We start from the raw sequence: 113,516 nt of genomic DNA on the forward strand, positions 1-113,516 counted from the left end.
GCGGCCCGCTGGCCTCGGAGCGCTAGAAACGGCCGAGGACGCCGCTTAGAGAGAGGGACGAGGTGTAGGCATCTTTGGACGGAATTGGCGGCGGAGGAGTCAGGCCTCTGTCCAGACTTCAGCGTTCTGGCGGGCACGTAGGGGACCTACTGCGACATCAGCCACCCAAGCCGGGTCTCTGACCACTGGGTGGCCGGCCCCGGGGTCCCCACGTCCCCTTAGGGGGGGTGCAGATGACACCCGGAAGCTCCAGAGCCCTCCACCCTGGGCTAGCGACTTGCTTTGTCACAGGGAGGAGCAGCCAGGGAGGGGTGATGGAAAGGGGGGGAAGGAGGGGAAGGCGGGTAGCGTGGCCCGGGGTGTCCTCCACCGGCGGTGCCCAGGCTTCTTCATTTGCTGCGACCAGTCCAGTGTCCTGAACACTGTTTTCCACGGAAACCCGCGCACAAAACAGCCCTCCGTCAGCAGGGGGATTCAGCGTTACCACTGCTGGTAGTTCTGCAGCTGGGAGCCAACGCCGAAAGTTCTTTGAAATGGTTAAAAACGTTATAAAGGGAGGAACACTGCCCTTAGTCCTACTATTTATGGAAAAAGAAAGTTGGGTGACCGAAATTTCGTCAGAACCTACATTGGAGAGTGTCTGGTTCCCGCTTCTTTTTTTAGCAGCTTCTGTACCGTTTGTACCATTTGTCTTAAGGAATGAGGACAAGTCCTCAGCACCACTAGAAAGGAGGACAAAACCTAATTATTAAAGTGGAAACGTTGGGAAATCTTTTTAAACCTGGATCTCTTCAGTGCTGTTAAAAGGCTGTGAAAAGAGTGTACTGATTATGGGTACTTCCTAAGATTTCTATTAAGTTACAGAGTGCCAGTAGTTAAAATTCAAGGAAGAAAGTGAAACTTCATAGTCAGAAGGTCATCATTGATCATCATTTCCAAAGTTTTTTAAACTGTTTTAAAATTTGTATGAATTTCAGAGTGGAAGGGGGAGAGAGAGAGAGAAACATCAATGATGAGAGGGAATCATTGATTGGCTGCCTCCAGCACACCCCACTATTGTAATCAAGCCCGCAACCCAGGCATGCGCTCAGACCTAGAATCGAACCAGAACCTCCTGGTTTACTGGTTGATGACGCTCAGCCACACTGGCCAGGCTTAAAACTTTTTAAGTTAGCTTGATTAAAATGTAAAAAAAAAAAGTTAACAATGAGCTTCTGGGTGTGTTCCTGCCTTTGTGGGATGACCCATACATTTGGGAGGAAATGAGTGAGTCAGCTCGGGAGACACCCTGGCCCCAGGGCTGTGCTAGGGAGAGGTTAGGCCTACTGGGGCACTCACTTGGCGCCATAACCAAACCCCAGGACTTAACTCGTTGCCATGGGAACGTGGGCCACAACAACAACAACAAAAAACTGGAAGGTAAGCAGGAAGGGAGCTGGAGGAAAGAGGCCTGGCTGATGATGGGTCACGTACTCTTTGATCTTGGTCAGGGATGGTCTGTTTGAGGATGGTAAGGTCTGGGTGTGTGAACTTGAAGCTTTATTTGGTCCCAAGTCATAGCATCTCACCTTGGCTGGTGCATGGCGTGCTCTACACTTCACTGGCGGCACTCCCAAGTCACCCCGGGTCCGTGCTTGGCTAGCAGTCAGTGCATGTGTGGTGTTCACAGATAATGGGCACCTTTTGATAAGAGGTGGCATCAGGAGAGGCATGCACTGGCTTCCTGCTTGCCTGTGCTTCCTTACCATGCCCAGGGGACTGTAACGAAGTTAAAAGCTGGAAGTACATTTTAGAAGAATGAAAGGTCCTATCGGTGCCATTACAACCTCTGTTACATAAGGGTTAGGTTACTGCCCAACTGGCATGGCTCAGTGGTTGAGCATTGATCTCTGAACCTGGAGTTCATGGTTGATTGCCCGTTGGACACATGCCCTAGTTGCAGGGCGTGCAGGAGGCAGCCAATCAATGATTCTCTCTCATTGATGTTTCTATCTCCCCCTCTCCCTTCCTCTTTGAAATCAATTAATGTGTCTATATACACTGAGTGGCCAGATTATTATGGCCACCTGACGTTTGTAGGCAAATTAGCCGTACACTGCATCTTATGGGATATGGAAGCCGAAGGCCTGTTCGAACACCTTTGCTGTCTGCAGTTACCAAGATAAAACGTCTCCAATTCGCACAGGAACACAAGGATTGGACAGTTGAGCATTGGAAAAAGGTCATGTGGTCCGATGAATCACGTTTCCAGTTGCATCATGCAGATGGCAGGGTGAGAATTTGGCGGAAACAGCATGAAAGCATGCACCTCACATGCATGACTACAACCCTTCAAGCTGGTGGGGGCAGTGTTATGGTTTGGGGCATGTTTTCCTGGCATGATTTGGGCCCTTTAATTCGTGTGGAACAACGTCTGAATAGCACAACATACCTAAGTATCGTTGCTGATCAAGTTCATCCTATCATGTTGATGGCGTATCCCAATGGAGATGGCTTCTTCCAACAAGACAATGCGCCATGCCACGGTGCTCGTATTGTGCAGGAGTGGTTTCAAGAACATGAGGGAGACTTGACCTTGCTTAGGTGGCCCCCACAATCCCCAGATCTCAATCCAATTGAGCATTTGTGGGACGAAGCTAAAAGAGCCATCAGGCAGCTGGTTCCACAACCATCAAACCTCACAGAACTGGACAGTGCTCTTCATCAGGCATGGTGTCAGATTCCTCCCATCACCTTTCAACATCTCGTGGAGTCCATGCCAAGAAGAATGGCCGCAGTATTGAAGGCAAAAGGTGATCCAACAAAGTACTGATGGGGTGGTCATAATAATCTGGCCATGCAGTGTGTGTGTGTGTGTGTGTATTTTTTTAATATACACTGAGTGGCCAGATTATTATGATCTCTGAACGCATAATAATCTGGCCACTCAGTGTATATCCTATATAATAAAAGGCTAATATGCAAATTGTCCCCTGGACCAGGAGTTCGACCAGCAGACAGGCCAGCCAACTGCCCATGTCCCCTCCCCTTGGCCAGGCTGGCCGGACCCCACCCATGCACCCATGCACGAATTCATGCACCGGGCCTCTAATACACACACACACACACACACACACACACACACACACACACACACACTGAGCACTGAGTGGCCAGATTATGCGAGATTATGCGTTCAGAGATCATAATAATCTGGCCACTCAGTGTGTGTGTGTGTGTGCGTGTGTGTGTGTGTGTGTGTGTGTGTGTGTGTATCCTACCTAATAATCAAGTAATATGCAAATTGACCGCACCTTCACTACACCCACAAGCCATGCCCACCAACCACGCCCACCAGGAAACTGTTGCAGGGCCGTTGGGGTGTGGCGGAGCCCAAGGCCGGGAAAGCCCCGGGCGGAGGCTTTCCCGGCCTTGGGCACCAGCGGGGAGCCTGCATGGATCGAAGGCAACCACGGGGGGTCGGCTCCTACGATCCGTAGCAGGGAGGCTGGGGTGCAGCAGAGCCAAGGCCGCTGCCCGGGGCCAAGCCCCTACCCTGAAAGAAGGCAGAAGGCGGTGGCCACAGCCAAGGCCTGGGTCCCCGGTGCCGGGAGAAAACTGGTGCAGGCAGCCAGGTGAATGAAGGTCTATTGCACGAATCTTCGTGCAAACGGGCTGCTAGTATATATATATATATATATGTTTTTTAAAGTGTTAGGTTACTGGGGAAGGTGACAGAGGCAAAAATCTGAAAGAGTTTCAAGGAGGAAGTGGGATCACCTTCCTACCTTGGAGACTCCTGCTGCTGGTGGACACAGTCCATCCTGGTTAGGTCACTGTCCGTGGCCAGCCCTGACTGGACAAGGAGGGTGTGGCAACCAAGGCCCAGGTGTGACCATTGTCTTCTCTTTCTCCTCTAATTCTGTTGCCATCACTGTCTTAACCATAAACAAGTATTTGGATGTTAATTGTGTATGTCGTTTGCCCTTTGCACAGAGCAATTCTCAGTAGACATTTCTTGGATGAATGAATAAAAGAATTATCCAGATACTAGTCATTTTTCATTTGACTAATACATTATGCACTCCCAGTCCTTCCCCTGCAGGGGTTCGCAGCCTGCGTGACTGGGGAATATTTCACATGTAATGACAATGTCCTGTGTCGTGTGATAAAGTGCTACGGGAGCCCGGCTGGTGTGGCTCGGTGGATTGAGCATCATCCCATAGACCAGTGATGGCGAACCTATGACACGCGTGTCAGCACTGACACGCGTAGCCATTTCTGATGACACGCGGCCGCTGAGGCGGCCGCATGCCGAGGATGAAACATTTGCTGCTCCTGAGGATGAAACATTTGCGAAATAATGTTTTTTCCTCAAAGTGACACACTACCCGAGTTATGCTCAGTTTTTTGGCGAAGTCTGACACACCAAGCTCACAAGGTTGCCCATCACTGCCCTAGACCAAGAGGTCTGGGGTTCCATTCCCAGTCAGGGCACATGCTTGATCCCCAGTAGGGGGCGTGCAGGAGGCAGCTGATCAATGACACATCGATGTTTCTACCTCTCTGTCTCCCTTCCTCTCTTTCTAAAAATCAATAAAACCTTTTTTTTTAAGTGCTACAGGAACAGGGAGGGAGATGCTGCAGACACTTCTCTGGGAAGGAAGCTTAAGCAATTGGTGTAGGGAGCAAAGGCATGCTTAACATCCCCCTGGGCTTTGCGGGGGCATGATGCATCGGCGAAGGGATTCTCAGAGGAGCAGGGCTTGTCTAGAGTCACACTCACCGTCCCGTGCTAGGGACAGAGGACGCTGGGAGAGGGATGCCTCCTGTGCAGGAGACTCAGGCCCCCTTCACTTGTCCCCCGTGGAGCTGGGAGGCCTGCAGCCCTGGAGGATACCACCCGCTGTGGGCTGCCCCTGGGTACCGCTCAGAAGCTAGGCACTTGGATTGAGTCCATGTTGTGGTCTCCTGCCCTGGCCTTGCTGGCCACAGCTACGCCGGACCTGGGGAGGGCTCGGGGGATGGGGTTTCCGTCTGCAGAATGCGTGTTGGACAGGCTGCCGTGCCCCTGCCCAGCACACCACTGTCATGTCATGTCATGTCAGCCTTAGTGCTTTTGATGCAACTACCAGAATACCCACCAGCACGTGGCCTACGAGCTGGTGCTTTTTGTTTTTCCTTTCTCACATGACAAGTCTGGAATTAAGTTCTTGGGAAGGTCAAAGCTCAGAGTTTGCGTCAATGTTACCTCCAGGGCCAGGGCACCTGAGGACTCACTCACTGAGCCAGAACTTCGCTCATTTGTGCCCCCAGCTCCCCGCCTCGCGGCCCTGACTCCAGGCCCGTGTCCAGCAGCTGGCTGACCGGCTGGAGCAGGGCTGCTGTGGGGCCAGCCCAGGTGTGTGGGACCTCCATGGGACAGCGTGCTCTGCCAGCCCGTTTGGAGATGGTCAAAGTGCTCAGACAGGAACCCCACCCATCCCTGAAAAACCCACGCCGTGTTCTCTCGGGGGACGTTTTAGCCCGGTATTTTTGTGTTGGCTTTTTCCAGTCCAAAAGTTAACATTCATGCAATTTATTAGGCTGATCTGACCAGGAATGTTTCTCTAAAAATAATCTTGCTGTAAATGTTGTTTTTGAAACTACGTTTCCACAGAATAAGGAAGTCATCCGATAAAGGACTAATTGTGCAAGGAGTGCCTGACCAAATGTTATCAGATTATTTAAAAATTGAGATGTAACTAACAAAATTGTAAAACATTAAAATATTGTACATCGTAGTGACTTAAAATACATGTACATAATCTTATCAGGCTTAACATTTAAAAAAGGCAAACAAACAGCATTTCCGGGAAGAAGCACTAACATGGAAGTTTCTGGACCTCGTTGAGTAAGAGCAGGGTCCAACCCCTTCTGAGAATAGCTGGCCTGCACACCACTGCCCGCTCCTAGGCAGCCACTTCTACCCAAGGCAGCGCCTCAGGCCGGCGCCCTGGGTTCCTCCCATTTTACTGTTTATGCCGAGTCACCGTGGGGTGGGGTGGGGTGGGGTGGGTCAGTTACATGGTTGGATGATAGGGAATGCGTGTGTGCAGGAAAGTGTGTGTGTCTGTGTTGGGGAAGGTGTCCGGCTTCCCCTGGGTAACTGGCTTTGTTCGGAGTCTTCCTGAGGAATAGAGTGGAAAGGACTGTCCATGAAGGGAGGGAGGCAACTTGAAGTCTGAGAATACTCACCCACCAGGGTCAGCTCAGCAGGTCCCCCCACCCCCCGGGTAGCCCAAGGCATAAACCGAGAGGGGAAAGAGTGGGTGAGGAGGGGGAGTCCCCAGCCAGCCTGGGGAAAGGCTGGAGGCAGGTCGGAAAGCTCTGGGTTCCCATCCTAGAGCCGCACCAGGTTGTGGGGCGGAGCCACACTGGCCCTTTGCAGGAAAGGGGAGAATGGAGCAGGCATTCTCTCCGACCTCAGCTGTAGGTCACTGAGGAGGTTTAGCAAGAATCCAGGTGATTCTTTTTTATTTTTAAATATATTTTATTGATTTTTTACAGAGAGGAAGGGAGAGGGACAGAGTTAGAAACATCGATGATAGAGAAACATCAATCAGCTGCCTCCTGCACACCCCCTATTGGGGATGTGCCCACAACCAAGTTACATGCCCTTGACCTGAATCGAACCTGGGACCCTTCAGTCCGCAGGCCGACGCTCTATCCCCTGAGCCAAACCGGTTAGGGCAGGTGATTCTTTTTTAAAAAAATTTTTTTGAATTGATTTCAGAGAAGAAGGGAGAGGGAGAAAGAGAAACATCTATGATGAGAGAATCACTGATCGGCTGCCTCCTGCACACCCCCCCACTGGGGATGGAGCCTGCAATCCCAGTATGTGTGCCCTGACTGGGAATCGAACTGTGACCTCCTGCTTCATAGGTCAACAACGCTCAACCCCGGATCCACGCCGGCCCAGGGGAGTCTGGCGCGCTAGATATTTAGCTCCTGGAGCAGGACCTGGAGCATCAGGGCACTTGGCTCTCTGGCGTCAGCTCCAGCTGCCTCCCAGGAGCCACACTTGCTGGGGAACACGCACAGTTAACACTTGACCCAGCTGAACACCCTTTACAGAGCATGCCTTCCCTCGGTTCCCTGTCCCCGCCCCTCCTCCCCCCCGCACCTCTCCCCCACCTCACCCGGAAGGGCTGTGAATCAGGCCTACACGCCTCATCTTCTTCTGGCCGCCGTCCTCCCCAATGCTCTCACTGTTCCCCTGGCCAGACCTCTGTCTCCAACATCCTCCTTTTCTGAGCCGCTCGTAACCACCCGCCCTGAATATTGCCATGGGGAAGTCTCATGCACCGCACCTGCATCCCAACAACCCCCCTCCCCCAACCTGCTCCTCGTGTTGTCCAACTGTTGATGAGGCCACCTTCCCACCCCAGGCCCCTGCACACGGCTCGCCGCCAGTCTACCCTCCACCAGCCTGTTCCTCGCCCACCTTCGTGCCCTCCTTTTGTGGCTTCCTCCAGGAGGCAAAGCGTGATCGTCCCCCGCAAGCCCGGCCCTCAGAGCACCCGGGCGGCCTCACAGAGCTGACGGTGCCTTCAGTAACGACGCCGTCTTTCCGCCCGAGGACTGTGACCCTGCCCCAGCACAGCCCGTGGCACAGGACGGAATGGAGTGGCGGGCTGGGGGCAAAGGGCTTCTAGCGAAGAAATGGGGGGTGTAGGAGGTCACAGGTGGGTTGGGTAAACCCAGACACACCCAGATGTATAGGTTGCTATTCTCCATTCCAGGAATCAGATTTGGAGGCCACAAATGATCAAAAGGCCCTGGTCCTGCTTGAGGGGGAAGTTCTCTTCATATTGACAAACATTTGCTGATTCACGTCACATGCCAGGCCCCGTGGGCCCGGAGATGGCCAGCCCCAGTCCACCTTCCAGACTCTCATCCTGGGGGGAAGCAGATCCTGAGTTCTGAGAGGACAGGTAGGGTGGGATCCAAAGGAAGAACGGAACAGATGCAGAGGCCTTCACCCCTAACCTCAGGGCCGAGGAGAGGGGGAGGGCGCAGCAAAGATTGCAGCTTAGGGCTGAAGGAGTCCCGAGAGTTGGTTCAGACACAGAAGAGACCTGAACCACCGCCGTGGGCGTGAATGCCAGGGCCCCAAACCTCTGGCCCACATTCATGCACCTGGGTCCTGTCTGCCCCCGGAAGCTGCATCCGAGCCCTGGAGAGGCCCTCACGCTTTGACAGGAGGTGGTCCCAGGGCCGCAGGGGAGATTACAGAAGCAGGACCCACAGACGGTGAGGCGGGACTTGAGCCACACCTCAGAGGCAGCAGCTGGCCTCCAAGATAAGTTCCTACCCGGAGCCTGGCCCTGCATTTGCCACTAACTGCCAAGTGCCATGCAGGGCGCGGCCAGAGGGCCAGTGGCATATACTCTTCTCCCTCCGCATACACGAGAGGCAGCAACGGTGAGGGCAGCATCGGAGCGGATGGAAGCACCAGGCAGCAAAGTGCAAAGGTCCAGCAAAGGAACGGGGAGAACGTGTCCTGCTGCATGAGCTCCCGCCGTGTAAACCAGGCTGGTGCGGGCCCAACGCTCGGAGAAGCCAGACTCCCGAGTGGGAGCCTATGCGGGTGCGATTCTGTGTGAAGGTCCTTCACACCCAGCAAGCACTCAGGGAGGGGCTCACCGCTGGGCTAGGCGTCAGCCGCCTTCTCCCCTAACAGGTTCCCGGGATGGCCCTACGGCGTGGCCTGGGAGAGGGGAGACCCTGGGACAGGAGCCAGGTGCCCACCGGGGAGAGGGGCCCCCACACGCTGCAGAGGAGGGAGAGGAAGCTCAGGCTGGCCAGGAGTAGAGGGTGGGGGGCTCCAGCTCCCAGCCCCATGACAACGAGGCGATGGGAAGGGTGTCCCAGCGGACGCTGACGCTGACACAGACACGGGACAGAGTTCTGCTGATACCAGACGTTTATTGGGGAAAGCCATGGGTGGGGGGCGGGGGGGGGGGGGGGAGGCCGGGGCGGACAGGACCAGGGCCCATCTGGGGGGATTCAGCTGGACATCGGGCATTCCTCCGTGTAGGTTTAGAGGCAACACCTTCATGGATAACCCCCCAGAGGGCCGGTGGGGAGCGGGGGCGCCCTAGGCGCTGCTGGGCGCCTTGGCCAGCAGGGCTTCTATGTCGGGCTCGATGTCAATGGTGGGAAAGCGGCGGCTGTACCGGCGCACGGGCACGCCGTCCGGGCCCACCAGGAACTTCTCGAAGTTCCAGGACACGTCGTTGCGGCACACGGGGGACCAGATGATGAACTTGGGGTCTGTCATGAGCGCAGTGGGGTCGTCACTGGGTGCGGGCAGAGCCTGGCGCAGGAAGACGAAGAGGGGGTGCGCCTGCGCGCCGTTCACCTCGCACTTCTCGAAGAGCGTGAAGTTGGGCTCGAACCCGCCGCCAGGCCTGACGTACTTGAGGGAGTTCAGGATCTCCTCGTTCTTGCCGTTCTCCTGCGGGAGGAGAGAGCGGCTGGGCCCTGGGCCTCGAGCGGAAACCGCAAACGGGGGTTTTGGATGACTCACGGGCCCCGCCCACCTTGCACAACCTTGCACCACCCGGGGCGGGCCCGCACCCCAGCCCGGCCCAGCGCCGGGGGGAAGCGGGCCTGCGGCGGCCTCTCCGCGCCCCGGGCGTGAGGCTGCGGACGGCGACTGCCGGGCAGCGCTCCCAGCCCCGCCCGCGCCGCCACCCCAGCCCGCTCCGCCCCGCGCACCTGATGCCCGAACTGGTTGCACGGGAAGCCGAGCACGACCAGGCCCCGCGGCCCGAGGCGCCGCTGCAGCTCGTTCATCTGGGTGTAGTCGCGGACGGTCGTGCCTCAGAGCGAGGCCACGTTCTCGATGAGCAGCACCTTGCCCCGCAGGGAGCCCAGGCTCACGGGCTCCCCGCCGGCCAGCGGGCGCGCAGAGAACGCGTGCACCGAGCGCGGGGCCGCAGCCGCCTGCGCGGCCGCCAACAGCGGAGCGGCGCACATGGCGTGGGGAGGGCAGAGGAGGGTGCGCTGGGGACGGGAACACAAGGGGACCCGGGGTGCATCGCCTTTTAACAGGCAGGCCATGGCGTCACGTGGGACGCGCAGCTCCGCCCCCTCCGCCCCGCCCCATCCGGCCTCCCTGGGCTGGTGACCGGCGCGGCGGGAGGGGGCGACCTGGCCGGATGCAGACACCGCCCCGACCCTGCGGAGCTGCGGGCAAGTCGGGTCGGGCCCGGGCCGCACGGCCGGGCGCTGCTGCGACCCGTTATCCTGCCGGGCGCCAGGGCAGGCCTCCAAGGCTCCTGTTGGAGGCTGCAGTTGACAGCACCTGGCGCTGCTCCTGGCCCCCAGCCCTTCCATGTTGCTGTTCCCGCGTGTCCTCCTGCTACCGGTGCCGAGCAAGTTGTGGCTTGTGGTGATGGCGCGGTTGGCAGCACCTGCCAAGGCGGTTCTTCTAGGACGAGTTTTAGGAAGGTTTAGGAAGGTTGAGGAGGGTGGGCAGTGCCAGCAGGCAGCGCCTGGCCCTGAGGCCAGCGCCAGTTCAGTTCCCTGCACCGTGTTCAGGCCCAGCCCTCTAGCCCCCCTTCTCCTTGTACAGCCTAGAGGGAGGGCTCGCCCCAGGTCTGAGAACAGCCGTGAGCATGAAGGGCCAGGAGGGCCCTGCCGACTTCAGGCCATCCTCCGTACCCAACCACCTCCATCTGGAGCTCCGTCCTGGCGTGCCCTCCGGTCTCCGCAGTAGGCTGCACCGCCCGCCCGCCCCCCCACCCCCGCAATGCTGAACTTGAATGACACTAGACGATCGTCTCCATGTTCTAGGAGCCAGGTGGTGGCATCAGAGAAGGGTGGTGGGCCCGCTGGTACTGTGCACCCTGCAGGAAGCTTCGGCGGTGAGCTGAGCCCAGCCCACCCCCCACCCCCAGCCCTGGAGAGAGGAACACAAACACCGGATCCAGGAAGTTTAGAAAACTGCCTTTATTCTATTAGTAGTTGGAAAAGTTAACTGGTACAGAAAAACAGTTCAGTCAGCTGGAGGAGAGCCCGATGCCACAGAGAACTGGTGGCTCCCCCGAGGAACCTGGCACAGTGAGGAGCAGGAGACCCAGAGCCAGACCCGCAGTGCAGGGGCGGCAGCTCGTGCGGCCTTCGGAAGCGACTACAGGCCTCAGGCACGAAACCAAATTCCTACTTACTCAGCCCAGCTCTGGGGAGGGGTACGGGGACATGTGGGGCTGAAAACAGGTGACATGGCCATCTTTTATTAGAGAAACCGACAAAGCGGGAATTTTAAAAATGAATTTTCCATCTGACTTTATTTTCAAATACACTTTCTTTTTAAAAAAACCAATACACTTTCTGTGGGGATGACAAATATCAGTATTAGGAAATCCAATTATACAAAAAATACTACATCTAGTTTGGGGTAGATATATTTATTTTTTGGTAACATACATTAAGTGGCACTAATTACACAGTAACTATAAGGTAACTAACATGAAACCACAGAACTGTAACTTTGCCGCAGCTGCATGAACTTGGCCTCTGGCTGAGCGTTTTGGAAAAACGGGATGCCCACTCCAGAGGCGGACAATGCACCTGCTCAGGAGTGAAGCTCTGGAGCGGCAGCTCACCAGAGCACCTTGCAGCTGACAGATGACAGGAAGGCATGTTAGTTATGAAGTAGTTACAGCCTAACTCACAAAAGTTACCATTTCTCTTTCTAGAAAGAAGCAAGAAGTTAAGGAATTCCTTGAATTAGCGCCTGGTGTGTCGGGTGGGAGTGCAGAGGAGGGCTGTTAGAGCGGTGTCAGAGGACCGGCGGGCCAGGTGGGCTGGATCATTAATAATCATGGTTGGCTTCTAAATACTGGTAGCAAGATGACTTCTGATTTGTAATCTCAGGTAAATTATAGGTGAATGAAAGGCCAGGAATCATACGCTAGGATTAACGAACAGCACTTCAGAGCGAGCTGCGCGGCTGTGCCTGCGGCGGCTCACAACACAAGGCACCCGGACTTCTTCTTCCCACGCCTGGCCTGCAGAGCAGCTCTTGTGGCCATTTCGAAAACCTCCCTCACTCCATCTTTGGTCTTTGCCGAACACTCCATGTACCCAAATGCGCCAATCCTGTTTGCCATATCTCTGCCTTCTTCCGGTTTTACTGGCTCCTAGCAAAGAGAGAAGAGGGTTACAGACAATGAGTAGTTAGTTACCGCTGTGACATACATACAGTGAGTAGGTGTATTTAAATCCAGCTAAGACCTCTTTAAAAGCTACCACATCCCCAAACTGGAGTTCGGTCTATGAAATTCATATGCAGTGAGCCCCAACCCAATATAACGTCCCTCTCCAATGAGCTCTTCTCTGGGGAGAGGCCAGAGAAGCCCTGTAGGTTAACGTTAAGGAGGGAATGAAGGGCAAAATGACTCAAGCTGCCGATCCAGGTAAGCCCCTGGTCCGCCTGCAGCTTCCCAGAGAGAATGCCCCTGGGAGGAAACAGATCCTGACCTTGACATTCAGGCAGAGAAACCTCAGTGGGAGAACCTGGGGTGAGGGCCTCCAGACTCTCCTCCTGCGGCCACCTCCATCATCACTTTTTAAAGGCACCAGGGCTCTTTGCCTAGACTCCCTGCCCTCAGAATTGCCCAACCTTTCAGTTGCCACCAGTTTATTTTTGGCCTCACATACACCAAGGTAATAACTGAAGAGGGAACTCAAGAGCCCGATGAAGTTCCTGCATTTGGAGCATTGGCGACTGAGGTGATGGTCCCTTCCGAGGCAGGCAATCCGTGGGGGCACAGCACCACCTCACAGGGGAGATTCCGTCTCACATGACTAGACCCCAGGCAGTGAGAGAGAGGTTTCTGTTGGGCTCCCTGAACCTCCCCACGGGTCCTCGGGTTCAAGAATGCTACAAGACCTGCCAGTGTGGCTCAGCTGGTTGGAGTGCCGTCCTGTACACTGAAAGGTGGCGGGTTCGATTCCCGGTCAGGGTGTGTACGATCAATCAATGTCTTCTCTCCACCCCACTCCCACCGCTGCCCCCAATCAAGGACAACATATCCCCAGGTGCGAACTGAACAGAATGCCGCACGGAGAGAGAACCCGGCCCCGGCCATGCCTGCTTCATCTTGGCCAGCTCCCGCCTTGTGTGCTCATCGTTTCGAAGATCCTTCTTGTTCCCAACCAGGATGATGGGCACGTTGGGACAGAAATGCTTGACTTCCGGAGTCCACTTTTCTGGGATGTTTTCTGAAAATAGTGAAATGCACATAATTCGGGGATACATAAAGTCCTATCTTCAAGAATCTCCAAGATCCCTAATTAAACTACAAAGAAACGACTTGAGAATTATGCTGGACATTTTTTAATGGAATTTCACGACTTTTAAAACTAGTTTTAATTGTGCCGGGAAAAGGCAAAATTTACCCCCTACCCTTAAGCACAGAACCACCAGCTTCTGTCAGTCCCACCACCAAGCACAGCTCCTGTGGAGGGGCCCAGGAGAAGACTCCGGAGCAGCAAAGGATCCAGTCAGTGCCCAGGGGGATCCGCAATGGGGCCACTGCCCACGCAGGGAGGCTCCCGTGGCCATCACCGTCCAGCTGGCAGGGATTCTGACCACACCCCATTCGGGGGCTGCAGCTGGCCCGGAGTCCACATGTTCTCTCCACCTTGCTCCTGGGCCTCAGCATGTCCCTGCCCTGCGGGTTATGGTATTTCCAATGGCTCACGAGCCCTGAACGTGAGTGACAGCCAGCTCAGCTCCTTGCGGCCCTGGAGTATGGCTGTATGGACATCAAGGTGGCTGAGCGGGCTGGGTTCAGGCCCCACACCCTCCCTCGGACACCTCAGTGTCAGGGATGACTTTATAAGATGGGGAAGATAGTATACCTACCTTACACTGGGTTACTCTGAGGCAATGCATGTAAAGCACTTAGTGCGATGGTAATGTAAACGGTGCTGATTGTGATCTGAGACTGTATTTTATAAGCAAGCTGCTCACTCTCTGACTTTAAGGCTAGTGCCTTGTTTTATCGAGTGTGAGGTCAGCATTAGTCAGTCATTTTCTGAAGGAAAGTGGCTTCTGAAACATGTGACCAACTGAGCTAATATGGCAGGCCCAAGTCTCTCATTATTAGCTAAGACGCTTTGGAAAAGGGCTGAGAGAGGACTTGAAAACACCACCGGAAATAGCAAGTCCCCAGTCTAGATACAGGGAGGCAACACGAAGCACTAAAGAAAGGTACAGGCACCCTGAAAACCTTCCCCAAATCTCAGTCCAAAAGCTGGTTCTGTATTTGGAACTCCCTGCTTTACAAAGTGGACGCAGAGCAGCCACGGGAGAGCAGGCTGAAAGGCCCAGGCCGTTACACAGACTCAGGCGCTAGGACTCTGGCCACTGGCGATTCCTTCTCTGATGCTCGTGTCTGCTCGATGCCGAAAGGGCCTGGGACTGGGTGTCAGCCAGGCACGCAGGCTGCAGAGCTCCTCACCTAAACTGTCAGGGCTGTCGATGGAGAAGCACATCAGGATGACATCCGTGTCCGGGTAGGAGAGGGGCCTCAAGCGATCATAATCCTCCTGCCCAGCTGTGTCCCACAAAGCCAACTCTACCTGTGGGAGAAGAATGAAGGACAAAGGGCCAGGTTAATCCCACTACCCACTTTTGTGGCTTGTGTGTGTTTTTTAGAGGGAGGGAGAGGGATGGGGATGGGAGGGAGAGAGAGCCATTGATTTTTTTGTTCCACTTGTTTATGCATTCATTGGTTGAGATTCTTGTATGTGCCCTGACTGGGGATTGAACTCGCAACTTTGGTGTATTGGGACAATGCTCAAAACAACAGAACTAATCTGGCCAGGGCCCACTACCCACTTTCAAAAGGGGATGTTGGCCCAGCCAGTGTGGTTCAATGGTTGAGCGTCGACCTATGAACCAGGAGGTCATGGTTCAATTCCTGGTCAGGGCACATGCCTGGGTTGTGGGATTATTCCCAGTAGGGGGTGTGCAGGAGGCAGCTGATCAATAATTCTCAATCAACAATGACCATCCGGATGACCTTCCGGAAGAAGCCGGCGGCAAGGGCCAAGCCCCTTGCATGAATTTCGTGCATCGGGCCTCTACTTTAATTATAAGTAACATCCAGTGGATGAACGAGAGGGGAAATCAAACTGTAAATAATATTCTACCAGGTGTACAAGGCAAGACAAGTAAAAACCGAACTGTCATTTGTCGTCTCACGCAACCATCTCCATTTGTCTGGTCATGCTGCCCCAACGGGAACACATGGAGACTAGCGTGCGTGTGAGTCGGTGGGGAGGAAAGACACCAGCTGGGGTAGGAGCCTAAGCTGAGGGGAAGGCGCCTGGCTCCGCCTGGACTACTCACAAAAACGTCGAATGAGAGCGTCACGTCAGGTGGGAGGACACGCCTCTCACGCCTGGGCTCTGGGCCTGGGTCCTCTTTCAAGGTGCCCAGCACCGCAGCCGCCTCGCGACCTCTTCTGACCAGTGGACTGTCACACCCTCTGGGCAGAGGCCCGTCGGGCCCAAGGAGCTCTCCCTTCGGTGCCTGGAATACCCCTTTCTCCCAGCACCTCCACACCCTTCTTTCAGTCTCTAAGGTCGACGGCTGTCTCTTCCACCCTCCGCCCCCGCCCCGGGATGCGTCTCCTGCCACCTCCGTAGGCTCCTTGCTCTTCCATCTGGACACATCGTCAGCTTGGTGAGGGGCGAGGAGATACTGACCCCCCCCATCCTCACAGCTGGTCTGACCTCAGGATGGTGCAGCTCATTCACGCTCTCCTACATCCCACCCCCTGGCCCCTCCAAGCCTCCTGGGTGTTCAGTCTGGCTCCTGACGAATGGTTCCTGGGTGTGGATGCTTCCGAAGGTCCGTCACATGTCGAAATGGGCCTCCCCACTTTGGTAGACATGTTCCGGGACAGGGTCACCTGGACTCGGGATGCCTCCCAAGGCGCTGTCCACGCTGCTCTTCAGCGCCCCTCCCTGTGGGGCTCCGAGGTGCTGAGGCAGGAAGCTGGGCTGTGATGCCCTCTGCCAGATCCAGCACCTTCACTGAAGGGGTCCTCTCCCTGCTAGGAGGGCTCCCCTATCTTGCCAGGGTCAGCTACATTCAAAGCTGGCAGTGCAAGAAAGACTCAGGCCATTACGCAAGGTTTTAAGTCAGGGTCCCTACATTTCTGTGGATAAGATCCTGGTTGTTTCAAGACCTCCAGGTGCAGAGAGTGCTCCCAGGAGAACAGCAAGGCCATGACTGGCTCCAAACACGCGTCCTGACTTTCCCAACTGAGCTCACGGCACAGAGCACCCGACAGCTACTCTCTCTGGAGGGGATGACAGGATAAAACCAGCAACATGCATGTACCAGGCATTGGAGAAACCAACCGGGCCCTGCTTTCCGTGCCGTGTGGCAATCTAAGCTGGACAAGGGGGCCATTACCTGACAACAGGCGCAAACATCTCAGCACATTTCAACCCGTTTGTCACACTGGGCCAGGTGTCTGCACAAAACCAGTCTCCCAGGCCCCGGGAACACTCGTGTCCAAGCTTCAACGCAGAGAACGGACTCAGGTTACAGTGGCAGCACCCTGCACGGATGGACTCCGTGCAGGACAGGCCCCAATGTGCTGCCGGCTGAAATGCACTGTTGCCCCCTGATCTTTTCTTTTTTTAAAAAAAATATATTTTTATTGTTTTCAGAGAGGAAGGGAGAGGGAGAGAGAGATAGAAATATCAATGATGAGAGAGAATCACTGATTGGCTGCCTCCTGCATGCTGCCAACTGGGATCGAGCCTGCAACTGAGCACGTGCCCTGACCAGGAATCGAACCAGTGACCTCTTGGTTCATAGGTTGATGCTCAACCACTAGCCATGCTGGCCGGGCCCCTCATCTCTTCTTGACCAGAAAGGTGCCTTGTGTTTCCTAAAGGCACGAGAGCAATCACTGTGACCCCCACTGCAACGGGATAAGGACTGAAGACTGTAAGAGGAGGTTTTGAGTTCAGCCCACTGTGTAAAGTGCTTTGGTGCTTCCAAATGCTTGCAGTTACTTCTAGAACCCTGACGTCACCTGCAAAATGAAGGCGACTCAACAGTCAGGTGGCTTACTCATGATCACAGAACTCTCAGGACATCCTATGAGAAACCTGGAATTCCAAGCAGCTAGCCTAATGTGTTTCTACACAGGTGCCGCATGTGGGGGCTGAGTAACACGGGACAGAAAGAGATAGTAGGTAGCTGGAAAATGAGAAGGGAGAAAGGAGATGGAATTATGGAGCCAACTGATTAGGTGCTAGCCACAGACATGTGACTGAATGCCCAAGAGGACTGACTGTGTTGGAGAAGAAACCCTTGTTCTAGTTTTCTTCTCAGCTGACCTGTCTGTACTGAGAATTTCATTCCTCCCTGCAAGAAAGATGTAACTGAATCAACAGTGGCAGCTTGTTTATGTTAAAGACAAAATATTTAAAAAATCAAATGTGAGGCCTGGCCAATGTAGCTCAGTGGTTGAATGTCAACCTATGAACCAGGAGGTCACTGGTTCAATTCCCAATGAGGGCACACGCCCCGGGATGCACGCTCAGTCCCCAGTGTGGGGCGTGCAGGAGGCAGCTGACCAATGATTCTCTCTCATCATGGATGTTTCTATCTCTCTCCCTTTACCTTCCTTTCTGAAATCAATAAAAAAAATATTTTAAAAAAAATCTGTAGACTTCCAATAAAAATAAAAATTACATATGAGAATGTTTGTTGCCTACATGCCACACTGCTGATGGTATAACTCTTTGAGAGTCATAATAAATATGGACCTCTCAACCTAGTAATCTCATATTGCAGCACTAAATATAAAATCAAAGCCAAAAAAAAACACATATACTAAGGTTTTCCCAAATGAAATACATATGATTATGGACAAAATGTACATGCTAGCAATTTAACAATGAACAAAGTTGGGCTGTGGTAACAGGATGAGAATGGCTTTCTCATTCTAACATTCTTGTTATTGTTATATTAGAGGCCCGATGCACAAAGATTTGTGCAAGAACGGGCCTTCCTTCCCCTGGCTGCCGGCACCGTCTTCACTCCGGACTGGAGCCGCCTTTCCGCCTTCCCACGCTGCCCAGAGGCCCGGAGCTGCTGGGGCGGTGCAGAACGCCTGCATCCTGCCCTGCCCCCGGCCGCTTGGCGCCTGCATATACAAATTAACCCACCATCTTTGTTGGGTTAATTTGCATACTCACTCCTGATTGGCTGGTGGTGTCACGAAGGCATGGCCAATTTGCATCTTTCTCTTTTATTAGTGTAGATAGATTGTGTACTGAAGAGACAAAAAGGCCTAATTCTCTTTGACTACACGAATAGCCTAACATGTAAAATTAGTACCAGTTGTTATGGAAAGTGTACTCACCTGCTTTCCGTCCACTTCAATGTCTGCAACATAGTTCTCAAACACCGTAGGTACATACACCTCTGGGAACTGGTCCTTGCTAAAAACGATGAGCAAGCAAGTCTTGCCACAGGCTCCATCACCAACAATCACCAATTTCTTCCGGATGGCAGCCATTGCTGAAACAGACAAAGTATTATATAGACTGCACAAGAAGCCCTGATAGCTTTAGGCTATGAAACACTTTTCCAACCATGGGGCACAAGCCTCTATTAGCACACCCAAATATAAAATGCTAGTGCATCTTTCCAGTTGGCACCAAAATATCATCCCAAAGAACTTATACAAACACTACAGGCCCAGTGCACGAGATTTGTGCACGGGTAGGGTCCCTAGCAGCTGCCGGCTGCCACCTCCCTTCCCCCAGCTGCCTGGGGCCTCCCCTCCCTCAGTTGGCCAGCCGGCCGGCCCCACCCCCTGGCCAAACTCCTGGTCGAGGGGACAATTTGCATATTAGGCTTTTATTATACAGGATTATACTTAATGGTAAAAAACATGAAATCTTTTCCCCAAGATCAGGAACAAGGCAAAGATGTCCATGCTTGCCACTTCTATCCATCCAACATGACACTGGAGGCAATTAGGCAAGAAAATAAAATAGAAGACATACATATGGGAAAGGAAGAAATCAAACGATCTCAACTCAGATGACAGATGTGTACAATCCACTAAAAACTATTAGTGCTAATAACAAACTCAGCAAGGCTGCAGGGTACAAGATGAACATACAAAAATGAACTGTATTTCTATACCCTAGCAATGAACAAATTGAAAATGAAATTAGAAAAACAATTTCACTTACAATACCATAAAAAAGGAATAAATTTAACAAAATAAGAACAATATTCTGGCCCTAACCGGTTTGGCTCAGTGGATAGAGCATTGGCCTGTGGACTCAAGGGTCCCAGGTTCGATTCCGGTCAAGGGCATGTACCTTGGTTGCGAGCACATCCCCAGTAGGGAGTGTGCAGGAGGCAGCTGATCGATGTTCTCTCTCATCGATGTTTCTAACTCTCTATCCCTCTCCCTTCCTCTCTGTAAAAAATCAATAAAATATATTTTTAAAAAAAGAACAATATTCTGAAAAGTACAAAACATTGTTGAGAGAAATTAAAGAAGATCTAAATAAATATTACAACACATGTAATACTTCCAAAAATAAAGATTAAAAAAAAAGATTCATGTTTATGAAATGGAAGACAATATTAAAGAACCAAGTTGCAGGACTCACACTTCCTGATTTTAAAACTTAATACCCCCCTACACACACAACAACAAACTACAGTAATCAAGACAGTATTTCACTGTCATCTAGACAGACACAGATCAATGAATAGAACTGAGTCCAGAAATAAGCCCTTATATTTAGAGTCAAATGATTTTCAACAAAAATGCCAAGACCAATGGAGAAAAGAAGTCTTTTAACTCAAGATGGATTAACAATTTTTATTGTCTAGTTTAGTGGCATTACATATATTCACATTATTATGCAGCCATCACCACCATCCATCTCCAGGACTTTTTTCACCTCCCCAAACTAAACTCTATACCCATTAAACACTACCTCCCTACCCCCCTTTCCCCTCCCTCTGCCCCGGCAACTACCATTCTACTTCCTGTCTCTATGAATTTTACTTCTCTAGCAACCTCATATAAGTGGAATCATACAGTATTTGCCTTTTTTTTTTTTTGGACTGGCTCATTTCATGCAACATCAAGTCTTGAAGATTCAAACGTGTAGTATGGGTCAGAATTTCCTTTCTCTTTAAGACTGAGTAACATTCCATTGTATGTATATACCACATCTTGTTTATCCATTCATCTCTTGATAGACACTTAGGTTGCTTCCACATTTCAGCAATTGTGAATAATATTTATTACAATATATTGTAAGTAGTATATTCACAGATATATTTATCCCAGCAACCGAAGAGAAAAAAATAGATAAATTGGACTTCATAAAAATTTTAAAAACTTGTGCTTCAAGAGATAACGTCAAGAAAATGAAAAGACAAAACCACAGAAGCAAATGTTTACAAATAACATCTGATAAGGGGCTTGTATCTAGAATATATAAAGAACTCTTACAAATCAACAACAAAAAAGCAGCTTAAGAGGTGGTCTGGCTCAGGATCTTTCTTTTTTTTCAGGGTCTCTCTTGAGGCTGCAGTTAAGATGTTGATTTGGATCCAGAATATATAAATAACTCAATAATAAAAAGACAAATAACCCAATTTAAAAATGGGTAAAGGAAATGAATAGATAAGACCCAGCAATTCTACTCCTAGATATTTATCCAAGAGAAATAAAAACATATCCACACAAAAACTTGTACATGAATGTTCACAGCAGCATCCATTATAGTAAAAAAATAGAAACAACCCAAATATCTAATAAGTGGTGAATGGATAAAGATGTGACATGTATACAAAATATTACTCGGCAATAAAGAGGGGAGAAAGGACTGATACATGCTACAGTTATCAGAATGGGTGAACCCTGAAAACGTTACACATGTGACAGCAGCTGGTCACCAAGAACCACATCCTGTGTGCCTCTAATGTAATGACATGTTCAGAGCGGACAAATGCAGAGACAGAAAGCAGAGCACACTGGTGGTTGCTAGGGAAAGCAGAAAGGAGAGGAAGAGAACAGGGAATGAATGCCCTTTAACACGTTAAGCGCCTGCCAGTCACCGGTGACTGACACTGTACTTTCTGTCCCGGAGACAAAACAGGCGGGCGCTTAACGTGTTAAGGGGAATAGTGAGATTTCATTTCTGGGATAATGGAATTTTTCCAAAACAACTGTGAAGTGGCATACCACTCTATGACTATATACCACTGAATTCAATTGTACATTTCAAAAAATGTTTTCACGGATTTTTTTGTTTTTCTCATGCTCTCCATTTCCTGTCAAGAATTTTTATATGTACTTTATACACGTATATCTCCTCAGGACTAACTTGTATTGGTTTGTGCCCAAAGTCAAACAATCAAGACCTTACAGGATTCAAACAAAATAATTCATCAGGAATTCCCTTGTTCAAGAAAAGGCTGTCAACTTTGAACAGTATCTTTCCAGAAGGCACTCAATTCTCAAGAAACAGTCTCGCAAGCTAACACGGTTAACCCTTTGCACTCGCTTGCTTTTTTCTCGATTCCTTTATTTTAATGCTAACCGTGCCGAGTCACACTCGACATCTGAGTGCAAAAGGTTTAAAGACATACAAACGGAAACCGCCAAGGAGCAACCAAAAAGGTTCTAGAAAAACTTCCTTGGCCCAGGAAACGTGTAAAATCCTTCAGCCTCATTGATGACAAAACAGAAATTCAAGTGATTATGGGACAAGACGAAAACGAAAGCCTATAAGGACAGATGATTTCTGGGTGCCGGGGTCTGGCAATACAACCAGAGTTGTCAACAAGACATGAACAGGACAGCCATCCAGTGTGGTCATGAGTGAGCATCTGACCTCTGAACCAAGAGGCCCCTGGATCCCTGGTCAGGGCACATGCCCGCGTTGCAGGCTTGATCCCCAGTAAGGAGTGTGCAGGAGGCAGCCGATCGAGGTTTCTCTCTCTCTTTCTCTCTAAAATAAAATAAAAAAAACATTTTTTTTAAAAAGAGTCTCTCTCTTTAAAAACAAAACAAACGGTTGCTATCAGCAGGTTCTGCCCAGGCCTAAGCTAGGTCTCTAGCAACTTTCAGTTCACACGGCACGGCCCCTGTGGTCGCCCACGGCCCCCTCCTCTCTTCTCCACTGGCTCCTCTCAGGCTACTAGCAAGTGCAGGTGCCATTTTAAAACAAGGACTCTTCCCACGTCCATGCTTTCCTCTAGCTACCTTCCTCTCTGTTTCACAGGAAGAATAGATACATTTCTACTGCTTCAAACCCACTCACTTGCTTCAATTCTTCCAATCTGCCTTCTGCCCAAACGTCTGACACCTACTCTCAGGTCACCCAGGAGCCTCCTTGCTCAGAATCCAGTCCTCCTCCTGCGATTTGTTGTCACAACCTTACCTCCAATCCTTGACCTCCCTGACACACGCTGACTTCCACTTCTTCTGTCTCCTCCGCCACAGCCTTCACACGTAATTATTCCTTCCAAGCCCCCGCCCCCCAACCCTCCCAATACCCATCGCTGAGGATATCGATTCTTCACATACCCTTTCCATTCCCACAGTCATCACGCCAGCTCAAGTCCTCAGCACTGCCGCCTGGGAAAGGCACCCTGGTCTCCTGACTGCCCTTGTACCCCGACCTCGGAAACCCCAGGGCAGGGCTGGCCTGACGTCCTTGCAGGCAAATCCCCGTTCCTGTGCCTGAGCTTCAGTCCATCCCGCCTTTGCTCCAAGGCCGTCAGAAGGTCCTCAATGCAAAATCAGGTCAAGACACCTTAGCCTTGCCTTTAGGGTCCTCTAAAATTCTAACAGCAACCAACCCCCCCCCCCCCCCCGCCACACACACACCTTCTCTCCATTCCTTATCACACACCGGGTGCCATTAACTGGCCTCGTAAAACTCTTCCACCTCATCTCAAAGCAATGCCCTCTTTGAAAATGTATTCCCTTTCCCTAGGAAAGAACACTTCACCTGCCCATCCAAAACCCGTACCAAAGCTCATCCCTCATCTTACATCTCCCACACTCACACATCAGATATTGGCCCTAGCTGGTTTGGCTCAATCCCCGGTGGGGGCATGCAGGAGGCAGCTGATCAATGATTCTCTCTCATCGATATTTCTCTCCCCCCCACTCTCTCTTCCTCTTTGAAATCAATAAAAATATTTTTTAAAATAAACATATCCTCAGGTGAGGATTAAAAAGACTAATTCAATATCCTATATTTTTATTCCTTCAATCATTACTTTGCAATTAATATAACCCATTAACCACCCCTCCAGTGATTCTGATGCATGCTAAATTTTGAGAACCCAAGACTTAGTGTATGTGTAGCTTTACTTCTAGGGGTAAAAGGAAGCACACACCCTCCTTCCCACCAGAGACCAGGGAGAATTTCTCTGAAATCCTTTTATTTGCTTCTCAGTAATACTCTGACCTACTCTGGCTTCTATTACGAAATCCCAATCTACATTTTAGTATGTTTCCCAGGTATCTTACTCCCCCCAGTATGCCTGAACTTCTTAGTCCAAAGTACATGATCCTTTCTCACAAAATGAGCTTTCTAAAATGGCCAGTAAACACAGGGAAAGGTGTTTAACCCCCTCGTCATCAGGGACATGCAAATTAAGCCACAACAGATACTGCTGCGTGCCCCCCGCTTGGCTGAAGTGAACAAGTGCTGAGGGGAAGCACTGGTGCCTGCACTGCTGCGGTGGGAGGGTATACCCACTCTGCGGAACTCGTCGAGTCGTGTGCACTGAAGCAGAACGTTCCCTCTGGCACAAACCCACAGAAATATTTAATAAATAAGAGTACCAAACACACGTGCAACATTCGTTACAGCAGTATTTCTAACAGGCAGAAATAATCACCAGTCAACAGCTGAATAGCTATGTTGTCAGACAAATTAAGACTTTAAACAAAAAAAATTACAAGAGACAAAAAAGACATATATTGTATATATTGATGAAAGGTTCAATACTGGAAGATACATTATAAACATATACAGACCGAACACAGAACAATGAGCACTGGTGGAGAGGGAGGGGGAGGGGGAGAAACAGAGAAACATGTGAGAGATACATCCACTGACTGCCTCTAGCACGCACCCTGACGGGGGCTGGGAGGGAACCTGTAACCCAGATGCATGCCCTCGACAAGGAATAGAAATCTCCACCCTTCAGTGCTCATGCCAATGCTCAAACAACTGAGCCACACAGGCCAGGGCATCATTGGTTGATTCTTTTATGTGCCCTGACTGGGAAATGAACCCACAACCTTTACATACTGGGAGTGGGGGGCACAATGCTCTAACCCAGTGGTCGGCAAACTCATTAGTCAACAGAGCCAAATGTCAACAGTATAATAATTGAAATTTCTTTTGAGAGCCAAAATTTTTAAACTTAAACTTCTTCTAACGCCACTTCTTCAAAAGAGACTCGCTCAGGCCGTGGTATTTTGTGGAAGAGCCACACTCTAGGGGCCAAAGAGCCGCATGTGGCTCGCGAGCCGCAGGTTGCTGACCACGGCTCTAACCAACTGAGCTACCTGGCCAGGGCTCAAGCACAATTTAACACTGGCAAGGGCTGATTTCCCACCCCCATACACTCCACTTCAACAGCTTCCCAGCTAAGAGTGACCCCTCCCCAGGAAAGCCTCCCTGGCTACTCCAGGACACGTGTTCTTCGTTCCTCAATTCCTACGGCCCTTAGTCTGCTCAGTGCTGCTTCCCAGAGAACATGCCCCTGGGCTCCCTCCTCTGGTTCCAGGTGCATCACCGAGAACCGCAGCTGCCAAGTCACCGCAGTTCGGCAGCTCCTGCATTGAGCGTCTGCCCCCTGGTGGTCAGTGTGTGTCATAGCCACCGGTTGGACAGTTGCTTAGGCTTTTATATATATACTAGAGGCCCACTGCACAAAGAGATTCGTGCAATAGGCCTTCCTTCCCCGGCTGCCGGCACCGGTTTTCCTCCGGCACCCGGGACCCAGGCCTTCGCTCTGGACGCCGCCTTCAGTCTTCGCTCTGGGCAGAGCACTGCTCCTGTAGCTCCCTCTGCCCCCGCCCTTCAACTCATAGTAGGCATCCTGCCTTGCCCGGCCTCTCAGCACCTGCATGTGTGCTGCCCAGAGGTCTGGAGAGGCTGGGGGGGGGGGGGGGGGGGCGGGGGGCGGAGCCATCACCAGTTTTGTTGGGTTAATTTACATACTCACTCCTGATTGGCTGGTGGGTGTCATGAAGATACAGTCAATTTGCATGTTTCTTTTTTATTAGTGTAGAGGCCCAGTGCACAAAATTCATGCACAGGATGGGGGGTGTCCCTCAGCCTGGCCTGCACCCTCTCCAATCTGGGACATCCCTCTCACAATCCGGGACTGCTGGCTCCTAACTGATTGCCTGCCTGATCGCCCCTAACCGCCTCTGCCTGGCGGCCTGATCGCCGCCTAACCGCTCCCCTGCCAGCCTGATCACCCCCAACTGCCCTCCCCTGCCGGCCTGATCTCACCCCCAATTGCTGCTCCCCCACACCGGCCTGATCACCCCTAACCACCTCTGCCTCAGCCCTCGCCACCGTGGCTTTGTCTGAAAGGAAGTCGGATGTCCGGAAGATGTCCGGTCGACCTGGCCTAATTAGCATATTACCCTTTTATTAGTATAGATACAGACAGATGGTACATCATTTGATATTGTTTGCACTTTTATTTTTAAAAATCTTTTAAAAATATATATATATATATTGATTGATTTGAGAGAGAGGAAGGGAGAGGGAGAGATTGAAACATCAATGATGAGAGAGAATCACTGATTGGCTGCCTCCTGCACACCCCCTACTGGGGATCGATCCCACAACCCGGGCATGTGCCCCTGACCGGAATCGAACCCAGGACCCTTCAGTCTGCAGGCTGATGCTCTATCCATTGAGCCAAACCGGATAGGGCCTGTTTTCACTTTTAGAGAGAGGGCTCTAGAGCCAGGTGTTAGGGTTCAAAGCAGCTGTGACTCTTTGGGCAAGTGGAAACCCCTCTGTGCCTCTGTACCCATGTACTCATCTAGACCAACGGGGAAAATAACAAGTAGAGGTAATTATTAAATGAGTTAACACAGGAAAGCATTTGGAATAAATAGTTCCTAGCACATAACAGCTAATGTGTAACTGTTGGGTACTATTATCCATAAGCTCCAAAAAATATATCTTCATTTCTATATTCCCTTCAATGCCTGGCAGGGTCAAAAATAGTCCCGAACCGAAGTATATGTTCGTTGATGGAATTAAAGATAAGGAACCTAGCCTTAAGTTAATGGGTAAAAATGTGTTGGTGTAAGAGAGTTAATTTTCTAACCTTTTGGAAGGAAACTTTCAAAAGCTCAAGTTACTAAGATTAGACACCAGCCTTCAAATTGACTTCCTCTAAATTACTTCCCTTCTGTTCTGGATTGGCCTCAGTCTCAGTCTTCAAGTAGCCAATTACTTCCTTTCAAATAAGATTTACAAGTAACAGACCACTGCATATGAGCCTTCTTCGTCCCTACATTCACGTATGTACAGAAAGGGGGAGGGGCCGGAAGGCCTACCTTATCGCCTCAGACAGGGCAAAAGCCTGAAGACAACACTAGTCCGCCTGGAATATTGGAGAGAGCAGCAATTGTCAACCACGAGAGAGACTCATTATAGGATCAAAAATAATGTTACCAACAGCTAAAGTACTGAAGACTGCAAATAATTTACTTTCTCCATAAATGAGAAGATTCAAGTTTAAGTGAACACAGTGTTTTCCCTAAACTTCCCCCAATCTAGCTAGTAACTCTTTTTTAAGGTCTCTTGCATTGCAGCCAGTGTTCCCAGGCAGAAGAGAAAGGGGCCTAAAAATTGTGCCCCCCCCCCCATCATCTGACCTTGTGAATAACCCTGATGCCTCACTGTAGCTGGGGGAAGATGTAATCACATGCCCTCCAATCCCTACCCCAGCCACACATTCTGGAAGGGCCAGCTGACGGACACATGTTCCCTGAGCTCCATGGGGTTCTTATCCACCACCCCTCCCACCCAAAACACTACCACCAACCTTAACCAAACACTATTTGACCAAACATTACATTTGGTTTTCAAAATCTGAGTCCCATTCTGGGTATGCCTCATGAGCATTCAGCACCTACCATATGGATCCTCAATAAAACCAGAAATATTCGTTACATGGACAGGTCCCATACAGACTACCAGAGTACAATGTTCCACTAGAAAGCATTTCAGTTACAGGTGGCAACAGAGTAGAAAGAAAGCCATTTACAATAGTGGTTAAGGAGCAACACGGCCTGAGCGTTAATCTGGGCTCCACCACTTACTAGCTTTGTGCCCCTTTACAACCAGTTTACTTACCTGTCAAGTGGAAGGTGGAACCTTTGGGACAGGATGGTCTGAAGATTAAATAAGATATTACACAAAAAGAGCTTACACTAAAGTATTACACAAAAGAGCTTACCTATACTGAAAATAGGTCAGTATTCGATAAATGTTTGTCATTATTGTTTAGGTCTTATTTGGACAAAAAGCAACTCCCTCCTTCAAATTGCAACTGTCCAGAATTTGAAGACCGGTTTATAATATGGCCTGACCTCAAAAGAATGTTTTCCCTAAAATGAAACTTTTACCCGTCTAGCAACTAATTATTTTTCCGAAGTGCATGTCCCATGCATGCCTCATCCCACCCTCTTCTTTATTCAAATATAAATGTACATACACACACGTAACTTCTCTTCCACTGCCCAGAACTACAGGCCCACAAATGTTTCTAAATTCAGAAATTTTCAGACTTTAGAAGGGTAACGTGGTGCAAATGCCAAATATTCTGTGACATAACCAATAGGTTAATATTCTTCAGTAAAATAAATGAATACTCACACTATGTAGGATAAAGACTGAACAACCTCATCAGTTCAGTTGAGGTTTTGACATCAAACGAGATTGTGATTTTCAGAACTTTCTGAACGGCAGTTTCATGAAAAGCCTTAAGCCGTCGCCGATTTGTTTTAAACACACACACTCCTCTCAATGCTTTTCAAACACCTTTTCCAATGCCCTCAAGTCTGATTTTTCCGTGACTCATAACTACCTGTTACTGCAGAGAAGTGCCCGAGACCCTCCTACTATTTCTCTTGGAAAATTAAAACAAGATAGGCTTTCAAGAAGGCGAATTAAGGGTTGTGTGGTGTGCTTAAAATGCAGGACTGCCAGTAATTTGAATTCTATAACCTAAATTAGCTGAATAATTTTTAATTTTTTTATTTTTAGTGATTTCTTTTTTTAGCTGAATAATTTTGATAACTTGTTTAGGGACTACACATTTGAAATACTAATTTTCTCAGACTCACCATAAATCTGCTTCTATACACAATCTTTAGCTTATTTTTGGAAGATAAGGAGCCACCAAAGATCTTGAAATGTTCTGCTCCCAGGTTGTAAGGAGTGCGTCATACAGACGTTTATTAGCCAGACCTTCATTACAAGCCAGCACAAAACAGTCCCTCAGCCAAGACCCGAAGCAGAAGTAATGTGACTGAGTAATGATGCTGCTTATGCTGGATCGGGGCTTTGTAACATTGCGAGATACTGAGTCAAGCTGCGTGCAGGTAAAGTGATCACAGCTTTAAAAATGACTAACTCAGCACACTTAAGATAAGCATAATTTTACCTCATAATTCTTCAGAGACTAATTATACAAAAGAAACAGCGATGAGTACAGCAAGCTTTCTACCATTTCTCAACCAGCCATGAAAGAAAAGCACTTACTACAGCATAGCTTTGGACAGGACCTAACTTTTACTTTTTTCCAGCATTTATTACTTTAAACAGGACATAAGATTAGAAAATGAGTTCATAAGCCTTATCCCGTTGACATCCATAAGTCTCAATTGTGTAATCCAGTTGAAATTATTTTGTATTTCTCTCCCCCAATAAGTTGATATAAACCATTACTGTACAGATGACTCTTACAAAAGTAAGGGTTATCTAGTGTTTTGGAAACTAAACTTGAAAATTTAAAAGACACATAAAAATCTTGTGAAGTTCATCAGGATGATCCTAGTGCACATAACACTTCCACCCAGCCCTGGTTCTGTCAGTGTTAGTTTCTGCGGGCGGCAGCAGTGTCAATGTAAGGAATGCAAAAATGTCTTGGATGAGATGTGGGTATAAAATGCCATATTGCAGATAAGGTGATAACTAAATCCCAAGACACTAACGGGAAATTGTAAAACCCCAAGCATACAGCCACTCTCGGCCAAAACAATAAAATACCCGTAACTCGGGTTATGAAGCCACGGCTTCTCCCTCCTTCCCGCTAGCCGGACCCGAGTGCACCCGCCCCCCTCCCTCGCCCACTAGGTGGAACCTCCTACTTAAGGCGAACTGGCTCTCTCACGGCCCTCCCTGAGCTGCCAATTCCATCAGGCCCGTTAGGTCCTGCCCCAGCACCTAACATTTCTCTCTTCCCCACTCTTATTTTTTTAAAAAGATATATATTTTTATTGATTTCAGAAAGGAAGAGGGAGAGAGAGAGAGACATCAATGATGAGAGAGAATCATTGATTGGCTGCCTCCTGCATGTCCCACACTGGGGATGGAGCTCGCAACCTGGCATGTGCCCTTGACTGGAATACTGGAATCGAACCCGGGACCCTTCAGTCCGTAAGCCAATGCTCTATCCACTGAGCAACACCTGCTAGGGCTCTTGCCCACTCTTTACACCCCTCCAAAGTTCTTCCTGCCAAACTCCACTGGTATAACAATATCTGTCTTATTCCGACAAGCACAGAATAGTTCATGTTCAAATAACAAATTTGAAAAAATAAATTTCCAGGAGCCAAGAAACTATATAACTAATGTGCTGCACGCAGATTTTATAAAGAAGGCCCAGCCCTAGCCGGTTTGGCTCAATGGAAAGAGCACTGGCCTGCGGACTGAAGAGTCCCAGGTTCGATTCTGGTCAAGGGCACATGCCCGGGTTCCAGACTTGATTCCCAGTAGGGAGTGTGCAGGAAGCAGCCGATCGATGGTTCTCTCCCATCATTGAGGTTCATATCTCTCTGTCCCTCTCCCTTCCTCTCTGAAATCAATAAAAAATAAGGAAGGCCCGGCTGGTGTAGCTCAGTGGTTGAATCAATAAATCACTGGTTCGATTCCCAGTCAGGGCACATGCCCAGGATGCCGGCTCAATCCCGGGGGGGGAGGGGGGGGGGCGCGTGTAGGAAACAGCTGCTCGGTGATGTTTTCCTTTCATTGACGTTTCTATCTCTCCATCCCTCTCCTTTCTCTCGCTCTAAAAACCAATAAAGGAAAAAAAAATTACAAGAAGGAAAGTCGGCCCTGGTCACTGTGGCATCATCCAGAGCACAGAAGGGTTGGAGGTTCAATTCCCGGTATGGGGTATATAGCAGGTAGCCAATCGGTTTCACTCTCACATCAATGCTTCTCTCACTCCCTTCTTCTCTCTCTAAAAATCAATTTAAAAATCTAATAAATAATAAGAAGAGAACAGTTACAACACGATCAGCTGTGCATGCTAGTGGTGAGTCTACCCCCACAGCACTTTGCTTTAATGGTACAAGAATCAGAAACGTCAACCATCTGTAACAAGGAGTGTCACAGAACAGACCCTCCCTCTAAACTCATTCGCTCTTATTTTAGACAACTGTTTAAGTCTAACTGGCCAGTAGATCAGTTCACAGTAATTTAGAAAAATGCATGCTTGGGTAAAAAGAGGTACAGCCTTTGACAAGAATGTAGGAGACAGAAAACCCTGTAAATTGGGCTCAGAAATGTAAAATGGGGAGGGAGAAGTGTCATTCAGGCCAGGCCAGAGTCCTAGAGTGGAGCAACAGCTTCAAAGATGGACTCAAAACTCCTTTAGGAGGCCCTAGCTGGTTTGGCTTAATGGATAGAGCGTCGGCCTGCAGACTGAAGGGTTCCGGGTTCAATTCTGGTCAAGGGCATATACCTGGGTTTCGGGCTCGATCCCCAGTAGGGGGTGTGCAGGAGGCAGCCAATCAATGATTCTCTCTCATCATTGATGTTTCTCTCTCTCTCTCCTTCTCCCTTCCTCTCTGAAATCAATAAAAACATATATTTTTTTAAAAATCCTTTAGGAGGACAGACCTTAAGCATTACACACGGAAGCTTAACGCCCAGACACCAATAGGACAGAAAAAGAGAAGACACCCGCTACAAAACGAAGCACGTTTTAAAGCAGTGAGCTTAGTTAGCAAGGGCACAGAAACACCACTCCAGTGGTTCAATGTCTCAAATGTCCCATAAGAACCACACCTCCTTTCCCCACACACACACAAATCACAGGGAAGTGTACAAGTTGCCCTACAATGCATCCTCTTGGAGTAAAGCTTGCATCCTCTTGATGCAAAGCTATCCGCACTATAAAACTGAAAACAAAGGCAGAAATGCAGCCTTTCTCCAGACAGCGCTAAAACTTTTGTTCAATAAACCTGGTTGAAAGGACATATACCCCTTTCATAAACACACCCTTTCCCAACACTCTCCATTCCCCAGCTTTTTGCCCTTTATTAAAGTACATCTTTTTTTCAAGTATTTTTTCCCCATTGATTTTTAGAGAGAGTAGAAGACAGAAGGAAAGACAGAGAGAAATATCAATGTGAGAGATACACATCAACTGGTTGCCTCCTGCATGAGCCCAGACCAGGGCCAAGGAGGAGCCTGCAACTGAGGTACATGCCCTTGATTGGAATTGAACCCGGGACCCTTTGGTCCACAGGCCAATTGCTCTATTCACTGAGCCAAACCAGCTAGGGCTAAAGTATTTTTAAAAATATATTTTTTTATTGATTTCAGAGAGGAAGGGAGAGAGAAACATCCATGATGAGAGAGAATCATGGATAGGCTGCCTCCTGCACGCCCCACACTGGGGATCAAGCCCGCAACTGGAGCCTGTGCCCTTGACTGGAATCGAATCCAGGACTCTTCAGTCAGCAGGCTGATGCGCTATCCAAACCAGCTGGGGCTAAAAATTATTTTTTAATTATTTCAGAGAGGAAGAGAGAGGGAGAAAAACATCAATGATTAGAATCATGGATCAGCTACCTCCTGCACACCCCCTACTGGGGATTGAGCCTACAACCTGGGCATGTGCCCGGACCTGGAATCGAACCGTGACCTCCTGGTTCATAAGTCCATGCTCAACCACTGAGCCACACTGGCCAGGTAAATGAATAGGAAGCATACTCTTCACTAAGTCAGAAGAAGAAAATCCTGATAAAGTTCCTCCAACGTCTCCCATCTCAAACAATTCACTTCTCAACCTGACAACCCTTCTATGCTGATACCTTACCTGTATGATCAGTCACGCATCACTCAGGTAACAAAGGACAGAATGCGGGAATATGAGTCAGTTTACCACTGTTAAAATCTCAGGATATTATGCTGTGAATATTTTTGTATTTTATTGCCTTTGTTGCTGCTTGTAATTATTGTTAAATTTTCATCTCTTACTGTACATTTCCTTTCCTTTTTGTTAAATTTTCATTTACCTTTCATGTCCTTTTTGCTTTTAAAGTGTTTATTTAAAGATTAAACAGTACAATAGACACGTAAGAAAAGTTAAAACAGGGAATCATTTGAGGGTCTGGAACGAATTAATTCAATTGACATTATTTCTAATGGGAAAAATGATTCAGGTTTCGAACAACCTTCCGGAATGAATTAAGTGTGAGAAATGAGGTTCCACTGGATTTAAACTGTTTCAGTGCAGGGGGCAGAAACCTATCCCATCAACTCCAGGTTCACCCACACCCAGAGCAGTGCCCGCCACATAGGAAACACCATTAGACAGCGGGAAATTAAACTGAAAACATAAAGCCATTTATTTACAAATACATAGGCAACCTCTGGCAAAAAGGCTCCAACCACCATCTGTCGTGCTCATAATGAGCGTGAGCCTGGGTTATTGGGCCATCTTGATGGAGCAGTTGCCAAGGGTTGATGCCAGCTCAGGGCCTTGGAGATGGAGCCGTGTGCCTAAGGCACACACAGGCGGGCAGAGGAGTGACAAAGCCTCCAATAGAATGCCAAGTGAGACGCACCCAGACCTCAATTCCTTGGGAGGGGGAAGGGCAGGAAACACTCCTGAGGGAACATACTTTCCGGGTCTCCTATCAGCCCCCTCCAAATGCCTCTGTCCCAAGGTTAACCTCACATGGATGCACAGGACCAGGATGTCTCTGTGCAGCCTAACTCTCCACGGCACGGCCCCCGGCAGAGAAGAGTGAACTAAGAGGCGACCCCACTGAAGTACCCAATGCCCTGCTGGAGTGTGTCGGCGTTGACAATGCACAGCTAGGCACCATGCATTCCGCACCACCATCTCTATTCTTCAAGCCTCCACAATAGAAGACTGAACCTCTTCAGGGCGGGGACTGAACATCTATTTAAAATTTCCCTTTTTTTAACTGAGGTGAAGTTCACATAATATAAAGTTCACTGTTTTACAGTATACAATTTCAGTGATACTTAGTGCATTAGCAATGTTGTGCATGTTACACCAACACTACCTAGGTCCAAATCCATCAGCACAAAAGAAACTCCACACCCATTAAGCAGGCAGCCCCCACACCCCACTCCCCCTACCCCCAGCACCTGACAAAACCAGCAATTTGCTCTCTGTCTCTATGGACTTATCTATTCTGGACCCTGCATGTAAATGAAATCATACAGCATGTGGCCCTGGTCTCTGGCTTCTTTTACTCAGCATAATGCTTTCAGGGCCCACCCATGGTGTGGCCGGGTCAGTGCTCCATTTTTTTAAGGGGCTGAATACTATTCCACCTGTTGGTGGACATTTGGATTGTTTCCACCTTTTGGGTATGAATAGTGCTTTGAACATTTATGTACAAGTGTTTGTTCAAGTGCCTGTTTTCAATTCTTTTGGGTATATATCTAGGAATGGAATTGCTGGGTCATATTGTAATTCTCTCTCTCTCTCTATATATATATACTAGAAGCCCGTTGCACGAAGTTTCGTGCAATAGACTTTCCTTCACCTGGCTGCCAGCACCAGTTTTCCGCCAGCACCAGTTTTCGTCTGGCCACCCGCTGATCGGAGCGCCTCCTGAAGGCTGAGGGCGGGACTCGGGAGGCGCTCCGATGGGGGGCGGTGGCCAGAGGAAAACTGGTGCCAGCAGCCACGCAATCGGCCACCGGTGTCTTCCGCCGCCACCGGCGTCTTCCGCAGGCCCCATGGGTCCTCCTGCAGTGCCAGCCATTTAGGCCTGTGGGAGGAGCGGGGAACGGGGACTCACGAGTCCCCGCCGGCCACCCTGAGTCCCGCCCCCCGCCGGCCCAATCGTGGGCGTAGCGGAGTGATGCAATTTGCATATTGCCTTTTTATTATGTAGGATATGTATATATATATATATATATATATATATATATATATATATATATATATATATATTTAAATTGGTTTCAGAGAGGAAGAGGGAGAGAAACATCAATGATGAGAGAGAATCATCAATCAGCTGCCTCCTGCACACCCCACATTAGGGATCGAACCTGCAACCCACGCCATGTGCCCTGACCAGGAATTGAACCATGGCCTCCTGGTTCATAGGTTGATGCTCAGCCACGGAGCCGTGCTGGCCAAGCGGTAGTTCTCTATTTAATAACGAAGGAACTGCCAAACTATTTAAATGAGTATATGTGTTGTATGCAAAGTATACCTTTAATAACGGTGAATAATGAAAAAAAAAAATACAAAAAAACACACACACACAAAACTTTCTGCCATGGCCAGTGTGGTGTGGTGTGGTGATTGGAGCATAGTCCCAGGCTCCAAAAGGTCACTGGTTTGATTCCCAGTCAGGGTACATACCCAGGTTGCGGGTTTAATCCCCAGTCAGGGTGTGTGAGGAAGGCAACTGATCCATGTTTCTCTCTCTCTCTCTCTCTCTCTCTCTCTCTCTCCTTCTTTCCCTCCCTCCTATCCTTCCCACACTCTCTCCTATCAATAAAAGCGTATTAAAAAAAACCCACAACTTTCCAAAATGTTTCCAGTTTTGGGAATTGGATACCAACAGTTTGGGAACCACTGTTCCTAAGCACCAGTGACCCAGTAGTGAGCTCGGTTATATTTCCCCAAGACTTAATTCTTAGGACACTACTCCCACACCAAAAACAAACAAACAAAACCTCTTCCAAATTATATTAAAGATGTGTAACTATTTCCTTTTTCCCCTTTGCCCTCTTCCACCTCCCCCAATCCCTGCCCCCAAGATCTGTGATCCCTCACAGCACTCCATTACCACCCATTCTACAGAAGAGGAAACTGAGTTACACTGGGTCACATTACTATCCAGAGTCATAAGCTATCAAGTGTATGAACTAGTACTTAACTGTCAGCCTCTCTTGAGTCCATGATCTTACCTAATATACTCTATTGCCTTTCTTTTCTGAACTTAAGACCTTCAAAAGATAAACAGAGCATCCTTCTCAATAACTGGAGAAGTTAAACAAGAGACTTCATCCAAAAAAGAACTTTTTCACAAAGAACTCTAAACACAAAACTCTAAAGTTTTGTGTGTGTTTTGTTTTCATTACTCGCCTTTATTAAAGGTATAATTTGCATACAACAAACATAACTACCAAATCAGCCCAGCTGGTGTGGCTCAATGGCTGAGCATTGACCCATGCACCAAAATGTCACAGCTTCGACGCCCGGTCAGGGCACATGCGCCTGGCATACAGTAGCTATTCTGTATAACTACTTGTTAACGAGTAAATAATGGAAAAAGTACACACTAGCTTGGCCATTCCTCAGGTACCAAAGGCGAGTTCAAAGCCAACCAACTCCACTGCCATCATATGCCTTCCCTGTCATGCGGCACATCTCATCAAATGAGAATCACCTTAGGAAATGTTCCCACTCAGAGAGCCCTCAGATCCAAGGAAAACAAGAAAAGGTGGTCCAAATGGTACCAGACCAGGACACTCATTACGGCGTCCATTAAATTAAAACCCTATTTCCCTATCGGTAATCAGTTTAAGATATCGGGAACAGCTGCTAGATGGGCTGTTACACCTGCTGTTAACACTGCCCCCTGCAAGCCAGGACACTGCTACTGCTGGCTCTTCCGGTGAGGACGGCCCTGTCTCTCATTCTCTCACTGGTTCATTTGTACTGATAATGGGACGTACCCACAGCACAGGCTGCGATTCACTGTAAGATGACCAAACTACGCAATCCAGAGAATGAAAACTTAAACATGAGCCCTGGCCAGTGTGCACGGTGGTTAGGGCGTCAGCCCGCGCACCAAAGGTGGAGGGGTGTGCCGAGGTTGCAGGATTGATCTCCGCCCTAATGTGTCTCTCACACTGATGTTTCTCTCTCTCCCCCCCCACCCCCCCATTCCACTCTCTCTGAAAAGCAATGGGAAAAATATCCTCAGGTATTTAGGATTAACAAAAACAAAACAAAACAAAAAAAACCTTAGACTTGAAAAACAGGATGAGACGAACGGTCCACAGTAAGAGAAGTGTGTGTGCAATATGCTGAGTCCATCTCCTTAAAGATTAAGAAAGAGGTCAGGAAATGTATCTTCACCTAAGGAAGAAACGTTTCTTAGAGAAAAAGGAAGTGAGAGGACTACCTCAGGGAGAGGTAGAGGCATAAGACCCAAGAGAAGAGTTGCGGGAGAAGATACAGCTCTAAGACTGGTGGAGAAGGAAGTCATTAGTAGTGATACACCACATTTTCCTAGAATTTACATTAACATACAGTACATTGTAATCATCTTAGTCCATGGGGACAGACAGGAGAAGGGAAGAGGCTTCTATTTACATACCTCACAAATGTGCTGCAAGACCCACGCGCGGCCTGTGGCAGAAGTTCTACAAAGTGCCTTGAACTTCTCAGACGAAAGGCACTATAAAAACATTTAAAAAAGCAGGAATTATGTCTGTTCATTTCACAAGAAAAAATACAATATGTAAATGGGCTTGCCCAAAGTTCCGCGAAGTAATTTAGAATTCAAGAGAGGAAAAAAGTGCAAAATTTAATTTTTAATCGACATACCATAAAAATGTATCACATTTATACAAGTCTTGGCATCCTTCACTTAGCATAATGTACACAAACAACCTTGTTTTCTGGACATTATAAATGAATGTTGCCCTTTTAAAAGCAAATATCAAAAGCAGATAAATCCTATGTAAATTAATTTTCCAACTTTTTTATTATAAAAAATTTCAAACACACAGCCAAGTTAAAAGAATTTAACCGTGAACACCTGCATCCCTACCAGCTGGACTACCAGAAACACTTTAATGACTTGCTTTATCAAACTGCATTTCCTTTCTCAGACAGGCATTACAGAGAAACCACAGGCCAAAGTCCAACTGTCAGAAAAGTCAATGGCTTAAAAAAAAATAGGTCAAGGAAATAAATAATAACAGGAAATCTTTGATATTTTTGTCAGAAATTATTAGTATTAGCTTATTAAAGTCAGATCTCCCCCTACCCTCAATGAACAATTCTAGCCACTTATTTGTTTAATATCAGATCATAACATTCCCCTGCTAAAAGAAAAAAATCTAATTTCTCATCTCAGAACAAACCTGAAGAACTTCCCATGTTCTAAAAGCTGTACATGAACTGGTCCCTGCCATCTTTCTAATTTCATTTTATCTCTCACTTTTCTCTTTACTCCAAACCTATTTCACTGACTACTTATGTTCTCCTCTTTCCCTTCACTTGAATATTAAGATACTATGATAAATGTGCTTATTAAATATATTTACTTTACCAACCCTCTTTAAAATAATCAAGCTCAATTTGGTATAAACTGCAAAGTGGCTGCAATTTAACAGAGTGTATCTCTCATATTTTGATTATTAGCTATAAATATGTATTCAGAATCATCTGGATGAAGCGCCAATAAATTCAGACCAACACCCAAAATGAGCAGCTTCAATGCCTATCTGATTTTCAGTCACATGACTACCATAATTATGAGCATACAAGGCTGTCACTTATTACTACAGCCCCAGATTAAAAATAAATCACTTGAAATAGAAACACTTGAAATAAGAATTTTACAGTAATTAATAACTTTAAACTGTTTTGGAAATTTTCATGTATTAATCCCACGAGTACTTAACAGTGAGCATGGCCCCAAAATACTCCAGAGTATAGTAAGACACATCAACACAAGTTTAAAATGTGGTTACATTAATGTGTGGGAACAGGCAAACTGAGTTCCACTGGCTAGGTGCTTAAAGGAATAAACCGAGTGGCAAGGGAAGACGAAATACTTGGGGACTTTTTAAAACGACAAGTATGTGATTCAAATGCAGCAAGTCTGTACCATTTATCACGATCACTAGCAGCCATAATGCGATTGAACCCAGGGTGCTGTCTACAGAAGCCCAGCAAGCCCAAATGGTTCTCTTAGAAGCTGAACTATCACTCTTCTGACAGAGCTAACAGAAACCTCACAGCTTTGGGACAAATAAGACCCAAAGGAGCAACCACTTCCTCCTCCTGTCACTGCTTGGACTCCACCCCACAGACAGGAACCACCTGAAGATCTACCTGTTTCCACTCTCCGAACAACTTACAACCCCACGTGACCAGGATAAGCTTTGAAAAGAAGGTAACTGACAAAAAAGGAATCAGGACCATGAGAATACTCCAACAAAGCCACCACCATACACACAAGGAACTATTTACATGATACATGTAGTTTCTCCCCATTCTATCTCAAAATCAATAATCAAATGAGCACAAAGTTGCCCGATAACATCTTGGCCTGACCTAAAAATTAAAAATTATGTTGCATTTGGAGCAGGGAAGCCTGGGACTCCCTGTGGAAGAAGCTGGTCCTTCAACAGACCCAAAGCCTCAAGCCAGGACGAGGCAGGGACCGGGTATACATTCATTTATCTATTTCGATCAGCTGCTACAGGATCACCCGTTACAGAGAGGAGAGTGCCTTAAAGAACTGACATTTGTCTGGAAAACGAGATCTTCAGACTTTTCCAACATGTGTAAAATCAGCAATATCCAAACGGAGAAAACACGGGGATAAGCTGTTAAGGCCCGAGTTTTAGCTGATTCTAAGCAAGCTGCTTGGGAGTACACAGAGAACCCCTTACAGCAAAATAGTTGTGGCCTGTACCTGACTAGACATGACTTAAGAAATGTACTTAAGCCTTTGAAACCTAATTTCCTCATCTGCAGATGGGGCTGGGCTCTGAATCCTGAAGATTCCTTTCCGGTCCCAAATTCTGGATCTACGAAAAAGTCGCATTCTTCCTCGCTTCTTCCTCCCACTGCAGATTTTTATGAGAACAGAAGCTGTAAATCCAGGATCAGATTGTGACTCAAAGCAAGTTCCATCGGATATATTTTACGTCCCCAGAACCACCAGCGCTCGGGACAGCAGACGGAACTCCTCCAGAGACAACTTACCAAGAGCGATCCTTCGGTAAGTTATCCTTCACAACTAAGAGCGCGTCCTGTACACTCAGACTGAACAATGCCACTGTGTCAAATACCCAGAACCACTTCTCTACCAATGTAGCCATGTCTAAAGGGACGTACATGCACGTCACACAGCCGGGTGTGCAGCACTCAGCGGCTGAAACTGTCTCACCCTCTACAACATGGAAGACATTTTTTAAAAAGTATTTTTCCCCCCATTCAGATCTGGCAGGGAGGAATATCACCTGATTACACACTTGCAAGTTACTTCAAAAGGCTGCCTTAGACACAAAGGAAGCAAACACGTCACCAACAGAGGTTCACGTTTTAAATCAGGCCCTGGCCAGTGCGTCCAGACAGCCAAGGTTTCGGGCTTGACCCCCAGTCAGGGAGCATACACCAAACAATTAATGAATAGATGGATAAGTGGGACAAATCAATGTCTCTCTCTCTCTCTAAAAGTCAATAAACACAAATGTAAAAAAGAATAATTTTAATCAGGACCACTAAGAAAACACAAGTGGAACCAACTCGGAGGGTAAAAGAACGCCCGTTTCCCACCACCAACTACTGAACGTGATTCCGACCAAGTCCATTGCGTGCAAACGGGGCTCCCTCCTGTCCGAGGACGCCCTGCGCTGGTCCAGCTGCTGACCGAGGACGATGCTCAGGGGATGCCTGGTCAAGGCAGTAACTGAGACTAAGCAAAGTTGCAAATTAACACTATTTCGATGAGGCATAGTTTAAATTACTGAAATCATGAAACATGGCTTCAGTGGGTAATCCCCTTCTTTGCAGTACTGAAGAACCCTAAGCCCCAGGTTTCAGTACTGTGTTCCTTACACAACCTCTAAGAATACTGCATTAAAAACAAAAAACCTACCCAAAACACAACCGGACTTCACCCCACCTAAACCGGTGATTCACGTTTCACGTTGAATGTAAAAGACAAAATGGAGTTGTAAAGAGTTTCTTTCCCATCTCAACTCCAGCAGCCACGCGCGCTGGGCAGCGGCCGGCTGCTCAGCCCAGCTCGGGGCCCCCGCCCTGCGGGCCGAGAGAGGGGAAGCGCCCGGGACCGCGGCGGGCGGGCGGCTGGGCTCCGCCAGGCCCGGCCGGGCGGGGGAAGGGGCGCGGGAGGCCGCCGGCGCGCTTCCGGGAACTGGGCGGGCGGAGCCGCCGCTTCGGGGAAAAGGGCCCGGAGTCCGGGTCAGGGGCCGGGGCGGCCAGCTTGGAGCAGCAGGTGGGGCGCGGCCGCGGCCGGGCGTCGGGCGGGCGGGCGGGCGGGCGGCCGGAAGAGTGCGGGGCGGGCGGGCCCGGGGCGCCGCGGCGCTAGGAGGAAACCCTCTCACTCACCTCGGGAGACGCTCCGACTCCGGCCTCTCTGCGCCGACGACGCCGGTCCGCGTGTCCCAAGCTCGGAGACTAGGGCGGGCGGCTGAGGAGGCGGCGGACTAACGAGAGAACCGACGGAGGACGGCGGGCGGCGGGCGGCGGGCGGGGAGCGCGAGCGAGCGAGCGAGGGCGGGCGGCGCAGGCGGGCGGGGAGCGACGTGCGCGCCCCCGTGTGCCCGGCGGGCTCGGCCTGGCCTCGGTCGTGGCCCCGCGCACGCGCGCGCGCTCCCAGGCCAGCCACGATTGCTCGGGAGAGCGACCCCGCCCTCCAAGCCGGGCGCTTGACCAATCGTGGCCGCCGCGTGAGGCATCACGGGAACTCGGGGGCTATAAAAGACCTGGTTGCTATTTTGTGCTCCCGGAGTCACCAGGCCTTTAAGCGAGCGGGGCGGTGCTTGGTGCGCGTGCGCGGTCCTGCTACTCCTCCCAAACTGCCAACTCTGCGCGCAGGCGAGTTGGGCTCGTTCTGCCTCGGTTTACGCGTGCGCCCAACGGGCTTGGCCCCGGAAGACCGGACGCCTGCGCAGTGGGGTCTAAGGTGACAGCCCTCCGGGTGGGGCGCGGGTCCGTCATGGCGGAGTCCTGGTCTGGGAAGGCCTTGCAGGCTCTGCCGGCCACGGCGCTGGGCGCTCTGGGCGCCCTGGGCAGCGAGTTCCTGCGGGAGTGGGAGGCGCAGGACATGCGTGTGACCCTCTTCAAGCTGCTGCTGCTGTGGTTGGTGCTAAGTCTCCTGTGCATCCAGCTGGCGTGGGGGTTCTACGGGAGCACGGTGACCGGGCTGTACCACCGCCCAGGTGAGGCCCCCGCCAACCTCCGTGCACTGGCCGCCCTCACACCCCGCGGGATGTACCGTTGGGCTCCCCAGAACCCCCTTAGACTACCATTGGTCCCCTGAGAACCGTATCGCAACTTAACGCTCTCCTCTGACCCGCGCCAACATACCATTCCACGCAAGAAACGCCAGTAGTCCACCCATCACATTATACCTCTTCTTTTGAACCCTCACCAGACAAACACTAGTCCCTTAGGGCCCCCACCAGACTCTCCACCAAACACCACTAGCCTGTAACCTGCCTGGGCCGAGGCCTGCTCAGACCCCCACCTCGGCCGCTGCAGCTCTGGATGTGTTCCTGCCCCCAGGTCTGGGCGGCCAGAACGGATCCACACCCGATGGCTCCACGCATTTCCCTTCGTGGTGAGTAAATCTGTTCCCAGGCATCAGAGGGACACTCCTGTGCTGGGGACCGGCGAGGGGAGTTCTCGGGGTAGGAGTCCTCCAGCTGAGTGGCCTTGGCGGAAGCTCCAGGGTCAGCAAGTAGAGCTCAGGTTTCAGGTGGCGAGGATGTCGGAAGTCAGTTTGCTGTTCAGCACCCTGCGGGGTGGACCGTGTCATTCACCATCTCAGAGATGAAATGGCAAGTGCCTTGGACTGCACTCCCCTGCAAGCCCCTCGGCTGGAGAGACCGGGTCCGTGCACTGACTGGCCTCATCAGGATCAACCTGCTCATCTGTGACACATGAGCTCATTCATCAGGGCATTCTTTCAGCTAATCTCTGGGCTCCTACCACCTGGCAGGGACCCGAGAACAAGGTTAACCCAGGCCCTGCTTACAGGGGGAGCCAGAGATTTGGGGGGGGGGGGGGTAGCAGTGCAGGGGTGAAGGTGGTTAGAGGTTTCTCTTAAGAGAGACACTTAAGCTGAGGGCAAAGGCCGGGGAGTGCTGAAGCGCACCAGGCAAAGACAATGGCTAGAACAGGCCCAGAGGCAAGAACGAGGTGACCTATTGGAGGAACAGACAAGGCTGTGATGCTGGAGCTCAAACTTGAAGGCCCGGAGGGACCGCAAAGCCCTGGCCAGGGGTGGGGAACGTCTGGGCCTGCCACGCGTTGGGGTGAGTTCATTAAGTGTTTGACCAAGCAGAGCAGGCTGACTTTTAAGTTGGTAATTTTGTTGGCCCGTGAAAGGTGTTATACATATCCACATGGCCCTGGGCAGGAGAAAGGGTCCCCACCCCTGGCCTAGACTTTTGGGAGCTATTGAAGGACTGAGTCACGATCGGGCCATGGCTAATCTGATTTGCTCTTCTATCTGCCTGCTTTGTGGCAAGTGCATAAAGGGGTCCAATTAGAGAGGGCAAGGGGCCAATTAGGAGACCTGCGCTGGCCAGGTTCTCTCCTTGGGCAAATGGGGAAGGATGGATGGAAGTGCCATCCTGAGGTGGGGACCAGCAGGAAGAACGAGTCTGTCGGGGGAAGGGGTGGGCCCAGTGTGGGCTGTGGGAGCTCAGCAGAGGTTTGGGTTGTAGTGTGTGTGGCTTCACTGAGCTCCACTCAGCCCCAGAAGCAGCAGGAGACCAACCTCAGGGGCTGTGGTGCTGCCCGCCAATAACCCGCTCTCTTCTCTCCATCACCTTTAGGGAAACGGCAGCAAACGAACCTCTCAAAACCCACAGAGAATAAGGGGAAGGCAGCAGAGGGTCTCCAGGGACATCACCGGGTCTGCTGGCTCCCACACTGGGCTCTCCTGCTGCTCAGACCCCAGGGATGACTGCAGGGGGGTCTGGGGTGGGGGGTAAGGAGTACCCCAGTGCTTGTGGAGTTGGGCCCCCTCTGCCCCTGGCATTTCCTCCAGCGCCCCAGGCACTGGGCCAGTAAAGAGTTCGCCTCCCCCTGACCTGGTGCCTTAAGGAGAGAAGACCTGCTGCTCTCGGGGTGAGGAAGGCCAGCAGTCCACTTCCTGTCCCTCTTCCCATCCCCCTGGGGGTGACCCACAGGGAGTTGTCCCTCACGAAGCCTGAGGTTGACGCCCTGGGATCTGTAAGGGAAGTCTTTTCACCTAAGCCCTAGGTTTTCTGAAATTGGTTTTGCTGTGCTGGCAGGGACCCAGGAATCTTGGCCTGGACACAGCCTTATACCCTGTGGGTGCTTAGTTGGCCACTCACGTGTAAGTAAGGCAGGGGCAGCTGGCACCATCCAGACATGGAGGCGCCAGACACCCACCTTCCGGTCCCATCCGAGCTCTCCAGGTGCGAGCAGGCTGTGGACACTGTCTTACCCTGAGCATCCTCCTCCTCCTCTGTCCTTGGAGGGAAGCTGGGTGCTGAAAGAGGCTGAGCTGCAGGGTGACTTCCCACCCCCAACACTGAGGTGCTAAGTGCCCCCGGGGTGGGGGGTCTGTCCCCTGCCCCTCCGAGGGATCCTAAGCAGTTAGCGCAGGCAGCCCCACCCGCAGCCTCATCACTTCCCGTCTTGACCTGGAACCACAGGAGCTTCATCCTAAGAGCGCGGGCTCAGGTCCTCCCCTCTAGCGCCATCTCAGCCCCCAAGAACTTCGAAGAGGGCAGAGCCACAGGCGAGGCAGGCCTGCCACTTCCCAACTAGGCCCGGGGGCCTGTCACAGGGAGGGGTGGCACAGCCAGCTCCCGAAGGCCGTGTGGCCTAGACCTGTCTCCCTCCGGCCCGTCTGCCTGCCCCTCTGTCGGTGTCACATGGCCATCTGGCAGCCTGTGCCTAGACCTCTGCACAGGGTGCCGAGCTGCAGAGACACCGCTGCCGCGGGGTGATGATTCGGCAGCCCAGGTGACCCACTGACACCACCACACAGAGTCGGGGCCTCACATTCCACTCGAGGCTCAACTGAGGATGTGGCTAATTAAACATGGAAGTGCATCAGTTGTGTGGTTATTCAGCAGGACAAGGGCATGCATGCACAGGGGACACTGGGGAGAGAATACCCCAGGGCTGTTGCCCCTCAGCACCCAGAATTGAATGACTTGCAAAGTTGGGGGGTTGATGCCAGCTCCTTAAAGTAGTGCGGGGTGCCCAACACGGGCACTAACCCGTTAGTTCTTCTAGACCTGCCCCTCTCCAGGGGAACCCACTGAGCCTGTCTCAGAGGCCAGGAAGGCAAGCATTGGGCTGGCACCCCAGGAGCCCTGTGGGCAAAGGACAGTGAAGCTGGACTCTGGCAAGCAAGAAGGAAGGAAGCTCGTTTAATGTTTTTTAGGAGTCAGCGGAGTCCAGTAATAGGCCAAGGGGCACAGGTCAGCCCAGGAGGAGGCCCAGCCTGCCCTCCAACAGCCCGGGGCTCAGGACTGGGGTGAGCCCGGCTGGCTTGCTGCCGGGCAGCAGGCTGGGCCAACTTGTGCCCCTCAACCATCCTCAGGCGCAGCAGCCCTACTGAGCCAAACCTCCGAGTCAGGAGTCATCCTGCCCAGGAGGCAGCAGTTTGCATTCATGGGAAGTAAACCAGAGGTGACTGGCACTGCCCAAGGCAATGCCCCTTGAAGTGTGAGAACCATGGTGAGGTAGGTCGGGCAGGCTCGGTCCTCCCACAGGTGAGCCTTTGAGGCACAGGCAGCACCAGGCAGAGAGGAAATGCCAGAGCTGATGCTGCTCAGAGCCCTCAGCAGGCAGGAGTGGGTCCGCGGGAGCGTGGGCAGAAACAGGACATGGTGAGCGGGTCCGTCACTGAGAAATCGGTCTTGAAATTGAAGTGGCACAGGCTGAGGGGGTATAGGTGGTGTGTCCCACCCACAACCAGACAACCAGAGCCAGCCTACACCCTCGCCGCCTGCCCATGTGTTCTGCCTCCGCTTCCTGACGAACCCTGTGGAATGCCCTCCAGTGGAGGCCCCGCCCCAGCCATCCTCACTTGAGGGTGTAATAGTTTGTGGGCACAAAGGGCATCTTGCTGACCACAGCCTCCTGCTGCTTCCGCCGCACCTCCACCAGGAGCGGGGTGCCCGGCTGACTGTACTCGGGGGGCACGTAGCCCATCGCCACGTTCTTCCTCAGGCAGGGCGAGGGGCAGCCACTGGTCACAGCGCCTGTGTGGGCGAGACTGTCAGCACCACCCTCCCGGGAAGGCACAGGAGCTCCCCGGCCCCATCCACCTACCGATCACGGTGCCCTCCACACTCAGGATGGGGCTGTGTGCCCGCACCGGAGCCCCCTCGCACGTGAGCCCCACGCGCCTCCGCGGCACCTTGCCCTTCAGCTGAGGAACGATGACCGCGGCCCCCGGGAAGTCCATGGCCGCCCGGCGGCGCCTGCCTGCAGCGGGACCAGACCTGAGCGGGAGGCCCGGCCGCGGGGCCCCGAGTGCCATCCTTACATGGAGGCCCCTCGCTGGGGCTCCCGGGGGCGTTGTTCCTCCCCCCCCAGCCACGGCCCCTGCCCCCCGAGGCCACGCTGCCCCCCAGCCTGCCAAGCGAGGGCCTCGGCGTCTAACGGGTGAAGCCACGGGCCCTTCAGGGGTGAGGCTCGGGAGGCGGTCACTGGCTCCAGGCTGCCCCGGGAGTGGTCCCGGCCACTGCACCTCAGGGTCCCGCCCCGGGAGCACCCCGCTCACCCAGAGTCCAGCCGAGGCTGCCCTCCACGGGCGTGGTGCGCTCGTCGATGTCGCTGCCGTAGAGGCACAGGCCCGCCTCCAGGCGCAGGCTGTCCCGGGCCGCCAGCCCCGCCAGCCTCACCGCGGGGTTTGCCAGCAGAGCGGCCGCCAGGCGGACCGCCCCCTCCGCTGGCACCGAGATCTGCGGGGACACCGGGGGCGGTGGGCTGCTGGCCCGAGTCCACCGCCGCCCGCCCCCACTCCTCACCCACCTCCACGCCATCCTCTCCGGTGTAGCCGCAGCGGGTCACGCGGCAGCTGGGCACGCCAAACACCTCCATCACGGCGCTGGTCATGAAGGGCAGTTTCCGCAGGTCGTCCGCCACGCCGGCCTGCAGCACCCGGGCCGCAGCGGGGCCTGGGCCGGGGAGCCAGTGACTAAGTGTCCAGTCCAGCGCCCCAAAGCTGGACGGCAGCCCTTCCCCGGGGCCAGCCGAGCCTGAGCGGTCTCCACCGCAGGCGGAGGAAGATGCTCCTGCCCCGCAGCCCAGAGCCGCGGGGCTGGCGGGGGAGGGCATGGCACCCAGCTCAGAACGTGCACTCAACCCCCACGGCCCACCCCTCCCTCCTGCGGCCTCTGCTCCGCAGCCCAGGAAGCCAGGAGGCAAAGGTCACGCCAACCCCGCCTGGCTGCTCACCTTGCAGGGCGAGCAGGGCATTGTCCACCACCTCCAGGCCCACGTCGCTGCCCCTGCTCTGCAGCTCCCTGACCTTGTCCTGACGGGAAGACAGAGCACCGCGTCGGTGTCCAGGACCATCTCCAGGCGCCGCCACGCTCGGTAGAGGAGGCTGGCTCTCACCTCACAAGGTCGTGTAAATGGCAGGGGTGACCCAAGCCCGGGTCTGCGGGCTCTAACACCAGCTCCGCCTCCATCCTCACCTCCCACCGCCCGGTGACACCTGGCATGCTCCAGGGCGGGCCACTCGGGCCTGCTGCTCATTCGCTCAGAGGTGCTGACGGAGCCCCTTGTCCCTGCCAGGCTGCCCTGCTCCACTCTGTGAACAAGGAAGACGGGGCGGTACCTGCATGAGGGCCAGGTCCTTGTCGCGGCAGCCAGCGTTGGACACCACGTACAGGTGTCCCTCAGAGGTGTTGGTCACAATCAAGTCGTCCAAGATGCCCCCGGCCTCGTTGGTAAACAGCGACAGGGTCCCCTAGCACCAGAGCGGAGAACTGTGCATCCAGGTCCAGAAGGCCAATGTCAAACGTAGACACACCCGGGGCCACTCAGCCACCACAAACTCACGAACCCTCAGCACAGGGCGGGGGGGTGGAGGAGGGGGGGGTGGGTGTGCACCCAGGCCCCTCCCCGAGCCCAGATGTGTTTGTTGTTAATCCTCATGGAGGACATTTTCCATTGATTTTCAGAGAGAGTGGAAGGGAGAGGGAGAAAGAGAAACATGGATTGGTTGCCTCCCATACACACCCTGACAAGGGATGGGGATCGAGCCTGCAACTTAGGTACGTGTGTCCTTGACCGGAATCGAACCCGGGACCCTTCAGTTCGCGGGCCGACACTGTACCCACTGAGCCAAACCAGCCAGGGTGAGCCCAGGGTGTTTGATCCTCATGCACTGAGAACATCTCCACTCCTTCCTCACCTTGGGGCCCTCTCAGTACTGAGAGCCCCATCTCACACTTAATCCGTGACACCTAGGACTTGCTGCTCTATCCCACCCAAACCCGGGACGACTCAGCCCGTGCTCCAATCCCGGGGCAGAAAGCTCCCAAGTCCATACGATGACCTCACGTGCTGGCGCCCCAAAAGTGCTGAGGCTGCCGTGGCCGCCGCACGGGGGAGCCGAGGCTGAGAGTCATGCGGGACCTTGTTAAATGCCGGCTCTGCCAGAAGGCCGGGGTGGGGCTGAGAGTGTACCCCTAACAAGCCCCTGGGTGGTGGAGGCTGTGGTTCAGGGACTGCACCTGAACTGCGAGGAGCTGGACGCATGAAGGTCACAGAACAGGACCGGAACCGGGTTCTGGCCTCCCAGCCCGAGGTGGGGAGGACAGGACAGGACAGGCCCATCTCTGCAGAGGGTTGGACGTGACTCGGGGACTCCATCCCCCAAGACTGCAAAGCTGTGTCTGACCCTCACTGCCCCAGGCCCCCAGTGAGGACTTGCTGCCGGGACTGAGAGCGCCCGTGGGCAGAACCGGAGGGCCCACCTGGTTTGGCCTCAGCTCTGCGATATCGCCCACCACCAGGCTCTCCATCAGCTTCACCCGGTCACGACCGTGTATCTTGGTCTGAGAAAAAAATCAAAAGCCTCAGGACAAACAAAAGAAGAAGACAAACACACGAACAGGAGAAACGCCTCAGGACCCTGCATAGCCACTGGACACTGCATAGCCACATAGTCGGGAAGCCACTGGCCGGAGCGTGCTCCCCGCCCCCAAGGCCCACCCCCACGCGCCCAGTGCCCCGTTCTGCTTCTGCAGGCGCAAGTCCCCCATTCTGACCCCCCGACCGAGGAGGGGGTGCCCTGGGGGAGGCTAGGGAATTTGAAAGGGCCCAGCACCTTCCTGAAATACCCCCTTTCCCTTTCCAACCCAATGCCCGGGGCAGTGGGTAAACACGGGTGCCGGCGGGAAACCCCGGGCCCCCAGGCCCCCCAGTGAGCGGGGCGGGCCGCAGAGGCAGAGAGGAGCCCTCCGGCAGTCGCCGACACCGGAGGCCTCCAGGCCTTCCGAGGGCGGGGAGCCCGGTCCCAGCACAAAGCCGCGGGCGGGGCGCGCCGCGGGAGGGCGGCGTCCTGGGGCCGGGCCGGCTCACCTGCAGCATGTGGGACACGTCGAAGAGCGAGCAGTGGCGGCGCGTGTGCAGGTGGGAGTCGACGTGGCTGTCCCGGTACTGCACCGGCAGCCGCCAGCCCGCGAAGGCCACCAGCTTCCCGCCGTGGGCCAGGTGGAAGTCATGCAGCGGCGTCCTGCGGAGCGCGTCCTGCGGGGCGGCCGGCTCAGGGCCCGCCGGCCCCCGCCCTCCGGGATCGGCACCGCGCACCGGCACCCTCCGTCCCACCTGCGAGCCGCTGAGCCCACGGCCGGGGGCCCGGGGGAGCGCCTGCCCACGGAAGCCCAGGTGGGCCGCCGCGCTCGCTGCCCGCTGCATCGTGGCCGGAGACCGGAGACCGCGCGGCCGACGCCCCGAGGCGGCCACTGGCAGGCACGCTGGGAGATGTAGTCTGGACCCCGGTCCAGCCAGTCTCTCTCCCACAAAGGGGATCAGAAGCGGGGTGGGCAGCCCCGAGGGCAGGCGGGGCTTCAGCTCACCGGGTACAGGGAGTCCGGGGCAGAAAAACAGCCCGAGGCGCTTCCACTAGCCTAGGGCGGGGGGAAGGTGCCAGCCAGTGACGCTGCTCAGAATCCGAGCCAGGGCCGGGCCTCCCCCTGCTGACTGCCCAGCCCCCAGGGGTCAAAGTTCAGACAAAGGGCTGCGAGGCTTGAATGGCATGTACCGGACATCAGAAGAATAAGGTCAAGTGAGAGGAGGGGGAAGATGGAGAGGACACAGGAGGGAGCCAGGGGCACCACAGGAACCTGGCCACACAGGGGGTCCCCAGCTCTCCCCCTGGGCACACACAGGCAGCCAGCAGTCATGCATTCCACAGTATTTATTGATCTTGCTGCACACTGGGCCCTGTGCGGGGTCCTGCTTCATTAGCAACAGCTGAAGAGAGCCAAGTACGCGGAGCTGAGGGGCCACCGGTAAGAACCCTGCAGTGAGAGAAGAGGGGGCCACCAGGTGGCTGACCTTCCCGGGAAGCTGTGGAGCCACACAAACACACACACACACACACACACACACACACACACACACGAGGGCAGCAGCCGCCTTATGACTTCTGGGAGGAGGCAGCTGGGAGAAGGGACGAGGATGTGCGTGGGGCTGGGTCAGATGGCAAGCAGGTCCCAGGGCGCATTCTCAGGCCCCGGCCTGGCCACAGGCTCCTGCTCGGGCAGGGGGGCAGACCCACTTGAACACACATCCACGGCCGGCTCAGAGACAGGGCTCCTGGGCCCGGCGCCGGCTCTGCTCCCAGGCAGGCAGCAGGGGCCCGGACAGGGAATGCCTCTTTGTGGGCGCGACACAAAGGGGACGAAGGGCACCAGGGCTCCCGCTTCTCCCTGGGGCTCAGACTGAGTGCCACGCCGAGCACTGGAGGTCTTGCTTCCTGGCACGTGGTCAGTTTGGCTCAGAGAAACTAAAAATTCTTGTAAAAGTCGCCCGAGGCTGGACAGGGCCGGTGCTGGGAGGGCACCCGGCCCGCTGCGCTCAGGGCAGGGAGCAGAGGCAGCGGTATGCGAGATGGCAGGAGGGGCCCAGGGCACGCAGGGGTTCTTAGTAGGTGGGACTGGAGTGTCGTTAGGGCGGGGAGAGGAGTTTCGGGTCGCAGCCAGGTGAGGACAGAGTGTACCCCACACCAAGCGCTCATGCTGAAGCGGCGCAGTGAGCCCCAAGAATCTTGACTCTGTGGACGTGGCCCAGGCAGAACGGGCAGGCAGGCAGCACTCGGGATGCAGCGGGAAAGCACTTCGGCCTCTGACGGCCCAAAGTCGGCCCGGGGGGCCCGGAAGGTCACCGTCTCGGGTAAGAGCCACGGCTCAGGTGTAGGAGAGCAAGTTCAGGTCATAGCAGCCATCCACCTGCAACACAGAAGCCATCAGAGCTGACCCGGACCGGCTCAGGGCCACGGGGGCCGAGCAGAGGGAAGCACTCGGTCACTCACATCGAAGCGGCCGATCCTCCTGGAGGTGCGACTGGCCCGGACCATCTCTGTCAGCGCCCACATCTGCTGCACCTCCGAGGACACCCTGCTGGGGTCCGGGAGGCCCTGCTCCGGAAGGAGGGGTCAGTGGCCAGGGGTCTCCCCCAGCAGTGCCTTCAGGGGGAGCTCCTGATGTGCAGCCCCACACGGAGAGACCTCAAACCCATGGACCTCCAGGAGGGAGATCGGGAAGATGGCAGAGCGTGGCCGGGGCCCCAGGTCAGCCCCAGGCTCCTGCAGATCGGGCCCACCTGGACATGAGCGCTATTCGCACGCGGCTCTTACCCGGGGTGAGGGCTTACCTCAAGGAGGGGCGCGGGCTGCTCACAAGGCACTGGGTGGGAAAGCCACTTGGGAAAGGTCATGGAGGGGCTCTGCAAAGCAAAGAGGGAGGGAGAGGGGGAGAGTCCTGGGACCAGTGTCCAAGGCCCTGGGAGCCTTGACCACTGAGAAAAGCCTGTTCAGGGGTCCACAAAGGCCCAGAGGGCTGTCAGACCCCCTAAGATCTGAAGGAGGCCCAGGAACACAAGGAACAGAGTATCTCCAGCTCTGAAAGAGGGGTGGCCCCAGAGATCAGGGGCTATGGGGACCCAGCTTCCCTCTTCTGAGCTTCCAACTTGCCCACCTGGCTAACTTCCATGAGGGCCTCCCTCGGGGTCTCATCATCTTGACCCCCCACTCCGACCCCACCCCCAGCTCCCCACTCCCACCCCACCCCCAGCTCCCCACTCCCACCCCACCCCCAGCTCCCCACTCCCACCCCACCCGCAGCTCTGCCAGCCACGTCAGAGCCTCCTTGGGAAAGGCCGGCCGCCGCTGAGCGAGCCCCTCACCTTTGCTCCCGGCTGGTAGATCTGCAGCTCCTCCACGGTGAACGACAGCCACAGTGGCGACGGCTGCCGCAGGATCAGGCGCAGCTCCAGCACTCTAGCCACGTCACACAGCATCTGACACACACACAAGGCCCCAGCGAGCCCCAGCTCACTACCCAGGGGCCTCCCAACGGGCAGTGAGCCAAGCTGAGCCAGGCCTTTGGGAAAGAACAGTGGTCCCTTCGAGGCCTTTCCCCAAGAGCCACAGCCCAGCACAGCCTTGCCCCCCTCATCCCTCCGGTATCCTAGCCCAGTTCTCAGGCCCCCAGCGAGCCCCCAGCTGGGCTGCCCTGGCCATGCCCCGTCCCAGCTGACCTGGTGCTTGGACAGCGATACATACTCCTGAGCTCCCTCCTCGCTGTGGGGGTCAGGCATCAGGCAGTAGTCCCGCAGGCAGGTCACCCACTTGGCCTGTGTGTGGATCGAGGTGTACTGGCGGACACGGATGCTCAGAAAGGCTGTGTAGTAATTCTTAAACGTAATCTCCTGCAACTGCAGCACACACAGCCCGCGGTCACAAATGAGACCCGGGCCCAGGGCCTGAGAGCGGCTCCAAGGCGCCATCGCCTCCTCCCCTCAGGAACGTCCCCTGCTACCAGTCTGATCAGCACCCTTTGAGGCTCGGTGTCCCTTTCCTAAAGGAGCGCACAGCCTAAGTGAGGAGGTCGCATAACCACAACTGCCACACCCAGGATGCTGCCAGGGGTCGGAGCCCTAACTCTGGAGGGGGCGGAACGTGGACACTGAGGCCTGAAGGGGAAGAGCTCACCCAGTGGACCGAGAGAGGGAGAGGATGTAACAAGGAGAATGCCTGGCCACAGCAGCTCTCATCACTAGACACTCATCAGAATCACCCGAGGGAGTTTAAAACTACGTGCATATCGTGTACAGGCTCCACCCAGACCTCCTGCATCAGGACTTCCCGCTCATACTTAAGGAGCGGCTTGCGGGGAGTGCACAGGGCTGAGAGGTAGGCAGGCACAGACACAAAGTGGCCCTGAATGCCAGGCCATCAGAAACGGATTTTAGCCCGGCCGGCGTGGCACACGCCCGGGTTGTGGGCTCCATCCCCAGTGTGGGGCGTGCAGAAGGCAGCCGGTTAATGGTCAATGGTTCTCTCCCATCATTGATGTTTCTTTCTCTCGCTCCCTCTCCCTTCCTCTCTGAAATCAATAAGAAATATATTTAAAAAAAGAGAAAGAAAAAGAAAACGGACTTGATCCTCTGTGTTGAAGTCCTGCGGGGTCGGTCACTGTGCCAGCGGATGTGGGAGTGCAGCTGGAGCCACTGGGGAGATCCTGCTGAGCAGACTGCAGGCATGCGCAGGAGGCAGATTTGGGGGTCACTCATTGTCCACTGATTCCCAGGACAAAACGGCCTCACCTATACTGGGCTCACAACTGTATTTCCAACACCTGCCCTACACCTTGGCCCTTCCCGGCCAGCGCTGCCCTGGACCTGGGGAGAGATGGCGCAGAGAACGGCACAGGAAGCTGCCTCCTAGTGAGTGTGTGAACTGCAGGAAGGAATACATGGCTGACTGAGGCGCCAGGGCGAGGCCAGCGCCAAGCTTCCTGTAACCGACCCAGCGCCGGGGCACGCCCGAGCTCCCAGGTCAGTCCAGCCCGGGAACCACGGTCGCCCAAGGGGCTGGCTTACCTCGAAGGGCGCGACGTTGGGGAAGGTGACATCGATGACCAGCACGCCAGGCCGGCCTTGGGAGGTGCGCACATCGCCCACCTGCAGCGCCACGGTGCCTTTCACGTGGCAGGGCACCAACACGCGGGACATGGTGCCAGCCGTGCGGAGCGAGCACAACCGCCGATCCCAGCCTGGGACCTGGGGACCTTCCCGGCATCCCCAGCCCAGTCCCAAGAACTACAACTCCCGGCAGGCCTCGCGCTGGGCCAGATCAGCCAATCAGCAATGCTCAGGGCAGGCGGGGCGTCGGAAGTGCGCGAGAGCCACCGGGGACCCGCCTGGAAACGGCCGGGCGGCTTTGTAGCCAAACCGTCTGCACTCCTCGGCGTCCTGACCCCTTCCTGTTCCTGCTTCTGTGGAGGGGGGTGGGGAGGGGGGTCCTCAGTTAAAGCATGTCAGCCATGAGCACGAATGATCATAAGAGCATGGCCGACATTAATTGCAAAAATAGGTATAAATCCCTCCCCCTTTACTTGTTAATCCTCACCCGAAGGTATTTATTCCCCATTGATTTTCTAGAAAAGGTGGAAGGGAGGGAGGAGGAGAGGGATTAGGAGAGAGAGACATCCATTGGCTGCCTCCAGCACGTCTGGAACCTGCAACCGGGCATGTGCCCTTGACCGGAATCGAACCCGGGACCCTTCAGAGTCCACAGGCCGACACCCTATCTGCTGAGCCAAACTAGCGAGGGCTCTTTGTTGTCCTTGGTTTAGGGAAGATAGGATTTACTAGGTGGCTGCAAACTGCTAGTTTCCTGATTACACTTTTCCTGGGATTTTCCGAGCTTCTTACTATTCTACAACATAAAGACCCATTACAAAACCCTAGTAATTACGACAGAGGGCTATTGGGTGTGATTCAGAGACACAACAGAAGACAGAACCCAGGAGCAGAATCAGGAGCAGACAGGCATTTGGTCAATAACCAAGGCAGCACTTCAGAGCACTGAGCAGACGGGCTTTCCGATAAAGATGGGGAACAGAGGAAGCAGGATGCCTGTGTGGGGAGGAAAACGTCCCCCTACCCTCCTAGGCTCTTCTGCTGGTCTAATAATCACATGAACATAAAACACTTTAACAGGAGAAAACAAATTCTCGCACAAATATTTTCTGTTCATCTAAACTGAGAAAAAGACAGGAACTCACAATTCTCACTTCCACCAGACGGCACAGGCAGCGAGGCCCAGGAGACGGGTAAGAATTCCTTCTGCGGGTGCTTGTCCCAGGTCCCCGGGTCTCTCAGCACCCCAGAGCAGCAGTGCCCAGCCAGGGGTCACCCAGCAGGCTCACCAAAACCCTAGGGGAGACACACTTTAGGAAAAATGCACTATGAACACATCAAATTAACAGCCCAGGCTAAAAGGACTCTCCCCCACATGACACCAACAATGTAATAAAGCTCGTCAAAAAAAAACCACACACACACACAAAAAAAACCTAGGGGAGAAAACGTTTTCCCTTCTTCCCTTCTGGGTTGGCCTGATCATGAAATTCGTTGTCGCCGGCAGGAAAGGAACCAGGTGTCACTTAGCTATTTGTTTTCTACCTATTTTATGGGATTTTTTTTGGTTCTTCAATTCCTCCACTTATTTATTTTTAATTGAATTGATTGGGGTGACATTGGGCAATTCCCCATATTGGCCTTTTTGCATTTAGTTGCTTTTTTTGTGTGCCACTTGGATTTCCTCTGAGGTCTCCTAGCAACCTTCAGCACAGTCAGGACCGTAGCGCCACCTGCTGGGAAGTGGAGATTCACCCGCTCATAAGAATAGGCTCCCAGATTCAAGGCTGGTGGGACTGGCATAGGAGGGAGGTGGGCTCTGGGTACCTGGAATGATGTTCCTCACCTGATTCTTGGACACTCAACCTCCCCAAGGTTTTTCCCCAGACCTTATCTCCTAGTATTACCAAGGCAACGATTGTATCAAGAGTCCCATCAAGCCCTAACCGATGTGGCTCAGTGAATAGAGCGTCGGCCTGCGGACTGAGAGGTCCCAGGTTCGATTCCGGTCAAGGGCATGTACCTTGGTTGCGGACACATCCCCAGTAGGAGGTGTGCAGGAAGCAGCTGATCGATGTTTCTCACTCTCTATCCCTCTCCCTTCCTCTCTGTAAAAAATCGATAAAATATATTAAAAAAAAGAAAAAGAGTCCCACCAATAATCAAAAACAAGTCCTGGCTGGTGTGGACTTGGTTGGAGCGTAGTCCTATGCACTGGGAGGTCGTGGGTTCCATCCCTGGTCGGGGCACTTGCCTAGGCTGTGCGTTTGGTCTCCAGTTGGGGTGTGTAGAGGAGACAACTCATCAATGTCTCTGTCACATTTATATTTCTCTCTCTCTTTTTTTTTATAATATATTTTTATTGATTTCGGAGAGGAAGGGAGAGGGAGAGATAGAAACATCAATGATGAGAGAGAATCATTGGTCAGCTGCCTCCTGCACACCCCTTACTGGGGATTGAGCCCACAACCCTGGCATGTGCCCTGACTGGAATCAAACCTGGGACCCTTCAGTCCACAGGCCGACGCTCTATCCACTGAGCCAAACCAGCCAGGGCTATATTTCTCTCTCTTCCTCCCTCTTTAAAATCAATTTTAAAAAGTAAAATAAAAAAACAATGAGACCATGCCAGGCTCCCTTTTGCATGTCCACACCTGGATTTTGGAGACGTCTCCTTCTGCCCAGTCCTATATAAATATATATATGTTTTAAATGCTTTATTGTTGAAAGTTTTACGTCTTCTTTTCCCCCATTGACCTCTCCCCTCCCGCCCCCCAGTAGATGCCCCCACCCCCTATTGTTTGTTTCCATTGGTCATGCTCATGTGCATGGATACAAGGCCTTTGGTTGATCTCTTATTAAATTGATTTCAGAGAGGAAGAGAGAGGAAGAGAGAGAAAAACATCAATGATGAGAGAGACTTCATAGACTGGCTGCCTTCTGCACGCCCCCTGCTGGGGATCAAGCCCACCACCTGGACAGGTGCCCTGACCAGGAATCGAACCAGGGACCTCTTGGTACATGGGTCTACCCTCAACCACTGAGCAAACCCAGCCGGGCCCCTTGCGAGGATTTCGCCAGTTCACTTCGTTAAAGGCTTCCTAGAGCAAACAGGAGTTCGTTTCTCCTCTCCTACTGTGAGCTCACAATTGCGTGTTGGCAACAGGAGGAAGCATGAAGTGACGAACAAGGCCAGGCATGGAACCTGCAACCCCGGCATGTGCCCTTGACCAGAATTGCACCCGGGACCCTCTAGTCCACAGGCCGGCACCCTATCCACTGAGCCAAACTAGCTAGGGCTAGGGCTCTCCTAGCTGTGGCCACGCGGGCAGCTTACTAACTGAGTGGAAGAGGGATTCAGTTTCCAGATGAACCAGATGGGCCCTGGCTGGTTTGCTCAGTGGATGGAGGGCCGGCCTGCGGACTGAAGGGTCCCCCGGGATGAGATTCAGGCAGGACCCAGAAGTATGGGCATGACTTCACCTTGTGCTATACTCAGCCCAGAGCCGGTACATAGCAGGTGCTCATAGATGTGGTGAGTGACTGAGGCAGACAGCCCATTAAAAAGCACCACCAGCCCGGCTCAGTGGTTGAGTGTCCACTTATGAACCAGGGAGTCAGGGTTCGATTCCCGGTCAAGGGCACATGCCCCGGTTGTGGGCTTGATCCCCTGTAGAGGGCGTGCAGGAGGCAACTAATCAATGATTCTTTCTCATCATTGATGTTTCTATCTCTCTCTCCCTCTCCCTTCCTCTCTGAAATCAATAAAAATATATATTAAAAAATAAATTAAAAATAATAATTTATATTAAAAAACACGAGAAGGTATGTTTATGGAAATGTATGTAAATCCAAGCCCAGCGCTTCCAAAGCTCCCTGAGGCCTCCAGTTGGCAGCCAGACTCCTGGGGATAAGCAGAAGGCAGGGGGCGGCAGATCCGTTTGGGGACTGGGAGGCCCAGTGGGACTGGGACAGCCCCGCCCGGTGGGTGCAGGTGCAGACTCTCAGCTGGGTTTGGAGCTGCCCTTTCCTGTAGACGGTCCCCAATGGGGTGATTTGAAGTAAATCCAAGGAGCGGGCGGAGCAGGTGGGCCCCGGAGTCTCCCCTCGCCCAGCCTCTCAGGCCCTAGAGGGCAGTGCAAGCCAAGATGGCCAGGCGCTGGCCGAGCCTCAGCCATTTGGGGCAGAACCAGACTACACTTCTGCCTGCCTGCACCACGCTGCAGGGGCTGCGGGCTGTTCAGGGGCCCTTGTAAGTTACGGCAAGTTCTCTGTCTCCCGGGCTGGGGGGGGGGGGGGGGGGGTTGGTCTGGGAAAGTGTCAATCACTTTTTTGGCTTATGGAGGTAGGAAGGCTGGGGACCCACAGGCAATGAAATCCACGGCACCCCCTTCTCGGGCAGGCCCCACGCTGCCTTCCGAAATGCTGGCTCACAGCCCGCCTGCCCCCGCCCGGGGCGGCCCTGGAATACTCAGCTGCCCTGCAGGACTCGGTCTGTGCACGGGGGTGGCAGGAAGAAGCCCTTCTCCGTGGGGGCTGCGGTGCGTGGCTCGGGCTTGGAACAGTTTCCTGCAGCTGCTGGGGACAGGGCGCCAAGGAATGCTCGGGCTGCCCTCGCTGCCCTGGGGCCCGCTGTCCTGCAGCCCCTGGGCTCCACCAGGCCCCCCTGGGCCTCGCGGTTGGTACATTTTATCCCGTTAGGAAAGGAATCCGCAACGAGATGACGCTAGCGTTGGGCAATGCGGGCCAGCAGCTGGCCATCTTGTCAGTTCCCCTACCTCCTTTCCTGAGCCCCCCCCACTGCGTGGCCCCCACTCCAGACCATTCTGCTCAGAGCTAGGCAAGTTCCAGCAAAATCCAGATGCCTGGCAGGACCTGCTCAGCAGTCGCCCCTGCCTCCTTCTTGTCCGCGTGGCCAGGCCTGGCCAGGCTCTGCGCTGCTGACCTCTCCTGGAATTCCCCGGCGGCAGGAAGCGGCCGCTCCCCTCCCAGCGACCCGGCTGCAGGGTCCCCTCCTCCACAGGCCCTCAGCCCGGCCAGGCCCCCGCTGGCTCCCACACACCTGCTGGTTTCCTGCCGGCTTCCCCCACTGAAGGGCGGGAGCGCCTGCTTCTCCCCGCCTGGCTGTGACCCCCAGTTCTCTGCCTCTGGACTTCCCGCCTGCCTGGGAACAGACTAGGTGCTCAGTAAAAAGGGCTTTGTGATTTGATTTGGCGACTTACCCAGTTCCTTACCCTTTACCCTTAGGGCAGATGTGGGCTTAGATTAAATGCCAGAGCCACAGAGGACCCATAATCAGGCCGCGGAGAATTCCTCTGTCCAGCCCCTGGCCCCCGGCCTTTGTGCTGCTCTGTTTTGTTTGTTTGTTTTTTAAATTCTCACCACAGGATGTTTTCCATTGATTTTTAGGGAGAGTGGAAGAGAGGGAGAGACAGAGAGAGACATCCATGAGAAACACACGGGTTGTGTTGCCTCCTGCACACGCCCTGACCAGGGTCCAGGCTGGGGAGGAGCCTGCAACCAAGTACCAGGGGTACCAGTTAATAACGCAGATTGACCAGTTACCGGTTAATAATGTGGATTGACCAGTTACCAGTTAATAATGCAGATTGACCAGTTACTGGTTAATAATGCGGATTGACCAGTTAACGGTTAATGATGCGCATATTTTAATCAAAGAAGACACGATAATTTCAAGAGAAACATCAAAAGTGCTTTATTCAGAGTAATGCTCATCGCTAGCTACACATTCCCCCATCTGTCAGGTAATCTGTGGGTACCGTCCCAATAGAACTTTTCTTGTTTTGAGGCAGGCCATTCAGAGACCCGATCTTCCACTTCTTCGTACATTTGAAGTGCTGCTCAGAAAGTGTGTGTGCCATCGATGGGAACAAGTGGTAATCTGAAGGAGCAAGGTCTGGTGAATACGGCGGGTGGGTTCATACTTCCCAGGCAAGATCTTTTAACGTGTCTTTAACTGGTTTTGAAGTGTGTGCTGGTGCGTCATCATGAAGCAAAATTACTTTGCCGTGTCTTCTGGCCCATTGTGGTGGTTTTACGATCAAAGCGTGGTTCAAATTGATTATTTGTTGTCGGTAGCAATCAGTATTAACGGTTTTAGAAGCGCATAATGCACCACACCTTCCTGATCCCACCAAACGCAGAGCAGTGTCTTTCTTCCGAAGCGATTTGGCCTTGCAGTCGATGTTGATGGTTGACCTGAATCAACCCATGATTCTGTGTGTTTGGGATTCTCAAAATAAATCCACTTTTCATCGCCAGTCACAATTCGATGCAAAAAGGCAACGTTTTACTGATGACTTTTTGGTTTTCCATTTGTCTTTCGTTCAGTTGATGAACCATTTTCCTTCCTTTAAAATCTTTCCCATTGCTTGTAAACGACCAGAAATTGTTTGCTGAGCAATCTTTAATCTTTCTGCAAGTTGTTTTTGAGTTTGACACGCACCTTCATCCAATAATGCTTGTAACTGTTGGTCTTCAAATTTTTTCAGTTGACCTGGACGTTCTTTTTCTTTCACATCGAAATCATCACTTCTAAAGCGTTTAAACCAGCGTTCACAAGTATCTCGAGATGGAGCATGTTCACTATAAGCTTCCCGAAGTGTACGATAACTTTCAGCAGCACTTTTCTTCAAATAAAGTAATGAATTTAAACTTCCCGCAAATGCTCTTTTTTTGGCACGAAATCGACATTTTTAAGTGTAAAAATATCTGTGATGTTAACACCTTCAGAAAATTTGACACATGAAGTTTTGAAGCTTGTTGTCAATACAACAAAATAGCATACATATCAAGTCGCATATATATCAACATATGTGTAACTCCATCTATTGAAAAAGATCCACATTACGTGCCCTTGACGGGAATCGAACCGAGGACCTTTTGGTCCACAGGCCAATGCTCTATCCACTGAGCCACACCAGGGCTAGCTGGCCTGGAGGCCTCTGCCTTTTCTTCCTCGCTGGGGTTGGCCTGCAGCCTCTTCCCTCCCTCCCTGCTCCCTGACTGTTTCCACAACTCCGCCATGTCCAGACCCCACAAGGTGAACCAGGTGCGTGAGGAGAGGGGAGAGGGAGACAGACCTAGCCCTGTTTCTCCCAAGCCCGGAAGCCCCTCTCATGAGCCCCAAGCCTCTGCATCCCCGGCTCCAGCAGTGGATGGTCCTGGCAGCTGACATTGTGATGCAGCGCATCCACTTTTCACCCACTCGGCAAGCATCAGTGGAGTTCTTTGCTCTGGGCCAGGTACAGTGAGGCTCTGAAGATGGACACAAATCCACGGCGTGGCCACTGACGGGCTGTGTGGCCTCTGATAAGTGACTTAACCCTGGGGCCTCGGTTGTGTGTCCAGGGTGCGGGGGGCGGGACAGAGCTCCGCAGTTGTTGTTCTGAGGGCGATCGCTGCCATCCAGGAGCGGAGGGCTCCTGGGGCAGGACTGGAGCGGGTGGCGGGAGAGGGGACACACAGGTGGCCCTGGGAGGACGTGAGGGGAAGTGCTGAGACTGGGGGTCCTGGCGTGTGTGGGGCAGGTTCCTATTGCCCAGGCGGCACAGAGGGGCTTAGATTTGTTCTGCAGGCGGCTGGGATCCATGAAGGTGTGTTGGTTTATGGGATTCAGGCTCCAACATGCCAATGGGACTCTGCAAAAGGCTACAGGTCTCTAGCACAGACTCAAGGCCCCCCAAGGCCTCCCTTTCTTTTCTTTCTTTCTTTTTTTAAAAGTTGATTTGAGAGAGAGAGAGGGAAACATCGACCTGTTGTTCCACGTATTTACGCACCCACTGGTTGGTTCCTGCATGTGCACTAATCAGGGATCGAACCTGAAACCTGGGCACATTGGGACGACGCTCCAACCAGCTGAGCTACCCAACCATGGCGAAGGCCTCGTTTTCAATAAAACAGCCATCCATTCCTTCCAACTTTCTTGCATGCCTTCTAGATGCCAGCCCTCTCTCGGGTACTAGAGGTTCCCAGGATGGAGGGAGGGAGCAGGCAGACACAGATCTCCCCGTCTGTCCTGGGGGTCAGCTTTAAATCTAACTAATGATGTGGTGGGCGAAGCAGGGGTCCAGAGCAGGGGCACACGCCCAGGCTGGAAACAGACAGGAACGAGGGTGGCCCAGTGGAACAGGATGCCGTGGGCAGCAGTGTGGGAAGTGGGAAGACCAGCAGAGCTGGCAGATGCCTGGCATATTTGTAAGAACTGGAAGAGTCTCCAGCTGTGACCAGTTTGGCTCAGTGGATAGAGCGTCGGCCTGCGGACTAAAGGGTCCCAGGTTCGATTCCGGTCAAGGGCATGTACCTTGGTTGCGGGCACATCCCCAGTCGGGGGTGTGCAGGAGGCAGCTGATCGATGTTTCTCTCTCATCGATGTTTCTAACTCTCTATCCCTCTCTCTTCCTCTCTGTGAAAAATCAATAAAATATATATATATATATATATATTTTTAAATATATTTTTTAATTGATTTTTTTTACAGCGAGGAAGGGAGAGGGATAGAGAGTTAGAAACATCGATGAGAGAGAAACATCGGTCAGCTGCCTCCTGCACACTCCCTACTGGGGATGTGCCCGCAACCAAGGTACATGCCCTTGACCGGAATCGAACCTGCGACCCTTCAGTCTGCAGGCCGATGCTCTATCCACTGAGCCAAACCAGTCAGGGCAATAAAATATATTTTTTTAAAAAAGAGTCTCCAGCCCTGCTGGCCTGGTTCTGTGGTTGAGCATCTACCTATGAACCAGGAGGTCACGGTTCGGTTCTACGGCTGCTCAGGGCGCATGCCCAGATTATGAGCCCCATCCCCAGTGTGGGGAGCCCAGGAGGCAGCCAATGATTCTCTCTCATCATTGATGTTTCTCTCTCTCCCCCTCCCTTCTCCTCTGAAATAATTTTTTAAAAAAGATTCTCTATGTGGCAGGGGTCATTAAAAAATGGGGGAAAGAGGTGTGGGTAGGTACTGAGAGAAGAGGAAGTGGAGATGGAGATCTTGCGGGTGGAAGTGGAGGGCAGGAAGGTGGGGGTGGGGTAAAGGGAGGGAGGGAGCCCAGCCTGGCAGGTGAGCAGGAAGGAGGAGTCTGTCCTCCTGCAGCCGGGAGGCGGCATCCGGTGGAGCGCTGAGCAGCGCTGGTCACAGGTAGCTTTGGGTCTGGACGTCAGACCTGGCTGCTGTCCCGTGAGGCCTGGGTGAGCAGGGGACAGGGCCCACAGCCTCCTCCTCCCCCGAGGCCACACCCAAGGTGCTCAGAAGTCCGAGACCCAAGAAGAAAGGGCGCTCGCTGTGCAGGGCGCGGGCTGGCCCTCCCCTTGGCGGGCAGGAGGCAAGGGCACTGGGCCCTTGAGGGCCTGGGAGCCTGGCAGCTGTGGTCCCTGTGCGGCATGGGCGGGCGGCCCACCGCTGCGTGGGTCTCGGACTTGAGGACATGGGCCGTGTGAAAGTCAGGGCTGTGGGTGGGCCAGCAGGGCCATGAGGGCAGGGGGGGCGGCGAGGGGGGCGAGGTCACGGCAGTTCAGCCACTCGATCCAGCTGTCGGGAACAGCTGCCGCTCCGGGGGAGGGAGCCGGGCAGCAACAGGTGAGGGAGCGCCTGGCTGCTGGGCCGTGGGAATGGAAGTCGGAAGCCTGTGGGGTGGAGGCCTTGGGGGCGGGGAAGCATCTTCGGGCTGACTGGCCAGCCTGACTTTCAGCTGCAACAGACATTCCTCAGGGAAGAGAGGAGGTTGGGGTGGGGGCTGGGCGGCTGGAGAAGGAGCCCGTGCCCCCGCCCCCTTTCTCCCTTTGGTCCCCAAAGGCCTTCCTTCTGGGCTACACCGCCTGCCTGGGGACTCTCCCTCTGGGATGCTCCACAACCCTGTCGCTGGGTTGGATCTTCCCTCCCCACCCCCTCGGCTCCTTATCTGCACCTGTGCCTGGCCTTCCGCTGGGAAGGAGAGTAAACAGGGTTTTGGAAAGCTCTGGCCCGCAGGTTCAGAGAGGGAGGGGGGCTGCCCAAGGCCCCAGTGCGGCAGAGGCAGGGCCCAGGGCCTCGGCTTTTGGGACCTCAACTCTGGGCTGCCCCCAAGGAGCAGGTAGGCCTGGGGCACCTGTAGGCCCTGCCCCTGCCGGCAGGAAGTGAGGGGTCGGGCCCTCCGCAGCCGGAAGTCAGGCAGAGCGCCCAGCAGGGCAGGGTCACAGGTAGCTTGGGGCCTGGGTGTGAGCTCCCACGAGGCCTGGGGACGCACTGGGTAGGTCCTGCGAGGAGGCCTGTGAGCTCCCAGCTCTCTGCCCACCTCAACGCCAGGGCCTCAGCTCCGCCACCGACATGGAACCCATGGCTGAGGGTCCCAGGCAGCAGGGTGAGTACAGGGGAGCTTCAGGCTGAGGGCGGGAGGGGTCAGCTGAGGCCAGCCTTCCTTCCTGCCCCTCCCCCAAATGGGACGAGCAGCTGCGGCCCTGGCTCTGAGGCCCCGGAGGTCCGCTCAGAAGCAGCCTTCCTTCCCGCGTCCCCACCCTGTGTCCTACCAGCTGCCACATCCCTCGTGGGCGCGGACATGGGTGAGAGAGGCAGGCGCGAAATGCTTTTCACCTTTTCTGGGAAAAGTCTCCACGCGGCATGAATGGCTCTTTGTAAGGCCCTGGCACGTGTCAGCGCCTGGGCAGAGCCCCCCTCCACCACGCCCGCCCGCAGCCTGTCCCGCCGAGCCTGGCTCAGATGGGGCCTCGCCCACCTGAGGACCCTTCCTGAGCTGGGCCCTGTCCTTCCCCTCAGGCCTTCCGGTCCTTAAGGTCCCTTGTCAGGCCCACTGAGCCCGATGGACACAGACCTCTCCTGCCCATTCACAGGTGGCCCGGCCAGGACTCAGTCCCCTCTGGGTAAATGGCAGCTGCAGGGAGCGACCTCTGAAGGTCACTGGCCCTGAGCAGTGAGCAGGAGGGGACGGCTGGCTGAGGCCTCAAGGGCCTTCCAGGTGACAGCTCACCGTCCCCAGGGCCTCCTGCATGGGGGTGGGGGGTCTGCCAGCAGCCCCAGGGGAGTGGATGGGTCCTTTCCCTGGAAGCTGCCTTGGGGCAGGACCTTGTCCCCCGCCTCCCACTCCCACTCTCACTCCTCTGCTCTCTCCTCCTCCCCTGGGCCCAGCCATGGACTTCTTTGCCCAGGGAGTTGGTGCTAGGCCCTGTGAGGGGGGTGGGGGGCTCTGCAGGGTCTGCCCTAGAGCCCTCACCTGCAGCACATACCAGGAGCTGCCCGCACCCAGGAACCACCCCCCCCACCACAGGGGTGTCTCCTCCCCCTCGCCCTGTCCTTCCTCCTCTGGCACGTGTTCTCTCTGCATTCCAAGGTATTCTAAATGCTTGTTCTGACTTGACTCCCTGGGGCCTGGTACTCCTCCCTCCAAAAGACCCCCTACCTCTCTGCTTAGTCTCTCTCTCCCCACCTACCAGGTGGAGGAGGGCCCGGGCTGTGGCCAAACTGCTGCCCCCATGAGTCACCCCACCACATTCCTTCCTGGAGGCCCCAGGCCGCCGGCTCCACTCCGCGCCTCCTCGCTCCCACCCTCAGCTAACCTGCCTGGTCCCGGTCCTGGGATCCACTCTGGCAAAGCCCGGCCTGGTTCAGTCCAGCCCCAGCGCCTGCCTTCCCAGCAGTTGCTCTTCCTGCCTCGTTCCCTGTTCCATTCTCTGCTGAGGCCATGGCCACATGCAGGGCTCCTCAGACCGGCCTGCGCACTCCCCCTCCATCCCAGGCCTGCTCCACTCCTTCCCTAAGCCCGGGCTTCCTCCCGCACCTCCTGCCGGACTTCCCTGCTGAACCGCACCACACAGCAGCCCCTGGCCCCGCCCAGCCTTCCCAGCCCCTGGTCATTCCATTTTCATGGACTTATTTGTTATCGTTTTTATTTGTTTATTTGCTGTCTGTCGTGGTACACTAGGATTTGGGCTCCGCAAGAGCAGGCCTGTTCCTTGTATCCCTTGCTGGGCTCCCAGCAAACAACAGACTCAGAAAACACCTGTGGGTTGAAAACACATGATGGATGTTTCACCCTGGCCCTGACTCAGTCACCCAGAGTGGTCATCGGTCACTCTCAGCCAGCAGGCAGGTCCGAAGCCCACATGTGAGGTCACTGGATGATGCGGACGAGCAGAAAAGGCAAGCAGCTCATGTGACCTTCGCTCTGGGTTTATTCCTCACGCGGACACAATGGGAGTCTTGGCCCGTGTGCTGACAGTCACTCTTTGTCCCATTGTTAGTTTCCCTCAAGATGACTCCAGGGACCCCTCTCATTCCTCCCAGAAATGTCAGGGATTCCCGGGCCACAGGTGGGGCTCCCAGAGGCCCTGCCTATCTGTCCGCTCGGCCCCGCACTTTCCCGTGGGCCAAGGGCATACCCGCCAGCCATGGTAAGGGAGTCAGAGCCAGTGGTTGCTGGGTAACTGGTCCCTGTCTCTTGACGAAGGGCCGCTGAGGGGAGTGCAGCATGGTGAGAGACATGCCCAGGCCTCAGGCGACCTCTGAGAAAGCGGGGTTTGCCCTGGAGGAGCCGGGGGTGCAGGCCTGAGCCAGGCGTGGGCATTCGGCTGAGAGCAGAGAAGGGCCTCTCCCGGCTGACCCAGCTGAGTGTGGGCGGGCCTCCCCAAGGCTGAGCTTGGGAGCTAGCGGGTCAGGGACGAAAGAGGAACGGCAAGTAGGCCCCTGGGCTCTGCTGGCTGCGGTCAGCCCAGCCCTAACCTGGTGTCGAGTCCAGTGCTCAAGGCCAACCAACCCCGTGTGTTGGGAACCGTCACCCAAAGCCGGCCTTGGGGGACTGTCTGGTCCCAGGGAGGAGCACGTGCTCAGGGAGGGCAGAGGCCATGAGAGCCCCCCAAGGGGGGAGAAGTGGCTTTTTCCATTCAACCGATACTCACCCTGCCTGTGGGGTCCTGCGCCCCCTGGACTGGACTGTCCTGGAGGCCAGGTGTGGGAGCTGCCGCCTGGCTGGTGGTGGGGGGGGGGAGGCCTGTGCCAGGCGTGTGTGAGGGGGCTGCTGGGAGCGGGAGTGAGGCCCTGCGAGGGAAGGGCTGGTGGTGACCCGCAAACACGCCTCCTGGCAGTTTCTCCCGGATGAACTTATCAGCCTTTCATTCTGCCCGAGCCGCCAGACAATCTGCCTTCTGTTAAGTTCAGACAAAAGGGACCCCTCCCTTGCCCTGACTTGGCTGCCCTGCTTGCCAGCCAGCCCACTGCTCCACGCAGACCTGAAGGCCTGGCATGTGGGTCAGAAGCCTCAGCCTCAGCCAGCACTGCCCCTGCCCCTGTCTACCGGGCCTGGGGGAGGATCAGCAGCCGCAGCCCTCCTCCCTCTGGAAGAACCTGAGGCTGGGCACCGGCCCTGGGCCCTGGTTCCTTGGAAACATGCCAGAATAAAGAGCCCTGGAACCCTAAGGCCAGAGAGAACTTTGACCCACGTAGGTGTCTGCGGGATTTTATCTGAGTTAGAACCAAGGCCTTGGCTAAGTCGGCTCCGCCCCAAGGAAACACCCAAACGTTTGCCTTAGCCTTGCCCAGGACGTGGACCCTTGGAGATGACGGCCTACCGAGTGGTGAGGCTGGTCACCCCCCTGATTTCTGTGTTTTTTTAAATATTTTCACACTAGAGGCCCGTTGCACAAAGATTCGTGCAATAGACCTTCCTTCACCTGGCTGCTGGCACCAGTTTTCCTCCTGCACCGGGGACCCAGGCCTTGGCTCTGGCCACCGCCTTCCGCCTTCTTTCAGGGTCGGGGCTTGGACCCCGGCGCTGCCATCTGCGACAGGGGCAGCGCCGCCACCCGGGTCCCTCAGTGATGGGGGGCGGGGCAGCGCGTGGGGGCTGCCATCTTTGCTGGGTTAATTTGCATAGCGCCCTGATTGGCTGTGGGTGTAGCGAAGATACGGTCAGTTAGCATATTACTCTTTTTTTTTAGGTAGGATATTTTATTGATTTTTTACAGAGAGGAAGGGGGAGGGATAGAGAGTTAAAAACATTGATGAGAGAGACATATCAATCAGCTGCCTCCTGCACACTCCCCACTGGGGATGTGCCTGCAACCAAGGTACATGCCCTTGACCGGAATCGAACCTGGGCCCCTTCAGTCCTCAGGCCAATGCTCTATCCACCGAGCCAAACCGGCCAGGGCCGCTCCCTTGATTTCTTCTGTCCCAAAGGATAGGCAGACTGTTAGGTGATGGTTGCAATGTGGCCCAAGCACACTGGTCTGTGGCCTCGAGGGCTCATGCTCCAGTGGGGGACAAACCTTGGAGTGGTAATCTTCCTGGAGCCTCTGGCTGGGGTGAGTGGAGAAAGCGCTGGGAGCTGGAGGGCCAGGAGAGAGGCGGGGTGACTGTGGGTCCTGAAGAGCCTGGTTCTCGGCCTCTCGATCAGACCTCCCCAGGCCCAGGCCGCTTTGAGCAGCTGCTCCTGGGCGTGTTCTGGGCCTCATTCGTGGTTTTGTTCTCCAACTGGCTGTGAGCACAGCCTGACCTCGGGTGGCCACGGTCCTGCTGGGGCCCCAGAATAGCCCCCAAGAGTCGCTGGAAACTTGGTGCTGGGCCCTCGGGCGGGAGTGCAGTTCCGCAGGAGGGGACGGGCGCTGGCTCTCCTGACTACAGAGTAACAAGGCCTTGACTTTACAGCTTGAACCCAACCTATGGGCCCAGCTGCCCACCTCCCTCTTTACTCTCCAGGGGGCTCCATGGGGGCTGGTTAGACACCGAGAGGCTGGTCCAACTCCAGCCAGGAGCCTTCCTGCCTTCTAGGGCTTGACGGGACAGGAGGTTGGGTGAACCCCAACTCCAGACAAAAAATAAAGCCAGCCAGCCATTGAGGCCCAGAGCTCAGAGCTGTTCTGCCAAGGTGGGAGGGCTGGGGGAGCGGGGGGAGAGCATCAGGCCAGCCAGGGGCCACAGCACCTCCAGCTGAGCCCCAAACCTGGAGAGGCAGGCACCGGAAAGGATTTAGCTCTCGTCCTCGCTCCCTCCTCCAGGGTGAGGAAGGGCTAGCTCACCTTTGGGCCCCAGGTAGTTGAGGCAGAGATTCACCCTTGGCCAGAGCTCTGGGGGTGCTTGGGCATGGGGTGCTGGGACCCTGGCTGCCGGAATGTGGTCTGGTGCTTTGTCTGGCAAGACCGGTGCCAAGAGGGAGGAAGGGGAGTTCCTCTGGCATCCGCGGGTGATCAGCTTCGGTGCAGATGGTAGAAGGGGGCTGTCTCACGAGGCCTGTACCCAATGCAGCCTTTTGTTTTGGGAAAACATTTACATACATATTCAGACACTAAAACCCCGGGCAGAACCTAGGGCTGCCAAGCAGTGCCTGGTGTGTTTTTCGGGGCAGGTGGGTGTGTGTATGTGGGGGAGACTCCGTTAGCTGAAGGAGTGAATGAGAGAATATATTCTGTTTAAAAACCCAAATAACTTTCTGCATTCTTAGCTTTTTCAAAGAAGCAGCATTTTAGAGTTGAATTTGAAAGGCCATTAATTTTTAGTTTAACATAGAAGACGTGATTTGGGGCCTTTTCCTGGTTTTTAGTTCCTTTTCAAGTCTGTATGAATGGGGTTTGGAGCCTATACAGTTACGTATAAAGAATCACAATGTGTGTTTGGGAGATGGGGCATTCCTTTCTGCTCTCTTTGAAATTTGCCTCTCCCAGGTGCTCCTAAGGTTGGGGTGGGGGGGAAGAGGGGGGAAGCAGGGGAGACCCAGAGCTTATCTGGGACCAGGGAGAAGCCCCTGGCAGGCAGCAGCCAGTTCTGTGTTCAAAATGCTCACTGACAAGAGCTCAGGCCTGGAAGGGAGTGGGCACATCCTGTGCAGGGTTTGGGGAGGAAAGGGAGCGGGGTCCCATCCCCAGCCCCATCCCGTGACTGTACAGGTCCGGTTCCTACCGCCCTGTGCGGGGCCTTTGGGGCGGGGCCTGTAGGTAAGCCCTGGGGAGAGCGGGAGTGCCTTTAGGACCCTCCCCTGGAAAGGAGACAGACTTGGGCAGTAACCCCGTCCCTTGCTCCCCCACCCCCGGAAGGAATGCAGGCCTCCAGGAGTGACCGGTGCGCCAGGCTCAGAGCTATTTCTGGCACCCACGTAGGCATCAGATTCCCGCGTTCAAAGCAAGGGGGAGGGTATGCGGGTCCAGCCCGAGGCGCTTTCCGGACCTCCCAGCCAGTTGGGAGTCGGGCCCCCGGGGAAGGGCCGGCTTCCCGCCCTTCCTGCCCTGGCCTCAGTTTCCCCGTCCGTGTTAAGTGCGGGCAACAGGTCCACCATCCTGGGCAGTTCGGGGGACGCTCCCCGGTGGTGTTCACGGCTGGGAAATGCCTCCCGATTTGCTTTGGGGGAAATCAGGGGGGCGAGCTCGGTCGATGGGTGGCCAGCTGTGGCCAGGCCAGTTCTGGAGCCTCGCCCCCCGGTTTAGTTGGATACGGCTCCGGGGCCCTGGGGTGCGGAGGGGGCTGGGACACGGGGGGGCAGGGAGGGAGCGATGGGTGCGGCGCCCCTCCCCCACTCCCAGTCCAGCACGCTCGGGGCGACCGGCCGGGTCTGGGCGTGTCCCAAGACGGACGCGGCTGGCATGGGGGCGGGGCTTCCAGGGCGGGGCGTGTCCTCGGGTGGGGGCGTGGCGGGCCAATGAGCAGAGCGGCGCGGGCGAGGGCGGGGCCTGCGCGCGGGTGCGGCGCGCTGCGGGGCGGCGGACGCAGGCAGAAGCGGGCGTCGCGCGGACTGCCGGTCGGCGCTTCCCGGAGCGGCCGCGGGATTGGCTGCGGGGCTCGCGTGTCAGGCGGTTGCTAGGCTCCGGCCGCGCGCCCCGCCCTCGCGCTCGGCGCCCTCTCACCGCCCGGGACGTGCTCGCGCGGAGGCTGCGGTGCGGCGCTCGCGCTCCTCGGGCTCGGCGGAGGCGGCGGCGGCTTCGCGCCGAGTCCCCCGGGAGCGGCGGCGGAGCGGCGTGCGGCCCGGAGGAGCGAGCACCTGCCGCGGCCCGCCCGCCGGCGCTCGGTGAGTGCGCCGCCCGTCCCCCGCCGCTGAGCCTGGCAGCCCGGGCCCCGGTCCCCGCCGCCGGCCGAGCCTCCCCAGGAACACCTGCTGCTGCCGGCTGTCCGGCCCGGGGCGGGGACGCCGTCGCGGACGTCCTTGCGGTGAGGCGGCGGCGCGGCCTGGGCAGAAACGCCCCCTGCGCTCGGTCCCCCGGGCGAGGGCTCGGGGCGCTCGGGGCTGGGCGGGCCGCGCGCCGCGGCGATGGGCAAGGCCTCAGCCCGGCCCGCGCGCTCGGGAACGCGAGGCCTGCGCGGCGGCCGCGGGCGGCTGCGGTCTGGGGGCCGCCTCTCCGGCTCCCGCCGAGGGTTCGCGCGGCCCGGGGGGGCGGAAGCCGGAGGCCGGGCCTTCGAGCGCCTCCGCGGGAGGCGGGGAAGGGCGCCGCGCCGCCGGGCCCTGAGTTGCTCGGAGCCTCGGGGTCACCTCCCCCCACCCCACCCCACCCCCACCCCACCCCACCCCCACCCTCGAGCGCACACTCCAACTTGTTTGGAAACCGGCTGCCTTTTCACCTTTCACTCGGTGGGAAACCCAGATGCCCCCGCGGGCGTGTTTGGGAAATGTCTCCAGAGAAAAGGCTCTCCGGGCTGAAAACCCTTGTGCCATAAATTTCAAGTTAATATCAAACCTCCTCAGCTGCTCACTTAAAATGCGCATTTTCGTCTCTGACTTGGGGACAGGTTAGGTGTGTAGGCTGACTTCGGAATCAGTTTTCACAGAGGCCCTGAAGTTTTGCCTTGGGGGGAGCAGAGCCTGGGGCACCCGAGTTGATAGCCTGGAGTTCTCACTTGGGAGCCCGCCTGGCGGTTCCCTAGATAAGCAAGTCCAGTGACCCCTGGCTTGGGACGGAGACTGGGCGGCGAGTCCGGTGTTTATGGAACAGAAGCGCAGATACAGAGCTGCATGTGTTACCAGGTGTTGTGGGGTGTGGTGTAGATGGGACTTTGTGACTTTATCGGGTTGTCCTATGCTGAGTGCTCAGTGACATGACACTTTTGGAATGTCTCTATTTAAAAAAAAAAAAAAAATCCACCGCCCTGGCCGGTGTGGCTCAGTGCATCCTCCCATGCACAGAAGGGTCCTGGTTCCATTCCCAGTGGGGGGCGCATGCCCAGGTTGAGGGTTTGATCCCTGGTCCGGGTGTGTATGGGGAGGCAGCCGATGGATGTTTCTCACATCAATGTTTCCCTCCCTCTCTCTAAAATCTAAAAACATTAAAAAAAAAAATCAGCCTTGGAGGCATCAACACCGATAGGTGAAATGTGCAGAAGTTGAACAGGACTTTGTTTTGTTTGCCTGGGAATTGGAGCCCACGGCTTGATGCGGAAAGAAGGCCGAGGGGCCATTTCTTGCAGAAATCAATTCGAGGAGGGAGTTGGATGCCTGGTGTGGCTCTTCAACGCCTGTGGGGTAGTGTGTGACTGTTACAGGGCGTTTTATATGGACAGCAGACACGAACGCTGTGCTTCTGTGGAAGGAGGCAGCGGGCAAGTCTTCACTCTTCTGAACGTTTAACTTGGCGTAGACATCCATTCACTGAACAAGTATTTGGCTTTACTACCTGCCAACTTCTGTGGTGGGTCCGGGCACCCACGGAACAGGCTGGCTGTGCCCCGAGGGCTGAGAGGGGTTAGGGAACCTGCGATTGAAGGTGTCTGCCCACTCAGTGCTTCCTGAGGACGGGGGAATTCCTGAGCGGAGGCCTGAGGGCCAGCAGGAATTAGCTGGGGACAGCGAGGTCGGGCACAGGGAACGGCACGCACACCAGCGCCTAAAATAGCACCTGGGAGCCCTCCAGCCGGACAGTTGGGAGCCGGGCCTTTCTTGTGCTGGGGAGTTCACGCTTCATATTCCGGGTGCGGGAGCCCAGGAGGCCTAACCAGTGACGTGGCATGGTCCCCACTTGGTTTAGAGAGATCTTGCTGGTGGCGGTGTAGGTAGTGTGCGGGTCAGGACCTGGTGTGAGGTCAGCCAGTGGAGGAGAGGACGGGGAGGAGCCATCTGGGAAGAGGCTGAGAAGGTTGAGCAGAGGGGATGCCAGGCCGCTAGGGGAGGGGCCTGTGTTCAGGAATGTGTGGGTCAGAAGCCTAAGCATGACCAAGAATTTTAACCACTTCCTCTGCAGGTTTGCTGGTGTCTGTTCAGCACGGAAGGTGATGGGGTTCGGAGGGACCCTGGGGCCACTCTGACCGGGGTTGTTGTTGAGGACCGGAGAGGCAGGGCGGGTGATTGTTAAAAACTTTCTCAGTCACTTGAACTTGGGGGTTACATTTCCTGTAGGGCTGGTGTATTGACCTGTGAGAGTAGGTGCGTAGGTGTGTGTTCATCCTGAGGCAGAGGAGAGCATGTTCAATTCTTTACACACACACACACACACACACACACACACACACACACCCATTATTCCTGCCTCTGGGTCAGGAATGCCATGGCCCTGCATCAGCCCCAGTTGGTAGCCTCTAGAGCAGTGGTCGACAAACTCATCAGTCAGCAGAGCCAAATATCAATGGTACAACGATTGACATTTCTTTTGAGAGCCACATTTTTTAAACTTAAACTTCTAACGCCACTTCTTCAAAATAGACTCCCCCAGGCCGTGGTATTTTGTGGAAGAGCCACACTCGAGGGGCCAAAGAGCCGCATGTGGCTCGCGAGCCGCAGTTTGCCGACCACTGGTCTAGTGTTTGCTCTACGTGCACCATTGCTGATGCTTATGAGCATTTCTTATATTAGCTGAGGAAACTGAGTCACAGATGAAGGAATGTCCCCAAGGTCATACGACGGTCATCACGTGGCAGAGGCGGGATTGAGCGCCCTTGAGCATTTGGCTCTGCCCGTCTGCGTTTGTGTTGCAGCAAGCTGGTGATATGGCCGGGATGGGTGCTTCTCCGGCGAAGACCACGCCCAGGTTTCTGGTGGTGGGCAGAATGCCAGGGGGATACAGGAGAGGTGATCAAGAACCCCGCCCCCCCCCGCCCCCCCCCCCCCCCCCCCCCGGCTCCAGGCGCGTGCTGGGAGGGGCCATTCTTAGAAACGAGGGCTTGTCAGGGTCCTCTGGGCCTGTGCCACTCGCTCTGGGCACCGGGCTGGAGTAAGCCACGGCGCGGCGGTCCGAGGCTGCGAGGCAGACTTAGGGGAGCAGTGCTTCTGAGCCGGGGCGTCAGGAAGGGTTAACGGCTTGATCGGTGAAGGAGTGGTGGCAGGAAGGTCACAGCTCTGTGGAGGGAAGAGGTGAGCGGAGGCCAGGCGTGGGGGGGGGGGGGGGCGGGGGCGGGCACCTTCTGTATGCTCTGTGGCTGGGTTGGAGCCAGGATGCCACATGGAGGAGTTTGTAGTTATGTAGGAAGGGAGAACCTTTTTTTTGTTTGTTTTAAATTTATTGATTTTGGAGAGAAAGAGGAGGAAGGGAGAGAGAAAGAGAAAAACACCCATTTGTGTTTCATTTATTGATTCTTGTATGTGGCCTGACGGGATCAAACCCACACAGCCTGGGTGTACGGGGACGCCGCCGCGCTAACCCACGGCGCTGCCAGGCCAGGGCTGGAGCGAAGGCTTCTTCCTCCTCCACGTTCAGGAGCACTGTCTGTGCCTTTGCCCGTGCCATGCTGCTTCTGAACCCCGGCTTGCTCTGCTCTCCGCGTGTTGGCACGCCAGGCCTGGGGAAGGGGATGGCGGTTTGACTATACAAGTGAGGAGTCTGGTCACTGCCCAGTATGCCTCGGGTATTGGTTTTTTAGAGCACATTTGTTAAAGCTGGGACAGGAGACAGGAGGGGCTTCGGACAGGGAGCCACAGGAGAGCCTGGGCGGCGGGGCAGGATTGGTTTCTAGAAAGTTAGGGAAGGAGTGGGCCCGGGGGCTGCTGCAGCTCACTGCAGAGTCAGGCGGGGCTTGGGGGGGGGGGCAGGTCAGGGGGGCCCTGAGGCGCTGCCATGCCCAATGCTCCTCTGGTTGCACGTCTCCTGGGGCCCAGAGAGTTTAGGAGGTGCTCACCCGCCCGTGGGGGAGGAAGAGGGGAAGGGCAGGGCTCCTGAGGCAGGGAGCGCCCCTTGGGGTGCGAATTTAAAGCAATTTTCCTGTAACCGCCTGGCCTCTGACCCCCTCCTCTCCCATCATTGGTAATACTGCTCAGACAGCAATTGCTATAAATAGGGTCTTAGAGTAGTTTACAAAATTACACCCGCCAGAGGGCTTAATTTAGCCTTAATGAATAGGGTTTCTTCTTTCCTCTTTCTTAGGTTGGAGAGCTAAGCGTTTTCTTCGCCTTGCTCCGGGTCAGGGCGGAGAGGTGGAGGGGATGCGGTGGTCAGTATCACCAGCGGAGGTGTCTGAGTGGCGACGTTTGCTCGGGGCTCTCTGTCGGAGGGCAGTAAATCGCAGGAACCTTCAGCAGTATGTTGACTTAATTTGTACTTCTATTTCAAAAGCAGGGTTCTAATGACCCATCAGCTAAATATTAAAAAGTCACTTAGTGCCTGAAACGTTCTTATCCTACAGGTCACGGTGCATTTAATAGTGCTGCTTTCTCATGTATACCTTCTCGAGCTGATTGTTTCTGAGAATGCCACTGCCTAGCTTTTAGACATTGTAATTAATTTAAAATTTTGAAATTGTTTATAACTTTTGGCCCTGGACTGACTGTAGAAAACATTCGTTTCCTTTGTCGCCCTGGGACAAAGCAGGGTGACTAGCTGGCGGTGTGGGCAGGGGACTGAGTGGCATTGCCGCCTCCTCGGGAGCCGGGCATTGTGGTGCGAGTCCGTGTGGGTTGTGGGCATTCACCAGACGGCTCCTCTCTCCCTTTGCGGCTCCTCCGGGAAGAGCCTCCGGGAGGACGGGCTTGGGGAGCAGCCTCGCCCGGGGAGGGAGGCCAGGCGCTTGCAGAGGTTTCTGCACAAGAGCCATGGTGGCAGTAACCACGTGCTTGGCAGCATGGTTTCCCTGGAACTCGAACGCTGTAGTGGGGGAAGGTGGATCACATAACACAGATGTTTAAAAAGACATGCAGGACAGTAGGAAGAAAAGGGAACATCCCTGTCCCCCCCGATTTTATTCTTTAAATAGGAAATGCCAACACATGGCACGAACTCAAAAAGTTCAAAAGGCTTATGCCAGGGAAAGAAATCTCGATTCTACCGAATCCCTCGGTCCTCGGTCCGCCGCCCTGATCCTGGGGTCCGCCAGAGATGGCCCTGGGGCAGCACTTTTACCAAGGTTAGGGTAGAGTGCAGATTTAATTTACATTCTGCTTTCCCTCCTAGCGTTACAGCATGAACATTGCCCTATAAAGACCCATTTTTGTGGTTAACCTGTCCCCAGTTCTTAGATGGTGGGTGTCTCTAACTGTGGTTACAATGGGTAAGGCTGCAGTTCACATCTTTGTGCGTGAAGTTTCCGGAATCTTTTTCTTATCACATGATGTTAAATGCAAAGCTTCTGAAAAAGTGATACGTGACGTACCTTTGCAGGAGCGCACCCTCTAATGTCAAGCCACGCAGGTTTGTATCGATGGTTCCTCCGAAGCACCGTGTACGTTTTCCTAGTCCCTTTTCTGTGACTTGCACGGGTGTGCGATTTTTATAGCCACATAGAGGCCCAGGCTCCGTTCCCAGCCATGGGGGGGGGCGCGGGGGGGCGTGGCCCCTCCGTTCCCAGCCATCGGGGCGGGGGGGGGTGGCCCCTCCGTTCCCAGCCATCGGGGCGGGGGGGGGGGTGGTGGCCCTGAGGCAGTCACAGCCCTTGGTGCCCTGGGTACAGGCGCAGGTGCCCGTTGAGGGGCGGGAACTCGAGGAGGAGGAGGAGGAGGAGGATGTGTCATATTCAGAGGACAGTGTCCAGCGCCCAGCGTGGCCCTCTGTTTTGACGTTTGCTTGTAGTTTCTGTGGGTGTGGAGTTTCTGTGGGTGGAGTATGGGGGTCTACCAACAGGGAGCACCTCTGGCGGAGTCCTTTCTGAGAGCTGGTGGAATTGGGAGGTGTTTGCTTTTGCAGGGGTCGGGCATGTCTGCTTTAGCGCCCTGCTCTGCGGGCATCGCCCTTAGGCTTTCTGGGGGAGAGCTGGGGTTGCTGGGGCTCCCAGCGCCGTCCGTGGCAGAGGGGCCAGCTCTGTCCTCGCTGACACAAATGCCTCTTAGTTAGCTCACTCCTTCTTTAGGGCTGGGTTGGTTCTCTAGCCCCCCCCCCTTTTTTTTTTTAAGAAAAATGATATAGTCAGCAATGGAATTCCAAATCGTGTTTCCTCTTTGCTGGCTCTTAAGCAGAACCTGGGACGCCATCCATTTCCGAGCCTTGTTTACTACGGGATGAGTCGGGCGCCGCATCCCTGTACGTGCCGTGCGTCCTCCTGCCCCGCTGGTCGGCCGTCCTGGCCGTGGCTCTGCCTGCCTCAGGGAGCCTCGCTTGCTGCACCTTTGAATCCGGAGACCTGGCTCAGGAGGGGCCTGGAGCGGGCGGGATGCGGGTCCTGTGGCCAATGGGCCGTGCAGAGAACTTGGCTCCGCCTGTTTGTTAAGCGTGTCTCAGTAAGTGCCGGACGTTTCTCTGTTCTTTTCTTAGGTTTTTATTGATTTGAGAGAGAGAATCGGCTGCCTCCTGCACACACTTTGGTGGGGATCCAACCTGAAACCTGGGAATGTAACCGGTGACCCTTTGGTGCCCGGGACGACAGCCAGCTGAGCCCCTCGGCAGGGCAGTGAGCGTCGTGTGTGTGGAGGCTGTGAGCCGTGTTGCTGAGACTGAGTTGCCTGAGTGGAGACGTTTGGTCGGAGGAGACTGGAAAAGAAGCTCTTTATTAAAGGTCTAAAAATAGAATTCATTAGAGTCACAAATAGATAACGGAGGGTTCCTGACTTGCTCTCCTCTGGGTTTGTGCCGCCAGCTGTTGCTCCTGCTTACCTGGAGAGACCACGGTGTTGTCAGAAGGGCCAGCAGCACGGCCTTAGGCCACTGGCGGCCGGTGTGAGGTGTGCTTTCCCCGTCCTAGAGGAGCTTAAACAGCGCCGGGGACCCTCAGCGGGAAAAGCCCTTGTTCTGCTCGCAGTGCTGCCCTGAGCTGGGGCCTGTGGTGCCCCCGGCCCCTCAGAGCCCCGAGATGTTCTCCTGGCCGGCATCCTGACCGGAGGAGACTCCTGCGCAGGCCGCTGAACCGCCTGGGTGAGCGGCTGGCACCCGGGGCTCCCGGCTGTGTTGGAGGGGCTCCCTTTGATTCCGCAGCTGGGGAGGAAAATGGCTGCTCACGCCGCCGCTGCCGCAGGCCTGTGCCCTTTCCCGCCGTGGGAGGGGTGAAGGAATGTCCTGGCCTGCCTCCCTCCTGCCATGAGTCCCGGGAGAATGGGGCCCATTGTGGCACAGCCTGCTTCAGCGTCAGGCCGCGGGGGCCTCTCCGCTGTGGTCGCGGTGCGGGGGTCCAGCCGGGCCGCAGCCACTCCTCACGCTGGGCTGCTGGAGGGCGGCTCCTGCTCCGTGTGCCTGGTGGCGGCACGGCTTGGGTGCGTTCTGTGGGCCCCGTGGCGGCCTGAGCTCGCTCTCCGGGACCGGTGGCCGGATCTGGAGGGGCAGGCCTGCGCCCCGAGCGGGCCGGGAGCGCGTGGCCCAGGAGCGTTCCTGTGCTCTGAATCCTCTGGGAAGTGGAGGGCTCCGCAGCGTGTGTGAATGAGAGACAGGACTTTAAATTCTTGTTTTTAAATTTATTTTGGCCTTCAGCTAATCTCAGTAAAGATGAGAAAAAAATCATTTGGGCCTTAGTCAACTATAGGACTCCTTGAAAAATGTGAAATGCTAGAATATTCTCCAGGTAGGGGAAGCCCCTGAGGACCCTCAGCAGCAGAACTGGCCTGAGGAAGGAACCTGTCCGAGGTACTGAGCCCCCGGGACCCCTGTCGCCCTTAGTGAAGCCCTGCTCTCTGCCTCAGGGACCCGGGACAGAAGGCCTCCCGGGAGCCGCTCTAGCCCGGCCTCACCTCTCCGTCCTGTTACCTGTTGTCACTACGGCCGTCCTTCCCCTTCCGGCGTGAACTGGAGTATGACGTTTGTAAGGGCTGGACAGAGTCCTTAGGTTGAGGGGTGGGTTCAGGGTGTTTTGTATTTGCTCTATGATGACATACGGGATGCATTATTTTATGTGTACCAAGTGCTTTGTTAAAGACAAACAGACCTGACATGAGCTCACTGCTACCTCCGAAGCAGCTTGGGGCGCGTTGGTGCGGGGAGCGGGGAGGGCTTCGGGGCGGGGCGCCTGGGGGCGCTGGCTGCAGGCGGGGGGACAGGACGGTGGTGGTGGAGGTGGAGGTCTGTGCTGACCGGGCAGGCGTTGGAGGAGGCCCTCGGTGTGCCGGGCTGGTTTCTCAGTCTCCCCGGGGCAGTGGGAGGGGGACCGGCCGCCAAGGTGGCCACGGAGCTGACTGGCAGGACGTGCTTTTTTTAACGCTGATTTCGGTTTGAGCTATTAACAGCAGCGCATGCCTCATGCGACCACGCGGCTTCCCGGCTGGTAACTTACAATAACTCTGACCTGTCAGCCAGCAGATGCATTAGACTGAGCCCCGGAGAGCGCTCCGGCCGCAGCGGGCAGGGCCTTCTGTTCCTGGACCTGCAGGGGAGCTGCGCTGAGGGTTGGAACTCTTTGGAGGAGGAGTTCTAAGTGGTTTTGTTGTTGTTGTTAATAGAGTGAACTTAACATGGACCGTCTGACCCTTGCTCTGAAGCCAGCACCCTCCCGGGAACCTGACCTGCTCCAGGGCCACATCAGCGCCCCAATTCTGAGCAGGAATAATTGTCGTCAAGACAGAAATTGGGAACCACTTAAAGTTTCTCTCTCACATTGATGTTTCCCCCTCTCCCTCCCAATCAATAAAACATGTCCTCAGGTGAGGATAAAAAAGAAAGGACAGTTTGGGTTCCAGCCTCTGAGGATGAAGACACTGAGCTTTCATTCTCTGTCGAGGAGGGGCCCTGGGAGAGCTGACAGGCAGCTCTAGGTTATTCACAGCCACGCTGACTTGGGGTGCACATTTTCCAAGGGTGCGCCTGGGAAAGGGGCGGGGCGGGGCGGGAGAAGAGCTCGCGCTGAGGGGGGAACTTGGCTGGGTTTGCTCGGTTGACCCCTAGGGCAGCTGGAGGGGAGAGGAGGAAGCGGTGCTGTGGGCAGGGAGGTGGGGACTAGAGGCTCCTGTGGGGCCACCTGGACGGGCTGTTCTGTTAGGAGGAAGGCTGCTGGCGGCTGAGGACCCTCCTCACCGGGACGGAGGGAACCGTTGCCTCCCGTTGTGTCCTAAGAAGACTGTGTTTTACGCATTTCCTCTGGTTTGGAAGTGTTTTAGAGGAGCTTCCTGCTTCTCCGTGTAGGGCACAGCCCGCAGGAAGGACATGGAGGAGTGGGGAGGGAGGCCTAGCGGAGGCTGGTCTTGCCCTGTGCGCACCGGCAGGCCCTGGGCTTGGCGAGGAGGGGGAGGCTCTGCGGCTCTGGGGCTCTGGGTGCGGATTCTGCCTTACAGAGAGGGAGGGGTTCGCTGCCATACTGGGGGTGGCATGTGGAGGTCAGTGGGGGGCGGTGGCTGGGGGGTGGGTATGTGGAGGTCAGTGGGGGGCGGTGGCTGGGGGGTGGGTATGTGGAGGTCAGTGGGGGGCGGTGGCTGGGGGGTGGGTATGTGGAGGTCAGTGGGGGGCGGTGGCTGGGGGTGGGTATGTGGAGGTCAGTGGGGGGCGATGGCTGGGGGTGGGTATGTGGAGGTCAGTGCGGGGGCTCAGCTCCGGGTCCAGGAGCTTGTCAGCGTGCCTGGTGCGCAGACCCACCCCGGTGACCCCAGAATTTGCTGGGCAGCTGAGCCGCTGCCTGAGGCACTGAGGCTGTGAGGATGTGGTGCAGGGCTGTGCGCAGGCGGCCGGGCCCTTGGTGTTCTCCTGAGCCCATCGCCTTCGGATGGGCTTGCCCTGAGAAGAGGGGTCCGAGGTGTCCCCGGACCTCCCTGCCTTGCCCGGCTCTGGGCCCTCACGTGCCAGGGCTGTTCTGGGCCGCTGTCCGCATTTACAGCGCAGCGCTCCGGAAGCAGGAACACGCAGGCTGCTGCTCCGGGGCCCCAAGGTGCTGGGCTCAGGAACTGGTTCTGAACCCATGCTTTCCGGGGGCACCTTTGAAGTGAGGGTGTTCGCTGAGGCTTCCGTGTGTCTTCCTGGCGGCCGTGAGCCTGACACGGAGCGGCTTCAGCCTGGGCGCAGCTGGGAGCGCGGGATGGCCCTCCCCTCGGGGAGGCTCCTGGGAAGGGAAGACGGAACTATTTTTAATCTCAGCACACAGCCCAGCGTGGTCATTCCAGGCCCAGGGTTTGACGTTTTCTTCCTTTGTAACCCAGGCACTTCTAAAAACAAAGTCCTTTTTTGTATATTTTGTGTTTGTGCTGTTTCTAGAGGAAAATGCTTTTAAATACCCTCATTTCCCCTCATAAACCTGAGGGCTTGGGGTCCTGGTGGGCTGTGTGTTTGAATCATGCAGTCTGGGGGGTGCTGGGCGAGTGGTCAGTGGGGGCAGGCTTCCCCACTGCCGGGGTTCACAGCTCTGCTCCCCTCCTCCCCCCGCCTCACATCTCTGCTCCTCCTCCTCCTCCTCCTCCCCCTACCTCACATCTCTGCTCCTCCTCCTCCTCCTCCTCCTCCCCCTATCTCACAGCTGTGCTCCCCCCTCCCCCCCATCTCACAGCTCTGCTCCCCTCCTCCCCCTGCCTCACAGCTGTGCTCCCCTCCTCCCCCTGCCTCACAGCTCTGCGGGGAGACCTGAGGCCTGAGAGGGGCGGTGGGCCACGCCCCACTCCTTTTCCTTACCACTGTTTTCTTTCCATTTTACACGGCATATGTTTTGTAACTTTTAAGTTTTGATACAACTTCAAACTTACAGAATAATTGCAAGTGTAATGAAAGGAACCCCTCAACACCTGCCTTGAGTCAGCGTTGGTTGCTTTTCGCCTTGTTTGCCTCGCCATTCTCTTCTCTCTGTGCGCCCGAGCCATTTCCGAGCCATCGGCACCCATCATGCCCCTCATTGCTGAATACTTAATGGTGTGTTTCCCAAGAATAAGCACATTCTCTCACAGAACCACAGCGCGTCCACCAGCAGGAGAACTTGAACCTGGAGTCCGCGTTCAGACCTCCTCGTTGTCGGCAGCATCTTCGATAGCCCGTCCGAGCAGGCGGAGACTGGTTCGTCCTGCTGAGCAGCTCTGGCTGCGGGGCCCGGCCGTGTTCGCTGCTGCATGGCTCCCCCTCCTCCCCCTGCCTCACAGCTGTGCTCCCCTCCTCCCCCTGCCTCACAGCTGTGCTCCCCTCCTCCCCCTGCCTCACAGCTGTGCTCCCCTCCCTTTATTGGAAAACAACTGAGGCCCTTTGGGCTGTGTGAGAGCCTGGTCCTCCTCCGGCGCTGGCCCTCGCTGTCAGCACCCGTGATGCCAGGGCCTCAGTCCTGTCTTCCTTCCTTACTCTGAGGAGAGCTCCTCCTCCGTCCAGTCCTCGCTCATGGGTTTGTTTAGACGAGTTCGGATCGACACCGTGTCACTCTTCATGGTGAAGCACGCGTGGGCGGCCTGGGTGGCCGGGCGCCGGAGGCGGTGCCTCCTGCTGCCCTCTTCCTGAGCCTGGGCCGGGCCGGCGGGGTTGGAGGTGCAAAGAAAGGGAAGGAGCGGGTTTGGACGTGGGGCCATTTGAGGAGAAACGTCGATTTGTGTCGATTCACAACCAGAGTTGTTGAGCAGCTGTTCCAGGGCGGCTGGCCGGGCTGCCGCGTGAGTGAGTGAGTGAGTGAGTGAGTGAGTAAGTGGACGCGGGCTGTGCAGCCCCCGTGGCTCTGTGTTCAGGAGCACGCGCCGCGGATGCGTGGCCGAGGCGGGGCCTGCGGGGAGACGGGAGGGGATGCGTGGCCGAGGCGGGGCCTGCGGGGAGACGGGAGGGGATGCGTGGCCGAGGCGGGGCCTGCGGGGAGACGGGAGGGGATGCGTGGCCGAGGCGGGGCCTGCCGGGGAGACGGGAGGGGATGCGTGGCCGAGGCGGGGCCTGCGGGGAGACGGGAGGGGATGCGTGGCCGAGGCGGGGCCTGCCGGGGAGACGGGAGGGGATGCGTGGCCGAGGCGGGGCCTGCGGGGAGACGGGAGGGGATGCGTGGCGAGGCGGGGCCTGCCGGGGAGACGGGAGGGGATGCGTGGCCGAGGCGGGGCCTGCCGGGGAGCGGAGCGGGGAGGGGGCGCCTCAGGAGAGGAGGCTGCTGCCTGCCCTGAGCCAGCCTGAGTCCGCCCGTGAGTTGGGGCCTGTTCCAGCCCGGGGGACACCCCGTCTCGCGGGGCAAGTTTTTATTGAAAATCAAGGAAGCTCATGTTTCTTGAGACTTTAATTCTCTAAATAACAGCAAGCTTCTTCATCTCGATGGTGTTTTTCATTTGTGAAGAGATTGAAACACGAATGGAATGGAGTTGGAGTTACAGAGAAATGTGTTTCTTTGTTCGAGCTCGGTGCTTATGGAAAAAGCAAAGCAAATACTGCAGAAGCAGACAGGTGTTCTGTGATATTTATCCAGTGTCTTTCCCCAAAGAACGAAACAAACATTGGGTTTCATTTATTTTGCCATTTGCCCAAGTTATCTGTGTTCATTGCTGCTGATCATTGTTGTAGCTGATATTATTTTATTCCATATTTACCTAGAAAACAAGGTTTCTGAAAACAAACTTAGATTTATAAAGTAATTTTTTCTATTCTTTTTAAAATATATACTTTTTAAATATATGTTTTTATTGGTTTTAGAGAGAGAGGCAGGGAGAGAGAGAAAAACATCAATCGGCTGCCTTCACACCTACCCCTATTGGGGATTGCTCCCGCAACCTGGGCAAGTGCCCTGACTAGCAATCGAACTGGCAACCTTGCGGTGCATGGAACAGCGTTCACCCGCGGAGCCACACTAACGGGCTGAAAGAGAATGAACCCTGTGGGCCTAAAAGCCCGGCATTGCCGGTTGCACCTGCTGTCCTCTGCTCGCTGGAGTGCTGGGACCTCTGATGGCGGCTGACCTCCTGCCTGTCCTCTACCCAGAAGGCAGCCCCACTTCGGGTTCTGTTGGGCAGGACGCTGCTTTCCTGTGGAGGGGCAGATGGGGTCAGAACATGCTCAGTCTCCTTCGGAATGTTTCGGAAATGTTTCTTTAAAGCCTGCTGTGTCGGGCCCATCGCAAGAGCCATGCATAACGGCTGAGCGGCCTGGGGCCCGGCGCTGCGCTTGGCGCTGCGCTTGGCGCTGTGGGGTCACCCAGCCAGAACATGAGCCTCGGGGAAGCACCCAGGACCAGACGGGTGCGTGCGGCCCTGTGGGAGGCCTGGTCCCTTCCTCGGACCCGTAGTCAGTGTCAGATTGAATACTTAGTTCGTCTATAAAAGCAGAAGATAGCCGAGATCTCCCGATGCATGGCAAGTATTTTGAAAAACAGATTTGCAAACTTTCAGTTCGCCTTCTTAGAACGAGCTTAGAATTGTCTCCAGAACCTGCAGTCCTGGGAGCTGCTGCTGAAGTTCGCAGCGGCATGACCCTGTGGTGTGAGAAGCGGAAACTCTGGTGTCAGGGCTGCCATGTGACTTCCTGCTGCTTCGCCCTTCTGCAGGCAGAGAGTTTGAGTGGCTGTGTGAGGCATCTGTAGATCATGAATTCATAAAGAAAGCTTGATTAAAAAACAAAACAAAACAGCCCGGCTGGCGTGGCTTAATGGCTGAGCGGTGGCCTATGAACCAGGAGGTCACGGTGCGATTCCTGGTCAGGGCACACGCCCACCTGGGCTCGATCCCCAGTGGGGGCGTGCAGGACGCAGCTGATCAATGATTCTCTCTCATCACTGATGTTTCTCTCTCTCCCTCTTCCTTCCTCTCTGAAATAAAAACCCCCCACATATATGTATATAAAATCAACAAAAAACTTCTAGCTCTCCAGGTAATACTACTGGCAACTGGTATTGGCTGTGTTTTAACTATTTTGTCCCACAGAAGCCTGCGTTTCCCTCCGTAACGGCCCAAGGCTGACAGGCCGGGGGCTCTTGCTCCTCGGGGTGAGAAGCACCTCCAGGAGCCCTGGCTCCCCTGCTCCCTCCAGTTCCGAGGCCGGTTGGTAGGTGGGAACCCACCTGGATGGTCCTAGTCGGCCGACCCCGGAAGGGATCCGACCGTGGGATCTACAGAGCGTGAGTCAGGACTACCGCTTTTGCGGCCATTTTTTCAGCCAGGGCGGGAATGGCCCAGCCAGGCCGTCCCGCTGCCCTGGGTGAACAGCTGGTAAGGGTTCGGTCGCTGTTGGTGCTGCCCTGATGGTCTTGTCTCTGCATCTCCTGCTTCCCCACACGGGAGTCTTATCGAGGGGCACTAGGTGGAGGGACCGTCTGGGACAGGCCGCCCTGTGCTGTCAGCCGAGCTCTCCGGGCGGCCTAGTCCAAGCAGGTGGGCTCACAGCTCCGGCTGCGGGACTCACTCGTCTCTGCCTGGACCCCGCGGCCTCCGTGTTCTTTTCCTCTCACTGACCAGAGAGTTCCGAGGGGTCGGCAGTGGCCATCCCCCAGGCCCTGCGAGGGGCCGGTTGGTGACCCCCGCTTCCTCACAGTGTCCTCTCTGTCTCCGTGTGAGAAAGTGCAAAGTGGAGGCTCCTGACTCTTGATTAGGCCTAAAGCCCACAGAACTTTTAAGATTCATTGGCCAACTTTCTTCAATGAGAAAACAAATTTTTATGGACAAATGAGGTCCTGTAAGTAGTTACCGCCCAGCACAGACGGGTTGCACAGAGACTGGAAGGCAGTGTGATGTGCAGCAGCCAGCGGAAGGTTCGGGGAGAGGAAGACCAAGCATCTGAAGCACTCGGCTGTGGGCCGGCGGTGCTGCCCACCGGGCGGCGGGCGGTGGGAGCCCTCTGTGCCTGCCAGGCGCCCGGCTTGGAAATCAGACGCCAGCTCTGTTTGGTGAAGGAAACGGTTCCTCCCGCCCGGAAAGGACTTCGCAGTTGCTCCCTCCCCAGTGCTGGGATATGTCACTTACAGCTGCACCCTTTATGAAGAGGAAAGATCTTTGCACATGTCCTTTCCTTACCCCTCTGGCTTTTACTATTTAATCCTTGGACTCTAAACGCAGGAATTAATTTCCAAGTAATTACTTCTGAATGGAAACCCACTTTCCCCTTTGTGCTGAGGGAAAGATCCAAGCCCGCAGAAGGGGCGGTAAAGGCGTGGGCGGGGAGGCCAAGGGCGCCTCCAAGGTCTTCAGTTGCGTTAACCCTGCAGTGGAGTCACTGGTGGACAGCGGACAGCGGGGGACCCCTCGGGGCGTGAGGGGGAGGAAAGCACTGGGCTTTCTCTGTCTTCCTTGGGGTGCAGGTGCCGGCACTGGACACGATCCTCTAAGTCTGTGCTGGGATGAGCAGCCGGCGTCCTGCCGGGAGAGGCCAGGTCGTGGGATTGACAGGATCTGGCCCGGAGCTTTGCCTTTGCCAGTTCCCTGGGACAGGCCTGAGGCGGGCACGGGGGCATGTCTGCGGCTCCGCGTTGGCCTTGCCCGCTGCTCTATCGCCTGGTAGGGGGCCCTGGCTGCAGGCAGGCTCCAGAAGTCAGCAAAGCCATCTCTGGCTGTTTTGCTCCAGCCTTTGGATTTTTTATTTGTTGGAGAGAAAGAAACATCAATTTCTTGTTCCACTTATTTATGTATTCATTTATGTATTCATTGGCCTGATCGGGGATCGAACCTGCAACCTTGGCGTGTCAGGATGATGCTCTGACCAGCTGAGCTCCCGGCCAGGGCGGCTCCGGCCTTTGGCAGCACCCCTCTAAGACCTGCCGGGGAAGTGTGTGAGTGTTTAGACTGTAGCTGTGGCAAAGCTGAGGTCAGTAGAAGGGCCGATTAGACAGAGTCCTATGTGGGAGGGAAGGAATTCTGCTAACAAAAAAGGCTGAGCAAAGGGAGTGAATGCTAGTTGTGTCTTGTCCTTTTAAAACAAGGCGTGTTGATCTGCACATTGCTAGGATGGTTGAAATGTTCTTGGTGGCTGAATCTTAAGAATGTGGCTCCAAACAAGAATGAGGCCAAGATCTGGTCACAGCTTTAGACACTGACGGTTGAAGTTTTTGCCTAAAAAAAACGCTCAGTGCTTTACGGTGAAGATGCGGGACCTCGCAGTCCCCCCCAGGGCTGACACCCCGTTTGGCTCCTGAGGCCTGCATGTGAGGCTGCTACGGGGCCAGGGCTGCAGTACCCGCACCCGAGGAGGGAGCTGGTGGGCTGGGGCCCCCCTGCCATTCCTCTCCCCGGGTTCGAGTCTGATCAGCAATTAGGCCAGGAAGGCCAGCAGCCAGCGCACTTTCCTAAGCTTAACCCATTGAAGTCAGACGAGCGTATTGGTTTTGAGCTACAGCACTTACTTCGAGTCTTTGTCGTAGAATGAAAAATATGTCAGAAAGCTTAGCTTTTAACTTCCAAGTGTGAAGTAGGTGAGCATTGCTTTTGTGCTTGGTGAGCAGCTCTTGGATTTAGTGGGAACCTTCCTTTCCCTGCACTTTGCTCTGTGCTAGGCACTTAGGGGGGCGGGGGGAGCAGCAGAGCAGGTGCTGCCTGAGATGTTGGACCAGACCACCCCCTCCTTTCCCCCTCTCCCCGCTCCCTGCCCTCGACCAGGACAGACACCACCTGCCCGCACAGTGTAGGCCACCCTACCTTGTACTGAGATGGGAGGTGGCTGGGTAGCCAGGAAGTCTGGGGAGTCAGAAGGCAACTTGCAGTTCCCTGTGCGCACCTACTCGGAGAGCGAACGCCTGTGTAGAACACAGAACTGCTGGGTGTGTGTCTCGTGTGCTTTATGATTGAGTCGTGCGTGGAGATTGCGTATGGAATCGCGTGTGCATCGCAGGGGAAGCGTCACGCCAGCCCGGGAGTCGGTAGTTGGTCAGTGTGCTCCGCAGTGTTCATCACGGGGCCGCCCTGAGGAATTGTAATTTGCTTTAATTGGGTTCTCCGATGCCACATGGGTGCGCAGAGGTGGTAATTCATTCCCACTTGGATCTGCTGAGTCTGCCGCCCACCTCTTGCACACACTCCTTCCTCCACCCTCACGCCCTGCCCAGCTGGCCCTGGCAGCCAGGTGGACAGTGAGGCCTGGGCCTGGGCCTCAGCCTGCCCTTTTCTGTCCTCAGTGCCTCCGTGGTGGGTGGCTCGGCTCCTGATGGTGTTGGCGGGGCTGCCCCCACCTCTGCTGATGTTCCCACAGCGTCCAGACCGGGAGGAACTTGCCTCGTGTCAGGGAGTCTCCTGAGCTGCGAGTGACTTTGGGGCGACACCTTGAGTCTTTGTCGGTGACTAGGCTCAACTCCTGCCTCTGACGCCGAGGAGAGAGGCTGCCTGTCCTTCAGCTTTGGGCCCCAAATGAACGGCGACCTCACAGTGTTGTTCCCATTGCGCTGAGCACACCCTGTGGCCCGCAGGCTGAGCGGTTTGAAGCTGCTTAGCCCTCCAGAATGTCTGTTTTCGAGTTAGACTGACATTTAACATTGAACTCCGGAGTGTCTGGGCAAAGCCTTTTTGCTAGATGCAACCTAAAGTGGTTGTTTCAGTTAAGATTTTGCTTTTGACTTTCTCCAAACCATTTAAAACAGGGACGTGAAATTTTATTATCCTAGTTTCCTTAAGAAGGAAATTCCATTTACCTTAAATGTTTGAATTACCATGACAAATCCCGGGAGTGTGTGAGCCGCCTCTGCCTGCCTCGGTTGGTGTGGCTTAGCAATGGGTTGAATCTCCTGTCTTCGTTCTTGGAAAGTGAAAACCAGCAGGGAGTTCCAGTTAAGGGCTGCTCCTGGTTTGTGCCTGTGAGGGCACAGTGTTTACTCTGAACTGAGTTGGTGCCACGGATGCATTTGTTCCTTGAGCTTGTTGAGTGGGAAGCACTAATTGGTGGCCTGCTTCCTGGGCGGGCCGTTCGCTCCGGGAGGCAGCCTGGCCACAGCTCCCGGGGCGGGGATTCCGAGATGGTTGTGGTTCCCGGGGCCAAGGCCGCCTGGAGAGTGGGCTGCCAGGCCTGCGCCCCTCATGGGCCCGTGCTGCAGTCACAGCGAGGGCTGAGGGTTGGTGACAGGACGCTGTCCTGCTCTGATGCCTGGGCCGCGCCGGTCACTGTAAGCTTTGCTTCTCCAGTTGTGCTTTCAGCACCCGCCTCCGGGACAGTCTCTGTTTTGGGTTACAAAGGGCATCACCTTTTAGCCACTGCTGACGACGGGATCGTTTACTCCTGCCCATCCCCCGAGAGCCAGCGCGGAGGAGGCGGTGAGAGGAGGCATGGGCACGGCGGGTGCAGGGGATTGCGGCTCCCCACTCGCTCTGGCTCCTCTGGGGAGGGTGCTTCCCTGCAGTGAGCCTCAGGCCTGGGCTCCCAGAGCCGAGGGCTCTTTCATGGCTGGGCAGTCCCTCCGGAGCCATCTTCCTCTACCCAGGCCGGCGCTCTGTGGAGGCGCTGGTGCTGGAGGCACGCCTGGCCCGGGGACGGATAGGTGGGGTACTTGGGGCAGGTGTGCGGTTTTTGCCGAGAGAAGAGGGGGAGGGGCGGGCCGGGATGTGTCCGGGCTTTGCGGGCTCTGACACTTCAAAGTGTCCCCTGACCCTGGGGTGGGCTGTCTGGGACAAGGGATGGCACTGCTTCCTGGCAGCTGTGCCATTGTCACTCCGTGTGCCACGCTGTTGAGCGTGTGCACAGAGCCGGCGCTCCACCGAGGCTCGGGGAGGCCCCTCTTCACAGCGTTGGATTTCACCGGAGTCCGGCACTGCCCTGGGTACTGGCACAGAAACGGGTGCCCGTCTCACCACCCGGTTCTCGGAGAGAGCCTGGCAGCTCCTCTCCGCGGGCGCGGTGAGTGCCGCTGAGGCCTCCGGGCTGCCCTGGAAGGTGTGCGCAGCGCTGACTGGTCCCCCAGCATCTTCTCCGCCAGGTCCTGCCTGCGGGTTCCGGGACCGGGGTTGGTGTTACCTCTCTGGGCCTTGGTCCCTGAAGGATGAGGAGGAGGGTTTCTGCAGGGCCTCCTCCTCCGAGTGACCAAGTCTGAGCACGTCCAGCCCTCCAGAGGGACGTCCTAGGGATGTGGGTGCCGCCTGCCAAGCTCCGGGCCCCGTAGACGTGACCCCTGCTCATGGAGAGCGGCATCAGAGACAGAGGCTGCTTTTTGCCAAGTTGCATAAAGATCTTTTCTCCCCAAGCATGGAAAACCAGCGCACAGCAGCTGGAGTTGTGCCTGGGACATCGCCCGCTTGCTAAATGCGGAGCACTGAGTCATGAAACAGATCCCGTGTCGTCATGTGTCCGCAGATAGCAGACGGAGCTTATGTTTCAGTGACAGGGTGTGTCTCACACTGTTACTGTTTTCAAATGAGCTGAGAATGTTAAAATGGAAAATCAATGAAAAAGTAAAAGACCGGTGGGATCTAAAAGGAAGCAAACTAAAGAGTAAAGACATAGGAAGAGGCTAGAAACAAAGCCCTGTGTCCTCCCCATTCCTCATGAGGTGTGTGCCTGGCTGTGACATCGCCGAGTCCAGTGCACCGCCCTCCAGCCAGTCTTGCAGGTGCTGGTTGAGCTGAGCCACTTACCAAATGAGAGCTTCAAGTCTGAGAAAGGAAAAGGCCATTAAAGGAAAACTATGCAACAAGAAAGTAAACTCTAAAGTTACAATTTAAGGTAGCTTAAAACAGAAGATTTTAAAAACTATACAATGAAATAAGCTATAAAAGGGATAAAAAGCACAGGCAGCTAAACTGGGAGATATAAAAAGAAATGCAGAAAAGAGAAGAAAAACCTTAGCCATTATGTGCATGGACAAAGCTCTCCCAGGCTGTGATTGGTCCTTTTTACTTTCTCTATGGTGTCCTTCATTGGACAGATATTGAAGATTTTAACTCAGTATCTTTTTTTAAGATTTAGGAAAAAATGTTTGAGATAATTGTGGATTCACATGCACGTGTCAGACATAACACAGAGAGCTCCTGAGTGCCCTTTCCCCACTTGGCCCATGGTCACATCTTAAAACTGGTCCAGATCACAGCCAGGGCAGTGACTGGTACAGTCCCAACACAGGACAGGCATCACACAGGGGCCTTACGTTGCCCTGTCACAGCCTCACCGCTTCCCTTTTGAGGACTCCCTCTAACTCCTGGCAACCACTACTTTATTCTCTGGTCCCGTAATTTTGTCACTTCAAGACTATTATGAAGTTAAATTAGCCCTGGTTGGTATGGCACAATGGTAGAGCGTTGGCCCGTGAACCGAAGGGCTGCGGGTTCAGTTCCTGGCCGAGGGCACGTACCCCGATTGCAGGTTTGATCCCGCCCTGACCAGGGTGTGTGTGGGAGGCAACCACACGACGTGTCTCTCTAACATCAGTGTTTCTCTCTGTCCCTCCCTTTCTCTCTAAAATCAATAAAAACATTTAAAAAATTGATCTTAGAGAGGGGGGGGGGGAGAGAAGCATACACCTATCTGCTGCCGCCCACGTGCGCCTAAGCGGGAGTTAGCCGCAGCGGGGATGTGCCCCGACGGGAACCGCCTGCGCGCAGGACGAGGCTGCAGCCGGCGGCCGCACCTGCAGGGCCTCCTCCTTTCCCTCTGACTCTTGCGGGGGGAGCGGCCACTGGTTTGAGACTCCCTTCTCTCCCGCGGACTCGGTGCTGTCAGTTCACCTCTACTGGTGAGCTCGGCGTTAGTTGTGTTCTGAAACAAGCCTGGTTTTATCTGTACTCAGGGTAATGCCCTTGAACTTGCTCTCTGACCCAGGATTATTTACGTGTGTTGTCTAGTTTTCGGATGTTTTCCTTTAGTCGGTGATTTCTGATTTGACTCCTGTGGTTGGGGAACACATTCAGTGCTATTTCAAGTCTTTGACTGTGTCGAGGTTCCTTCGTGGCTCTAGCTGTGGTCTGTCTGGGTCCGTGTTCCACCAACTCTGGGAAAGAACGGGGGACCGGCTGGCAGGTGGAGAGCTGTCTGAAGGCCTGGGAGATGCTGACCGGTGGCACTTTGGAGTTCTCTGTGTCCTTGCTGATTTTCTTTCTAGTTCTGTCAGTTGTTGAGAGGATGGTATTGAAGTTTCCAGTTAGGATTGGGGGTTTTAAATCCTTCTCTTTCAGTTCTACCAGTTTTTACTTTACGTGGTTTATACCCTGCTGTTGGTGCATATCCATCTAGGGTTCTTCTTGGTGGGTTGGCCCTTTTGTCATCACGATGCCCTTCTCTCTCTCTGGTGATTTTCTTCGCTCTGAGGGGTGGGGTGGGAGGTGGGGGGAGGAGGGCGAGGGCCGCGCACTGTTGCTGGCCAGTGGGGATGGAGGTCCGAGCTTGGCCTTCTCCGACGTTGCCTCGGGGTATTCGGAGCCTTGTCAGCCTCATGAGGGTGGAAGCCTAGGTCCCCGCGTGGGAGTGGCGCCCCGTGGCTTCCTGTGGTGTCTGGCCAGAATAGAGCTGCTATTGTCCAAGTGCTTTGTGTCTTGCTAGGCTGCCCCGCCTGCCTTTAGCCAGAGAGCCAACTTTGGTTGGGACCTTTCTGCCTCCTCCGTTGGCATTTCTGGGTTGCCAGCTTCTTCAGCTCTGGTTCTGGGACGTCTGAGTCAAGAGGGAAGCCCAGGGTCCCTCGCTGCCCTGCCCTCTTGTTTAATTTACAGGTAACGTGTAGGAGTTTTCGGTGGGGAAGCCAGGGAAAATGTGTCTACTCCATTTTCCTGGAAGTGGAAGTCCAGTGTCTTTTTCTTCCATGTTTTGTGTTTTTGATGCCTTTTTAAATGAAATCCTTCCTTATCCTGACATTCAGCTATATTTTTTAAAAACTTAAAAAATATATTTTTATTGACTTCCGAGAGGAAGGGAAAGAGAGAAACATCAATGGTGAGAGAGAATAATTGATTGGCTGCCTCCTGTATGCCCCCTACTGGGGATCAAGCCTGCAACCTGGACATGTGCCCTGACCGGGAATCGAACTGTGGCCTTCTGGTTCATAGGTTGACGCTCAACCACTGAGCAATACTGGCTGGGCCTAAAATTTTTTTAAATTCTGCTTTTCACATTTGTGTGTATCATCCACCTGGGATTTGTCACGTTTGTGATGGGAAAGTGAGGGAGGAGCCCAGTTGTATTTGCTTTTTGCATAGATGGCCACTTGTTCCGGTGCCTTGAACAGCTGGTTTGGGGCGCTCTCTCTGGGTGCGCAGCCAACTGGATGCTCTCCGTGAGACCCTGCCTTAAATACAGTAGCTTTAGGGTAAGTCTTTGGTATGATAGGACGCCCAACCTCCAAAATTGTTTTACTTTCTTGGGGTTTGGCTCTGTTTCATGAATTTTAGTTCAAAAACAGAATAACAAAATCAATAGCAAAAAAAATCCTATTGGAATTGGCTTGGATTTGCATTAACTTTAGCGTAAACTGCCGATTTCAGTGGCAGTTTATTTACTTTTGCATTACCCAGGTCAAAAATGTATCACGTGGTCCCTTGACAGCGTGGCTCAGGGCGGGGCTTACTCCTTTTGTAGAACGGGAACGTGTTCCTGATGGCTGTGTCACCTGTGTGCACCGGCAGGTCCCACAATGCATCTGTGGCTGCCGGTCTGAGGAGCCGGCCTGGGGGGAGGGAACCGTGTGCGGGTTCTGGTCGTGTTGCGGTGCGGGGGCAGGAGAGCCAGTGGGGTTGTTCACTGGCACTGAGGCTGCACATACACGCTGAGTAAGTGAGTCCTGTGATTAGTGCGTGGGGTGTGAGGAGTGAGCATTGGTTGCGTGTCTCTGTGCAAATACTTGGCTTTTTTAGTCTTTTCAAAAATATTTTTAAAGACTTAGTAATTGTTATATTTACTACATTGCTTTATCCCTATACACACAAACATTTTTTTCCCTTGGGCCATTGCAAAGTGAGTTATGGAGATTTTTGATATTTTATTCCTAAGTACTTTGAAATGGAGAACCATCTCTTACAGGGACACACCACCATCACCTCACCCAGGAAAATTAACAGTACATCTTATCTCCAACCCACATGCAAAGTTCCCCAGTTCCCCCTTTGTGAGCTAGACTTGTGTGTGTGTTTTTGTTTTTGAAGTAAATCCAGGATCTAGTCAAGATGCATGCACTGCACCTGGTTGTGGTCTCTAAATCTAGAACAGTCCCCTGATGTGTAGGGGTGTCAGCATTTGGACAAGCCAAGCCAGATGTCTTGTAGAAGGTCCCACATTCTGGATTTGTCTGATTGTGTCTTCGTGACTCCGGTATTAGGAGTTAGGTCTAGAGCAGCACTTCCCAACAGAAATATAACCTGAGCCACATAGGTCCAAAATATGAATAGAAATAAGAAGTGGATTTAACTTTAATAATATATTTAATGTAATATGTTTCTTTATTTACCATCTATGTATATAAAGAGCCAGGGTCCTTAATGTCCAAAATGACCAAATGGACGACACCGGAAGTCAGTCCCGCAGTCAGTGCTGGGTTGCCGTGGCGACTCAGCACTGACTGCTACAGCTGCAGGTGCGGCGACCCAGCACTGACTGCCAAGGGGGCTGCGGATCAGGCCGGGAGAGAGAAGCAGGGTCTGATCCACAGCCTCCGAGGCAGCTGTTGATCAGCCCTTGCCTCTCTTTCTCTCCGGGCCTCGCCAGCAGCCGCCGGGGCTGCTGATCAGCCCCGCCTCTCTGATCAGGCCTGGAGATAGGCCCAGAGATGCTGACTGGCATAGAAACTGACCAGTCAGAACCAAATCTGGGTGAACTGTGAGGAGCCAATGGCTGCCTAAGAGGCGGAGCTTTTGACACTGACTGGCATAGAAACTGACCAATCGGAACCAAATCTGGGTGAACTGCGAAGGCAGAACCTAAGGTGGGGGCTGAGGAGGATTTTCAGGGCAACAGCTGTTTGGTGTAAGGTGTAAGAAAGCGGTTCAATTTTTTAATGACCAGTTTGGCAGTATAGTGCATATGGCTGGCTATCAGTCCAGATGTAGGGATTATGTATTTTTGTCTGCCAAGAGCATCTCCTCCTGCTGAAAAAGGCTCCACCCCCCCATTTAAGCAATCCTATCCTATATAATCTATCTATACTAATAAAAGGTTAATGTGCTAATTAGACCGGGTCGACTGGCCATCTTCCGGACGTCCGACTTCCTTCTGGACAAAGCCATGGTGGTGGGGGCCAAGGCAGAGGCAGTTAGGGGCAATCAGGCGGGCAGGGAAGGGCAGTTGGGGGCGAGATCAGGCCAGCAGGGGCAGTTGGGGGCGAGATCAGGTTGGCAGAGGAGGGCAGTTAGGGGCGATCAGGCAGGCAAAGGGGTTAGGGGCAATCAGGAATCAGGCAGGCAGGCAGGTTAGGAGCCAGCAGTCCCAGATTGCGAGAAGGATGTCTGACTGCCACAGGGATTGGGCCTAAACTGGCAGTCGGACATCCCCCAAGGGGTCCCTGATTAGAGAGGGTGCAGGCTGGGCTAAGGGAACCAACTCCTACCCCCCCCCCCCCCCCCCCCCCCCCGTGCACGAATTTCGTGCCTGTCTGCATCAGGCCTGCGGGGCTCTGGCTGAAACCGGCTATCTGATATCCCCCGAAGGGTCCCAGATTGGGAGAGGGTGCAGGCCAGGCCGAGGGACCCCACCAGTGCATGAATCCATGCACCAGGCCTCTAGTTTATTAATATTTATTACTTGATATATTTATCTCCAAAACATTGTTTCAATATGTAATGAATATTTAAAAAGTATTAATGAGATATTTTACATTTCTTTTTATTTATTGATTGATTGATTTCAGAGAGGAAGGGAGAGGGAGAGAAAGATAGAAACATCAATGATGAGAGGGAATCATTGATTGGCTGCCTTCTGCATGCCCCACACTGAGGATCGAGCCCGCAACCTGGGCATGTGCCCTTGACCGGAATCGAACCCGGGACCCTTCAGTCTGCAGGCCAATGCTCAATCCACTGAGCCACGTTTCTTTTTTATGTGAACTTTTAAAAATTCAGTGTGCACTTAACATTTACAGGGCAAGCCACATTTCCAGTGCTCAGTTGCCACCTGTGGCTGGGGCCCGTACGGACAGCGCAGGATGAGACTTGATCCAGCTCAGGATAGATATTTCTGGGAGAACAGTTATGGGGTAGTAACTGCCTGTGCACAACTTTGAAACCAGGGGGATCGCTGAAGTCTGAGACGGCTCTTCTTCTTTTTCAGGCTCTGAGTGCTCTGGCATGGAGCAGGCGTGCAGGGGGTGAGGACCCGGCTCCGGGACCACGTCACTGACTCCTTTCATCGTGAGGCCGGCTTGCGCAGACTCGCCCTGCATGAGGATGCCTGTGGGCCTTGCGCTGCTGCTCCCCGGCGGGGGGCGGGCCTTGCTCCTCCTGCTCTGCGTGGCCATGACTCAGTCCCACTGGCCGAGTGAACCGTCGGAGGCCGCCAGGGGCTGGGAGAACCAGCTGGAGGCGTCCATGCACTCGGTGCTGTCAGACCTCCCGGAGGCGGTCCCCACGGTGGCTGGCATTCCTGACGGCACGGCTGTCGTCGGGCGCTTGTTTCGAGTGACCATTCCTACAGATGTCATTGCTTCTGATGGAGAAGTCATCAAGGTGAGACGGGTGTGAGAGTAAATGAGGAAGCAGTGATCGTCTGCCATTGCAGTTTTAGGTTTTGGTGTTTCAGTTCTGTGCTCTAGCGATTCTGAGCTCAGTTTTTCCAGAACCTACTTATTGTCCCTTAAGAGGGGAACAGTCAACGGATGTTCACCAGAGGGTCCCCATAATCTGAGGATAGCATCCTAAACCTTCCTTCTTACTCCTGTTTTTAACAAATACATTTTTATTGACTTCAGAGAGCAAGGGGGAGGGAGAGAGAGAGAAACATCCATGATGAGAGAGAATCATGGACCGGCTGCCTCCCGCACGCCCCACACTGGGGATCGAGTCCACAACCCGGGCCTGTGCCCTGACTGGGAATTGAACCGTGACCTCCTGGTTCATAGGTTGACGCTCAACCCCGGAGCCACGCCAGCCGGGCCTTACTCCCATTTTGAGGGTGTCGCCACTAAAAAGAAGATAAAGTACGAATAATATAGGAGTTTTGCTCTAATTTAGTCTTCTACGTTTACTAATGTATCTGGTCACTTAGTACCCAAACTTCAGCCTGGCCCCCTCTCCTCTGGGGAAGCAGTTCCGGAACGCGGGGTCTGAGACCCTGTGGCAGTGGGAGAGGATTGGCCGGTGCGGTGGGAGTCAGGCGGAGCAGGAAGCTTGTGTGAAGAAGCACCAGCCTGTGTCTGGGGGGGTGGGACCTTGTCGTTTCCTCCGCATCGTGAGGGAGTTTGCGTGGTGGCCCTGTGGGTGCGTGGGTGTCCCTCTCAAACTGAGCACCTCCGAGAGCAGAGGTCAGCACCCCTTTTCTTCCAGGGCCAGATACTGTGTTAGGCTTCATGGGCCCTGTGATTTCTCTTACACTTCTTCAGCTCTGCCGTGAGTGCGGAGGACCCACAGACAGTCCAATGACACGTTACTTAGGGACGCAGAAGGTGATTTCACGTCAAGAAATATTATTGTTTTGCTTATTGATTTCTTTAATTACTTGGAAATGCAAAAACCCCCAAAAACGAACACATCATTTTTAGTCCTGGGCTATACAAAAACAGGTAGCGGAGGCCAGATTTAGCTCACAGCTATCCCTGACCTACAGCATTCACTCCTTAGAGGTGTGGCTTGAAAATAAACGGAAAATATTTTAAGATCTATACTTAGGCCCGGCTGGTGTGGCTTAGTGGTTGCATCGACCCATGAACCAGGAGGTCACGGTTCAATTCCCGGTCAGGGCACATGCCCAGGTTGTGGGCTCCATCCCCAGGAGGGAGCGTGCAGGAGGCAGCCGGTGGATGATTCTCATCATTGATGTTTCTCTCTCTACCTTTCCCTTTCTGTCTGAAATCAATAAAAATATTTTTAAAATGCTAGCCAATAAAAACAAATCTATACTTGGTTAAGGTAGTTTTATATCTGTATTGCATTTAGATTTGTGCATACACATACTAGTAGAGTTCTGACTACCTATTGGTGTGTTCAGACACAAAAGGTTAGTGGTTTAAAACAACCAGTTTGTTTTGCTCACATTTTGTGGCCAGGAATTGAGGGCTCATCCAGGACTCTTACCTCTGCCTCCATGGCCCTCGCTGGAGCGGCTCCTCGGGGCTGGCGGCCTCGCTCCGGGATGGCTCAGGCGCCGATTGCTCCATTCAGTGTTCTGTCAGTAAACGTGCCAGCTCCCTGTCGGCAGGGAGCGTAGCCGGGCTGCTGGTCAGGGTTCTTGGTTCCTTTCCCTGCGAACCTCTGCACGGCTGCTTGGACTTCCTCGTGGCACAGGAGCTGGGCTCCTCGGTTAGGTCGTCCAAGAACCGGGAGTGGAAGGTGCCGTCTCCCGAGGCCTGGGCTTGGAACCCGCACAGCAACGCTGCCTCGCACGCCACTGGTCAGAACACGAACAGGGGTCTCGCCAGTCCTTCCCCACAGCCTGCCCTCTCCGACCCAGCCCAGGCATCTAGGCATCTAGGTTAGAAAGGCCACAGAGTCTGTGCCCTCTCCAGGCCCGAGGAGAGTGTGATCATGGCACGTTCCCCTGAACCTCGGCAGCGCCCCCCCCCCCCTGCCCCGCCCCGTGCTCTCTTCCTTTTCCCCGCTGGCCCCTCCCTCGCTGTAGCCGTGGCTGGTTCTCGGGGGGCCTGTGATCGCAGAGCTGGTCCTGCTTCTGAAGACGCCGCTCCCTTCCAGCTCTTTCCAGCTGGTGGGTTCCCACGTACGCGTCATACCCCCCGCAAGCCTAATGCTGGTCTGGCCGTCAGGTGAAGGAGGGCAGTTTGGGGTACATTTCTTGTGCAACTGCAGACTTGATCTGCATATCCAAACGCTGCCCTGGTTGCCTCGTTCCCGTGGCCGTGGAATGTCTCACGTGGGTTCGTCTTGACCACAGGTGCTGGCAGTGCTGCAGTGCGCCAGACAGTGGCTGGGTCTGGCAGAGACGCTTAACAGGCTTACTCTCCAGGAGGAGGAGAGCGGTTTTACTGGAAAACAGGATTTCATCGGAGCATATTTATCTGTAAAGCAGACCACTCAGTAGCTGATGAGCCTGTAGAGAAACAAGATGTGTGGCTCTTCATCCCGACAGCTCGCTGCCCGGAGAGCGGGTGGGGAGTCGGAGCAGCTGCCTGCCTTCCTGGCGCTTTGCTGTCCCTAGAGCAGGATTGAAGTCTTTCTGTTAAAGGCGTTGTTTCCCCTCGTTATAATTATGGGGCGTAAACACACGTGTAGAAAAGGGAAAAAGAAAAGCTTTTGTGGTTCCTCCGCTCAGCAAACTCCTCCATCATTTTCTGTTTTCATCAAGAGACGGCCATGTCACATGCCCACCAGACGCGTTAGACCTGGGGTCACACTGGATGTATTTTAACCGTTTTTCATTCGCTGTACTTTAGTTTTTCTCCCTGGATTGTGAAGCATTTTCTGAGAATATAATATAACTTCCTTTTTCTTTTCTTAAAATACATTTTTATTGATTTCAGAGAGGAAGGGAGAGGGTGCGGGAGAGAGAGGATAGACACATCAATGATAAGAGAGAATCACTGATTGGCTGCCCCCTGCATGCCTCACACTGGGGATCGAGCCCGCAACCTGGGCATGTGCCCTGACCGGGAATCGAATCGGGACCTCTTGGTTCATAGGTCGTCGCTCAACCACTGAGCCACGCCGGCGGGCAGGAATGTAACTTTCAATGGCTGCCAATATTCTGTGTATGTGAGAAACATTTCAGATCTTTGGCCCAAGGATCCTTGTTGGGGTGACCTCCAAATCATATCCATCACTCTTATCATCATCCAAGCCACCACCTACCTCTTCCCTGACCCCCAGCCTCTGTTCTTTTTTTTAAAATATAGTTTTGTTGATTTCAGAGAGGAAGGGAGAAGGGGAGAGAGAGAGAGACATTAATGATGAGAGGGAATCATCGATCAGCTGCCTCCTTCACGCCCCCCACTGGGGATTGAGCCCACAACCCGGGCATGTGCCCCCGACCAGAATCAAACCCGGACCCTTCAGTCCACAGGCTGACGCTCTGTCTACCGGAGCCCAACCGGCCAGGGCCCCGGCCTTTGTTCTTGACCCCTCGGTCTGTTCTCCACACTGAGGCAAGAGACATCTTTATCTTTGTAAGCTTAATCGGCTTCACAACCCCTTCTCCCCGTTAGGGAGCTGCACTGGGATCGAGCCCCTTTCCCTCTCTATGCCAGGCCCCAGCCACAGCCGCCCTGTCCGCTGTACCCGCCAAGCTCGGGTCCCCCCAGGCCTCTGGCTTCCTTCTGGCACCACCTGGGTCAACGTGAACATCACCTGGGGCCTTGCAGTCCTTTCCCTCCGCCCGATGAAAGTCGCTTTCCCACAAACCCTGTGCTGCCTTCTTAGCAAATTTCTGCACTTGAAATTCTTCGTTTTGTTTGTCTGCATGGGTGCCTTCTGTCACACAGTAGGCCCGCAGGTGCTTTGGGCTGGCAGAAGGAGTGAGGACCCTGCAGGGCCTGCACACCTGCTGTGGATTGTCAAAGCCCACCTGGCCGTGTGCAGGGAGGACACAGCCCGTGTTGGGGGCAATGAGACGAAGCCTCCTGTGGGCTCCCAGGTGAGAGGTGGTCTAGCCGATTTGGACATGGCTGGCTGCCTAATGAGGGCTCATGGGCAGAGCATCCGCCCGAGATCGCTGCGGTTAGACGGGGGGATGGTCATCTGCTGACTGGTCAGGGCTGTGCATGGGGTTGTGATGGAATAAGGCAGTGTTTGCCGCAGACTGAGGAACAGCGTTGAAAGGATAGGAGGTTCGGTCTCATGCTAGTGAGCTGCATGGGCCGCCTGCCGAGCCTCTGTGACCTGTGTGGGCCGTTGGTTATGCTGTTGCAGGAGGTTGTAGCAACTCTGGGAGTCACAGTGGCAGAGGGCGTGTGCTTGGCGTCAGCCAGGTGTGCCCATCAGCGTGCCCCACACTGGATACTCCAGGCTGCAGGGAAGCCGCAGGCGGGGGAAGTGGAGGGAGCTGCCTGCTGGAGGGTGGGCCTGAGGCCTGAGCCTGTGCTCTGCCCGACACCCGACACACCTTCCCGTCCGGAGCCGCGCCCAGCCTCGGCCGGCCAGCACCGTGCTCCCCTGTGTCTCCAGCTCTGCCTCAGGAACCGACTGGATGTGATCAGCCCCCGCGTGCCTCCCAGGGACTCCGTGGGCTCGGTGGTGCGAGAAGGGCTGCAGGCCACGCCAGGCCCTTGTGGCCGCCTGACCTTCCCGAGAGGCCTGTGCCCTGACCCTCTCTCCCTCCTGTGCCCTCAGGACACCCTGCGGCTGGTGGTCCTGGCGTGGGCTCCTTTGGGCCAGACCGGGTGCGAGTACAAGCTCAGCCCAGGTGGTGGCTGTTCTCTGCTCCCATAGCAGGCCCTAGGGCACCCTCCCTCCGCCTCACGGTCTCCGGGGCCAGGGCCCCCAGACTCCAGCTTGCCCTGCTGGGCGGGTCCCAGGCTGGCCCGCGGCGGCCATCGCGCACCTTACCCCGCCTGCCGCTGGCTCCCTCGGGTGGGCGCCTTTCCTCTGGCTGAGGGAGTGTGGCTCCCTGGCTGAGGGTGAGGAGACGCCCCAGCCCTTCCTCTGGGGGGGGGGTAGGGGGGGAGATCGTGAAGGGACCCGGCTGCCCCTCTCAAGGCCCCTCAGACGCCTCCTGTTGGTGCTGCCGGTGGCTTTCACCCCTGTGGCCCCTCAGCCTCCTCCCCGGAGACAATGCGGCTTCCCTTCGGCCCAAGATGCCGGCAGCCTGGGAGCAGCCCTTCCTGGGCCCTGCTCTCCCGCTGGCACGGCCCCCATTGTTCCTCGGAGAACAATGGCCACTCTTTCTGGCCGGGAGGAGCGCTCATGAAAGGAGCGTTTCTTCGGACGCTGGAGGGCTTTGTGGCGACCCCCCTGCGTGAGATGAGCTGCAGTTTCTTCCTGCCTCAGTGGGTGTGCCGGCCTGAATGGGCCCCTTGTGAGCACGCACCGGGAGGGGAAGGCCGCACCCCGGGGGGGAAGGCCATAGGCCGCACGGGGGGGGGGGGGGGGGGGGGGGGAAGGCCGACGGCGCGGGGGCAGCCTGATCGCAGCCACTCACACACTTATGAAAACATAGGCTTCTGTGCTTTGAAAAAAATACTGACAAGGACTGAAAGGACGTGACAAAGTGGAAATTGGTGATGGCAGGGCTTGGGCCAGGGACTGACACTGAGAAGGTTATTAGCGCCTGTCACTACGCTCCGCTGTCCCTCACTTTTGGGGGAATAGGGTTAGTTTTTGTTTTTAGAGGCGAGCAGGCACTGTTAGGTAAAGCGCTTCATAATCAGACCAGAAGGGCACCGACTGGGCTGGGCAGGCGTGTTCGCCGTGGGGTCCTGTGGCCGTGGCCTCTGTGGCCAGAGCCGCGTGGTGTGCGGGCTGCTTGTCTAGCGCGGATCGACGGGCTCTCACGGCTGTGGCTCTGCTTTACTCGCACCCCCTCCCGCCCTGGTTCTTCTCTTCTGTGGGGAGAAAGTCTTCGCCCTTTGACCTCCAGCCAGAGGCTCTTCCTGTTGCCCGGGGCCACCCCCAGCCCGGCCCAGCCACGGGGCTGCCATGTGCATCCTTTGCAGAAGTTGATGTTGGCCATTGTCATGGTCTGACACCGTGACACGGGGTCCCCCTGGATGTGAGCACAGGGGGCGCCCCCTCTGACGCCTAATTCCTGCCTCCCTGCGCAGAGGAGACCACGCCGTCGGCCCTGACCGCCTCGTGTCGGAGAGCCTCCGGGTGGTGCCTGTGGTTCCCGGCACGGACAGCTCAGCTTGGCCCAGCTCTGCAGCGTGGCAAGGGGCCCCGGCAGTGGGTTACAGGACGGCAGGCGGGGCCACTGAGAAGACCCTCCAGTACACCGGGGGGGGGGGGGGGCGGTTCAGGGAAGGGCTCAGCTGAACCCCTGATGTCCTGTCTTGAGGGTTAGTTGGAAGGGCCACAACTAAGGCCCAAAGGAACCCTCCAGAAGGCTTGCAGCGCGAGAAAATTCACCAAACGCAGCTTGTGTACTTCATCGCCTCTGTGCTGGCCATCAGCTCCCCCGGTGACGTGGTGTGGCAGTGTCCACCCGTCTCTGGAGTCTTCTCTGGCCATGTCCAGTCCTACACCTCCTGCCTGGTGAGACACCCAGGTGTGGGCTCCAGGTGGCAAAACAGGTTTTCTTGGTTCCAGAAGCCAAAGGTCATAGAACTAATGAGGCCCCAGGGAGAGTCCGGTTTCAGCTTGTCTTCCAGCTGTGCCTGACCAGCTGGCACCCTGTGCGTGGCACCTGTGCTGACGCGAGGACTAAGGAATGGAAGCTCCTCCGCCCGTTTGCTCTTTCTCCGGGCGGGAAGGCCCTGATGGGGAGACTGCTGGTGCCTCCGGGTGTTAGCACAGGGCCGTCTTCTTCAGCCGGGGCTTGGGGGTCGGCTGTGGGAGAGGGACCAGCCAAGCGTGGGAGAGACGGTCGGGACTGAGCAGGGAGTCTGTTCCTAGTCGTCTGCTGGTCGGACGGAGGGAAGACCCACGCCTTCCCCCTGGCAGGTGCCCAGGGTTGCTCGGGTGATTCATTGTGGGCAGCCTCGACGCCTCCTGGGTCTGCCCAGGCTTTGTGGTTTTGATTCTTAATGTTTGGGATGCACATTATAGATCAAGATTTCTAAAACTGGGCATGTGGTGGTTCGAGGTCTCCTTTTCCTCCGTGCTGGGCTTGCCTTCCATCTCAGAGGCATGTCCGCGCTGAGGGTTGCTGAAACGGCCAAGATTTCTGGCTCTTTCCGGCCTGGGATTTCTCACGCGGGCCTCGCCCCGCGGGGTCTGCCTCCTGCAGCTGTTGTGTCCCCGCCGCCTGCCCGGAGGCTCCGCCCGGCGCTGCACTGTCCGTCACAGGCCCGTCTCCCGCAGGCAGTGGGCGTGGGGGTGGGCTGAGTGACCGGAAACCCTGGGGCGTCCATGGCTGGGACCAGCCTGTCCCCAGCCCCACGTGCTGGTGCTGGAGCATCCCATGAGCTGATTGGGCCTCTCGCCTGCCATTCCCAGCCCAGCAGCCCTTAGGAGTTAGTGGGTGGGAACAGTGTGGCCGGGGCAGGAGTACTCACATGAGGGAGCCAAAGGCTCCAGAGCTAGAACCTGGGGCGGGGGGGGGGGGGGGGGGCCGAGAGGGACCGAGGGGAAGTGAGTGCTGGTGTTTGGGCGCCACAGCAAGTCCTCCCCTGCCCCAGGCCCCCAGGTGTCCCGTCCGCTCCTGCCGACAGGGAAGCGAGTCCCTGAGGGCCCAGCCCGGCCCTGTTCCCCTGCTAGCCCTGCTTCCCCCTCCTGCAGCCTTCGTACTCCCTGGGTGCTCTGAGCTTCTGCTTTGGGCTGTGACTCGGGAGACAAGGCTCAGTGCTCCGGTCCAAGGCCAGTTCGGAAGGAGGACGGGGCGTGGGCCTGGGCAGCAGCCCCCTGTGTCCAGTGGGTGGGGAAGCAGTGCGAGCACTCGGCACGTGCCTGGCGCCGTGATGGACAAGAACGGCATCGCCTCCCTCTTGGCAGATGAGAAAACGGGCTGAGGGTGGGTCGGTCCTCAGCCTGCCTGGACCTGGGCCTCAGCCCCGGCTCCTGCCGACGGGGCTTCCCCGTGGTCGGCTGTCCTTACAGGACGAGTCCTGGCTTGTCACGGAGCCCGTCTCTCTCTCCGCAGGAGCTCTCCGAGCTGCCTCACCCGTGGGCCCTGAGCGGGGGCAGGGGGGGGGGGGCAGAGCTTTGGAAGCCGGAGGACGGCCGACTCCATGGACTGAGGCTCCTGCTTTGTCACGGGAGCAGGTGTTGCATCCCAGAGGTTCCCTCCACGAGCGCCTGGGGGACCCTTTCGGTGACGGGGTGCTGCCAGCCCTCGGGCCTGTTCAGACTTCCAGGTCAGGGCTTCCCCCAGTGGCCTGGGAATGCGGGAGCCGGCGTGTCCTGGACTTGGCTAGGCCCTGTGGGATCGGGTGTATTTGCTCCCTGCCGTCTCCTCATTCCCTTCGATGCTGTGAGCTCCTGCTTTGGGGCATGAATCCGGGACAGAGCCGGCATCGTGCAGAGTGCTGCCTGGACCTACACTGCCAGGACCATGATGCTCCGAGATGCGGGGCTTAGAGTGTTCCGTTAGTGCCTTTCCGTCCTGTCTCGGCAACCCCAAGGCCCTGGGAGCGCCCGCGGGGCGGGAATCTGCAGAGGCGAAGGCAGGCCGGGGTGCAGGGGGAGTCGTGGCTCAGTTTTCCTGACAGGCTTGTCCTGTGCCTGTAGCGCTGTCGGTCGGCCCGGGAAAGAACGTGTCTCGGTCAGCACGGAGCTGCCGTGCCCGCCCCCGCCTTCCGGTTAGACACGGAGCGCTTTCGCTTGCTCTGGTGAAACCCGGGCTTTCCTCCCAGGATTGTCCCTGACGGTACATGTCATCGACACGGGAGAAGGTTCCTTGGCATGGATTAAACACACGCATGTCTTCCAAGACTGGCTGTGTGGGAGCCTAGGCCAAAGAGTGGCCTGAGTTTATTCCCGGGAAATGCCCACAGCAGAGAGCGGTGGCTGTTGGGTCAGCAGATAGGCTGCTTGAGGGGTGGCCCTCCTGTTTGAACGTGCCCTGATTCACTTAATCGGAGGGCTCTGTCCCCGGATTCATGCCCCAAAGCAGGAGCTCACAGCATCGAAGGGAATGAGGAGACGGCAGGGAGCAAATACACCCGATCCCACAGGGCCTAGCCAAGTCCAGGACACGCCGGCTCCCGCATTCCCAGGCCACTGGGGGAAGCGCTGACCTGGAAGTCTGAACAGGCCCGAGGGCTGGCAGCACCCCGTCACTGAAAGGGTCAGTGCAGCCGGGGCAGCTTGGGGAAGCCCTGGGGCGGCTTGCTCATCTGCTGATGGAGGAACTCAGGGTCGGAAACAGGCCCAGCTGCCTGGCCACGCAGGAATGTCCCATGGGCCTGGCCCGCCAGTTGGCACCCACCTTTGGAGCCTCTCCTGGTCTCTGCACAGGTGGCTTTTCCTTCCTGACTTCACCCAGAGCTCCATCCAGGCCCCCTCCCCCTCTAAGCTCCCCTCTGCCAGGTGTGCTCTCATCTCAGTGGTGGCTGTCGGGGGGAGGGGGTTAGGAAACATTCTTGGGTGGCAGAAACCGAGGTCCTCACCCCGATCACCTGCTGCCCGCCTCTCAGGACCCCAGGTCCTGCCCACCCTGTAAACATCTCACTGTTCCCCAACTGCTCCATTTGGGCCTTACATCTTGGCTTGAAGCCGAGCATTCAAACTTTGCTTTCTATGTTTATAGGTGATTGAGTCTGTTTACATATTTAACATAATTGAAGTGAAAAAAATGTAAAGCACGAGTTTTTTAGCGAAAACATTTGAAATAAATATTTTTTATTGCTAAAAAAGCTTGTAAAGGAAAATATATTTAATGTTCTTCATGGGTCTGGAAACACCGATTTCTACAGATAGTGACCGTTTCTGACGCCGGCTGTTTGCAGCGAGTGGTCAGTGGGTTGGCAGATGGGGACTAGCGGGTTAGATGGCGGCGCCCCTCCTGGTGGAAGGCGGTGCTGCGGAGGCAGGAGGAGCTGAGGGGTCTGCGGGCGGAGTGGGCAAGGAGGGGGCCGGCATGTCGCTGCTATAAGCCCCACAGTTTCCTGTTTTATTTAATGTGTTTTTATTGATTTCGGAGAGGAAGGGAGAGGGAGAGAGAGAAACATCCGTGATGAGAGAGACTCATTGATCAGCTGCCTCCTGCACGCCCTACACTGGGGATCGAGCCTGCAACCTGGGCATGTGCCCTTGACCAGCATCAAACCATGACTTCCTGGTTCATAGGCCGATGCTCAACCCCTAAGCCACCCTGGCCGGGCCCCACAGCATTCTTGGGCCCAGTGCATCTGTTCTCTGGGATGAGACCTGTTCGAGTGCCAGCCCCGCTCTCGCCACCATGTGGCCTCCAGTGAACCGTTGGCCTTTCAAGCTGGCCCACCCGCAGCCCAGTCTCTCCCGACAGCTCAGTGGGCCCCGAGAGAGGAGTGGTCCCTCAACAGGAGCTCTGAGTGACCCCTCCAGCCTGTCGCACAGTCAGGCGAGGCCAGTGGTTAACTTGTGACCGTTCCCAGGTGAGGCAGCGACAGTGGCACTCACCTCGCGCTGTGTCTCTTCCAGGTGTCGGCTGCAGGGAAGGAGGCCTTGCCGCCCTGGCTGCACTGGGACCCGCAGAGCCGCAGCCTGGAGGGCCTGCCCCTCGACACCGATAAGGGGGTGCATTACATCGCGGTGAGTGCGGCACGGCCGGGGGCCAACGGGAGCCACGTCCCCCAGGCTTCCAGCGTGTTCTCCATCGAGGTTTCCCCTGAGGACCACAGCGAGCTGCAGGCCGTGCGGGCCGTCCCAGACCCCGGGGAGCCGGCGCCCTCCGCCTGTGCTGCCGACGAGCCCGTGACGGTGCTGACGGTCATCCTGGACGCCGACCTCACCAAGATGAGCCCGCAGCAGAGGGTCGCCCTGCTGCACAGCATGCGGAGCTTCTCGGGCGTGGAGCTGCACAGCATGAAGCTGGTGCCCGTGGTGAACAACCGGCTGTTCGACATGTCCGCCTTCATGGCCGGCCCAGGCAACGCCAAGAAGGTGGTGGAGAACGGGGCCCTGCTGTCCTGGAGGCTGGGCTGCTCCCTGAGCCAGAACAGCGTGCCTGACATTGGCCGTGTGGAGGCGCCCGCCCGGGAGGGGGCCATGTCCGCCCGGCTCGGCTATCCCGTCGTGGGCTGGCACATCGCCAACAAGAAGCCCCCTCTCCCCAAACGCCTCCGGCGGCAGATCCATGCCACCCCCACACCTGTCACTGCCATTGGCCCGCCCACCACCGCCATCCCGGAGCCGCCGTCCAGGATCGTGCCCACCCCCACGTCGCCAGCCATGGCTCCTCCCACAGAGACCATGGCTCCTCCCGTCAGGGACCCTGTTCCTGGGAAGCCCACAGTCACCATTCGGACTCGCGGTGCCATTATTCAGACGCCGACCCTGGGCCCCATCCAGCCCACTCGGGTGTCCGAAGCTGGCACCACGGCTCCTGGTCAGATCCGCCCCACGATGACCATTCCTGGCTACGTGGAGCCCACGGCGGTCGCTACCCCTCCCACAACTACCACCAAGAAGCCACGAGTGTCCACGCCAAAACCAGCCACGCCTTCTACTGACTCCTCCACCACCACGACCCGAAGGCCGACCAAGAAGCCACGCACCTCCCGACCGGTGCCCCGGGTCACCACCAAAGCGCCCATCACCAGACTGGAAACGGCCTCCCCGCCGACACGCATCCGCACCACCACCAGCGGGGTGCCCCGTGGCGGGGAGCCCAACCAGCGCCCGGAGCTCAAGAACCACATCGACAAGGTGGACGCCTGGGTCGGCACCTACTTCGAGGTGAAGATCCCGTCAGACACCTTCTACGACAAGGAGGACACCACCACGGACAAGCTGAAGCTGACGCTCAAGCTGCGGGAGCAGCAGCTGGTGGGCGAGAAGTCGTGGGTGCAGTTCAACAGCAACAGCCAGCTGCTGTACGGCCTGCCCGACGGCGGCCACGTGGGCAAGCACGAGTACTTCCTGCACGCCACCGACAAGGGCGGCCTGTCGGCCGTGGACGCCTTCGAGATTCACGTGCACCGGCGCCCGCAGGGGGACAAGGCGCCCGCGCGCTTCCGGGCCACGCTGGCGGGCGACCCGGGGCCGGTGGTGAACGACGTCCACAAGAAGATCGCGCTGGTGAGGAAGCTGGCCTTCGCCTTCGGGGACCGCAACTGCAGCACCGTCACCCTGCAGAGCATCACCCCGGGCTCCATCGTGGTGGAGTGGACCAACAACACGCTGCCCCTGGAGCCCTGCCCCCAGGAGCAGGTGGCCGCGCTGAGCCGCAGGATCGCCGAGGAGGACGGGAAGCCCCGGCCCGCCTTCTCCAGCGCCCTGGAGCCCGACTTCAAGGCCTTGAGCGTGGCCGTGACGGGCGCCGGGAGCTGCCGGCACCTGCAGTTCATCCCCGTGGCGCCGCCCCGGAGGGTGCCCTCTGAGGCGCCCACCACGGCGGTGCCCGACAGGGACCCCGAGAAGAGCAGCGAGGATGACGTGTACCTGCACACGGTCATCCCGGCCGTGGTGGTCGCCGCCATCCTGCTCATCGCCGGCATCATCGCCATGATCTGCTACCGCAAGAAGCGGAAGGGCAAGCTCACGCTGGAGGACCAGGCCACCTTCATCAAGAAGGGCGTGCCCATCATCTTCGCCGACGAGCTGGACGACTCCAAGCCGCCCCCCTCCTCCAGCATGCCTCTCATCCTGCAGGAGGAGAAGGCCCCCCTCCCGCCTCCCGAGTACCCCAACCAGAGCGTGCCCGAGACCACCCCTCTGAACCAGGACACCGTGGGAGAGTACACGCCCCTGCGCGAGGAGGATCCCAACGCGCCTCCCTACCAGCCTCCCCCGCCCTTCACAGCTCCCATGGAGGGCAAGGGCTCCCGCCCCAAGAACATGACCCCATACCGGTCGCCCCCTCCCTATGTGCCCCCTTAACCCACAAGCGCCTGGGTGGAGGCAGGGTAGGGCAGGGCCCTGGAGACAACAGGGTGTTGTCTGTGGAGACGGGGGGCCTGCAGACCATCGCCCCCAGGAGCCGACACCTGACCTAGCACACACTGACGCGGGGCTGGACACGCCCGCCTCTGTCCTCCTGACCCCAACGCGGCCGAGAGGCCTTGGGGACATTTTTACTTTTCTTTTTGCCTAACAGCTTTCTGTTTGTTCATAGAGAACTCTTCGCTGCGTGTGGCCGCTGGCTCTGCGAGCACCGGGGAGTGGAGGTGGCTGGAGCGGGAGGAGCCATGGGCTCGCAGGCAGTGCTGGCCGCCTCCGGCCTCTGCGTTTGCCTTTAACACTAACTGTACTGTTTTTTCTATTCACGTGTGTCTAGCTGCAGGATGTAACATGGAAAACAGTAGCTAAAGATCACATTCAAAGGACTTTCTTAAGGTTAAGTTTTTACATTTAATCTGCTGTTTACCTAAACTTGTATGTATAATTTTGGGGTGGGGGTGGGAAATTGCTTTGCTAAAAATAAGCTCCCGGGGTGTTTCAAACTTAGAGAAGACCAAGGGACAGTATTTTTTATCAAAGGAATCCTATTTTTTCACACTACGTAAACCTGGTTGCTCTGATACCCCAGAGCCTGACTGGGGGCCTCCCGGCCCTGGCGCAGGGGCCAGGGCCCTGGTGCTGGGCTTGCTCTCCCGCTGTAGCCACGGGCTGGAAGCTGGAGGGCCTCTGGGCCGTGGACATCACACCCCACCCCATGCACGCTCGCAGCTCACCACCAAGGGGTCTTCATTTCCATAGAAACGGGACTCCAAGAGGCAGTGGGCCACGGCCCCCAACCTAGGTGCTGCAGGGTGGGCCAGCTGCTCATGGGGGTGCCTGGGGAGGTCGAGGGACTCGACCACATCAGCCTGGTTTCTTTCACCTTCTGTGTTTTTCCCTCCTAAAAGGAATATCATGGCTTTTGAAACACTCAGTGGGGGACATTTTGGTGAAGATGCAATATTTTTATGTCATGTGATGCTCTTTCCTCACTTGACCTTGGCCACGTTGTCCCCACAGTCCACAGCCCCCCACCCTGACCCCCCACCCCTCCTCTGGCGCTCCAGTCCCAGGCCTGGGGCCTGACGGCTGGGAAAGGCTGGCGGCCGGGGAGGAGTGCCAGCAACAGTTCATAGTGGAACCTGCGGGCTCTCAAAGCTAATTTTTTACTCAAGTTTTTATACAGCCTCCAATTGTTTTATTAAAAAAAGATTTAAAATGGTGATGCTTACAGCAGTTTGTACAAGCTCTTAGTGTCGACTCCATGGAACTGACGGCTTCGCTCATTTTGATTTGGTTTTATTTTTTGCCCCTTCCTTCCTTTCTTTTTTTTTGTTTGTTTGCCCCTTCCTTTCTTACTGGTTTAAATTCTGGAATTACACTGGGGCTCCTTTGGCCTTTTTTAGCAGAGTGTCCGTCCGTCCATCTGCATCTCTGTCCCGTGACTCAGGGGCGTCCCCTCTGCTTGGAGGCTCCTCCTTTGGGAGAAACCATTGAGCGTGACTTTGAGGCTGAGTTACTGGCGGGACCTTTAGGGGAGGAAAGCCTTTCGCAATAACGTGACCGAGGGCGGTGGGTGGGTCAGGCTCCCTTCGCACAGCGAGCAGCCACTTCTAAGCCATATAGACCTTCCTGCAGAGGACCGTGCGCTGCCTCCGGAGGGGAGGGCCCCAGAGGGTCTTTCCCCCCGGCCTTCTCCCAGGGCCCAGCCCCTCTCCCCTGCCCGGCCCCAGTGGAGCTTGAGTGGGCAGTGCCCCTGTGGGGGTGCCGGCAGATGGAGGCTCCGTGGACATCTGGTGACCGGGCCTTGTGCCTCCAAGCCCTGATCCAAGCCAGAGTTTCCCCAATGCCCCAGAGGCAGGAGCACAAGTGGGGTCTGACTGGAGAGACGATTTTTGATGACCTCATCAGAAAGTAAACAATTCTGGTGTTCCAGGTGAGGGCTCTGAAAGGCTTTCCAAACCAGCTCAGTTGCCCCTAGCAACCCCACCATGAGGCACGGCCATGCAGAGATGTGGCTGGCCCAGAATGGCCTGTTGCCATAGCAACTGGAGGCGCTGGGGCAGTGAACAGAATAACAAGAGCAACAATGCCCTTGCAGGCAGCCCCCGGCCCCCGCCCCCCGTGCGGGCTGCTGATGGCCGATGGCGTCAGACTCTGAGACAGCCAACCTCACATTCAAGTATTCACCAACCACTGGCGTGTTTTATTTCCTTCTGTATGGGTTTCAGATGTGTTTTCTGCATTCTGTATAGAAACATATCAAACTAAATAAAAGCAGTGTCTTTATTACAATGCCATGGCCTCCAAGCGTCTATTTCCGCACTTCCACACGTTCTGGGACGTGAGGGGGGCGGCGGGCGGTGGGGGCCAGGCAGGCCCAGTGCAAGGTGGCCTTCGAGCTGCTCGCCTTCGGGCCTCCCAGCCTCACCACCTCTGCGCCCCTCAGAGCGGGTGGGTGTTCTGCCAGCAGGCCAGCCCTCCGAGCACTTGTGCCTGAGCCCGCCGAGACAAGTCTCAGTTTTCGGGGGGGGGGGGGGGGGGGGGCGGGCAGGCAGAACTCAGTGAAACTGGGCGGGGGTGGGGGTGGGGGTGGGGAGTGGGAAAGGCCCTGCCACGAGCTCTCTGCCCGGCCCAGGGCAGGAGTCCCTCAGCCTGGGCCCCTGCAGGGATGGGCACTCAGGGACTCCTGGCTGCAGCTCCGCCCCTGCTCCTGCCCCACTGCCTCGTGGCTTGGGGCTGGCCACTCTCCCAGACAGTCTCCAGGCAGGCTTGGCCTCGGCCTTGGAGTGGGGAGAAAGGGAAACCTGTTTGTGGCCAAGCTGTTCAGCCCGGGGTGGGCTTGGAGGTCCTGGGGCCTGCCCCCGGGTGCCCTCCCTGGGATGGGCAGGCCAGCTGGGCAGGCTTATTGTGACTGACTGCCAGGAAGGGGCTGGGCAGCCCTGGGACACTGCCGGGGGGCGGGAGGCAGGGGGTGCGACAGCTGCGTCTTCCAAGGCCATTGGTCACAGGACGGCTAGTATCTCATCTGGGCTCCCCCCACCCCCTCCTCACCATCTCCATCCGCAGCCCCAGGCCGCTGCTCTGCTCCTAACCTTCAAGACCCAGATACGGTCCCACATGCAGCCGGAGCTGAGGGCCAGAGTGCGGGTTGCTGAGGGTCAAGAACCTACTTCTGGAAGAAGTGCCGGGAGAGGCGGTGGCCAGCACAGGGTCAGGGACGCCCACCCCTGGGCCGAGCAGCAGGGGCCCCGGAACGGAGGCTGCCCTCGCTCTGTCGGCTCAGGAAGTTCTGCTTCGTGTCTCACCGGAAGCCACTGGATTGAGGGGAATCATTCCCGGAACTCCAGTAAAGGGATCCCTGGTTTCAGCGGAGAACAGGAAGGTCAGCAAGGCAGGAAGAGGGAAGCCACAAGGGGGTATCTGATGTTCGGCTTGGCAGCCCCAGCCCCCAACACTCCTGCCAGGTCTGTGGCCTCTCCTTGGTGGGCGTGGGGACTGTCTGCTCAGGTCTTTTGAGCTGAAGAGAGGGTGATGGAGGGAAGGGGCAGGAAGGGACAGAATGGGGGAGACATGAGGGCTGTCACCCACAGGAATCTGCTTCCTATGTGCCTCTGGCCCCGGGCAAGTTCCCAGGATCCCTCTGACCTGGCTCCATCTGTGAGGAGGGGATGGTGTTGGTCTCCGAGGGATTCTGAGGCCCCAGGACCTGGAGGTGGTGGGATGGGGACAACAGCTTGTGCCTAACGCGCTGCCTGCAAAAAGGGCAGAGAATCCAAGTGAGGATAAAAGCGTCTGCATTCTCCCCTGAGCCAGAGCTGTTGGCTGGGGGACACTGGGGTGCCCAGAGCTCCCGCCAGGCCAGCCCTCCCTCTAGAATACCAGCGTGGTGGGGACTCGAGACTATTGCAGCCACCAGCCTGGCCTCTGCCTGCTCCCAACGGGCTGGACGTCCGAGGAGAGGCCCTCTCCCAGCTTCCCTGGAGCGTGGGAGGCTTCGCGAGCCCAAGACTTCCCAGGGTGAGCTCACTCCG

The 113,516-nt window shown here is 55.4% G+C and overlaps 6 protein-coding genes across 10 annotated transcripts; 2 read left to right on the plus strand and 4 right to left on the minus strand.

Annotated features, from left to right (window-relative positions):
- Positions 1 to 8,919: 8,919 nt before the first annotated feature.
- GPX1 (glutathione peroxidase 1) lies at positions 8,920 to 10,060 on the minus strand. Its single transcript, XM_079795566.1, has 2 exons — positions 9,745 to 10,060; positions 8,920 to 9,481 (listed from the first exon to the last, which is right to left on the minus strand). Exons 1-2 carry the CDS (start codon positions 10,003 to 10,005, stop codon positions 9,122 to 9,124), a joined length of 621 nt encoding a protein of 206 aa, XP_079651692.1. The 5' UTR covers positions 10,006 to 10,060; the 3' UTR covers positions 8,920 to 9,121.
- Positions 10,061 to 10,956: 896 nt separating this feature from the next.
- On the minus strand, positions 10,957 to 41,105 carry RHOA (ras homolog family member A). The gene is made up of 6 exons (XM_079795753.1): positions 40,955 to 41,105; positions 36,960 to 37,040; positions 18,438 to 18,595; positions 14,502 to 14,622; positions 13,127 to 13,257; positions 10,957 to 12,173 (listed from the first exon to the last, which is right to left on the minus strand). The coding sequence occupies exons 3-6, from the start codon at positions 18,591 to 18,593 to the stop codon at positions 12,000 to 12,002; spliced, it is 582 nt and encodes a 193-aa protein (XP_079651879.1). The 5' UTR covers positions 18,594 to 18,595; positions 36,960 to 37,040; positions 40,955 to 41,105; the 3' UTR covers positions 10,957 to 11,999.
- Positions 41,106 to 41,235: 130 nt separating this feature from the next.
- On the plus strand, positions 41,236 to 44,662 carry TCTA (T cell leukemia translocation altered). The gene is made up of 3 exons (XM_079795754.1): positions 41,236 to 41,787; positions 42,134 to 42,188; positions 43,411 to 44,662. Exons 1-3 carry the CDS (start codon positions 41,565 to 41,567, stop codon positions 43,451 to 43,453), a joined length of 321 nt encoding a protein of 106 aa, XP_079651880.1. The 5' UTR covers positions 41,236 to 41,564; the 3' UTR covers positions 43,454 to 44,662.
- Positions 44,663 to 44,969: 307 nt separating this feature from the next.
- On the minus strand, positions 44,970 to 49,506 carry AMT (aminomethyltransferase). 2 transcript variants are annotated; one of them, XM_079795751.1, is made up of 8 exons: positions 49,160 to 49,506; positions 48,553 to 48,633; positions 47,409 to 47,540; positions 47,024 to 47,102; positions 46,598 to 46,743; positions 46,347 to 46,527; positions 45,893 to 46,048; positions 44,970 to 45,822 (listed from the first exon to the last, which is right to left on the minus strand). In XM_079795751.1, the coding sequence occupies exons 1-8, from the start codon at positions 49,493 to 49,495 to the stop codon at positions 45,644 to 45,646; spliced, it is 1,290 nt and encodes a 429-aa protein (XP_079651877.1). In that variant the 5' UTR covers positions 49,496 to 49,506; the 3' UTR covers positions 44,970 to 45,643. The 2 variants fall into 2 exon arrangements, with proteins under 2 accessions (XP_079651877.1, XP_079651876.1); XM_079795750.1 differs by having other exon boundaries at positions 46,347 to 46,743.
- A 103-nt stretch (positions 49,507 to 49,609) lies between these two features.
- On the minus strand, positions 49,610 to 53,985 carry NICN1 (nicolin 1, tubulin polyglutamylase complex subunit). Its single transcript, XM_079795752.1, has 6 exons — positions 53,684 to 53,985; positions 52,340 to 52,516; positions 51,986 to 52,099; positions 51,455 to 51,526; positions 51,114 to 51,218; positions 49,610 to 51,030 (listed from the first exon to the last, which is right to left on the minus strand). Exons 1-6 carry the CDS (start codon positions 53,813 to 53,815, stop codon positions 50,989 to 50,991), a joined length of 642 nt encoding a protein of 213 aa, XP_079651878.1. The 5' UTR covers positions 53,816 to 53,985; the 3' UTR covers positions 49,610 to 50,988.
- Positions 53,986 to 62,911: 8,926 nt separating this feature from the next.
- Positions 62,912 to 111,777, plus strand: DAG1 (dystroglycan 1). Of its 4 annotated transcripts, none has more exons than XM_079794395.1 (3): positions 62,912 to 62,932; positions 95,975 to 96,369; positions 107,023 to 111,777. In XM_079794395.1, the coding sequence occupies exons 2-3, from the start codon at positions 96,085 to 96,087 to the stop codon at positions 109,420 to 109,422; spliced, it is 2,685 nt and encodes an 894-aa protein (XP_079650521.1). In that variant the 5' UTR covers positions 62,912 to 62,932; positions 95,975 to 96,084; the 3' UTR covers positions 109,423 to 111,777. The 4 variants fall into 4 exon arrangements, with proteins under 4 accessions (XP_079650521.1, XP_079650520.1, XP_079650519.1 ...); XM_079794394.1 differs by lacking the exon at positions 62,912 to 62,932 and adding an exon at positions 63,719 to 64,080; XM_079794393.1 differs by lacking the exon at positions 62,912 to 62,932 and adding an exon at positions 70,420 to 70,862.
- Positions 111,778 to 113,516: the final 1,739 nt, after the last annotated feature.

Source organism: Cnephaeus nilssonii (genome assembly GCF_951640355.1).
Source record: "Cnephaeus nilssonii genome assembly, chromosome: 17".
Lineage (NCBI taxonomy): Eukaryota > Metazoa > Chordata > Mammalia > Chiroptera > Vespertilionidae > Cnephaeus > Cnephaeus nilssonii.

Coding starts and splice junctions, on each gene's coding strand:
- RHOA (XM_079795753.1), bottom strand. CDS start 18,593: ATGGCTGCCATCCGGAAGAAATTGGTGATTGTTGGTGATGGAGCCTGT. Junction 13,258..14,501: donor CGACAGCCCTGACAGTTTAG/GTGAGGAGCTCT, acceptor CACTATTTTCAG/AAAACATCCCAGAAAAGTGG. Junction 12,174..13,126: donor AGCTGGCCAAGATGAAGCAG/GCATGGCCGGGG, acceptor TCTCTTTGCTAG/GAGCCAGTAAAACCGGAAGA.
- TCTA (XM_079795754.1), top strand. CDS start 41,565: ATGGCGGAGTCCTGGTCTGGGAAGGCCTTGCAGGCTCTGCCGGCCACG. Junction 41,788..42,133: donor CGGGCTGTACCACCGCCCAG/GTGAGGCCCCCG, acceptor TCCTGCCCCCAG/GTCTGGGCGGCCAGAACGGA. Junction 42,189..43,410: donor TCCACGCATTTCCCTTCGTG/GTGAGTAAATCT, acceptor CATCACCTTTAG/GGAAACGGCAGCAAACGAAC.
- AMT (XM_079795750.1), bottom strand. CDS start 49,495: ATGCAGCGGGCAGCGAGCGCGGCGGCCCACCTGGGCTTCCGTGGGCAG. Junction 47,103..47,408: donor AGGACCTGGCCCTCATGCAG/GTACCGCCCCGT, acceptor TCTTCCCGTCAG/GACAAGGTCAGGGAGCTGCA. Junction 46,049..46,346: donor CAGCCTCGGCTGGACTCTGG/GTGAGCGGGGTG, acceptor GTCCCGCTGCAG/GCAGGCGCCGCCGGGCGGCC.
- NICN1 (XM_079795752.1), bottom strand. CDS start 53,815: ATGTCCCGCGTGTTGGTGCCCTGCCACGTGAAAGGCACCGTGGCGCTG. Junction 52,100..52,339: donor TATCGCTGTCCAAGCACCAG/GTCAGCTGGGAC, acceptor TGTGTGTGTCAG/ATGCTGTGTGACGTGGCTAG. Junction 51,219..51,454: donor AGCCCGCGCCCCTCCTTGAG/GTAAGCCCTCAC, acceptor CTTCCGGAGCAG/GGCCTCCCGGACCCCAGCAG.
- DAG1 (XM_079794395.1), top strand. CDS start 96,085: ATGAGGATGCCTGTGGGCCTTGCGCTGCTGCTCCCCGGCGGGGGGCGG. Junction 96,370..107,022: donor CTGATGGAGAAGTCATCAAG/GTGAGACGGGTG, acceptor TGTCTCTTCCAG/GTGTCGGCTGCAGGGAAGGA.